Source organism: Prosopis cineraria, unplaced genomic scaffold, assembly GCF_029017545.1.
Source record: "Prosopis cineraria cultivar Desert tree isolate PC_DT_omini unplaced genomic scaffold, ASM2901754v1 PC13, whole genome shotgun sequence".
Lineage (NCBI taxonomy): Eukaryota > Viridiplantae > Streptophyta > Magnoliopsida > Fabales > Fabaceae > Prosopis > Prosopis cineraria.
The window spans coordinates 31,960,080-32,104,258 of NW_026555344.1; the positions used below are offsets into that span (position 1 = coordinate 31,960,080).

The window sequence follows — 144,179 nt, forward strand, 5'->3', positions numbered from 1 at the left end:
ATACACAACCTGATATAGCTTTTGCAATAAGTGTAGCCAGTCAGTATATCTGCAAACCAAAGAAAAAACATATGGAAGCAGCATACAGGATTCTAAGATACCTAAAGGGTGCCCCTGGTAAGGGCTTGTTGTTTAAAAAACATGATTGAAGAACTATAGAGGTATACACTGATGCAGATTAGGGTGGACACCATCCAAATAGAAGATCTACTTCTGGATACTGCTCATTTGTGTGGGGAAATATAGTTACTTGAAAAAGTCAAAAGCAAAGAGTTGTCTCCAAGAGTAATGCTAAATCTGAGTTAAGGGCACTAGCTCAAGGCATAATGAAAGAAATATGGCTAAAATGGGTACTAGAAGAACTTCATGTGAAATTGGATCTACCTCTAAGATTGTACTATGATAACAAAGCTGCAATAAGTATGGCCTTGAATCCAGTTCAACATAAGAGGTCAAAACATGTAGAAATTGACAGGCACTTCATTAGGGAGAAGGTGGAAGATGGGATAATTTGTTTGACCTTCTTACCAACAAATCTTCAAGCAGCAAATATGTTGACCAAGGGATTACATAAGCCCACCTTTGAAAATTGTATGCGCAAGTTGAACATGATTAGTATATATGATCCAACTTGAGGGGGAATGTGAAATACAAATAATTAGAAATTATTTCAAAATTATCTTGCTCTTGATTTATAGGGATAGCAAGACAAGATTATGAGAGAAAATAAGGGGACCTGATTTATTGTTTATTTTTTCTGTATTTAGCTTATCTTGTAACCTGTATATAATCATATTATTATTGAAATAATATACACACTTCTGATCCACAAAGCTACATCAATACTTTATTCTTGGGGATCTAGTCAAACAAAAGCTATCCAACATTTAAAGCAAGTTTGTCAACATCCTCCTCCATTAAGGAATCGTGACAAAAGATAGAGAATTTTGCAAACAAAATCAAGTGCTGATTATTGAGGAGCAGCACTCATAGATGAAGAAAACGAGAAAAGACATTAGTGTGGCCATGTCAATGGTGAATTCAAACTTTTTAAAAAGTGGTACCACATAACCTATAAAAAAGTCATAGTTGTGAAGCGTGGCATAGAAAATTTTAGCTTTTATCTCATCCCTTATCACTTTGTGATAGAAACGGACAATACATCATTCCTAAAGATCCTTGCTCAAAGTAAAAAGATACTCCTTGAAGCTCAACTCCTACGATGGAAGGACTGGTTCTCCCTTTTATAAATTAACAGTCCGACACATCAAAAAAAATCACAACACCATTGCAGATTATCTCACTAGACCCCAAAAAAAGATCAATCTCATAACACCCTTACAACTTCAACCTCTCTTCATTCTCAACATGATACATGGTCAACTAGTTTTTCTACCTGGCCATAGTCCTAACACTGTCCCTAAAGTTAACAAGTTAGCCAAAAAGAGTTTGTTCTTTTGGCTCCACCTTCTCTTTCAAAAAAACTCAGATTCAATCTCAACTTGAGTTCTTTGACATTCAAGCTCCATACCTAGCCATACCTTTCATAAAAGGACTTATCGCAAATGAAGCCATATGATATCTCTCATCCCTTTCAACCCTCTATGCATGTGCCTTAGCTTTTCCTCCATTAATCATATATCATTATTTATATGACTTTGCTAATGAAGGGTCAAACCTTTATAAGCTTCTTGACTGGTTTTCACCAATACCCAGCTGGCACAAGGAACTCTCTCAAGTCAGTGAAACATATGAACTATTGAAAAAGAAAAACTATTGACCGAACAAAAGGCTTATTTCTTCTTTGTCATTCATTATACCTATCATCTTGGTATTCGTAGAAATCTCTATGTGGCCAACCAAGCATGTCTATGAAAGACCTCAACCAATTGGCCATCACATGAAAATTCAATTTTAAGTGAATTAAAAGAATTTTTATGTGAAACGAACAATTCACTAGCAATAAATCTAAACCTCAAGTGTACATCTCTATGCCCTATTCCTCATCGGCCCATACTCCCTAATGATCAATCACCAACTATTCAATATGAATATCTAGAATGGCTTTCTAACACTGATGTTCAAAAAGGATACGCTACATGGATGGATTCTTATCATAAAGCATCATCATATACCCCTCCATCATTTCCTCCAAATAACCAAGACCTATATGAAATAAAGATTCAAACCTATCAACTATTTTTAGAGCAAAAAGACATGACTATCCCTAAACTTTCTTAAGATATGGATGAAGACTTCGATAAGGAATAGCTCTTCACCGAATCTCTCTCTACTAAGTGACTCAGAAAAGAGGAAAAGAGATGATTCAATCTATCATCTGATCAAAAATATATCCAAAATATTGCAATAATTAAGGCCTCACTCTCAATCATTAAGAAGGAATCTGCTTTGCTTTAATTATGCTTCCTTTAATTGGTGTTAGCTTTGTCTTTTAGTAATCATTGTCAAAAATTACTTTTGACTTTTGAACAAAGCTATTTACTTTAATCAAATTGATTCCTTTAACTTTTGCTTTAAGTAATGTGTATTTAAAAGTATGAAAGTATGTAATATTAGTTTGTCTTCTTGTAATTATGAAGATGTCATCCCAATCCTTCTCCCTTTCTCTATATAAGAAAGTTTCAGTTATGTTATAAGGCAGAACTTATTTGGAGAAATTTCTTAACCATGTCTCTTTAAACTCTCTCCTCTCTCTTGAAAACTCAATTTTTTAATATCTTACTTCTATCATGCCAAAATTCAAGTATACTCTACACTTCCTCTAGGAAGAACCTATGCGCCAGAATGAATCAAACCAACAATCCATGAGTATAAACCATGTCACTATGCTTAAAGATTCATAGGTTAAAATGTCAAAACATTGAGGATTTTAAAGTGGCCCAATCCCAGGAAAGGCGTTAAGAGGCCTTACCTAAATCAATATATCCTGAGATACTGAAACACAAGAATCTCTGGGACTAGGCGTGCATAAGTCTGCCCCATGATTCAGCAGCAAAAGGTGTTCACCACACGATAAGAACTACTAACTTAAAAATTAAAATAAAACCAAATAGATACACAACATTTATATATATTAGCTATCATAATCTAACACAAAAAGAAAAAGGAACTCTCTTTCAACTATCCAAAGAAGGATTTATCATGTAGTTGCATACTTGCTTCCGAACCCCTGTGAAACTACGAGCCCCCAGCAGGTCATTCCTAAAGAAAAAATCATACGTACATCAGTATGTAAATACAATTAGTCACCAAACTAAGGTCTCGTTTGGTACATTAGAAATGGGAGGCATGAAAATGGAATTAGAGGTGAAAATCAAATTTTAGGTTGTTTGGCATAGCATATCTTAATTCCATGTGGAATTCAATTCAATAAAAATAACAAAAATAAATTCCATTTGTTGATCCATGGAATTGTGAAAAATTCCATGGAAGCCAAATTTGTATCATTTTTTCCCTTCTTGTTTCTAGACTCCTTGTCTCCCCTGATCACCGGACCGACAAAACAACTTCCTTCTCATCTCTCATCATCACCAGATGCCAGATCACAAAACAAGGAAGATACCAGCAACAATTATCTATCGTCTACTGTGCGTGGCAAAGATGGTGGTAGTGGCAACTCTTCCTCTTCGCTTCATTTTTCTTCGACTTTGACTCCGTCCAGATCTCCAACAGCAACAGTGACCAAATCTCACCTCTTCACTCCATTCTTCTCCATCTTCAACATCTCTCTCTCTTGTTTGCTTCATTCTCATTCATCTTCGTCTTCGACTTTGTCCAGATCTCTAGGCTCATCCAAATCTTCAACAGCAATAGCAACCAAATCTCCAACTAAATCTTCAATTCATCATCTCTGACTGCTTCATCGTACGATTGTTGTTGTTGCTTTGAAAGAATTTTCAATTTGTGTTGTTGATGGATGATGGTGTTGCTGGGGATTGGTGTCTTCGATGGGGTTCAATGGCGGTTTACTATTTTTGTTAATCTAGGTTTTTTTAGAAAGGGCATTTTAGTCTTTTAACATTATGAATATATATATATATATATTTTTTTTTTTTTTAAGAAGTATACCAAGACTTCATAAACATACCAAACATATCTTTAAATAAACCCCATATCCATTTCCATTTCAATATCTATTTTCACTTCCATATCCATTTCCATTTCCATCAAAATCATTTCCATCATATCAAATGAAGCATAAGTGTATGTTTGGTGCACGGAAAAGTAAAGTGTTTTCTTAAAACAAATGAACTAATGAAGAATGTGTGTAAAAAAAAATGAGATTTACCATTTCTTTTTCAGAAAATACTTTGATATCTATCAAATATTATACATGACTTCATTGCAAACTTAGTATATGAACTTTAGAACACAGATTCGAACTGAGAGTCCTTCCAAGCGCTTACCATATCATCCAGATTTTCTTGAAGATCAAAAGAAGCATGATGATGAATTGTTGAAGTTGAAAGACTGAGTTGTCCCTGCAGCTGCAAAAACAAATCAAACCAAATTTGAGTATTGCTAACGTATTAAGCCATATAGATATGGCAACTTAAGGCCCAACTTGTTGGCTCTCAGCAACCCCAATCTAGTTTATTCATCAGCATTTAACTAGGACTTGGAACAAGACTGAGACAAGATAACTTCGATTTGTGTCTCGCCTCAAGCCTGTCCCATATCCCTTTACAATATGAATCAACAAAATTATCAAAAGCAAATTCATATAATAATAATAATAATAAATTTTTAAGCTAAAGAATTACTTGTGTATAAATTTTTTCTTACAGTATTTGAAAAATATTTCATTAGAAGATAACAATCGTTTTTCTTTGCTGTGTTTCAGGATAAGCCAGTCGGTATAGTACAACAGACTGCTCCTCTAAGATCGAATAGAAAAACCCGTAAAAATACTATATGCGTACGAGATAAATAAGGAAGAAAATGATGGTAATAGAAGCTTAAAAGCCCTACTAAAGCCATATTGAGTCAAATAATTTAAACCAGTACCAGTCCTTGAATGCTCTGCTGCATCCTGTAATGGTGACTACGGCTTGGCACAGAATGCAATTGACCCTGAAGATCACAACAGAGTATGAGATCCCTACACATCTCCCAAAATTGAGCTAAGGAAGTAGAGTCACACAAGCCTCTACCAGCTCGGTGCTGCTGACTGATTGCCATGATAACCATCTTGAATGCAAGAAACTAAGTTAATCTGGTCCTTTAAAGGTATAAAACAACAATAAAGTCATATATTTTTCATCGCTTCCCACATGAAAGAAGTACAGAGATGACAGAGGACACATCTCCAGGCACATTCTGTTGTACCTCATGATAGCTATCAAGAGTTGGAGCTCTAGAATCCAAGTCCTATGACAGCGGAGGCAAAACAATATTTCGGATTCAAGATATAAATTGAAATTAAAGGGACCAATATTCAATAAAGTAACAACGTAACTGTTATAGTAAGACAAACTTTTACTGTCAATATCAACATCATAAAAGATTTCTCATACCACTGTGTGCGTGTCCTGTCTTGGAATGTAACAGTTATCAAAGTTGTGTGCTCTTGTATTTACTTGATCCTGCAAATATAAATTGCACACGTGTTGTGATGCAAACAATATAGCAAATAAAAATTTCTTCCAGCAATGAAAGCGATAATTCCATAAAATGCAACATGTCACAAACCCTCTTTTGAAAGGCATCCAGCATCATCATATTTGTTCTTTCAGGTTCAGAGCGTCCCTGTAATATGCAAAACCGTTTAAGAATGCCCACCACTTTCTACAACTCAAAACAAGTTCTAGCATCCCCACACAAGTTGATCACCAACTAACCCTTTTATTATATGACTTCCTTTTCTTAGTTGTCTTGGTCGTATGGCTGAGATAATTCTCCCCTTCAACATCAACAGCACCATTAAGTACCGAGGTGTTGGGTTCCAATATGCTTTTTACCGAATTATTTGCAATCACACAGTTTTTATAAACTTCCTCCAGTGCCTGAAATGCAACTTGGTAAGTATCCGGAGATAAAGACCCAATTTCACTTAGTATAATAGCCCTCCTACATAGATCATTAAAACGTTGCACTCTGTCAGCAAGCCTGCGGCTTGTATCAACACCCACAAGTTGATTCGCCTTTGCATCTCTTGTCCATCGTTTTAAAATATAATGGGATGGAATGTTTGTTAAACCAGAAATCTGCATGACAAGCATTGCATGTCTACATAGAAAACCCTTGTACTCAAATAAATGACATGAACAACAAACATTCAACTCTGATTCTTTCCAAGACACAATGAATTTCTTTTTTACTTCCAAATCCTCAACTCGAAAAGTTACACTGGCACTGTCTTCTCTTTCCTTTAGAAGGCGGCAAGACATCACTCCCAATATCTCTGATTGAAATTTTCTAAAAATGGCATCTGTGTAAATCACCAAGAGCTGCTTCTCAAAAGATAATAGGGATCTTAATGCAGGCTGCTTTTCGCTAGTTTCAAAGTCTGCTATGGTTTCCATGTCCAATCTCTCTGAACAGAAAACTTTATATTGTTCAATAAAGTCATTAAATGTATAATCAACACAAACATACTTGTCATAGTATGAGACTATACTTTTAGACCTCTCAGCTGTGGACATTCCAGCCAAAAAAACATTCTGCATGTATGTTGGAACCCACTTTTTACGATCCTCAAACAATGATTGAACCAATCCATTGTCCTTTAGTTCAAATCTATTGATCAGTTTCCGCCATCTCTTTTCAAACTGCTCATCAAACAAAGAGTCATGAACACATTTCCTGAATTTTTTCATAAAATTACTATTTTGATCTATCATATAACCCAAATTTTCAGTAATTTTTTTTGAGATGTGCCATATACAGAAAAAATGATGTGTATGTGGCAACATTTCTACAATGGCTTCTTTCAAGAAGTTTTCTTGGTCTGTGATAATTGCTTTTGGTGCTAGGCTACTCATTGCTTTGAGCCATGCCTCCAATAGCCATACAAAAGCAGAAGTAGTCACCTCCCCAATCAGAGCACATCCAAGCAAAATGTACTGAAAGTGATGATTGACTCCCACAATAGGAACAAATGGAATTTTATATTTGTTTTGCAAGTAAAAAGTGTCAATGAAAACAACATCATTGAAATTCTGATAATCAAGCCGACCCTTTGAATCAACCCAAAACACATTTCTCAAACACTTATTATGGTCCAGGTCTATAGCATAGAAGAAGTTGGGATTATCATTTTGCATGGACAAAAAATATTCAATCATCACTCGAGCATCTTCCTCATCCAGTGCCAACTGTAAACCCTTCTTTGGACAAGCTGCATCACTGGGCTGTTTTTGCCGTCCCCTGAGAAAATCATCTGGACAGATCTCATGGTTATGCTCCTTCACAATACTATATATAATCCATTTACCATCTGGCTTCTTTTTCAAATGCAAACCAGCCTTACAGTTTGTTTTTATACATGATCGTGGATTAACAGTTGTACCAGACTCACGCTTGCTTCCAAACCTGGAACAAGCAATTTTAATGTCAATAAACATACCAGACTTTTTTGAGCGCCGACTGGCTTTTATTGTGATACCAAATCCCACAGAGCGAGCATATTCTCTGTAGAAAAAATAAGCTTGCTCCTTTGATTCAAATTCCAAGCCATTCTGAGGCTCCTTTATAGGATTTTTATTAATAGCATACACCTGCTCCGGACAAGACAAAGCACTTCCACAAGAGACTTCCTCATAGTGTTCAGTCACTGTTGGACAATCAGTACATTGTTGCTCCTCAATATGCATATCACATGCAGAATCGGCCACCCCTTTTCCAAAGGATCCAAATTCTGACTTCCCCTGATCACATGTTGGCAGCTCAAGATCTATCTCCATGGGTAAATTTCCAGTATTCAATAGGAAATGCCAGTCATTTAAAAATACCTGAAATAAAAGTATAAAAATAAGAATATACAATCTTACAAAGGCAAAAATACTAGAGAATTCAGTCTATCCTAATACCATCGAGAAATTTGTAATATTCATAAGAACTTCACAAGTAGTTAGTAACATAAAACTTTTCAAGGCTTGTTCTCTTCATCGTAAATAAATAAAATACTTCTGTAAAGATTGTTTGTAAGTTGTAACTTATATTCACATTTCGATTACTTATATTTTACTCATTTTTAAATATAATTATTATACAGAATCTGCATGCTTGTATGATTAAAAAAATAAATTAACAACAGTACATGCATTGTCACATATAAATACACATATTGAACGGTTTGAAATGAGCAAACCAAGCACGTATTTTAAAATTAATGCAATCATATTTCTACAAAATAATTAAATAGCTAATCCGCACAATCAATGTATTATGCAGAAAGTGAAAACTTGAAATCCCACTAGGTTAGAAATGACAACAATAACTCGTATGAAACTTCAGTCATGAGTAAATTCACAGCTTGCAAGAATCAAACAAAAAATCACTTGCTCAGCTACAATTAGATGAAGTCCTTATCCATATGCCTAACTACCTAATTAAGAGGCCCAAGTTTATGAAATTTGACCTCTTATCACATCAGAATATGCGCCCACGACACAATTCCGCCTTCAATTCATCCTGAGTTAGGTAAGGCGCTCAAATTTTGGTAATTGATTAAGGTGTCAGCATCACACTGACCATAGCCGCCAACAACGGCTACATATGGCCTCACGAACCAAATACCTAGGCAGTATGCAACAGAACTGCCATCGTTGGTTTCATTTCAGATAAGAAAGCGGATAGAGAAAAGAATCATGCAGCCATAAAACTGCATAGGAGGAGGAGGAGGAGGAGGAGAGACTCTCAGTCTAAAGCAGAGAGCAAAGGGAAGGCTGCTGCGGTTAGATCGATTCGAGTTCGAGGATTGGATCATTTCACTCTCCGGACCGGTGAAGGAAACAAGGCCGATGCGCGATGCGTTTCATCGCAGTATTGACCTGTTATTATCAAGATTAATTAATTTAAAGTCTAAAATGTATAAAATTTTTTAAATTTTAAAATAATTGCATATAGTCTTTACATTTAAATATTTAAATTTAACCTCCTCCATAGTGTTTAATATTTTTTCAAAACCCCTTAGTATTAATTAATTATTAATTTATTAATATAATTATTTTCATATTAGATTAATACAATACATATAAAACATAACATGAAAAAAAATATATTATTTTTTAACATAGTTTAAGGAGGAACAAAATTACATTTTTTATTTTGAATACACATGATAATATTATTATTTTTTAGTTGAATGGTATTGTTCTCATTATTCACATGTAATATAATTTTAAAAAAATATAATTTTATTATTCTTTATTAATTAAAATAACTTTTTATATTAAATAAATGAAAATAAAAATATCTAAAAGCTATCATTAATAAAAGTCATATACATTTCATTATCTTGTTTACTTTTTCAGACTCTTATTTGATTATGGCTATTATTTTTCCTTTTAAATGAAGTTTTCAGTATTTATTCAAACAAAAATATATCTTATTGATATGTTACAAATGAATGTGTGTTGCATTAAAATAAGAATTTTTTTTTCTATTTGTGATTTGTATTGATTCAGTTAAACAAATAAAAAATATACATATTTAAAAATTCACATTGATAAGAACTATATAAATAAAAATTTATCCTTTAATATAACAAAAATATGATATTTTATAAGTTTTTTTAACAAAATTGATACAAATCACAAATAGCAAAAAAAAAATTATTTTAAAGCAACACACATTCTATTTGTAACATACTAGTAACATATATTTTTGTTTGAATAAATATTGAAAACTTCATTTAAAAGAGAAAATAATAACTATAAACAAATAAGGCCTTGTTTAGTACAAAGGATTGGAGAGATGAGACTGGCATTGGCACTAGCTAGTATCAGCTTTTTGTGTTTGGTATGGAGCATTGGGAAATTTAATCTTATGCCCAATCCCATCTACATGGGATTACTCAATCCAACACCCCTTGGTATTGGCAAAACAATTTTAGAATTGATTTTTTTTTCATACCAAATTACCCTCATTCTCACACCCTCTTTCCGTCTCTCTACCCTTGCCTCCAACCCCATCCCTCACCGTTCTCTCACTCAGTTAAGTTGCCATAGTCATCCCTAGTATCAGCGCAATCCTCTACCATTAACAGGTTCGTCTTCCTCCCTTCTCCCTCTGTCTATCTTTGGCCATTCTCACTTCATCTTCCTTCATCTCCCGTTGTCTTCCTGCCATCTTCCACCATTGACACCATTCTCCCTTCATCTTCCTCCCTTCTCCTTCTGTCTACCTCCCGCCATCCTCCACCACTAGTTCGAGTCTTCTTCCTTCGTCTTCCTCCCTTCTCCCTCCGTCTACCTCTTGCAGTCCTCCAGCACTCTATTTCCTCGCATCTACTTGCCTTCTTGCCTTTAAATCTGCTTTGAACAAGGTCATTGCATTTGCCTTTAAATCTTTGAGATCCATCACATACGAGAACCATTGCTGCGTTGCTTCCAATTCCATGTCATTGAATAGGGTGATAGGCAGCAGGGGGAGGTTGGGTTTGATTTGTGAGTGATAAAGAGATGGGTTTTGGTAATTTTTTAAATTATAAAGGTTATTATAGTCTTTTTATAATTTATGTTAATTATAAAATAAAATGAAGGAAAGTATTCTCTACAATTATTACTCCATACCATACATAATTTTAAAGTTCTAATCTCATTCTCAATTGTAATCCCAATTCCAGCTTCAATACCAATCTCAATCCTTTTAAATGTAGGCCTGTGTACCAAACATGGCCTAAGAGTTTGAAAAATAAACAAGATAACGAAATGTACATGACTTTTATTAATGAGAGCTTTTAGATATTTTTATTTTCATTTATTTAATATAAAAAGCAATTTTAATTGATAAAGAATAATAAAATTATAATCTTTCTTTGCTCATGAACAATGAGAACAATGTCTCTCAACTAAAAAAAAATGAGAGCATCATTATGTGTGTTAAAAGTAAAAATTAAAATTTTACCCTTTCTTAAATTGTGTTAAAAAATAGTAAAAATATTTTTTAATGTCATGTGTCATGTGTATTATATTAATATGACAGGACAATAACTAGGTTAATAAAATAATAGTTAACTAATGATAGGAGGTTTTGAAAAATAAAATTAAATGTTAGGGGTTAAGTTTAAATGTTGAAATGTGAAGAAAGTCATATACAACTATCTCAAAATTTAAATAAAAAAATTTATGCATTTTAGCCAAATTTAAATTAGGGTGAAATGTATTTTTACTCTTAAACTATTTTTCGAGAAGTATTTAATGTCATAGATTATTTATTATAGTAATTTTATCTTTAAAGTAATTAAAATATAACATATTTTTCACGACATTGAATATCCTAATGTTAACTAATAAAAATGATGACTAGGACTTAGGTTTGATCAAAAATATTACTTGTCATGCTAGTAAATTTGAGTTAAGGTGCATTTTTATTCTTAAATTATTTTTGAGAAATATTCAATATCTTAAACTATTCGCATCATAACAATTTCACCCATAAAATAGTTAAAACAAAGCATATTTCTAAACATCCATAGATAACTTAGATAAATTTCTTTTCTACCCTTCTTTAAGTTTAATTAAAATAAAAATTAGTTCGATCATTGAAACTACTACCTTCAAATTTAGAGAGGGAGGATAACATTTTTAATAATAAAAAAGCTACAAATTACCAATAAAGGGAATTGGTAGGTAGGACTAATTGACAATTGAATGTATAAACAAGCATAATTAAAAACGTTGGGAATGGCATGGCTAATTAAGAGAAAGAGGTCACACCCAATAATGTACTCCCACACCATTTCTTTATCTCTCTACTTTTTATCGTTAAAGCCTACATGGCTTCTTCTTTCTGAACATCCATAATTAAACATAATATTTTAATAAAAATAAAAGAAGAATGGCGGAAAAGGAATTTGGTTATAAGGATGTTTAGAAATATGTTATGGTTTAATTATTTTAGTAGTGAAATTGGTACAATGCAAATAGTTTAGAATACTGGTTGCTTCTCAAAGAATAGAACAGGGCCAAAAATGAACCTCTCGAATACACCTAGCATGACAAGTTACATTTTTAATCAAATTTAAGTCTCAATCAGTATTTTTAATAGTCAACGTTAGGATATTTAATATTAGGTACAAATATGCTTCGTTTTAATTACTTGAGAGATGAAATTATTATAATAAATATTTTAGGATGCTGTGTACTCATCAGAAAATGTTTTTAAGATAAAAATGCAACTTAATCTTTTAAATTATTTTTAAAATTATATAAAATCAGAAAAATATATATTAATCATATGGAAAAAATTATATACTTACTTTTATATATTTAAAGTATTTATTTTCAATTAAATTAGCATATGTATATTGTATTGATTATTTACTTTATAACAAAATCTTGTTATTAATATTATTAATATATTAAAATATACTTGTTTTCATTTGATTAGAGAAAAATATATTAAATATATAAAATCAAGTACTAATTATACCCCTTAATCAAATACTTCCTTGGCGCTTTGCCCAACTAAACATTAAAAAAGGGATCAGTTATTATTATAACAGTACAAACAATTCAAAGATTTACAATCTTACTACTTGTATGAACCCTGCACACTTACACACAATTTGAACTAAAAATTGCAAAGAAGTACAGAGATTAACTTAACTTGTACAAAGCATATCATGATAAAATAGATTGAACAAATACTATACATATATATATATATATATATATCAGTAGTCCACTAGTGCAACGTACGTCTGCATTACAAAATACAAATTACATATTCAATGTTGTTCAACTGCTTCTTACATGTGCTAATCTATCTATTTGAACCATCCTTAGCATCTTCCACTAACAAAAAAGACATGTATGGGTGGTCTCTCTTTCTCTCGGATTTTTTTCCTTCAAATACTCTCTTGCATGAATATCGTGTTTCCCGGATTGTGATGCGCATTCCTCTTAAGACAAACCTGCAATACAAACCCATTTTTTCATACAATGACTTCTACAAAATGAATCGCTCTTTAAAATATTGGGTCTTTAAAAAACATGCCAGTTTCATATGGAGGTTGACTTCTTTTGACTGATTTTTTTTTTTGGTGGATGTTGGTTATATTGACTGGTTTTTAGATAGTTATTTTGGGGACGTTTTAATAAATTTTCACATGTTTATTAACTTTTCATTAGCTTTTTGTGGATGTTGGTTTTTTTTTTAATTCCACTCAAATTCTTCTATTACCCAATTTGTTGAGTTTCTATTAAGGGTGTTCAGCTAAATCAAACCAAACTAATCAATTTACTAAATATTAAAATTAAGTCAATTGTTTATCTAATCAATTTGGTTTGGTTTTTGAACGATGTGATTTAAATTGGAATCAAACTTGAATGTTTTTTATGAGATATTTTTTATAATCATCAATTTATATTCATATTCATTGATAATTTTAATTATAACTTACTATTGGCAATAAAAAATTTCTTGAGCACTTGGCATATTTAACTATTAAAAGTCAACATATTACATTTAAAACACTTGATTATAAATAACATTTAGCTCATTATATTTTTACTCATGATTTACAAATAGCCAAACTTGAAAAGGAGAAAAAACTTAAACAAAATTATAAAAGTATATACAATAAATGTAATAAAACTTAATTTAATTTGGTTTAAGTTTTGATGAGTAAAAAGCTGAATCAAACCAAACCGATCATTTTTGCCCTAAAAAAAAAAAACCAAACCAAATCTCATTTAAAATCAATTTTGATTAGTTGATGTTAATTTAATTTGGTTTAGTGTAATCAATTTGGATTGGTTTTGAAAACTTTTGGTCTTTATCATTTGTAATACTTCAACCAAAAAAAAATCTTTTCATTCAAGTAGGCATGCCCCATCTACCCCAGGTAATTTTTCATGTACTTAACATCAGAATATTGATATTCTTGCCTAGAACCATAGAATGCTTATGCTAAGACTATAGGCCTACAAATTATGATGCAATTTTATGATAAAGGAAGCAGCAATCAGAATTACATTTTGATTACAGAGATCATATGTACAAAGTAGAATAGGGCTTTTGATGTGCTCAATCTCAAAAAGATCTTTAAGATTTCTACTTCATCAGCTCATAGGCTGAAGGAACATCGTGAAGAGGATGACCCTTCTTATTCCTATCCATGATTTTACGTGCAAGGGTACTTGCTTGCCAACCACAAAGATATATGCCTTGCCCTTCCCAGCAGCACCTCTTGCAGTTCTTCCGACGCGGCGGACATATTCACTTGGATCACGCGGGAAGTCAAAAAGTACAACATGATCCACTCCACTAAAGTCAATCCCTCGTGATGCTCTGCAACAGATTATAGCATAATAATCAAAATCATATGTAAGAGCTAGTTAAGGAGTCCGTGTTGATCCTAAATGTAAGATCTCAATCCCCTTTTTTTCTCTCACTTATTATTTTTTTCCAAACCGCCCCTATTTATTGTACAGATTAATGTGTGCATAGGGGTAGCTTTCAATGTAAATGATTAAAAAGGGGTATTTTAAGGAAACCAATACACTTAAAAAAAAAAAACAAATAACTAACTAAACTAATTTCCTCAATGTGAATTAGCTCCTACATTTTAAGACTGGGGGGGAATATAACAAGTCATAATATTTACATAAAGAATCCAGATTTGAAAGGAAAATAGAAATTCACAATTCAAATCTTGTGATTCTAACAAGTCACTAAGGGCCCATTTGTTAAAGATAAGGAGGCAAAAGTGATTTTAGTTAACTCAATGATTAGCTTATCAAAATAAGCTCAACATAGATTTTTTCCCCCAGCACATCCCTCATGTTTACTTTAAGGGTTTCCCAACAACTCCCTCATGTTTAACTCAAGTAAAATCACTAAAAAAAAAAAAGAAAAGAAAAGAAAAAAATTAAAGAAACTTGTCCTTGATCACTGATAAATACTGATTATTGATTTAATAAAAATACACGAGACTCAAACTAACATCTAATTCAAACCTTATGGAGAATTGGACGCGCGCGCGCGTTAGGAGAGCTTCCTCTCATTTGGGGTTTGAAGCGGCTCAAATTCAGGATTAATCGGCAGTGTAAGATAATAGAGGGCTTAAAAAAAGAACCCAAGAAAAAAAAAAATATAGCACCATTTTACATGACAATATTGCATTTCTAAGAATCAGATAACATACCTGTCTGTGCAAACCAGAAACTGGGAGACTTCCTTTGTCTGAGAACGTGTAAACTTTTCCATATTAGCAATCCGTAATTCCTGTGTCATGGCAGCATGGAAAGGTAGAACTTGTACACGAGTCTCTTTCCTATCAAAACGTTTCAATGCATTCTCAACTTTTCTGCAGGTTTCAATCTGCAATTTGTGCAATAAAAAGTTGAAACGCCATTCTTAGTATATTTGGAGAATTATGTCACAATACAAACAGCTCTATGAATAAGGTAAGGAGACTAATGCTCCATTTGGTAAGAAAGGTCAAAAGAGATTCCCATTTATATATTCTTTGTACATGTTTATTGCAACTTTGTGATCATTACTCAGCAATAATTTTTTAAGTTATTATAAATAGGAGCATGGACTTCACGGTAATCATTTCATATGCTCAAAATAAAATGACTTTTTTCATTTCATTTTGTATACGAAATGGCCCAAAATATGAGCTACCAAAAGTAAGAAGTAGAGCTTACTTTGTTGCAGAACACAATGGTTTTTGGGACATGACTTCCTTCTGCAATCTGTAGAAGAGCTGTTTTCTTATTAAGAAATGCAGTATCAGGAGATTTTTCTTCCCCATCGGCCCCACTGCAATCAACTAAAACCTGAATATAGAGCAACGGTGATGTAAGCACAGAGAAGTTGATGAAATCAATGGAGCAGAAATGGAATAAGCCTGTCATGCAAATAATATGGAAATATTGTGGTTTGTATATAATATAAGCCACAGTTCAAAGCAGTACAATACACTAAAATATAACACGAGATATGGCATAATTGGTTTATAACTTCTTCAAGCTGAAGTTCCAGCAAAATGGTGCAGAGGAAAGTTCAAAAACGTTGAGAAAGAATTATGAGGGAAAAAACTGGCAAATAAAATTTCACCCTTCTGGCATTTCAGTTCAAATATTTCTACTAGCAAATATACGCTTTATATTTCTCATATTAAATTGTGCTATCTTCTATCCAATAAAGATAAGCATAAAACACCAATAGGAGATTACAATTCATTACCAACCTCCTCAAGCCGAGAGCTTATCCGATGCATACCGGGTCCCATGATCACTTGACAATCAGGAAAAACTTCAATTAGTTTATTGTAAATATCTTTTGGCAAAGTTGCAGTCACAAATAAATATTGTGTGGCAACTGGTGAAGAATTAATCAAGCACTGAAGCGCCACTTCAAAATCCTCATCACCAAAAAGGATATCTACCTCATCTAACACCGCACTGCAAAATGAGTTGTTTATGTTAAACAAGATTTTAAAAATAAACATGAAAATGCTAACATAAATTATTGTACTTGAATACACTGGGAGAAAGAAGTGAGCTAGGAGAATAAATTTCTAGATTTGCTGGGTCCCTTGGAGTACTAGGGCAAAAAGAAATAACCTTTATCCTATATGCTTACAAAGCAAAATCTTGATAAAACTGAGAAGTCAGACTGATTTTTCACTACTGCCTGTTAGTACTTCCTAATGTTCAGCTGGACTATGGGAGCTATGAAGATTTTATGATAAAAATTAACAAGATCCTTATAGTATCACTGTTTGCATTCAGAGAAAAAATCAATGCCAAAATTTGAATGTAGAACATGAAACTTGTGATCCATTAACAATACTATAGTAAGCTTAGAGTTACTTTCAATTATTTTTAGTTATTTTCTTTTTACTTGATGGAACCCAAGCCAAAATGAAACTGAAATATCCCTCTACTGGATATTTAGCTCAATGAAACAGTGACAAAAGTCTAAGACAGCAACAATTACAAGATCACACACAAAAGCACAAAACAGAAAATAAAGGGGAAAATAAAACATAAAAGAAAGCATTCCCCAGCTTTCAATAGGATTGGGCGCTCTCCTCATAACAATATCCAATTTCTTCCTTAACCCCCCAAAGAGCCTCCATTCTCCAATAAATATTCAACCACAATACCCTTCTCTCTCCCCCACATCTCATGATATGTATGGGGTAATTAACATAATGGGTTTCTTTTTTTTTTTTAACCCCTTTGGACCAACACCAACTACTATAACACACTTGAACCCTCCTACATGGCACTGGTTTGCCCTGGGTCCATCATTGTTTTAACCATATCACCGCCTACTTTCAGAGTAAAATGAAAAACAAATGTAAGAATTTGAAAGTAGAAAATGAAATTTATGAACCACCAGTCATAATCCTAAAAGGCCAAGCTTAAGTTATTTTTAGTCATTTTCTGTTTTATTTTAAAATTAAGACTTATCGTTTTTCAGCTAGTTTTAAATAATGTTCTGTGTTTAGGATAAGCTTGACTGTTCTATTTTTAATGAAAATAATAATTTTGATAGGATTATCCTAATTTGACAGGATAGAATTAATTTATTGTCTACAGTTAAATGTTTCAGATAGAGTAAAAGTTTGTTCTCCCTTTATCATCAAGAAATGTAAAGTTATGTATCTAACAAAAAAGAATCCCTGAATTTCTATGTTTACCATCTTAAATTTGTTAATTGCAACAAGCCTTCCTTGATGAGGAACATAAAACGGCCAGGTGTCGCTATTAAAACATCAACACCCTGCTCTAAATTCTCTAGTTGAGTTCTCTGTCGAAAGCCACCTGTTACAACCATAGATTTGAATGGAACCCCAGATTTTGACATTGATCGACAATTAGCTAACACCTGCCACAGAAACAATTGACACCAGCATTTATACTACTGAAGGAGAGCATACTAAAGAATGGAATAATAATTTAAACACAAGCAGTAAGAATATAGTTTATAGGCTTTTAATAGTAAGGCCATAACCATGGATGTTGCCTTAGTCATTTCCCATGCTTATTTTAATCCATGTGGTTATTTTCTTGGCTTCCTTACAGGAACCTGATCGTAGACTTGACAGTTAGGTTTTACCAATGAGTTAAAATGTCATCTTTCTCATTCCTATTTTATGTCTACCCTTTTTTCTCTTTTCTCTTTATTCTCTGGTCCTACATTAATCAGTAGATGAAACTGCACCATATCTTTTTGTTAACACAAATAAGCAGTCAGTAGCCTACTTCCACACCAGGTTATCCATGATATCAAAATTCAATTTTTTAGGGCTTGTGTAAACACTAACAGGAGCAATGATAAGTGAAAAGGAAAGCCAGTCAAAAGAACCAGCAGGCTGTAAAATTTATGAAATGGAACCATTATCACTAATGAGTAACCTCATTGCCATTGACACTGGACCTTTAAAATAATTTTTACAAACATCTACTCCATTTGTTTGGAATGTAACAAAAGAAAAATGTCCAAAAATTTTGTTCAAAAAGACACAAGAACAAAAGAAAATTTACTTTTAACGGAAATAGTGCTGATATGAAAGTTCCACATGGAAATGGAAATCATTGTCCTCATAACCGGTAGTCTGGTAACACGTCACTGGAGACAAGGACAACCACACAACAGAGATTGATCTTAGAAGACAATTGGCAATGGAAGAATAGCTCCAAGTTAGGTATATGCCTGAGGAGGGGTATTGAAAATCGCACCTATTATAATCATATCATTTTTTTCATTTTGCTTGTTTTATTTTAATTTATTTATTTTAGTTATTTTTGAATAATGCTTCTGAAAAAGGGGGGCAATGAAGTGAAAGCCTTCAGACGTAATATGCCTCCTAAGCAAGAAACAGAAAACAGTGAAAGCAAGAAAACAATTATTTTGAACATGCGGGGGATTGAGGAATGATGAAAAAGAAACAGACAGTTGCACGGAGATATAAGTAAAGCAATTAACCTGAGAAGCTAACTCAGCTGTTGGTGCCAATATAACAACTCGAGGAGCTTGTGAAGAGAAATTGGCAATTCCTTCCAATTCTTCTTGTCTAAGCTTCTGAATTATCGGTGCAAGATATGCTAAAGTCTTGCCAGAACCACTTTGATCAGCTATTATACAACTCTTTCCGGTATATACTGGTTCAAATGCCATAGCCTACATTTAACCAAAATATTAACTGGGGAGCTTGGTTGTTGTCAAGTAATAAGCAACACCTGGTGTAAGGCACACATAATTTCTAACCAAGGATGGACAGCAATCAGCCAAAAAAAGAGCATCTTATGAATTGAAAGTCAGTTTCAAACACGTGGTCAAGCATCAGATGTAATGGATGGACAAACCATTTTCTCAGAAATGCAAGCTATTGCATATTGAAAATATTTTCCCTGTCCACATTATTTTCCACAAAGCATAGCAGCTCAAGTTCACATATGAAAGCACACAAATGTTCATGAGCAAATTAATTTCCCTTCAGCAACAAAGCTTAAAGTTACCTGTATATGTGAAGGCCGGAGAAAAATTTGCTTTTGCAGAGATTCAATCATGTAGTCACTGTAACCTAGATCTTTGAAAGACTTTCGGCTGAAAAAGTCATTGTCAGTCAATGCTTTTCTCTTCTCCTTTACCAGTTTTTGTGATTCAGTCCTAAAAGGACGTGAAGATTGTTCACAACCCCATCCTTTTAAATGAGAGGCAGAATGTCTTTCAACTAATATACCTGAACTCGCTATTCTGATGTCATTGTTTTGAGATTTATTGGGTTTATTCTGACGTCCTACATGGGAATTAGATCCCTGACTTGCACTGTTTTCATATTGTTCCCAATCATCTTCTATTTCTAGTTCTGGATGTTCTACAACTAGGTTATCATCATTAATGCTTCTTTCCTGCTTTTTGTGAATAGTTCTGTGGATGAGGGCCTTAACCTTCTGTGCTTTCAGTTTACCAAAACTTCCAGATAACCTCGCCTTAGATTTTATTGTAGAATCACTATTTGTAAGAACTGAATCACGCTCAAGGCCTGCCAAACAGAAAAATTTATGTAAGCATCGAGTGGATGAAAAAGCATAGCTATCAGACATATGCTATCATAAAAATAAGACATGATTGTGTCCTGAAAGAATCAAATTGTGTGATTCATAGTTAAGGAAGATGCCTGCCTTAATAAATAGATGAGAAAACAGGGAATACTTATCACTATCTAATAAACTATTAGTATGCAATAGAGCTCATGAATTACGCATGCATGGATAAAGCTTGATCATATCACATACATCAGGACATGCCTGCAGCGTAAAGGAATTTAAAAGTACAATTCATGATAAGGACAAGATCCCAGCCTTTAGAAATAGATGGGAAAACAAGAGATGCTAATAATTGTTCGAGATAACTATATTATCAAAGACCAGGGCGCTCTTGAATCTTCACACATAATTGATGTTTGATTATCTAATGCTAACTCCCATCCATTATTTGATAAGCTCTGGTATGGTTTCATAAAAAATCTGTACACTACATAATATATTTAATAGATAAAAAAAGTATTCGGTATTCCAATCATCATCTTTTTCAAAATAATCTGGACCTTGTTTGGCCCAAAAAAATTCTGGAACTTGCATCCTAACAGTAGGGAAGAAGTAAAATCACAACTTTAGCATGACTATATGAACAGAACAGTACATTTCTAGCTGGACAACGAAAAATAGTGCAATAACTGAAAGAAAGCACTTTGTCTCTCTAAATACATTTTACACGTTATCACAAACTGAGCCGAAGGTGACAACATTTGAAGTTCAGTAAATCAAAGAAAGTAGCTTTGTTACAAAATAAAAACGATAGCTAACCATCAAGGTCATTGATAAGCTCCTCTATTTGATACCATAGCAGTTCAAAGTGGCTAACAATTTAAAAGAACAAAAGCACCAAGAATCAGCACCTTCAGCTACTATGCTTATATCTGATAAATTCTCTACATTCGAGCTCAAACCATCGTCGGCGGTGTTAGAGTTCCAAGAGAGAACATCTTTGGGCGTGGGAGAATAGCCAGCTCTAACGAGAAATGCATTTCCAACACCTCTTCGCTGCATTTTCGTACATGGGGTGTCACAGAAACAAGTCTGAGCAAAGGAGAAGAGACGCGCATGGCTTTGAATCTGCAATTCCATGCAATTGGGTTTGGCTATGAAGTTCGCAGGAGGAGCTTGCCCCAACAGCATTGTCGCTTGTGCTCGCAGCGGAATGGGATAGGATTGCCGGTGAGATATTCCCAGTCTCACTGTGCCTCTTTTGTCTTCCCCCAAATACAAAAAATTATTCAAAGTATATTTCAACAAATTACAATTAAATTAAATATTCTATTTTTAAATATTTAAAAAAATATCAGCTGATGCAGAAAGTTAAAAATAATAATTATGTCTAAAATTAAAAAAATATTTCTATAATTTTTTTGGCCAAAAAGTTATTTTTATAATTAATGAAATAAATTTATTTTGTGAAAATAAATATTAATTTTATGAAGGCTAGTTGAGGAAAATATGATAAATATTTCTTAAAACTTATAGGTTTGCTTATATAAAAAAATGATAGTTTCTCTTATAATAAAAAGGAGAAAATAAATAATAAAAATCGAACCTAATAAAAAAGGTTAATATCTTATAACATGATAAATTAAAATTTTAAATCCTTTACCTTGCAAGGATTCGCCCAATAAAGGCATGGTGTAGTTGATCAAGGACTCGGCTTTTACCTTACAAAGGCAAAGATTTAAATTTTATTCACTAATGTGAGATACTCATTAATAGGTGATCTGTAATCTCTTTTAAAAATTTCAAAAAGGTTGGGAGGTCTGCCTTAGCGAGTTACTGGCATCTACCCAATCTAAATTTTTTTATACTAAAAAAAAGTTTTAAATGCTAATTGATAGAGGTGTCCATATTTTGCTTTACAAAATCCAGTGTTATTATTCAATAGCTTTATTCTTTTTTCCCCTAATACATCATCCTGCTCTCTAGTTCTAATAGATTTGAATCCAGTGAGATATTTAAATTTGGTAAGTGGCTAGAAAAGTGTGAGTAGTTGAAATATTATAAAGTTGATGATTCCTGCTGAGAACTTGACATCGTGATAATTTCATGAGCATCAATACTAAGAAGCATGTGTCTATTTCAATCAAGAAGAAGAAGAAGAAGCATGTGTCTACTACGAAATATAGAGTTTTTATATATTGATATTATCCGGCCCAGTTGAAATTATAATTTTATATTTCAACATCTAATCACAATAATAATCCTAGAATTAATAGATCCCAATTATCAATTCAAAATAATGAAATTTAAAAAAAGGAAAAAAAAATCTCTAACCGGACTCATAAAGCAAGGCCATTTTATTTTCTTCTTTTATTGTGCTACTTTTCACATACCAAATGAGAAAGTCATTTAAATACATTTGCTTTAAAATGATGGATAGAATTAGAACATACGTGATATGGTTATAAATTTTCATAGCTTTCCAACAAAGGTTATAATAATATAGTCAAAAATAACTATTAATCCTTATAGTTTTATTATATTTTGTTATTGATCTTTTACTTTTCTTTTTCAATTTTTTAAGTCTTTCTAGTTTTCCTTGTCTATAACATTAATCTCTATATTTTTTATATATTCGGAGGGACACTGGTGTTCTACCAATAGCAATGTTAAATTATCTAATTTCTAACTACCAACGTTAACGAGGATGTTAATATGTTTAAAACACAATGAGTTGGCAATTTAAATTACTGAAAGGTTAAAAAAAATAAGGACACTTGCTTTTTGGTGAAGACTATTCTAACAACAGCACTTGTCAATATTAGAAAGTGATTTTTAGTCATTGTGGGTCAAGCCTTTTACTTTACACATCAAATATCCTAATTTAATTATCCATTTGGATATATTTAAAAATAGGTAAACTAACGTTACAGATGGGAAAAACTGCAAGGATCTCTAAAACATTAACAAAAAAAAAAAGCATAATGACTCATAATAAAACACGATAAAACTATTGCGACCAATAATTATATTTTTCCTAATAATATTTATAGTAAACATATAATTTCACTATTTCAGCAATTTACATGTAAAATTCAGAAATATCACTATAATTTGATGATGAAAATGGATTATTAGAATTCCAATTATGGCATCCATCATTTGTGAAAGGACCTTGTTCAGTTATAATGCAAACACATTCATTACATTTGTCTCGCTTCTGCACATAAACATCAAAGTAATGAACTGAAGAAGATGATGGAGGCCACCAAAAGCCACAGAAATAAAAGGCTCTCTTGAGAAACGGTTCGATCTTGAAACTAAACTCAAACTTTTGATCAAATCCTAGACGTTGCTCTCCAAGATCATGATTCTTATCTTTGCAATGAAAATTCAAGTCTTGGTGATTAGATTATCTGTTTATGATCTGCACTGTTATTTTTTTTCTCAAACAGAATGGATTCGCCGCCTTTCAATAACTCTGAAGAAGAAACAACTATATCTAGCAGAAGAATGAGAGATTTCATGTATGATGCCATGTCTTAATTCTTTTCTTATATGATGCAACAAGGTAACACTACAGTAATTTATAGGGCTATGGCTGTATATTCATGAGCTAATTTGATCCGATTCTTTCAAATCAGTAATATTTATTGTGATGTGAATCTTCATTGCCTGTGCATGCATATGCCATTGAGATACTTTAATTAATTAATAGAAAACTTTTGGGTCAACCTTTTTTTTTGGCCAAAATGTGGGTCAATGATTTATTAAAAAGAATTTATTATTGAGGAAATGACAGTTAAGTTAAAAAAATTAATTAATGGCAGTTAAATTTTTAATAATCTTTTTTAAAAAAATGAGTTGTAAATATTGAATCAAACAATTCCTGAATTTGTAAATAACAACTAAAAACAAAAATTCCTGTTATAATCTGATAATTACATTTGATATTTAGATATTTATTTACAATTAAAACTGTTGAATTTGCAAATTATCTTAATCGATATTTTCAACTTATTTTCTTTAAAATTTTATCAGAGATTTAACTGTTATTAATTTAATGATGTAAGATCTAATTGTCATTTTTCCTTTGCTCTTTAGATTATGGGTTTTGTGTTTTGCAAAATTGAATTACATGTTGTCACTTGTTAAGACGCTTAGCATTTTAACTTTGGGAAATGGAAAAATTGGTAACAACGACCCGTTGGTAGACATATTCGGCATAAATGACCAACTTTTGAGAAAAGTATTTTCAAGGATCAAGGTCCTGTTGAGGAATTCATTGAAGAAATGAGATGGTCAAATTGCTCTTATGATTGCTGTACGAGGAGCCGAAGATGTCGAGTGAAGTGAAGGAGATGGCAAATTATTACTATTCCAACAACATAAATGACGGATACAAGGAAAAATAAAGAGAAGGTCCAGGCGAGGAAAACAATAATTAGAATTAAAAATTTAGACAGATCAGGCCTATTTAAGTTCTCTGTAAGCCCAAATTAACAAGTTTGGCCTGAATTATTTCAGGCTTTTGGCTGGCCCGAATGCCTGTATTATAGATCTTTTTTTTTTGTGATTTTGATAATTTTTTCCACCTAATTGCATCAAAATAATAATCCAACATGCATTAATACTATTTTTTTTAACCATCCAAGCTAACAAAGCAAGTTTACCATACTAGTTTAACATCTAAAATAAATAATCCAACAAAATAACAATACATTCAATATGACATTAAAGTTAAAACATAACAATAATCAACAATACAAATCAGAGTCAAGCCAAATTCAAATCCTATGGCTCTTCTGTTCCTCATCATCATCCAAAACTACATTTACACTCTCAATAGCAAACAAATTCATATTTGGATTTAGTTCAAGTGATTCCTCCGCTTCCTCTCCCTCCCCTCCCCCTCTCCTTCCTCTTCCACTACCTCTTCTCCCTCAATCCTCTTTTATCTCCACCATCTACAACAAGACAACAAAGGAAAAAAATTTTAAATTATAATTGAATGAAATCAAATTTTACTTAATAATTATATAATAAAATAATCATATATTTTAAATTTATATTACCACCATATTGAAAACCACTTAACCAATTACAAGTGCAAATAAGAGCTTTAAAATTAAAAGGAAGAAGACTGCTTCAATATTTGGTGAGAACACATGAGCCAATGCTAAAAGCCGATTCACTTGCCACTGTAATGATAAGAATGCTAACGATATCGGCTTCCATATTTGAAAGGATAGGAAATCTACCCTTATTAGTGTTACACCAATTGAGAACGTCTAAATCTTGATATGCCTGGGGTCGAAGTATTGCCTCATCCAAATAAAATTCAAGCTCAGACTTTCCAACAGACATAACATCTATGCTTGTATAATTAATCCAATCTTGCAACATGTAAAAATTTAATAAAATACTAACTAATAAATTAAAATAAAACAATAAAATTAATAATAACATGAAATTAAACTTATATCTAAAAGTCCTGGAATATTGCTACTCATGGTTGAAGCTAAAATACTAGAAATAGTGGAGGATTGAGCTTGATTTGCTTGTATTAAAATTGTTGAACTTGATCCAAGATCTGAGGAAAGAGCATCCATCTCTTTGTATTGATTAAAAATATATCTCAACTTGCTTTGAATGCTCCCAATCTTAGCAGGGCAATTTATAGGATCAGTCCTTGCATACATGTACTATATCATTTGAATCTTCATTCATGGATCAAGTACAGCTGCAATTGTAAGGATATTATTATAATCATTCCAATACTTGTCAAATTTTTCTTTCATTCTCTGAGCAATTTTTTCTATCACGAGATCACCATTTATCATATTATCATCTAACGAGATCCGAATCTTTGATAGTTAAGAAAAATACAAGTTTGAAGTAGGATAAAATGTCCCATACATCAACCTTGTCATCACATCAAATGGCCTCAAGAAATTACACATCTCCTCTCCTCTACTCTTTATATGTTAGGCAATGAGTAAAATTATTATCAACACATGCAAAGCTAGTAAAAGCCTTACGGTATTGTAATCCACTCTTAAGCATTGCAAAAGTAGAATTCTATTTAGTGGGCACATCCATCCTCAAGCCAATTGAACTATTAATGCCACCAACCTTTTCAACACATTTTTTGAAAGAAAATTTCCCTTGCCTCTTATTGTTTGACATACTTAATGTTATATCTAATCTTGTTTAGAACAATACTTGTCACATTTAAACCCTCTTGAACTATTAAATTTAAGATATGGGCACAACACCTTTGATGAAAAAATTCTCCATGACAAATCAACCCATTATCTTGCAAAATTAACCTTTGTTTCAAAATTTCTTGCATATTATCATTTACAGAGGCATCATCTAAACTGATGGAAAATACTTTCTTAATAATCCCCCAATTAATCAAACAATCATAAACTTTTTTAGCTAATTCTTTTTGGGAATGTGAAGGCTCCATCTTACAAAAGAAAGTATTTTTACTATTTAATTTTTAATTTTCATCAACAAAATTAGCAGTTAAGCATAAATAACCTTTAGAGGTTATAGCAGTCCAACAATCAAATGTTAAACAAATTCTATCAATACTTTTCAACAATCTTTGTTTCAATGCTTCTTTATGCCCTTGATAGACTTTTGTAACATCAGACATAGTTGTTTTTTGAGTAATGCACTTTATACTAGGATTCAACATTAAAGAATAGTACTTAAACTATTTATATTCAACCATGGAATAAGGCAAATAATGTTCAATTATCATCATAAATAAAACCTCTCGCACATACTTATTATTAAGCTTTCTAGACCTCAATTTTCCTTCTCTGTCCATCATCATCAATCCAATATCATGATACTTAGCAAGTTGGAGACAATTTTTAGTATGTCGTGCTAAATGAGATATGCCATCAGCCTCAGATCCTATTAGGTCTTTGTTACAACCATTACATTAGGCTTTTACTTTCCCATCAACTACAATTCTAGAAAATGACTTTCAAACATCAAATATACAAGTTTTTAATCTTTTAGCAACAGGTGGCTCACTTCTTTCTCAAAACTTGTTCTTTTACTATAATTACCAGAACCAACGGATTTCTTACTTGTAAAGGCAACGGATTTCTTACTTGCTGAGATAGCTGATTTAATTGTAGAGACAAGTAATTTTTTCTCATTATTCTTTTGAAAGGAAAAAATATCAACTACTTTACCCTTGTCACGCACATTATCAACTACCTTACTATAAGAAATACCATCCACATTTTCATTAGTTTTCTTCCTTTGACTAGAAGACATGTTTCACTGCATAAAATTGAAAATTAAACATCAATTTAACATCCTATGTGTCTATGTCTTCATTAAAAGTTAAAACTGGGGCTTAAGATATTCAATTCCATATAACAACACAACCATTGAAATTCAAGCAGAGGCAATCTTAGATAGCTTAAAAACAAGCTTAAGTAAACACAACCAGAGGTAGACTCAGAGGTAAAGCTAGCTTAAAAACAACCTCAAGCAAACAGAATTGAAGATTGGCCAAGCAATCAAGTAGATAATGAGCATGCCATCAGATATCGAAACAGAGCAGAGATTTCAGTCTTGAGTAATCAAACAGATAAAAACAGAGCATGACAGTACGCATGAGAGAAAAAGAAAGAAGAGGAAGAAAACCTAACCAGCAAGTTCTGCCGTTCTGGTCTGGACGAAGCTTGTTATGTTAGGGGGTTCTAGTCTAGATAAAGCTTGTTTTGCCAATGGGTTCTAATTTTTTTGCTCTGGATGAAGCTCGAGTGTGAGATAGTGAGAGACTGCGAGCAATTGTGTAGTCTGAGAGAGATTGAGAATGTGATTATGCAAGTAGGAGTGACAGCTGTTCGTCAATGAGAGCGAGTGCGACTGTGCGAGAGAGACTAAGAAACTATTGTCGACGAAGTCCGATAAAGTCCGGTAAGGAAGAGGAAGTAATGATTGTTGATGGGTTTGGTCTTTTTCTTCTACAACCTTCAGAGTTTAGCTTCAACATAGTTTAGTGTGAGGAAAAGCAAGACAATCAAGACGCTCATTGGATCTAAAGATTTTGAACATTTAATGGTTCAAAACTTTGAATGAGAAATAGAGAAAGCAATTTTAGGCTTTAGGGTTTTTTTTACTTCTTTGAACTCGCATCTCGCCTCTCAATCTTAGCCTCTCATGGACCTCACCAGCTCACCTCACTTACTAATGCTTGGCTGCTCCTGTGTTAGCATGTGCACAGGCAGTTAGCTTCATTTTTTTGAAAAAAATTAACAAAATAGGTATTTGGGCCTATTCGGGTGGCCCGAAGAGGCCCAAAGTATTAGTTTTATCTCAAAATGCAAAGCTCAATCCTAATTTTTTTTGAATTTATTTAGGCTGGCCTATCGGGCTCAGCTCGAATTACCAGCTTTAACAATGATCAAGCTACTTTTCACTAGACTACATCACTACCATCTTGGTGCTACTTTTGCTCTCTTCTACTATAATATAAGATATTTGTTAAAAGCCTTATCTAGTTCATAATATAATACATTTGATACCTTTTATATTTGATTTTTCAATTATGTTCTTATTTTATTTATTATTCTTTTTTTAAAAATAAAGCATTAAAATTTTAGTTACTATTATCAAAGCTCTTATATAATATATTTAATAAATGTATAAATAAAAAAGATACAAATATTTTAAAAAATTTAAGGTTTCAAATAATATTATTTGTAAAATATAAATTAATTAACTATTATTTATATTGTAGTTTGAAGAGAGTGGTTTATTATCTCCTTCACAAAGTTTGACATCTTCGGTCATCGCTAACTTCTCACACAACTTCATTTTTGGATTTAGAGACTTTCAAAGGCAATCATAAGAGTAATTTAGTCACTCCACTTCCTCACCTCATTTTCCAAGAGGACCGCAATCCTTAGTTCCTAACATACTTTTCTAAGGAAGTCACTCATTTTTACCAAATTTACCAATGAGTCCTTCAACTTGCTTGGAAAGCCAATTTAATCGATTTTGGTGTCAATTATCCAAACACCAGTTTCTTACAAAAAGCATTTTTTTTTTTTGCCAAAGCTGAAAGAGTCAGCTTTTGCCTCCAAATTTACAAAGGCATTGGAAAAAATTATAAAAAAAATTTTTTAAAAATTATTAAAAAAGGTATAAAATTTAATAAAAATAAAATTAAACTCTCTTTTCTTTTTCTTTTTCTTAGTAAAATTCAAACTTTATATTTTTAAAAAAATTGTTAGTATAAATTCCTGTCAACGATTACCTTTCACTTAACATTTGTTATAAAATTAATTCAAATAAAATATTAATTTGTAGAAGAAAATTAATTTAATTTAATTTAAAATTGAGGGTCATTATAAAGATTGTTACAAAAGTCCAGAAAGAGAGAGAGATTTTACATTATTTGTTAAATTACTAAATCTTTTATGTTGCCAAAATTTTAAGGCAGTGTTTAATATCTTCGTCAGATATGACTCATATCCATGATGTCATTAGAAATCAATTTATATATTATCATCTTCATTAGTTATTGTAAAATTGATGTTTGATATTTAAAAATTAAATCTTTCTTTTTTATTAAATTTATTTTAACTAAAATATATTGAGTTACTAATTTCCATAAATTTAAATATTAATATTAATGTAATTTAAATTTTTTTATTAATTAAATATGTAATTTAAATATATATTTTACTTTTTAAATAAAATGTAACAACTTTAATAATATTAGATACAAATTTATCAATAATTTAATTTTGAAAGACAATGTCATTTATAAGAATTTATACAATTAAAATTAATTTTGAATAAATTATCCAAACATCTTCAATTCTGTTAAAATTAATTTTAAAAAAATAATATCCAAACAAATTGTGTTATAACATAATTAATTAAATTAAAATCTATTATTTAATAAATTATTTTCGTAATCTATTATACCCAACTAAAATTCAAATGGGCATCTTATTACCAACTAGGAAAATAGTTAAAATGATTAAATGGGAAAGAAATTTGCTAAAAATGATTAGCATCATGGTCTTACAAAGAAATAAATTCGAATGTGAATTTAGAAGCTTCTTTCTGAAAAAGACCTTTGATTTAAGATATGAAAATAAAGTAAAACACGTACTAATGAACCAATCGTATAGGAACATATCACTCATTCTTTTTTACCTTAAAATCTTGTTTTAAGTCCTGAAATTCTACATCAAATATTCAGTCGATCAATTACATTGTGGCACTTTTTAATTCAAACATATTTATTTCACATACAATAGGTCCCACATTAATTAACTGATTATATTTTAATGTATACTTACTTTTTCATTCAAATATTTAGTTAATTCCAAGTATCCCTTGAAAACCATTAAAAAGACATTGGACAAAAAGAGTGAAAAATTGCAGGCCACTAGGAAGACAATGAAGATGGAAAAATTTTTGTGGAACCAGAACTTGAAAAATTGGCTTGGCGTCCATTGAAGACCCCATAAAAACATTAAAGAAAAGTTGCAGAAAGTTAAAACTCACTAGAAATACATTGAAGAAGTGCTTATAATCAAAACAGAGACAAAAATTCAAGGGCAAAACAGAGAAATGCATTTTAAAAAAAATCTTCAACTGAGATTTTTTTTCCCAAGCAACAGAAAATTGCTTCTAATCAAAAGTAAGGAAGAAAGAAAACTATGAAAAAGGTTCCTAAAATAGTTTTTTTTTTTTTTACTATTTTTGGAAATTTTCCCTCCTAGTTTCCTGGTTTCCTCTCCCTCCCTATTTTTCTCCCCATCCAAACCAAGGGTTAGAGTCCGGATTCCCAAACCATCTGAGGGATTTTTCCTCTTTGAAAGACACCAAGGAGCAAGCTCCAATATCTAAACTGTTTAGACAATTGGAATCACACTAGCAAGTAGCAATCAGACATGCGCAAATGTAAACATGTGAATTACATAGGACCATATAGTATACCCAATGCATAAATGGGCATGGTAGACTATTGATAGGATCCCCTATTACATACATTATATATTGTTTGACATACCACAAAACCAGCACTAGTCTCAGACAACACAGGTAATTGAATATCAGCAAGTGGTTCAGCAAATCCAGGATGAGTCAAGAACTTGTCTAAGGAAATCATGTCTTCTGATCAGGAGTCAAATGCAGAATTAGCACTGTGCATTTGACGGCGAAGTTCTCCCAGGAAGTCCATCTGTGAAACAAAGGCGGCATTACCTGGTGATGATGCCACAATCTGAAAGAAAGCCGAGAATTTAAGAATTAGGGCAAGTTTGATTTCGTCTTCAAAAACTGTTTTTCTGTTTTGGGGGGAAAAAAAAAACTCGTTTGAGTAAGTGATTTTGGATTTAAAATGTTTCCAAAACTGTTCTTACTTTCTGGTTTTAAAAGGAAAAAAAAAATAGAAATACCTTAAAGTTGTTTTCTTTTTTTGTTTTGTTTTTTTTTTCAAAACATGCTACATTTGATTATTAGAAACCACCTACAGTTACAGTCAATTACTATCATAAGCCAACATCATAAATCACTGGCAACCACCAATATCAAGCAATTTTTTAACTCTAAAATTGTTTGCGCATTAGCATAATCACACAGATTTTTTGTTTTGTTTTGAAAAACAATTCTGAAACTGTATCACAAAACAGCATTTAAAAATAAAAAATATCAGAAAACAATCAAACAAGCCCTCAGATAAATTCTACCATCATTCCTTATGTCATAAAAAAAGCATAAACAAGCTCCTCTAAAACTTGATATAACCAAAATATCTTCACTTTTTTTTTTTTTGCCAGAAACACTGACATTGATTTCCCCTATTATAAAAGCTTAACTTAGATTTTTTTTAGTATTTTATTTAAATGTTATTTATTTTATGTTAAGCATAAATTTAAGTTATTCTCAATTTTCACAAGTAGTAAATAATGTGATTTATTCTTTGAACTCCATTCAATTTATGGGAACCCCAACTAGCTAATTGTTACAGCGTGTTAATGATATGTACAGAGTATTTTAATCAACATGAGTATATTCACTAACTAATCTCTTGCAAATGTAATGCGATTTATATTTTTTCCAAAAAAAAGTGAATTTTCAAAATAGAGGAAAGGATCAAGTAATTTGGGCATTTCTCAAGCAAGATCAGAGTAACATTTCCCTTTAAAAGATTGAGAGAGGAGAGGAGAAGTTGAACAACTTCAAGCTTTTACCTGATGAGGAAGTCTTAAATGAGTCCATGCTGCTGTCCCTCCTGAGTGCATAACTGGCTTTTCTGAAATTTAAAGTGAAAACAGAGAAAAAAAAAAGGTCTGAGTACCAGCATCAAGGATAAGGCAGCATCTGCGTACATAATAATTGATCAAATACTACCGTATACTATCTATTATATGTTTTTTTTTTTTAATGAAAAACTTTCTTGAAGTGAAGAGAAGAGGGACAATACGAGAAAACTCTTTCATTACGTATTTAATGTTTCGAACAGTTTAAATTGGTAACTCGATTCAAAGACCTAATCATCGTTAAAACATTAGAAAAACATGTACGAATAACATAATTCTTGATTAAAACATTAGAAAAACCTATCCTAGACCACAACACTACTAACTTAATCACGAAAGAAACAAGCATTTTTTATTAGATGGTTTAACATCACTAGCTAATAACTGTGTATTAAATGAGCAAGATCATTTTTCTACTGCATACAACAAGCCTTTATCCCACTAGGTGGGTCGGCTACATGGATTGCAAGACACCATTGTGCTCTATCATTTACTAAGCTTTTAGAAATATTATTAATTAAGAGATCGCATTCTCCAACTTTCAAAAGTGTTCTCTTAGGCCTTCCTTTATCCTTCTTAATAAGGTTCAAAGTTATATGTTCCATTCTTCTCACTGGTGCCTCTCACAGTCTTCTTTGTACATGCTCAAACCATCTTAAATGATTTTCTACCATTTTTTCTTTAATAGGTGCTACCCTCACTTTTTCGTGTACATGCTCATTTCGAATTTTACCTTTACGTGTATGTCCGCACATTCATCGGTAACATTCTCATCTCTGCTACTCCAACTTTATGCTCTTACTGTCCCGTTAGAGCCTAGCATTCACTTAGAGACACGGCCCAAACTCATACGGGAGGCAACAGTGGGGAGTTTTCCACAATGGGCGAAAGCTTGACGGAGCAATGCCGCTTGGAGGTAGAAGGCCTACGGGTCGTTAACTCCTTTTCCCGGAGAAGAAGGAATGACGGTATCTGGGAAATAAGCATCGGCTAACTCTGTGCTAGCAACTGCAGTAAGACAGAGGATGCAAGCGTTACCCAGAAGAAGAGAAAGCTGGGCTCTAACGAGACAGCAAGAACATAAAGTTGGAGTAGTAGAGATGAGAATGTTACGATGGATGTGTGGACATACACGTAAAGATAAAATTTGAACTGAGCACGTACACAAAAAAGTGAGGGTAGCAACTATTGATGAAAAAATGGTAGAAAATTGTTTGAGATGGTTTGGACATGTATAAAGAAGATTGTGAGAGGCACTAGTGAGAAGAGTGGAACATATAACTTTGAGCCCTATTAAAAGGGGTAAAGGAAGGCTTAAGAGAGCCGGTTTGATAGCAATGAATGCTGGGCTCTAACGGGACAGCAAGAGCTAGATCCCACACTATTTGAGACAATAGTACTTGTTTCCTCCTACCAAGTAGCAAATTTAGCATTAAATCAATGACAGAAACTGCCTACTAACACGTGAAAACTTTGTTTATCTAAATACTTTGTCTGTCTCAATTTATTGTTTCACTGAGGACCTAATTTCAGTTCACGTATCCAGATTAGTCCAGTCCGAGTTCCATCATCATCAAAAAATAAATAAACAACAACAACAACAACAACAAAGTATAACTTTTTTAAACAATGGAAAAATTTATCATAGCTCAATGGTATCCACTCACCAGATGAATCCTTGGAATGATTGTAGGACTGCATTGCAGCTGTCCAACCTAAAATATAAATATATGAATTATGACCAACAACAGAGATAACAGATATTGAAAAGCATGGATAAATCGTAAAAGTAAAAGAACAATAATCATTGCTTGATTTTCCTTATTTGTACCTTCCCTTCTTTCACTTCACTAAACCAACAAGTGCAAATTCTGTGTCATGGACAGTTAAATATAGTCAAAAGACTTAGAGACTCTTCTACTCGCATGAAAGTTACACATTCATGCAGCTAACAAGTAGTGAGTTTAAGAAATCAATATATATAAACTAGATCCCCTAATACTAATATTTTTCAGTAGAATATTGGTTTCTATGCTGAATTTTACTAATTCCTCATTATCCATACAAATTCTATGGTGGGAGCTCTCAAGTTGATAAAGAAATTTGAAACAAGAAAAGAAAAACAGAAAATTAAAGCGTAGATAAAGGTGAACCAGATCCAATCTTGTAAGTTACTTAAACTTGACATAAATCAAGTGCAAAAGAAACTATGGTGTTGATAATTCTTGTTAGACTTGGGATTTCCTTTGGAAACAGAAAAATTTAAAGGAGAAATGCATAAAGAATGTGATAATCAAATCAAATGGATAAAATATTTTAAATTCTGATTCTAAACAACCCCAGAACACCTTACAATCTAACAAAAGCCACCTGATCCTTATATAACAAAAGAAAATTAAAAAAAAAATTAAGAGTCCAACATATATCAAATTAACAACAAAGTATTCTACAGAGAACCATAGCAGCCTATCTTGGTTGTTGAATCTAAGCTAAAAAAGGTTCAATAAGTCATTCTGAATAAATTAGTTCTAGCAAAGTCATTGACACAGTTTTGCTAAGATAGAAAGCTTGTTGAATATAGGAGAAAATATGTAATTAACATTTACAAAATCTCTTTGCAAGCAGTAGTTGGAGATACATACGATCATTCAAAAGCTGCGAAGCTACACTATTACTACACCCTTCTAATCCTACGAGGCCTGAATAGTGATTCTCTTTATGATTACTGCCACCAGCATCTCCATGATCAGTAACTGGAACACTTCTTGAAGCATATTGATTCTTTTCTAGATCATTACCAAGACTGTTTGCTCGATCAAGACCATCTACACATTTTTACAGAAACTAATCAATAATCAATAACCAGATATTAGCAACATAGAACAGTCATATTTAAGAACAGAAATAGATGACGAATGCCCCACCAGCTTTTCCATTTTCCACCGAATATTGTATAAATGCAAATATGGTCTATTTTTATGTTGTAATGTTAATGAAACAACAAATTTTGTGAAAGTTCAAAGAATTTGAACTTTGAATTCGAATTTCATTGAATAAGAAGGGAGTACGTATAAAGGGAACATAAGGAGACAAACCTCCAATCTAATCCCGCAAAATTAATCATCAATCAAGCAAAACTAATGCATAAATTATCATGACGTTTGACTAGACTAAGTAATAAATAAACTAATATAGGAGACAAATCACTAACAACCATGTAATAGAAATTATGATCTCAGACAAATTCTCTAATAACTATTTATAATGATGAAGCCCGCTACAAACTTCAGTACAATTCTTTCTCTTAAAAGGATAAATTGTCTAATTTATTCTCAATGCTTGAGAGTCCCAGCCTTAGAAGAAGCTTAACCCCATACCAAAGAGGACAAATGTTTGTATCTCTTGCCATCAAACCAAAGAAGAGATCAATCTAATTGAGAAAAAGAGAGACAAGGACACAGCGCCCCAGCACTCTCTTTCAGAAAAATGGTAGCACTACTTATGAGAGTGATAACGATCTCATATTCATCTCTTTGCAATTTTAGTTGCTCTTAAAAGAGGCTGATTTCTTTCTCTCAATTTCACTTCATGGATCTACATTCCCAAGCATTTCATTTTCTACTTCATTCTCTCCTTCACAATTCTTCAAGAGTTATCACTGTTTCTGGTTTCTAAGCCTTGAATCCCTGTGTTCTGCCTCCTAAGTCAATTCTCTTCATGATTTCAAACTCTATTATATGCAAGACCCCGAGTCTAAGAGTTGCAGGAAATGCCACAGTAATTGCTTGAACAGTACAGAAGAAACTCCAGCAAGACAAGAATCTAAAATCACTATAGTTAGATCGCATGATTCACATCCACTCCAGGATATTCAAGCTTCAAACTTCTCATAGCTAATTTTTTCCAATTAATAACAAAAGATTTGGAAATACATTGACAAAGTTTCATTCATTCATTTGTTTGTTTGTTTATCATGCAGCAGGTAGCAGAAAACCAAAAAACAGACAAACTATATAGAGTTATGAAATCTTTAAAAAAAGCTATAATTTGGTCAGGAATCACACTTGTTTCAGCCAGATTATTTGGTCCAAAAATCTTTGGAGCATTTTGTTTTTTAAGTTTATATTTGCCCTTCCATAAACAGTAATACAACCCATACAAGACTTTCTGCTCTAGTCAAGCTTTTACCAATGGTTCCTGGTCACTGCCTTCTCTTCAAACCAGACAAACATGATACGTCGTAGGAGGGGCAATTTAATAAAGGAAAATAGAGAATACATATCCATAATTGAGTGACCGCTAAGAAATAGCTCGCAACAGAAAACTCCAACGTTTTTAACCCCAAAAATAAAAAACACGAATTCCCACTCATTAAACAAAAGGGTCTATATATTTGAGGCATTGCTGAATTTAGTAACAAAACATCTTGCCTTGAAAGAGAAACTAATTGAGACAGATTCGGCAGCATATTCCAACGTGAATAGCACATCAGCCACAAATTTTAATAATATTAAACACGTGTAGAAGTAAAATCAATCATTCAAAAGAAAGGGAATCACAAATAGACTGACCAGCAGACTTGCGCCTGTTGTTAGAACGATTCCTGCGATCCAGTTGCAGAATCGGGGGCGAAATGCAAAGAAAAAGACAATTAGAAACAAAGGAACACAGTTTGTGATTCATTCACAAAGAAGAGGGTCAGAACGCCATGTTTACCTCTGATTCGGAGGAGCATAGCGCTTAACAGGTGCAGGCGAATCCGTTGCTGCCGATTGTAATTGTGCGGGAGGAGGGTTTTCTAGCATTTCTTCGTCCCTCTCGCCCTCTCTCTCTCCCACTCCCCCCTCTCTCTCTGTGGGATGATTAGAAGCGAGGCCGAGGAGAGAGAAATCAGTGAGGATTGACTTTTTGACCAGGTTCTGAGATATTAAGCCATCGCTGGATCAGGATGGTCGAGGCCGGATCGGAAGGCCCTCCTCCTTAGTGAAGATTCTCCCTTCATTTTTTACACGGGCAAGTGGATAGTATCAGTATGGTCCGAACCGGACTTCAATGCAAGTTGTTATAAATAATAGTAAATTTGATTAGTTAATTATTTTTGACAAAATTATTACTTGTTTTTTCAATTTTAATACAATTATAACTATCCCTTATTTTTATTTAATCTTTAATTTTTTTTATTTTTTTTAACTTGAGTATAATTTAATCCTTAAATTTTCACTTTATATAACTTAATCCCTATAATTTATTAATTTAAAATATTTATCTTTATATTTTAAAAAATAAAATTATTAAATATTTATAAAAATAAAATTTTTAACAATTTAAAATAATAATATTAAGTTTCAAAATAATTTTTATATTTATAATTTTATTTTTAAAATATAAAGACTAATATTTTAAATGATTAAATTATAATTATGAATTGTGGTGTATTAACTAAAAATTTAAAAATTAAATTATAATTAAGTTAAAACTATAAAAATTAAGTTACAATAAATTAGAGTTTATATATGAAGTTATAATTAAATTAAAATTATAAAAATTAAATAATTTTTTATTTATTATATACTTCTGTCATTTTTATTTAGGATTAAAGTGTTAATTTAACTATCAACATTTTTCATGTGCATTGGACACCCTCCAGTCAACAGTGATAGAGCAATGTTGCCATCAGTTAAATATATGTTAATTTGGTCAAATTTACTTTAAGAAATATAGAGAATGACCTTGAAAATTATAAAAATAGGCTAAAAAATTTATAGAAAATGACCTTTTAAAAAATTAGTACCAATTTAATAATCTAAATTACAAAGATATCATAATAAACTAATACTACTATTTCTTAACAATATACTTTCTTTGTTCAATATTATAAAATATTTTTAATCAAGTCATATTCCAATGAACTAATTAATTGTCTTTAAAGTTACATACTTTTTTTCATGTTTATCCCTATTTAGATTGTGTCAATTAGAAAATATTATCAATTATCAATTACATTCTTAATTAAGGGTATTTTTGCAGAGATTCACTAATTGCACTTTCAAATACTCAAAATATTTATATTTTTTAACATCTTATTTCAAAAAAATGCCTTATATTTTTTTAGTGAAAATAGCAAAAGGCAAAAATATCATTTTAACCAATAATTTTAATCGACTACAAAGTGATTATTGGTTCACCAGTGCTGCAAACATCAATAAAAAAATTTAAAAAAACATTACATTTATGTTTATAACATCTTATTCAATATTAACTATTAAATATATTAAATATTTAAAAACTAATAATTTAAATATTATCATTTATAAATATTTCTCCAAGATTTATAAATCCTCATTTTAAAAATAAGTTGAGGTACCAAAATACTCAAAAACTTTTTCTAGGAGCTTATTTTTAAGTTAATAATGATGCAAGGTACTCATTAACTTTATAAAAGTTGTCAACTTTTTTTTTTTATGTTCCATAACTCTTGGGTTTAGACTTTCTCTCTATTAGGAACTGTGTCACTCACTCTGCCATTCATGGCCGACTTAGGCCAACGTAAAACACTGCCTGATCGTCCTTCAGACACTGGGGAGGATAGGCGAAACAAGAAGACAAAGATAAAAGAAGTCCCCCAGGAAATTATGGACGATTGCATGGATGAGAAACATCAACATGAAGACAACGTAGATGCATAACAAGCTGACAAATCAGAGAATAATGATGGCCTAAAGATCCTCTCATACAAAGACTCTTTAATAGGGTTTAATAAGGTAGCCAATAGCAGCTGTTTCTTTAAGGAAGATAACAACATACTAATAGAAGATGAAGAAATAGTTTGAAAGCTCCTAGAAATATCGAAGGAGATTCAAAACTTGAGAGATGAATATCTTGAGGTTCTATTTCGTAGGAGGAGTTCAATGAGTGGTGCAAACCTTAGAACTATGCTTTGGTGGTTACTGTTTTGGGCATACATTTCAACATTTACTTGCTTGGAGACTGCTTAACTCGTTTATGGGGGTTTAGTAGCTTTAAGATTATGGACTTGCCTAATAATTATTTTGCAGTGCAATTTATTAATGCAAATAACTGGAAGCTACATCATAAAAAGGTTCTGTATGAAGGGCCACAGATGATAAGACAATACTATCTCTAGGTTTAGAGATAGACGCCCTACTTTGATCCCTTCTTGAATCCCTTAGGCTGAATCGCTACATGGGTATGTATTTCTAATGTACCTATGCATTGTTATAATAGTAGTGTCATATCGAGGTCGGGAGACAGGATTGGAAGAACTTTAAAAGTAGATATGAGAATGTTAGCTGACTTTATGCCTAAAGAAACTAAAGTGGAGAGAGGTAGACATGCTCGATTATGTGTGGAGTTAAATTTGCAGAAAAAATTGGTTCCTAGGATCATTGCAGGTGGAAGTTTGTTTAATGTGGAGTATGAGGGTTAAACATTATCTGTTTTGAATGTGGCTGGTATAGGCATAGGCATGATCATTGCCCCTGGAGAAGCTATTCAAGTTCTAATAAGGGGGATGGTGGCGTTAATACAATAACTCTAACACCTGTGATAACCTAGCCGGAGAAGAAGATACCTCAAAAAGGTAATATTTTTAGCACTTGGTTGCTTCCTCCAAGGTCAAACTTTGCTTGAGTATCGAGAAGACAAGAGCAGGTCCGGCAGAAAGTTTACCAAAAAGGTGGAAAAGCTAAACATAAAGCTGCCCCTTTTGTATCAAATTCTCACTTTTCAGCCCTTGCAGATATAGAGGAAGACAAAATGCCTACTGCAAAGCCCCAGACTTACGATGTTAAGGATGTAATATCCTCCTCCTTTTAATCTCATTAAAACTAAATTCTAAATAATTAGGGAATAGAATTATAGTCATTATTAAAATATAAAATTTTCATTAATTAGCAAAATGGGGACCTCAAATTTACAAAACTAAAATCATTTTCAAAGTCTCGCAACTAAATAAATTAGAGTTCATAAATATGCGGAAGCATGAGAGCATTACTTATGTGAGTGTATTTGTTTAAGAATTTGAAATAAGAGAATTTTTGAAAAATTTTGAGGCGCGTGCTGCGGCTCATTGAACATGCGCCGCTATGTGTTCACCTCTGTGACACGGGCCACAACTCGTGACACCATGTGCCATGGCACAATTGCACGAATTTTGATAGTAAATTATACTATCAATTTGACAACATTAGGACCAATTTTTGATGCGCCACAAATCTCCATCCGACATTCGAATGACGCGAACTAGGTGTCTACAAAAAGCTCTTTCTGAACTCTAAGTAATGGCATTGATCTCAGACTCCAATTCTTTTTAAAACAAAAATTTGATGCCTTTTTTAAAACTTACACTTTTACAATAATTTTCACAAAATCAAATGTCCAAACCAAATACCAAAAGCCAATAGCCACCAACACCAATTTGACCATATACAAACAATTAAGACTAACTCGTATAATACACCATATCACATGAAATACTCCTAGATTAAATTTTCACTGTTCGACCGCTTAAACTCAAAAACATAAAAAGGGAAGAGTTTATCACAATTTTCATCAAGTTCTCCCAAATTATCTCATAATATGCTCTACTCTCACTTACATGAGTATTTTGGCCCTATCACAATAACACATATTCATTAACTCACTTTCTAGAGCATAAAATATACTTACAATTTACAATTCACATAATGCAAATAAGGAACAAATGAGAATTCCTAATTGGCAATTAAAATTGTCATACACATATAATTTTTCAAAATAAAAAAGCCTACTACAAAAGGATCGCGGCCCTAAGCCTCAGGGTGTTTTCCTCTATCCACACCCCTTGAGCTATTTTCTATAATATTAAAGATAATGGGATGATTACAGCTACTGAGTAATCAAGGTCTAACTAACCCATATTAATGTATATCAATTAGTTTAAATGCAAGTGGCAGTTAACATCTATGTAAAACATTTGAAGATAGATATTCACAATTTCACCCACCTAATAACATTTACTTGAGAAACAATGCTTTTTAGCACTTTTCATATAAAGAGAGGTGGTCACACAATTCATTAACAAATATATTAAAAGAAATTAAGACTCAACTCATGATATCATCATTAGAAACACGATACAGATAACAAGTGCCCTTACTTACTATATACATGATCACACCTCCCTTATATCCTCCTTATCTCTCTGACATGAAACTGTGGACTATAACTCAATGGGATAGTCTATATTCCATAACTTCCCTAGCCTAAACACTCGTGAGGGGATTACCCGACTAAGGTGCATCTAACTCACTTATGGAACACGATTTCTCCTGTTTCTCACACTATAGGTTGTCATACACCCTAGACTAGCCTCCTCATTAAACTGGCCGATAGCTAGCTAGGTTTGAGTCCCTCATTGAACTAGTAGAAATGTCCCTCATTGGGCAAGGGGTACAATATAGATATAATCAATCTGGCAAACTATCTCACGGATAGGCCTTACCACGTGAATTTTATCATCTACTCTTTTTTCTAGGTGAACTCCTACCTCTCAAGATCATGTAATGCACATTCATATTATAATTGACACGTATACAATTCACAGAACTTCATATTATCAATTTTTCATTGAACTTATTACACAAATCGTTGGATTTCTTAAACACACTTTTATGGAACTTCAAACTAAATAAGTTATTAAACTTTAACTTTACAATCAATGTACTTCACACTTTCAAAATCATTAAACTTCACTATTTTGAACATCATAGAACTTCTTATAAACAAAGATTCATATTACTTCTCAATTCACAAAATCATTGAACTCCTAATAAACATAATATGAAAATCCACCGATATTGTTCTCCAAAGGATTTTACATCTTAAGGCAGAAAATTCATAAATTTGATATAGTAGATTTTCTAACAAATCAAGCCACACTTGCATTTTTTTTTCAATTTATACATTTAAATGATAAATCATAAATTCATAAACTAATAAACACACAAAAGTATAAGATATAATTCTCTCAGTTACCTCAAACTTTTAAGAGGTCAAAGGTTTTGACCATCAATTATTCACTCCTAAAGCTTTCAAGAAGCTTGAATAGTGCCAATAGTAGTTACTTTACAAGTATTTACCATGCAAAATATCAATATCCATTTTTGAGCTATTTTCCACTAACATTTCATCATTTCTTAATACTTAAGATTTATTTTTGACTCATATAAAAGTACTCATAAGGTTTCTTAGCTTTCTTTAACTCTTATTAATAACATTGAGCTTTTAAATGGGCATTAATGAAACCACATTGTTCCCAAACACCAAATTTATGAGAATTTCAGACATTTAATGTCCTCTAACCACCAATCATCATTTTACTCCCATTAACTCTATTTAAGTCAATGGTTTTAGACCCATAGCTTCTATAAACCAAAAAATCACCATTAACAATCAAACCCTAACCTTTACCATCAAGAAAATGGAAAAAGAAAGGAAGATTTAAGTAGGAAAGCTTACCTTTAATGTTTATGAGCTTCAAAATACTCCCAATACTCAATTATCCTAAGCCCTGGCACTGCTCTTTCATTGCTCTTTCATTTCTCTTCATTTTTCTCTTCCTCTTCTATCTTTCCTTCGTGCAGATACGAAGCTGGTATATTAGAATTTTGGCCGTATTATGGTACATGTTGCCCTTCGCCGTGGCACATGGCACAGAGAAGTCGATTGGATTCAAATTTGCCTCTGTGTGTCACGGTGGCCTAGCCATGCGCCGCGGCATATGGCACAGAGAGTAAATCTTACTTTTTCTTCCTCTTTCATTACCTGAGTGGCCCGCCATTGATTCGGACCCATTTTTAGAGCTGAAATCATAACAATTACACCCAATTAAGCCCCTCTAATCACACACTTCATTAATACACTTAATTAGTCCATTTGAGCTTAATTAACCTGATTTGAAATTGAGGATATTACAAAGGAAACTATAGTTGTACAGGCTAAGAGTTGATATTATAACAAGAGAGTAATGAAGTGATTATTTCAAGTGGAGCAGAAAGTGGATTAAAAAGAGGATCAAATAAAAAAAATAAAAGGTAAGGCCCCATTAGTAAGGAGAGGTAAAGAGAATATCAAGCCAATTCTGTGCTTACTAATAATAAAGCCTAAAAGGAATATGTGAAGAAATCCAATCTAATAAGTGGCCCTCAAAATATGGGCCAACAGAAAAAAAGAAAAATAACAAGGATCATGCGATAACTCATGTGGTAGTAAGAGGTAATTTAGGCCAAATGGGTCTATTGAAGGGTCTGCTAAAGTTAAAAAGATTGTATTAGAGGAGACAGACACGTGTTTGGCTCTATCTTCTACTCAAATGTCCCCCTCGATGGACTATGACTTAAATAAAAAATTACAATCCCTAGAACTTAGTTCAAAGCTAAACAAAAGCATGAATCCAAAACTGCCTAATCTCGTAAATCCAAAATTTGTTAACGGGATTATGCTTTGACCAATGGGACTAAAGATTTAGAAGCTATTTAAGGTGAAGAGCTCACTCTAAGTCAGGGGAATGTATCCTCCAGGTGAGATCTCTTTACCTCATGTCTTTTCTTGATTATTGTTAATGATTATAGCTACATGGAATTGTTGAGGAGCAGGTAGCTGGGCTTTCCCAATTTTTGTGAAGGATATTGTTAGCAAAAATACTATTGATATTCTTTGCTTACTTGAGACTAGAATTAGTGGTACTCAGACTGATAGAGCAGTGCGACAGCTAAGCTTTAATAATTGGATTTGAGTTGAGGTAACAGGGTTTGCGAGTGGTATCTGGCTTCTTTAGAATGATTACAGCTAGTGTGTGGATTATATAGCTCCCTCTACGCAGCTTCCGCATGTCAAAATTGTTGACCTTTCAGGAAATTACACCTTCCATGCCACTTTTGTCTATGGGGAGACTTCTTATCAAAAAAGGAGATCTCTGTGGACCCTTTTAGGTATGATTGTTGTTGCCACAAATGAAGCTTGGGTAGTCATAGGGGATTTTAACATATTCAGGTGTGAGGCAGATAAAATAGGAGGAGCCAAGCCTCTTAATATTACTATGAATGAATTTAATGACTATTTAAATGATGTGGGATTGGAGGAAATTCATACTCCTAGTCACTTCACTAGGAGTAAAATTGAAGAAATGGAAAAACTTGACTAGGTTTTTGGAAATTCAGAATGGTTCAATCTCTTCCCTCTTAGTAAAGTTACACATGATTTTTGCTATAAATTTGATCACAAAGTGGTAGTCATCTTGAATGCCGCACATTCTTCTCAATGCCCTGTGGTGAAGCATTTTAATTATCAAGCAGCTTGGGTACTTAAAGATAGCTTTAAGGAAGTGGTAAAACATGCTTGGCAGGATTCTCATTAGCTTGAAGGGGTTTCTTTATTTCAAACTTTAGCTTTGAAGTGGAATAAAGAGGTTGTGGGAAGTATTCCTAAACAAAAAAAGGAGCTCATTCACAAAATTGAAGGGATTGAATGGAAACGTGCTGCCACAGGGGGATTTACAAGAAATGGCCTCTTCCAATTAGATAAGTAGGAATACTCTAAGCTAGCTTCCCAAGAAGAATTATTATGGTTCCAAAAGTTTAGGTATAACTAGCTTAAATAGGGGGAATAAAAATACAAGATATTTCCATGCTTTGGCTTTTATTAAAAAAAGACGATAAAGATTGGACTCCCTTAAAGATGATAGTGGGTCTTCAATTTTTGATCCTTTAGTGTTAAAGCAAATGGCGTGAAATTTCTTTCAAGACCTTTACACTAGAGACCTCTCAGTTATGTCAACATAGCAGTGGCCAAACCTGTTCCCCTCTCTACTTGAGTCTAAACTGGTATGGATTCATCGTACAGTAACTGATGTAGAGATAAAAAATATAGCTTTTGCTATGGGCGCTTTCAAATCCCCAGGTCTTGATGGGTTACAAGCACACTTCTTCCAAAGCCAATGGGATATTGTTGGTCCCAAAGTTTGTGACTTTGTGAAACGAGCCTTTAGCAGTTAAAATATCATTAAAGAGGTGAACCACATAAATATTGTGCTATTATCAAAGATTAAGAATCCTTCCTCCCTCAAAGATTTGAGACCTATATCTTTATGCAATGTAAGCCTAAAAATTATTACCAAACTTTTGGCTAGCCGTCTTCAACCATTTATGGGTAAGTTAGTAGGCCCGCAACAATGTAGTTTCATTCAGGGGAGATCCAGTTGTGATAACATTATTATAGCACAAGAAGCTATTCATATTATGAGAGTGAAGAAAGGCTCGAATGGTTTTTTGTAGTGAAGATACATATGGAGAAAGCGTACGATCGTTTAGAGTGAACTTTTTTGAAGCAAACTCTCTTGGATATTGGCTTAAAAGATCATTTCATTAATGTTACTATGTCTTGTGTGACTACAGCCACTATGAAAGTTCTTTGGAATGGAGACCATAACCAAGAATTTCAGCCCTTTCGTGGAGTTAGACAAAGAGATCCCTTTCTTCCTTATCTGTTTGTCTTGTGCATGGAAAGATTTAGGCAAGTTATTCAAAAAGAATGTGAATTAAAGAACTGGAAACCGCTGTATTTCGTGTTAATGGTCCATCAATCTCACATCTTTTCTTTGCGAATGATCTCATTTTATTCGGGGAAGCCTCTTAAACTCAAATAGAGGTCATAAAGGTAGTTATGGAAAGATCTTGTTCTGCTTCAGGACATAAAATCAATCTATCAAAGTCTAAAGCCTTCTTTTCCAAGAATCTTCACTTCAATAAGGTTATTGAGATGAGTTATTCTCTGGGAATTGGCATCACTGCTGATCTAGGCTATTTTGATGTCCCTCTTATCTACTCCAGAATCACCAAGGCCACATTTCAACTAATTATTCAGGGAGTAAAGAGGAGACTATCTACCTGGAAAGGTAAATATTTGAATAAAGCAGGGAGAATGGTCCTTATCAAAGCTATTCTCAATGCTATGCCAGCTTATCATATGTAGTCAGCACTTTTGCCCAAGGGAGTCTTACTTGGACTTGAGAAGATTAGCAGGAACTTCTTTTGAAGCCAAGATGAGGATGCTAGGAAGATGCATCTTATTGCTTGGAAGACTATTATCCAAAATAAAGAGAGCAGTGGGCTAGGTGTCAAACAGCTAGAGGTGCAAAACAAGGTGTTCATCATGAAGTTATGTTAGGGATTGATTTCTAAACCTAATGCCCTCTAGGTTCAATGTTTAAGGGATAAATATCATTATGGTTCTAGAATGACTCCTATGGTTTCTCCTTGAAAAAACTCTTCAATTATGTGGAAGGCCATCATGTCGGTTTGGACTTCTTTTATTGAGGGAGTTGGTAGAAAGGTAAATAATGGATTGACCACCAAGTTTTGGTGGGACAAATGGAGTCACTTTAATTAGCTCCTTATTTCTCTTGTGGATAAGAAGTTGGATCAGATTAACCATAATGCCAAAGTTAGAGATTTCGTAATGGAGAATAGCTGCTGGAACATAAGAGATGGGACAAATTCCTTCCTATATGGGTTGTCACCTCTTTACAAAATTGCAACACCCTTGTAAGTCAAAGGGAAGACAATTGGTACTAGAGAAATGCCTCTGATGGTTCGTTTTCAGTCAAAGCTACTTATAAGCTTATCACTTAGGTGGCAAATAATCAAGTTAACCCTTATTGGAAGAAGACTTGGAGTTGGAAAACTCCTAAGAAAGTAAAAATTTTTATATGGCAAGTCAACCATGGGAGAATTGTCACTAACTCACTCAGAACTAAGAGAGGATTATCCAATAATCCTAACTACCCTTTCGAGTGTGGATATGAGGAAAAAATCATACATATTTTGAGAGATTGCAAAGTAGCCAAAGATGTGTGGAAATCAATTGTTAACACTGACGATTATCATTCTTTTTTCTCTAATGATGTACAGGGTTGGCTCTGGTGGAATGCATCACACCAGTTAGGGAGGGATAGATGGGCAAGATGGTTGTGGACCATAATTTTTAGTCTTACCTACTGGCTCCTATGAAACCGAAGATGTAAGTGAGCTTTTGATCATGAGATTCAATCCTCTTCTGACTTGATGCACCATTGCCTTTCCTTCTCTTTGAAGATGCCACTAGTACGAAGTGGAATCATAAAGTTTTTCCCCATGAGGTCCAACTAAATTTCAAATGGTGCCCAACTCCTTTATATACTATTAAAATTGATGTCGATAGATCTGTTTGGGAATAGAACCATGCAGCATGTGGGGGGAGTTATTAGAAATGAGAATGGAGACTAGATAATGGGCTTTAAGAAAAAATCTAGGATACTTTCCTCTAACTGCAGTAGAACTATTGGCTATCAAAATAGGATTGGAGGTTTGTGCCCAGATGAATTTGACTAGAATATAACTCCACTCTGACTCTCTTGATGCTATCAATATTTTCCTGCATGAAATTGGGGGGATCACCTACTGAAGGAGACTATTTCTTTTATCAGAGATTTACTGTATTGTGTACATGACATTCAAATCCTATACTCACCTCGTGAAGCTGTTTGACAAGCAGAACTCTTAGCACGACAAGCACATGGATGTGTGCGGACTTTGGAGCTATTACCAAACGTTCCTCTTGATTGTGTAGATTTGCTTCAGGAAGATAGGCTTCGTGCTTATTAGTTCTTTTTAACTTTATCTTCTCTTTTTTCTTAGGCTTCTTAGTCTGCCATTGTAATGTTAAAATAAAAAGTTGTCAACTTTTCTCAATCCGTTAAATAACCTAACATTGACAATTAAGTTTTAGGATAAAACTTAAGGATTAAATTGATAAAAATTAAACTTGAGAGATAAAATTAATAATTAAAACAAATTTGAGAGATTGAAAATCTCATTATCCTTATATAAAATTCTAAAATGACCCTTAATTAAATTTATTAATTTTACCTTTAAATCTTCAAGTCAAGCATGTCAATTGGGAACATTTTTAAAATAACTAATTAATATTTTTTTTATAAACATAAAGAATGGGTTCCATGGTTGAGATTTGAGAGCAATGGGTAGAAATCTTACTATTCACAAAAAATTCTTAAATAAATAAAATACATCATATTATTTATAGTTTGTTTAATAAAAATATAATATGTAAATAATATTAAATATAAATTGATTATGACATTAATATTGGTAGAAGTAGAAAAGATAAAAAATTATATAAACATCTTGTTAGAAGAATAAAATTAATTAAAATAATATTATATAATATTTTATTTAGATGATATGAAATATTTTAATTAAATAGATTATAAATGATGTGATGCATATAATCTTTTTAATCACTTTTCACTTTTCACGAGAGCATTTGCATTCACATTAACATTATTAATTATTAATTAATATTTTATTAAATGTTGTAAGATTTCCCATGCTAAGATGGACTAAAACTTCCAGAAAGTGTTTCCCGAGTGCTTGTTCTAATATCGTTCCCCACTTTCATGTTTAATTACCGTTGCACTCATTTACCTTTGTTTTATTATTAATCACTGTCGATAATTACCTATAATTATTATCATCACTCATTTTTTAATTTTAAATCTGTTTTTAAATTACATAACTAAACATATTTTCATTTTATTTTTATTTTAAAAGAAATTTTAAATACTGTATTATAAAATAATTTTTAAAAATAAAAAAAAAATGAGAAAGTCCTTAATTACCGTTACATTCATTCACCTTTGTTATTGTGTTTTTGTAATTTTTAGTTTTCATTCTGATTCTAAAGCGAACCCGTCTGGATCATCCTCATTGTGGAGTTGACGAAAATGGCTGTGACATGGCAAGGCGTGGGTTCTTCTACAACAGAGTTGAACCAGGAAGTTCAAACTCGACCGCTTCATGAACGAATCGCGATTGTCACTGGTTCGTCCCGCGGAATCGGTCGAGGGATTGCACTTTATTTAGCCTCACTCGGTGCGAGAATCGTGGTCAATTACACCTCCAATTTGGCCCAAGCGGAGTCAGTCGCCGCTCAGATCAATTCCTCCTCCGCCGACGGCGGAAATCCACGAGCCATTGTCGTCAGGGCTGATGTTTCTGATCCGACTCAGGTGAAGTCTCTCTTCGACGAGGCTGAGAAAGCGTTCAACTCGCCGGTTTATATTCTGGTTAATTCGGCGGCGATTGTTGATAGCAAATACCCTTCTGTAGCCAACACTTCCTTGGAGGACTTCGATCGAACTTTCAGGTATGCGATTCGTCTCTTTCTACTTTCACGGCCGTATTTGAAATTGCGAAAAAACATAGAGTTGTTTATTCTTTATTATACCTTATTTACTGGAATTTTTAATTTATCTCAGAATTTAATTCTCTTGGTACCTTCTCCTGAATAGCATTGAAACGTGTTTAAGCCTTTTTGGGCTACGGATTTAGGATCACATGATGGGAGCATCTGAGCGTTTGTTTTCTTTTCACCTTCTCTTACATCAGTTGTTGTTGATACCAATGAGATGATTTTCCTTCCCTAATCCTGTCTGCATGCAAATCATAAAATTGAGAAGACTCCAAATATATTATAGTATTATACGTAATGCTGTATTATCGCATATTAATCTGTTTTGTCTTATTTTTTCCATGAAATTATTGTAAAATAACCCAATTCATCTTGTGAATATCGAAAATTATACCATGCAGAAGGCACAAATAGCTGTCACAAAAGGTTACGGATATTGTGTTGGGTTGAGTGCATGTTTTTTTTTTTTTTTGGTCTTGATCATTTAGTTTCGGCAATAATCATGCTATGCGCTTCTATGAAAATCACAAAATTTAGAATGTTGTGGAATCTTTCATGTCCAATTCCTGTTCATTGGAGTGGAAATTTGTGAATCTCATGCTCAGTTAAACATATTTTAAGGAATAGGGAGAATGACAGTTATTAGCATAAACATATCAATTGAAATAATTACATGTGCAAGAGTTTTAATTGTAAATAAGGTATTTCAATTCTAAATGTAACTCTTAATTTATAAGTATTTGAATTGATATTTGTAACTCAATTATGTAAAAATTTTATCGACAATCTTGTTGTCATTAATTTAATCAAGGACTGATTTAGAGGGGGCTTTTAAAAATTATATTGTTTTTATTTGTTAAAAATGCTAAAACTAATTTTAGACCCCTATTGTAATTTAGTTTTTCATGTTCCCCCTTATGTCCAGTTATTGATCCGTCCCTGCACTTAATATTGCATATAACTTTACTGTCATTGTCCTTTAGGATTATTGTATAGACTGATTCATTACTAGAAGGATCCTAATAGAGGAGGTGATGCTGTTTCATAATGGTGTGAATACAAGAGGGGCATTTCTGTGCTGTAAAGAGGCAGCAAGCAGGTTGAAACGTGGAGGTGGAGGTCGGATCATAATGCTGTCGTCATCAGTGGTGGGTTCACTCAGAACAGGTCACGGCGTGTACGCGGCGTCAAAAGCGGCGGTGGAGACGATGGTGAAGATCTTAGCGAAAGAGCTGAAAGGGACGGGAATCACGGCGAACTGTGTGGCGCCGGGGCCAATCGCGACGGACATGTATTTTTCTGGAAAGAGTGAAGAGCAAGTGAAGAAGGCTATAGAAGAATCTCCTCTGGGTAGGCTTGGTGAGACTAATGATGTGGTTCCTCTTGTGGGATTCTTGGCCTCTGATGCTGGTGAGTGGGTCAATGGTCAGGTTGTTCGTGTTAATGGTGGCTATGTTTGACAGAGGGAGAAGACATGGCCATTGTCATCGCTGAACCTGGTCAAACGTATAGAAAAGCCCATCGTCAATCCCCACCCAGACAAGTAAAAAACCAGGCTCTTAATGAAAAGTTTTTATATGGATTCAAAATACTACGTCATTCTAGTTTATTTAATAAAATTGCACCAGTTTTTGTGAAAGTGACCACATTACATGTCACTCATATTGTACCTCGTAATTATTCATAGTAGCTAACCAATTTAGAAGAGACTTGGGTTAAGTCTACCATCAAATATCGGATACTTCTACCCTAACCCTTCTTGCAGCATCATCATGGTATTCATGTGGAAAGGCTTCTCAGTTATGTCTAGAGGGTGATGCTCTATATCGGCTATGCTTTTCCTTTTTCAATTCTCCTTACTTGATAGTAGAGGAATATCTGACTTGTTAATTTGTTTTAAATGTTTTTCTAACCCAATTTTAATTTTAATTTTAAAATTTATTATGGTGGTTATTATAAAAATAAATAAATGTTTTAGGATAAAAATAGAGAAAATGACAAATAAATCATCAAAAAACGAGAAAATTCTTTCGAAGTCTATACAAACTTGTCGACATAATTTTCTTTTTGATGAAATGACCATAATGTTTCAAAAGTAATTGACAACTTCAGAATAATAGATCACCACTTGTATTAGATGAATGACTAAAATGGAATGATTATGTTCATTTTATAAGTATTGAATCTTGAAGTTAAATGACAATTAGAGAAATAAATGACTACTTTTTTTAATACAAATAACTAAAATAGTGTAGGAAATTACTACTTGTAAAAACTCAACTGAGAAATGAAAGTAGTCCTTTCCTATACGTTGTTTTAATTATTTGCATAATGAAAGTAATCATTTTTATTTTGAAATTGTCATTTACTTTTGGAGACAATATGATCATTTTGTGAAGAAAATTAACGTTACGTGTTAGGGACTTTAAAATAATTACCTAGATGGTTCTCTTTTGTCATTTGCCTATTTAGATGGGATTAATTTGTTAGTCTTCCTAAAAAATATAGAAACCTAAAAAAAAATAAAAAATTCTGGTCTTAATCTTAAAGTTTAGAAATCAAGATAAAATACACTTTCAAAATTATTTTAAGATATTTTACATATTAAAAATGAAAAGAATATAACAATATGCATCATTTTATTTTTTAAGAAAATATCTACAATAATGTCAGCAAATATAAATAAAAATCTTTTAATGTTCACTATTTAAAATTTCCTGAATTTGAGAGCATATGAACGTTCATGATTTTACCATATGATAAATAATACTATTTGCTTTGTGTGAGTGGCTTCAATAATGTAATATTTGGGTGTTAAATATTGGATATTTTTTTTTATTCCAAAAAAAATTGGTGAAAAGGATTTTGTTTAGAATGAAAATTAGTCCCACAGACCAAATACAATTGAAGGATCAAAGTTAATATTTTATTATTAAACAATTTGAATAAATGATCGAAATGCCTCTCTCTTTAAACCAGTGAAATTGAAAAAAAAAAAAGACTGTTTGTTTAACACATACACCTAAATCAAAACCTTACACCTCAAGCTAATAGCATTGTACCTCGAGACTAGAAGCCTTGCATCCAAGTGCAAGGCTTTTGCTAAGGTGAAAGACTTCTGACTTGGGTATATAAGTTAAACAAACAACTTTTATTTTTTTTCTTCAATTTCATTGGTTTAAAGAGAAGAGTATTTCAATCATTTGTTTAAATTGTTTAATAAATAAAATATTAGTTTTGGTTCTTCAATTATATTTGCTCCTTGGAATTAATTTTCCTTCTAACGAATTCTTTTCACCAATTTTTATTTTATTCTATCACCCACTATCTTGAAAATTCTGAGATATTATTATTTTTCGTCCAGGCAAATGGTTGAGTGTATGCAAAATTATACATTTATATTTCTCTAGCTACATTCATAATGTCACCCATAAACTAAAATCAAATCTAATTTAAAAATTGAGGAAAATTATAAACAACTGCAGATTAATTTTTCTGGTTATCATTAAGCCCATTGATGATAGTCTTATTCTTCGTAATTTAAAAAGTATAATTTATAATTATAAATTATATTTTTTAGTGTTAATATTTTTTTTTTGACAAAAATGTTTCGGGGAATCAGATTTTTAAGACTTACCAGGATCAAAAGCCTGGGCACCTGAAAGGATTAAATACAGTTCTATATATTACATGCAATCTAAAAATTAAGTAGCAAGGTTTATTATTTATTATTATCATAATTTTTTTTATAATTTTTATATACTAATCATAATTTATATTATATTACAATAATTTAAAATTTTGAATAAATCATCCCGTCCTTCGTGCTGCAGAATTGACATGGAGTGACGACTCGCAACCTAGCGCCAAAGGATATTAAATTTGAGACCACCGTTTCGCCTTCGCGCGAGGGAGAACAATGGAACACCGGCAAAGTACAGTATCTTCAGCGTATAAGCGACCATCTCTGAAATCCAATTCTCAATTCAACAAATCTCGCCATCTGGAAAGACAAGGTTGTTTTCCTCACTTCCCCTTTTTTCTGCGAAGATTATCACTCTACTTGTCTGATCATACGAATATCACTTCAATTTTGTTTTTCATTTAGTCAATTGGTATAAGTTCTTTTTATGTTTGATTCCCCTTCTGTAAGTTGTTTCGGTCATGTTTGGTGGTTTGATTTTCTATAACGATGAATTATATTGCAATTTATAGTTGAGGGAAAATTGCTACAAAAGGGTACGAGAGGGCCGGACTCGCTTACTCTGGAAAATGAGAATAGCTACTTCGCAGTCATGCAAGCAAAATCAAGAGGTTGTCTTTGCCACTTAACAATGCCTTATTTCTTTTTTTTTTTTTAATTTGAAAGGATTTATGTGCAGTTTAATGGACGTTAGCTTACGCAATTTCTTATCCTCAATTTACCTATGACAGCTGGTTGCTTCCTATATGAGTTGGATGATGTGATCTTATGTTGGTTTTGCTTTTGCTTATAACACCTTGCAGTTTGGTGATAGACTTTTTCTTTTTTGTAAGCTTATTTGGATATCTTGATTTTTAAGGATCTATTCTAGTTGGCTAAGTGATTCACTGTACTCGACATTTCCCTATAATTTATTTTTTTCTGACTAATTTATTTATTCCGAAAGAATGGGCTGTTATTGTGGGTGTAATGTTGACTGGAAAATATATAGCGGGAGCATCAATGCTAAGTTAAAGCCTCATGTCTGAACTAGAAAGATGACCTGTACTATGCTAAACAAAAATGTTATCGACCTTGAGCTGGTACTGATTCAAATTCTGCAGCCTGTAGACCTTGGTTTTACGCTGCAAACCATGTGCAAGGCTGAAATGCCATTTGCAAACATTTTAGATGATTACATGTATTCTTTTCAAATTTATAGTTCATTCAATTGTGCTTCTCTAGTTTAATGGAAGTTTAAATTCAGTCCCTTTGGTTCCATTTTAAATTTCTTCTGGTTTTCAAATAGATAAGATCAAAATGATTACATTTTGATGCACGATGTTGACATGGATTGATGTGATTCTATATTAGATGTAGAGTGCCATGTCAGTAAACTTTAGTGCCACATCATCAGAATATTTTTCATTGGACCATGGGTGACAGAATTTGCCGTTGACAATTAAAAAGTTCATTAATGATGAGGCTCAATTGGAAGGATTTTGAAACTAGGTGAAGGACTAGGGGAATTGAATTGAACATTCTAAAAGACTAGAAGAAGCAAAAGTGAATTTTAGTTTCAATATTAATTCTAGGTATACAGCAATGTTCCCATAGATCGAAAGACGTAGTTTAGAATAACTAGGGAGATATAGCCATTTGCCAACAATGTGTATGCTCAAACGGATTGATCCCTAGTGAAGTTAACACCTAAGAGATCTATTTGGCAATATCTCATGTTGGAAGCAATTGCTGATAATATGGTATTGTTGATAAAATTTGAAAATGTAACTGCTTTATTACTCAGACCTTCAACAGATCAGTTTATAAGACTTTGAGGGACTCTAGTTACATTCTTGTATCTTAGGATTATCCTAGATGTGGTTGCATTTAGCATCTTTTGACTATTTACCTGGTGGCAGGATATAATCAGATCTGCACTCCAGGATATTGTATCTGATGAACTTAAGAAAATGAAGGAAATTGTCATTTTATAACCCATCTAAGAATCCAACTTCTGATTCTGAGCTTGACGACATCCTATGGGAATACGATGGTGTTCATACTACTTACCAGGGTGAATGTGAAGAGATGCTGCTCGAAATGCAAAGGATATTTTATGAGGATCTAAAAGCTGAACCAAATATAGAAGGTAAAATTATGCTACCTGTTTCAAACTATTTTTAGCTCTTCCAAAACTGTATCACAGTAGAACTAAACTATTACGTTAGGCTCTTGGGAACTATGCTATAATACAAGGTATAAAGGTGCAAGTGTTTCTTAAGAACCCAGTAGTGGTTTATTTATTATTTTTGTTTGTCTGTTCTGATTATATTCTAATCAGTATTTGGTTATCTGACTTTATCTATTAACCTGTCTATAGTCTAATCAGTATTTGTTTATGAGCCTATGTACTTTAATATCTTCTCATCATTTGATATCTCTTTAATATGCTTCACCCTCAATTATTTTACTGATAATGGAAAAGATTTTGAATTATCTTGTAATGAGAAATCCATTCTTTTCTTAATATCCTGTTACTTTGGATTCTGTTTCACTGGACAGTTGATAGAACCTTCAAATATTTGTGGGCAAGGTGACTTGGCAATATCTGAAAGACATTATTTAAGTTATGCATTTATTTACTTCTCTACACGCCTAAATAGGTTTTGTCCATTGATGTTGTCGTTTTGGTGACTAGTTCTGAGAAGATAAAGAGATGAACCATGTGAAAGAGCTGAGAGTTCTTAGGTGAACGAGAACAGGAAACACTCATTTAGAACACAGAGAGATCTATGAATGGAAGAAACATTTTGTTGGAAGCCTATTGCGGGAGTTCAAAAAAAAAAAAAAAAAAGGACATGCAACTGCCAGTTTGACTTAGCTGTTGTGATCGTCTTACTTCACTTATTTGTTTGAATTTCTTACTTGTCTCCTTGCAGCCATCGATTGCATAAGTGAAACATGGCAAGATGAAGAAGATGAGTTCTTGGCTTGTGCACTTTTTGAGCATATGCAACTAAATTCAGAGGAGGTAAATTTTTTACAAGCATGGCATTTTTATGCAAAAAAGTGCAGCATAAACATAGTTATTTGCATGAATTCATGTTAAACGTCATATATATATAGTGACAAATTTTCTGGTTGGTGACAATATTGGAAGTATGGGATTTTGATATGGGGCTTTATCTTGAGCTCTCCAACCTTCTAGCTTTGAGGCCTGATTCTTCCTGGTTGCCATCACAGGGTCTTCTTTGAAAGCTAGCATAAAGACAGCTTGCATGGGCAATGAGGGTGCTAAATATATGATGGGGCAAGAATCATCTTATTAGAACTTATTAAAAAATGGCTGCCTCATATCTCTTTTTGCCATGCTTTAGTTTATCATCCACATCATCTTTTAATCAATATTTTCACTGGCATCGCTATACTACAACTTCCCTGGAACCTGGATGCTGCATTTATGTTATGTTGCAAAAGTTGTCCATTTTGTAGCCTCTTCACACTCTTTTTTCTTTCAAACAGAATTGTTTTCCTTTCCCAAATTAATTTGCATGAAGACTTTCATTTTGATTATTAAAATTTGGAAATGATGATAGACACAAAGACAAGAGATCTGGTGCCCTATTTGCAAACAAGGAGAGCTTAAAGAGAATCGTGATCTTATATACTGCACCCGTTGTGAACTTCGACTAAGTAAAGCCAATGAGGTACTCACTTTTCCTTGCCTTGTCAAGAATGTTATACTCTACCATTTAAGAACTGATTCATTTATTTAATTATGGCTTATGAGCTTCTAATGACTTTCAGGATGTGGTTTTAGAATTATGAAGTCGTAGTCCCTATCAGTAAATCTAATGACGTTCAGGATGTGGATTTCATAAGTTTATTAGAGATTAATAGTGGATTTCATAAGTTTATTAGAGATTAATCTTCTGAGATTTATCTTTTCTTGCATAGCTATATAAGCTAGAATTGTGCAAAAGGTGTGTGGTAAGGTGTATTTAGATAAGTGTTAACTAAGCCTTAGTTTTGGAACCAAAACGTGTCTGGTGATATCAATGTCAGTGTTGATCCTTTGGAAGTATCTTGGTTTATGAGAGACATGTTATGGGTTCATTGTGAAAAAGGAGACGTCGAAGGTTGAGAAAAATAGAACGTAAAAAGGGGTTTTAAAGATAAAAAAATGGCCTTCGTGTTTCAACTTTTAAAATGTGTTAAAAGAAAAAAAAAAAGGCATTAGATATTAACAAGTGCAGAACAAATATAACGATATAATATATATTATAGGAAAAGGATAAAAACTAAAGGGACCTTAGTATTCTCTTCTACTGCATCTGTATGCTATAAATTATAATGGTTGATTACCATGATCTTTTTATATTCTTTCGTTGGAGATATTCCCTCACTTGGTGGTAATTTCTGTCTCTAATAATACATCTGCCTTTACTGTAACAAAACTAGTTATAATATTCTAATTATTGAAATTTCAGCTTACTTTGGACTTCTTGCGAGGTCGACTAGCTGATGCTTATACTGAGCATTTTAACAAAGGCTGCAGATTGAAGCCCAAATTTTGTCTGGAGACAAGATTTAATTTAACAGCATTGTATATTTCATGTGAAGGTTGTGATACATTTGAAATTGTAATTTAAAATTATTGTTGAATTTTTTTTTTAAAAATAATTTGGGTCTGTTTAGGTTTGGCTCAATGAGTTAATTGTAATTCTTCCTATTCCTATCCCCAAGAAGGATCCTAATCTCCCTAGTGTTTGAAAGTAGTTTGTAAGTTCTAATATGAAGATAGATTATAAAATTGTGGTTGGCTCTTTAAAAATTAAAAACCAGGAGAAATGAAAGGTAGGAAAATTATTTGAGCCTTATGGTAGCATTTGGTATAATATATAAAATTTTAAAAACCAAATTAATTGTTTCAAATAATAATAATAATAATATCCATTCATTTTACTTTTGTATATAATATATTGAAATATTGATTATTCTGTCAAGTTATCGCATCCGAATTACCCCATATGGATTGCAAAGTGTAGCCTTTGGAATCGTTGTAACTTTTTTGCTTTTGATAATTTTTACAGCCAAATAAGTGAATATATTTCGTTAAAAGAATTACTATGTAACTTTTAATGCTGTTTGAAAGCCATAAGAACTTTCATGCCCGAACTTGGCATTGAGCTATTTGTTACAAATTATATATATATATATATAATTTACAATTGATATTACCAATTCTATTTAGATTTATATTTATCCTGGATTCAAATTCATGCTTTTTTTTTTGGATAATACAAACTCTTGCTATTTTTGTTTTTGGTGAAAAACTCTTGCTATTTTACTTGTATTGTTGCTCTGTACGTTGCGTGTGTTTTTCATTAATTTCTTATCAAAACGCAAGCTATGGCTATGTTTATGCCAAACTCTCTTCGGCTGAAGTACTAGTTTCTTAGATTTCCCCCCTCTTTTAGAAAGGTAAATAATAGTTGGCAGAATAGCATTTAAATCTCAAAATATTGATTTAATGATAATGATAATGATAGAGTTTTAAAAAAATTTCTGAAATATAAATTACAAATATTGATTCAAATTATTACAAACAAGATCTCAATCATAAATTAAAATTTACATTTGAAACTTGAATACTTTATCCGCAATTAAGATGCTTAAACTTAGATTGATATTTATAATTTATTTTTTTAAAAAAATTTCATAAGAAACTATTATTCAATCAATCTTTTTCACAATTTCTTTGAATCCCATTTATATTAGTGTCACATCATGGACATGGTACTTTCTTTTCGCGCCAGCTGCAAATCCAGTTTTGCATTCGATAGAGCTCGGAGCCCGGTAGTATAAATTATAAAAATTATTTATCTCTATTTCCGCCGAAATCATATTATCATGTGTTTTATTGCCTAAACTTTTATTTCTCTCTATTTTATTTTCTTGGATTAAAATATAATTTTGCTCTTAAATTATTTTTAGTAAAATAATGTTATTCCTAAATTATTTATCGTAACAATGTTATTCATAAACTAATTAAATAAGAGCAATGTCATTTCCACTGTTTAAACATTCATTGTTATAGTTAGTGAGATTTAATTTTCATAAGTTAAGGTGTAATTTTGTTCCTAAACTATTTTTAAAATAATAATGTTGCCCTTACCGTTTAAAAATCATAAAATTAAATAAAAATAATTATGATAATATTAAATTTATATATAGATATAAAATTATAATAATATTAAATAGAAATAATATTAAATATATATATATAAATAAAATAAAAAAATTTATAATATGGTAATAAAATGTCATAAATTAATAATATTATGATTTAAAATTTTATAATGGATTTTAGTTACATTAAATATGGTAGGTTCAAAATATTTATATTTATATTTATAATTATCTCAGCCCACAAACCCATTAGAAAATCACTGACTCTCTCATGGGACGCCGCCGACCTTCAAGATTTTTACGTCGTCCTCATGGATGACTCCGCCGTCTGCAACATGGCGTTTCATGTCCTATAAGTAAGTTTTTGTGACTTGTATTTAATTATTCATTAATTAACTCTTATTGTTTTGTTTCTTTTTAATTGTTCGCTAGCCGTCATTTGATTAAAATGCAGGAAGAGAGGCGTGAAGGAAAACCCAACGCTAAAATGGAGGTGGTCGGAAAAGTTTCAATGGACTTGACAATGGCGGAATTGCTTGATAAAGAATTTATATTTTTTCTTATATTTATTTTATATATACATTTAAAATTATTTTTATTTAATATTATTGTAATTTTATATTATATATACATTTAATATTATTATAATTTTATTTTTATTTAATTTTATGATTTTTAAATTGTGAAAGTAACATTGCTTTTCTGAGAATAATTTAAAAACAAAATTACATCTCAATTCATAAAATATGAGTCACACTAGTTATAGTAACATATGTTTAAATAATAAAAATAATATTGCTTCAATTTAATTAGTTTAGAGAAAATATTACTACGATGAATAGTTTCACAATAACATTGCTTTTTTGAGAATATTTTAAAAGCAAAAATGTATCTTAATCCTATATTTTTCTGAAAGTGTTTATGATTCTTTTAGATAAACTAATGAGCTCGCCAGCAAATATATTAATTCAGATTTCTGTGGTAAATTGGTCCCAAGAGCCCTCCAATGTTAGCGTAGATTTCGCACCTAAAAGGTCTCTTTTAAAAATATTTATAAATTACCCTTTGTAAAGCATATAACCAAATAATTACCAACTGACTTGTAATTTTGTAGTACTAAAAGAAATTGAATACTATTATAAGATTTTTCAAAAAAATAAATAGCTATTGTCTATGTCTTGAGCTCGAAATGAAATCAATTATTATTGTAACAAGTGTTCTTAATATAAATGCTGTGTTGAACTCAGGCTGGCAATAAAGGAAAAAAGCAGACTCCGAACAAGACAATGAACTCCAAGAGCTTGAGGGAGGGAGGGAGGGAATGAGATTCATAAGGCAAAGAATTCTAACTCTTATAACTACGAACTGAAAAGGCATAAAGTTACAATTTAGAATAATATACTAACAAGCTACATGACGCAAAAATATTACAGGCTGAATCAAAACCATCAAATAATACTCTACATTAACTTGCTAAACAAGCCTTCAGGAACGAGAAAATTGACCTTCAAGAAACTCAGAGCAATGTTGCAGAATTCAACACTCAAATCTGCCTTAAAACCTTCTCAGCAGCTGCTATAGTCTTTTTTATGTCATCAGAGGTATGTGCCAAGCTGGTGAACCCAGCCTCAAATTGTGATGGTGCCAAATATACACCTTCTTCCAACATTCCCCAATAGAACCTAGCAAACTTAGCCGTGTCACTCTTTTTGGCATCGGCAAAATTGTAGACTGGTCCTTCGGTGAAGAAGAACCCAAACATGCCCCTTATATGGCCGCCACATATTGCATGACCTGCTCTCTTCCCAGCTTCAATGATACCTTGAATTAGTTCACCTGTTATTTTATCCAAATACTCATAGGTTCCTGGCTCCTTAATGCGCTTCAGAGTCTGTATGCCCGCAGTCATGGCCAAAGGATTGCCACTCAAGGTTCCAGCCTGGTACATAGGTCCTGCCGGTGCCACCATCTCCATAATATCTCTCCTCCCTCCATATGCACCTACTGGCAGACCCCCACCAATGATTTTTCCTAGAGTTGTTAAGTCAGGAGTAATGCCAAAATATTCTTGAGCTCCACCATAAGACAAACGGAATCCGGTCATAACTTCATCAAAGACTAGGAGGCTATCGTTTTCCTTTGTGATTTTGCGTAAGAAATTAAGGAAGTCAGGTCTGGGAGCAACAAAACCAGAGTTTCCAACCACAGGTTCAAGGATGACTGCTGCTATCTCTCCTTTGTTGACTCAAAGAGCTTCTCAACGGCTGATGAGTCGTTGAATGGTGCTGTAAGGGTTTCGAAAGTGGCTGCTCTTGGAACACCAGGGGAGTCAGGAAGTCCTAAGGTGGCAACTCCACTACCAGCCTTAACAAGAAAAGGATCGGCATGACCATGGTAACAGCCCTCAAACTTGATGAGCTTCTCCCTGCCAGTAAAAGCACGGGCCAGGCGGAGGACTCCCATGCATGCTTCAGTGCCTGAGTTAACAAATCGAACCATTTCAATGCTCGGAACTGCATCGATAACCATCTCTGCCAGAGTGTTTTCCAGAAGACAAGGTGCGCCAAAGCTGGTTCCCTTTTTCATTGTCTCAGCTAGAGCTGCAAGCACCTGAAATGCATATAAAGCACAAAACTTTACCATGAAGCAAAGTCCAGAACGTATTAAGTTGCAATGTCAAGATATCTCAGAGTAATCTCAGACATAGTGAATTGGCAATGTTTTCAAATCTTAGTTTTCTATGAGATCATCATAAGAAACTAAATAAAATATTTCTCAAGTTTGGTGTATCCACAGGACAAAACAAAATCAACAGTAACAAGTATGATTTTGCAGGGAGAATAAACAAAGTCAGTTAAACATATCAGAGTAACAGCAAAACTATATTGGGAAAGAACATAACCCATCATCAGCATGACCAATTATTGCAGGCCCCCAGGAACCCACATAGTCAATGTACTCGTTGCCATCTATGTCCCACATGCGAGAACCCTTGACAGAATCAATCAGAATTGGCTGTCCACCAACAGATTTAAAGGCACGAACTGGAGAATTGACACCTCCAGGCATTAATTCCTATAACAAACAAAAAAGAAGATTTGAATTAATCAGTTACCACTGTTCAACCACAAATAGTCAGCAAAAAGAACGAAAACAAGTCATCATTGGAATTACAAGATATCAATTTTCAAGTTTCTAAATTCTATATTTTGTCCATTTCATTTGTTCACATTTCAGACAATGAAAATAAAGCATGTCAGAGCAATCTGAAACAGGGTGCTATATAGCATCTCTAATTACAGGTAAATGTAAGTGTAAGCAAACATCTGCAGAAAATGGCCCACAAGACAACAACACTGAACGGCGACATGCTAAATATTAGGTGAAAATTAACAAACTTATGGCTAATCAATTGAATATTTCACCAAAAAAATCCCAATCGAAAAGGCGAATTTCAAAACTTTCAAAATATCAAAGGAGAAAAAAGCCCATTGCAAGGAAATCAATCAATCACTAGGAAAAAGTATGGATTGGATCGACAGTACCTTAGCGGCAGCGAAAGCTTCTTCTGACTTTCGAAGGGAGAGGTTTTTCTTGTTTTCTCGTCGACCGAAACGGCCATTGTGACGGAATGGGCTCGAGAACGGATCGTGGAACGCGACAGCCCTAAGCTGAGGCCAGCTCCGGCGATAGCTGAAGCAGCCATTTGGCTTCTGAGTGAAGAGACCCAAGAGAAAGGAAAGCGAAGAAGAAGAAGAAGAGAAGCAGAGGAGGACGAGGAGGACGAGGAGGAAGCAGACAACGACGATAAGAATTGAGATTGTGAAATGCCTTGGTCTTAGCTTTTGGCTATGACTAAAGGCCAAAAGAGTGAAAGACGCCAAGTAGATCAAGCAATCCCGATTTTACAAATAAAATATCCAAGGAATTCACCAAATACATGCACCAACCCACCCACAAGCTCATTCTATTATTAAATATAAGAAAAGTTAATCATTTAATTTATATAATTTAATTTAATTATAATTTAATCTTTAAATTTTAATTTATTGTAATTCAATCTTTATAGTTTTAATTCAATTATAACTCAATCTCTAAACTTTACTTCTTGCATTTTAATTTTTATAAATTAAACAATTTAAACATTAATTCTTATATTTTAAAAAATAAAATTATAAAGAATAAAAATATTTTAAATTTTTTAGTATTTATAATATTTAAATATTTAAATATTTAAACTATAATATTTTGAACTTTTAACATTTATAATTTAATAATAAAATTATAAAGATTAAAATTATTTTACAATTTATTATAATATTTAAATTATTAAATATTTTTAATATTTATAAATATTATGAATATTAAAAGTTTAAAATATTTTTAATATTTTTTAATTTTATTTTTAAATATAGAGATCAATATTTAAATAGTTGAAAACTATAGAGACTAAATTATAAATGGTCAAGTTTAAGGATCGAGTTACAACTGAATGAAAATTATAAGAATTAAATTACAATGAATCAAAATTCAGGAGCTAAATTATAATTGAGTTCAAAACTACAGGAATCAAATGATTAATTTTTTTCTTAAATATAATTAAAATTAGAGAAAAATATTTTGTCTTCTATTTTTATATAAATTTTTAATTTAATTCTTTAATTTTATAAAATATCTTTGAGTTCTCTAATTCTAACACTATTAGTTTTAAATAATTTTTTCTATCAATCATTATTATCTTAAAAAATAAAACTTATAATATATCAACATTTAACAATATTTTGTCAATATTTAAAAGTTTAATATAAAAAATTTTGAGAAAAAACTAACAATGTCAAGATTAAAAATTTGAAAAGATATTTTATAAAATTAAGGTATAAAAATAAAACTTTATGCAAACTTTATCTTGTTCTTAAAATTTTTTAAAAAAAAAAAAAAATTGATTATGTTAAAGTAAAAATAGTTTTAGAATTAAAAAAAAATGAGCCAATAGTAATGATAGCTGGGACTTAATGGTGATGGCTTATATAATAATAATTGTTCAATGTCAATGTAATTTTAAAAATTAAATGTAATATATTTTAAAAATAAAAAAATAAAATGAAAACAATTCTAAGATGTTTCTATTTTTACTTTTAAAAAAAAAAAGAGAACATTTTTTTAAAATAATTGAATTAAAAAAATTATCTAAACATGTTTTTTTTTATCTTTTTGTCTTTAAAAATGAAAAACTACTTCTAAAAAAAAAACCAAACAAGTTCTAAATAATTTTATAATTATTTTTTTGACTTTACGATAACTTCATTTATTACTTTTTCTTTCTTAAAAATAATGTATTAGAATTTCAATAGTCATTATTAGATGTACTTATATAAGATATTTAATAAGATATAATTAAAAAGATATAAAAATTTAAGAGATTAAGGTTTTACCCCCATTTTTTTAAAGTTATGAATTAATTATCATGTCCTATATTGTGGTATGAAGGGAGTACATTATATGGTTTCTTTTTTCATATAAGCCAAAATAACAATTTTTAAGAAATATTTATGACATCTTTTCTCAATTGCACTTCATTAAATGATAATATCATTAAATTAGAGAAAAATAATGGATTAATCATAAGGGTGTTTAATTCAAATTTTTTAATTTTAGACATAATTGTTAGAATTAACCAACAGTCTTAAATTATGTGAGTTGGCTAAAATTTGTTTATATTTAAAATGGAGTAGCACATAGCTATATAATATAAATTTTATAAAAATACATTATTTATAAATTATTAAGATTATAATTTAGTTAGATTTTCTGTAAAATCATGGGAACCGGAAAAAGGATGAATTTTAAAATAATATTCAAAAAAAGAGTGACTTTTGGTGGGGGATTAGGTTTGTGAGTAGAAATTTAGGTTTATAATTTAAACCATTATTTAAAAATTTAACTAGTCAATAAACTAGAAAAATCATGAGTCACAAGTTTTACAATTTAATTGATTAGACGGGTAGTTGAATCGATGATATAATAATAAAATAAAAATAATATTTATATTTAAAAAAGGGATCAAAACAGTTAACCACTCCAAGTTTTCAAGAACTGTCGGGGTCAAAATAAGCCAACTTGAGTCAATTACTAAAATGGACTAAATAGTTGAACCAGAACATTTTCTTTTCGGGTGATAGTTTAACCAGTCTGATTGTTAGAGTCTATTCGGGTCTGAAAACAGTGTTTTAAACCATGCCTAGCTAATGTCAACCTTGTTGCTTTTTTTTCCCTTCTTTTTCTTTTTAAGTAGAAGGAGCAGAGAATATCTTCACAAAGACTTAGAATAATGGATAAATATCTTTTAACTAATTTATTACACGTACGAGAAGGTTGATTCAACCATTAATAATACTAGAGTTCCTTTGTCAAGATTTCTGGCTACTTGAAAAGTAACTTTCGACTATAGAAAAAAGATTTCTGACGACTTGATCGGTGATTTCTTGGTGACTTAATTAAGAGCGTGATTTCTGATCTTGTTTCTTGCATTTTCCAGCATCGGATGAAGCTCGACAGGAGTACAAAGCACAACAGAGTCTTCCTGATACAATAGTCACGCGAGAAGTACTCAGCAGCAGATGATTTAGGTGTTCTCTTGGCTGGTTTTGCTTTTGATATGTTGACATTTCCCTCCCAGAAACCATGATGCCTTGATCGTTGAATATTTTGATTGTTTTTTTAATTGGGATTTCTCCGGTTCCTCTGATTATTGCGCCTACTTGGTTTGCCTCTTGGAGCTCATTAAGTTTGTTTTCAAGTTTATTTAGGGAGCTTTTTGGCTCAATCTCCTGTTCTGCTTTTACTTTGATTTGTCTGGGGTTTGTTTTCAGTAATTTGTTCCCAGAATCTTGCTTTAGACTGGTTTGTGTGATCATTCTTCAAGATAAATCAAACTTCCTTATAGGCTAGATAGATTGTATTTTTGAGTTTATCAACGGTAGAATCGTTAATTAGGGCCCAACCATGGGCCGGCCTTTTTAAGCTCAAAAAAATCTAAGATCAAGCTGATACTTTAAAGTGTAAAATGACAATTCGAGCTTAAAATGCCAACTCTAAAATAAAATGGTTGGCCCTTTAGGGTTAAGACCAGTCTTTTTATACTATTTTATAATTTTTTGAATTTTAATATTAAAAAAATTATAAAGATTAAGTTTCCTCTGGTTACTTCAAACCTTTGAGAGGTGAAATGTTTACCCCTCACTATACCAACTTTCTAAAGCTTCAATAAACTCAAATGGTGCTAAAAATGAACCTCACTACATCTATACCACAAGAATTTCATCATTGTCTAACTCTTGAAGCTTTATCAATATATAACTCCACACACTCTATTTTTACTAACTCATAATCACTACCCATTCATACCTAATAGGTTCATTAAATTCCATTAATGTATCTTATCATTAATAACATCCCAAATCATCATTAATGCACTTTAACCTCTCCCAACTACTATATTTATGTAAATTTTTAGACATTAAATGCTCCCATGTACTAATCACTTCTAAAATCATCAATGTGATGTTCTAATATATTAAACAACTTCTATTATACTTATTTTAACTAATGGAATCGGACACATACTCCTATGGACTAAAAATCCATCTCCCAAATCAAACCCTATCATCAATCATCAATAATGAGGGAGAGAAAGGAAGAATAAGACACCATAAACTTATCTTGAGTGTTTGAGAGCTTTAAAACATCAATAATGGAAGCCAATGAGCGTGCCCTAGCAGAGCTCCTATGTTTTTTTCTTTTCTCCCTCTTGTCTCCTTTGTTTTCTCTCATAGACGCGATCTAATTTATCCAAAATTTTGTCCGTGTGCTGTGACGCATAGTATAGAGAAGCCTGTTGCATTTAAATTTGTCTCTATGTACCACGACAAACCAATCATGCGTCGCAATGTGTGGCACAAAAAATAATTCTTTACTTTTTCTTCCTCTTTTCTTGCCTGAATGGCCCGTCATCAATCCGAACCCACTTCTAGGGCTGAAATCATAGCAATTTTACCAAGTTAAGCCCTTTTGGCCACACACCTCATTAACTCACTAATTAGCCTCATTAGGTTAGTAAGCAAGGGTTAAATTTTCTTAAATATTACAGTTCGTGTAGATACCAGTAGAAGGAGCATATCTACATTGTCAGCTCCTGAGATCCAAACTCTTGAAGAGAACGCACATCCAAAGCTCGCAATTAAAAGGTAACTCTTCTATCCACCTTGACTTAAACGATTTCATTCGGTCTACATGAAAAAGCATTAAAAAAATTTTAATCTTCCGCTGCGCCTCCTTATCCAACACCTCTAGCCACAAACGTCATTAATTCACTAATCATGCTCATTTAGCTAATAAATCATGATTAAATTTTCCCAAATATTATAACAAGAATGTAAAGTTTCTTAGTCATTTCTAGCACACATTGTGGAATAAATTAGGGACTAACTAACTCTTTCCTATCACTACCCATCCACAAACTAATAGTCAAATTGAAGTGGTCAATAGAACTATGACTACATTGCTAAGAGCCATAATTTAAAAGAATTTGAAGAATTGGGTGAATTATTTACCTTATATTAAATTTGCTTATAATATGGTTTTTCATTCTTCTACTTCTTATTATCCTTTTGAAATTGTTTACAGATTTAACCCTTTACATCTCATTGATATTTTACCTTTTCCTTCTTTTGAATGTACTAACATTGATGATAATAGGAAAGATGAGTTTGTGCATGATCTACACACCAAGGTAAAAGCTAATATTGAGAGAAAGAATGAGCAATATACCAAGCAAGATAATAAAGGCAGGAGATGTGTGATATTTGAATTTGAAGATTGGGTTTGGGTGCATTTAGGAAAAGAAATATTTTTCAATCAAAGGAAATCCAAACTTCAAGCCTGAGAAGATAGAGTTTTTCAAGTTTTATAAATAATTAATAATAATGCTTACAAGATTGATTTTCCTAGATCTTATGGCAATTTAGTGCCACATTTAATGTTTATAATTTTCTTTATATGATTCTGCATATTTGAGGATGAATCATTTTCAATTGGGAAGGAATAATAGACCCCAAGGCACTAACAACACTAATGATATGGCAAGGATGGCAAGGAAGCTTAGAGATGGCATGCAAGCTTAAGAGGAAATTGTAGGTATAAAGGAAGAAGCTCAAGAAGTCCAACTGTTCAAGTCCAACACACCAAAAGATCCACTATGATAAATTAGAGGCCCAATGACAAGCGGCCAGACTAAAGCCATAAAGTATGCCTTATTTTATCTTGTATAAGAGGTCCATGAACTAGAGCCCACTTGGAGCACACCCCTCTAACCTAAAGGAGAGCTCTTAGGCTTGTTCAATGTCCTAGAAATTCAAGTCCAAGAAGACCTAAGTTTGAGTAGTCAAAACCCTAACCCATTCAATGGAAGACTCAAGGGTGTTCCTAAACCAAGCATTGAAGGAATGATCTCCTAGCATCATAAAAGTCAAGATACAATTTGATTTTGGAGCATAAGAGGCATGATTTTTCTTAGATTGAAGATCCCTTAATAGCTTCAAATTGGTTTCTTATTTTTGCAAAACTTTGACTTGATACCTTTTTTATAGGATCACGATATTAGTTTCCTATTTTCTTTTTATCTTAGTTTCCTATTTTAAATCTAGTCAAGATTAAGTTTGATTATCATATTTTTCAATAATGTAATGCCATAATTTTAGGATATATATTTTCTAAATTATGTGGCTAAATGTTTATTATTATTTTTTAATATTATTTAGAACAAGGGGATATGAATGAAGAAGAATTCATCACCTGGTTTAATAAACTATCCAAATACTCCACTTTTTTAAGGAACCACAAAGATGATGAGTAGAAGGTTGAGCAGTTACTGGAGAAGATGTGACCAGCGTATTGCTAGCAGTTAGCACCCCTTGGGATTACATCTTTTAGGATTATGTGTAACAAGTTGAGGACTATGGCTAGATGAGGCTAAGAGGAGGAGAGACAATTAGCGCTGATTCTCATTGTACATGAGATCCTATAAAAGGGGTTAGCAAGAAATTTGGATTTAGTTATAAGAGCTCTGGATTTGGTAATTCTAGAGGAAGGAAGAAGAACTTTCAGAAGCGATCTTAGTCTAGGGATCTTAGAAAAAAAGTGATTCCCTTAAGAGATATGGTGGGCGTAATCAGATCTCACAATACTATTCTTTTGCAACTACTATGACCAGACCAACTCAAGCCCCACAATGTACCAAATGTAGGAGATATCACATGGACTGGTGCTAGCCTTACTTCAGATGCAATTAGGTGAGGCACATTACTAAGTATTGCCTAAAGAAGTAGAATATTCCTAGGCATATATCTATAATCCCTAGCTGTGTGTTTGCAATGTCCAAGGAGGTGGCCAAGATGTCTCTGAAGCTAATTAGAGGTATTATTTCTCTCTGTGAACATTCAATTGACGGTTTGTTTGACTCTAGTGCCACATACTTGTTCATATCAAATGATTGTGCTAGAAGGCTAGATATGGATGTTTATGAGTTTTTATTTGTGATGAAAGTGTCTACGCTGGCTAGTGCCTTTGTTAAGACTAGTTGCGCTTGTTTGAATATTAAGCTAAAATTCAGTGATCAAGTTACTACAATAGATTGTGTGTTTGCCCATGAATAAGATTGATGTAATTATGGGTATGGATTGGTTGTCTATAAATATAGCTATGCTTGATTATAGTAGAAACACTACGTCTTTGCTTGTGTATGTTGCCTTTGAACCAACTATGAAGTCTCCACAGCTTTTGTCTACCACATAAGTAGAGAGGTGTGTCATACATAAGTACCAGGCATATGCTGTATTCTTCTCTATTTGATTTACATTAGAGATAGGGATTGATAAGATTGATGTGGTTAGTGAATTTTTAGATGTATTTCTCGAATAGATGTCTAGTTGCCATCTGAGCAAGAAGCTAAATTCTCCATTGACCTAGTACCAGGAATTAAGCCTATCGTTAAGGCTTCGTACTGAACGTCACCTTCTAAGTTAGTAGGGCTCAAGAAGCAAATAGATGATCTATTGGAGAAGGGTTTTATCTATCTTGGCATGTCATCATAGGGTTTGCAGGTGCCTTTCATAAAGAAGAAGGATGACAACTTGCAGTTGTGTATGGACTATTAATAACTCAACAAGATGACAATAAATAACAAGTATCCCTTGGTTAGGATTGATGATTTGTTAGATCAGCTGGTAATAGCTTCTATGTTCTCCAAGATTGATCTAAGATCTAGTTATCATTAGTCAAGAGTAAGAATTGAGGATGTCTTAAAGATTGCATTCTGTATATGGTATGTCCACTATGAATTCCTAGTTATGCTTTTTTGGGTTAACAAATGCCTCAACAGTATTCATGGATTATATAAACTGCATCTTTTGGTTCTAATTGTAGTAATATAGACAATATTAGAACTTGCATGAATATAGTAATGATATGTTATTGTATTTTAGCCTAGAGAAGTGTATGTGTGATGAAACTATTATATGGGACTAAAATAACAGTGCAAGTGTATATAAAATGTTTATGGATTTGTTTGGAGAGCCAAAAGACTAATTGAAATTATTTTTATCTTAAATATTGCATTGTACCCCTTTTAAGTTAATATGGGGTCTTAAATGACCAAAATGTGATATGTATGTTTGTAATTGTATTTGAATGTTCAATTAGATGTATGTTGGTCCCTTGAACGTGGTTAAGGCCTTGGTTAAGGTTAATGACATTTAGTTTGTATTTGGGACACCTTAGGGTTAGTTTTGTGTGGAAAAAGAGATTGTTTTGTACCTTGGTATAAAACTTTCAAATGGAATATTATTTTTCTTGTAAAATCAATGCCATTAGCTAGGTAACTCAGTTAGCTACTTGTAAGCATTTAAATCACTCAAATTGGACATCAGTGAAGAAATGACTTGGAAAGACGTCATATGTACATTTAATTTAGGATTCCATTGATTTGCAAGAATTTTTATATATTATTATAGTTTCAAACTTTTCAAGTATAATAGAGTGTTATTACTCAATTTTAAACCTTTCTACCATGGTAGGGACCTTTTTATTCATATGCTGTATAAATTATTTTTGGTGAGTTTAACTCTAATAACTATAGTAGACCTTCAAGATAAGTTTTTCCCTTTTCTACTTTGGTTAACTCTTTTTAACTACAATTAATTCATTTTTATCACGGTAAGGGCATTAAAGTATTTACTCCCTAATTACCATTGTAATGTGTGGTGATATGGCTAAGTAATTGTAGTAATATAGGCAACATTACAACTTGATATCAGATTTTTGAGTTTTGAGAACTGGTCTTGTGTTTTGGTTGATGTTTGTGATTCTGTATTTGTATAGAGTTGACAATTATCATTATTACACATTATTTCTCTTATTGAGCTAGTGACTAACTTGTTTCTTTTGTGATTGCTTCCATCTTTAAGAAAGGAGAATGCTGCAAGGAGGTAAAGCCACTACTACTAATAATATTTCAAAAATTGTTCCACAACCAAAACAACAAATATCATATAAACATGTGCCAACATTGGAGTAGCTAACACCTCCCCCTAACAGTGAGAAAATGTTTGGTATCAAGAATAAGGTTGATGAGCATGATATGATTTTTAAGAGGAACAAGGGGAAAAGTAGTAAGAGCATAAGGAATCATGGTCGTGGTAACTAAGATGAGGACATGCATGAGGAAGAGATATATAAGGAGGATGAAAAGTACAAGGACAATATGTTTAAAAGGTTGGAATGCACTAAAAGGTCTAGTGGCAGTGGCAGTGAGGGCTATATTGATCAAGCTTTAAAGAGTTTCACTATAACAAAAAAATAACACATGTCAAAATTTTACTCTAGGTGCTATCATGATAGCATATATCATGTGATAAGATGATGCGTTGTGATACATCATGCCTACATTGCAATACATGGCACAAAGGATTTCTTATTGCAGCTTATGGATTTATTGGTCGTAGCATGCATTTTCTGTGTTATATGCCATGGTAGATGATATATGCTACAGCAGATGGTTTAGAAAATAGAGAAATGACATTTTTGCCCCTATTTCAATGTTATGTTTTCTTTCTTAAATGTGATGCTTCCAACTATTTTAATAATCTAATTTAACTTATGTTTGAACTCAAATAATTTAAAAATAATTTTCTTAAGATCCTAAACTTTAAAGATATTTTAAATTATAAATTGTTGTTTCACCTTTTATATCATAGTAAATCATGAGGGGTTAATTAACTTTTAATTACATGATAGCGTGTGATTGTTAAGTGTTCTGGTAATGGCAAAATCAATATTACATTCTACACCAGTTATGCCCTATAACTGGTTTAGAAAGTCTATTTATTTTTTTTTGTTTTTTTCTAGGGCACTCACAACTGGTTTAGAAAAAGATTTTCTAAGCTGGTTACATAACTAGTCTTAAAAGTCTTGAATTTTCTAAATCACCTATATCTAACAATTTAAGTATTCTAGCCAACTCAGAAACCTAAGATATTAAGGTTAGATTTGGCTATTTGGGCTTTTTTATGTGTTCAAGTATTTTAAACTCAGTCTGAATAAAACTTGGCTCAAATAAGCCCAATCAACCTAAAATGTTGCCTCTATATTCAAGGTATATTTAGTAGAGTTAGGAATAAGGGCTAGGCCTATAGGCCCTATTTAAATAAAAGTTTTGTAATAACCTAAGAATTTAAGTAAAACTAAATATATAAATTTCTATTTTAATAGTAATTATATTAGTACTTGAAATATTTATGACCAGATGGGCTATTAGTGTAGTAGAAGATGGTATAAATCTTAGGCAATAGGTCTCATGTTCGAATCTGATGAAGGCAAGGGAATTTCATTTTCTTGCTTTTTGTTTGTAAAATTACTAAATTGCCCCTCATCAATATGATAAAAATCTGCACTCTCTAGAGATCCAAGAGAAAGAAGAAAAGCTTGAACCCAGCCATTCTTCAATCCTCTACTGTGCCTTCACTTTCATCGCCTCCGTGGCCAATTGCCGCCAACATAGGTGCTGTTGCTTTGTCCGCCATTGACCAATCAGCTCGTGGCTTCTATTTTTGTTTCCTTTCCTTGTTACAGATCAGTGAGGTTTCTTCCTCTTTACTATTAGTGAGGGTGTATAAGCATTCTTCTTTCCCCTCACTTGTTTCATTAATACTGGGATGCTCATCTTTCCTTTGTTCATAGTGATCGTTTTTTTCCCTTCATTGTTTAGGCACACCATTTTCCCCTTCTTTCTGTGTTCGGGCATCGTGAGTCACTTAAGGTGGAAGCTTTGATCTTTTCTCTTGTTACATGAAGAATTTATGTTGTGGGAATGGATTATTGGCTGTGGGAGGTTCAGTTTGTTGGCTGTCATTTTTCCCGTGCAATCATTGTCTTCTTTTCTCCTTATGTATGCTAATGTTAATAAAGGTAAAGAAGTCTGAGCCTACTTAATTCTCATAGTTTCTATGCATGAATCATTGAATGGATGATTGAAAAAAATGGTCTCCTCTATTTCTGCTGTTACACGTACTGTTAAAGGAAGGAGATGACTCAAATTTGAGCTGAAAATTTATTTTGAAGCTTGGTAATAACATGCACATGGGTTATAATTTTAGAGTTAAATAAATTTTGTTTGGATTGGTTGATATTGAAAAATTTATTAGGGTGAAATTGGGAGAGAATAACTTATATGTAAAACTTAAATATAGGTGCCTATGAGTTGTTTGTTGAAATGCTTATTAGAAGAATGGAACTTGATTTTTAAATTTCAATTGTCCTTGTGAATGATATATCTAAGTTGAGTACTATTGCTTTATGGGATTTCATTTTAAAAATTATTAAATTGCTATGGAAAAATAATTCATGCAAGTTTGATATTGAAAATGAAAAATTTTATTTTAAAAGTGATGATTTTCTCGCATTCTTGAAAACAAATTTGAAGGGAACTTTATACAGAATACTAATTACTAACGGCAGTTCCATTAGCCCTTAGTACGCCATGGTCAAGGACTAGCTAATTAGATTTTCATGAGCTTTGTTCTCACGTTTGTTATTCGTGGGTCTAATACCCGCGTTTGATATCGTGGCTTTGACCTGCGTTTGATTAGCATTACCCTTGTGGACTATGTATTCATGTTTGTTTTGTAGCTCAAGCGCGTTTGGTTACTTATCCTCATGGACTATATATTCACATTTGTTTCCGTGGCATAAGCCGCCTTTAATTATTCACCCTTGTGGACTGTGTGTCCACGTTTGTTACTTATTTTGATAAGTCCCTATAATTATGAGTTTTTAATTATTTGATAGATTTATTTTCATTGGTTTGGATTAATGATATATTTATAATTATTTAATGCAGTTATTTGCTTTATTAAAATGAAATGATAATAATGTTTGATATAATATTTTAATGAATCAAGATTTTATTTAATGTTACATAAAACCCTTTATGCTTAAGTTTAGCAAATATTTGTTTGCGAAAATTGTTATCTTTAGTACACATAATTATTTTAAACTTCCTTTTTATACATATTTATTTATTTATTTATTTTTAAGATGCTATTTTTTAAAAATTATTTTGGTCTCAGATTCGTTAGTTGACGTTGATTCTACTATTGACCTCTGAAGGGCATACAACTGTTATGGGTAGAATTTTACTTTGCATTATCTCTTTTTAATTTAAATATTTGAATTCATGTATTTTATTTTGGGAGTAAGGTTAGGTGCTCCACGTAGCCTATAATTAGATCTCTATTTTGGTATATGTTGTCTGTTGGTTAAAAAGAGTTGAGCACCTGATTGATATTTTACTTTATATAAAATATTGTATTGTAAAATTTTTGGGAGATTTTATTTACAGGGAAAATGTTATCGAAACTGCTAAAATTTTTACAAAAATATTGAAATTTCTATTATAATGATTTTTATTAATTATATCACAATTTTCATTTCAAATTTAGCTATGTTTTAAAATGAAAAGATTTCTCAATTTAGGGCTTAAGGGATGTGTGAGATGATTTACGTCTCGTGCTGGTCACCCTCTAATTTCGTGGTCTGACGAGTTCAAACTTTGAAAATTAATTTTTTTTAATGTAACTGACTTTGAGGGTTTGACTCTGATAACCCCTATAAAAAAGAGCTCAGGCCCAAATAGCCCTTCAAGCTTAGTTACTTTATTAACATTTTTTAAAATTTTTGTTGTGTTTGATTAATTTGAAGAAGAGACTTTGACGTTGAACCTTAAATCCCTAATCACTCGATTTTCTGAACCCTGTGATAGCCTCTTGCTTCTCCTTGCTCGTCTCTCCCTCACCACCTCATGCCCTCAACCATAGCTAGTCAATCACTTAATCTCATGCCTCTAATTCCTCATCTCTTCCTCAACGTCTCGCATCTCGTCTCTCCGATAGACTAGATTCTGCTCTCCTTCTCACCTCTCGCATCTGACTTTTGCATTCACATGAAGTCACTAAATCATCTCCTTCTCAGTCATTGTATTTTGAATTGTTTATTAGAGGAACTTGTTTAATAGTGATATCTTAGTAATGCTATTATCATTTTAAGTTTGTTTAATTGGTATTTTTGAGGTGTGGTAGATTTTGATCTTAAGATTAATTGTGAGTATTTATATTTATATCGATGAAGATTTTAATCTTCGTCTTAAATTCAAACTTCTGAATCTTTATTGAATTTTATGTGAGACTTTAATTTATTTTATGTTAAATTTAGACTTTAAATTAAAATGTTAAATTTTATTTTATTTTTTCAAAAAGAGGGTTTATGGGCTTGGCCCTGAATCCTGCAAGTAAGGGTTAGGCCACAAAATTAGATTGATTTGTGGATGACTAGGCTTTAGGGCCTAAACCCTTAAAAGCTGAGCCCTCCCTGATTTTCATTTTTAAATATGCACTAAATATTGGCATATTGATGCAAAACATGAAAAGGGGAAAGGGAGAAGAAAATATAGAAAAGAGAGAAAGAGAGTAAAGATAATATAGAGAGAAGAGAGAACTAGGTAGAGAGGGAAAAAAAAAATCAAAGAACAGGCAATACAATAGTAATTCTTATTCGATAATAAGCGTGTACAAATCAAATGAGTTGATGTGTTATTTATAAGTCTCAACCTAATCCTAAAAATAAATGCATGAAAATCTTATAAATTTTAAAATTAAATAAAAAGGTAACAATAAATGAAAAGATAATAATAAATGCTGAAACATAACAATAATTCAAATTAAAACAAAATATGTCTAATTAATATGAAAGCAAAATATATTCTATCTTCAAATTCACAATATTCTTATAATATCTTCACTTATATGTTTTTAATTTTCTTCCCATCATATCTTTTCTTGCAAGAATTCAAACTTTAATTCATCACATTATAAAAAACTGGTTCATTTCACTAGAGCTAATTTCCACTAGGAAGAAAATAACAAGTTTTTATTAAAATAGCTTATCATATGTTTGTCCAATGATAGTAAATCTTTATTTTTTCCTGGAATGCAACATTTTTTTATGTTAACCATTTTGTCTACTTTGTTTAAAAAAAAAATTAAAGCATACCTTGGTCTTGGCTATTAACATTTAATAAATTTATATAGTACAATAACATGTTAATATATTTTTTAATCTTTTTTTCATAAATAATAAGTTCATAAATAAAATCATATGTTAATATTTTTAGTGTGTGCAGAAGTAATAAACAATAAAAATTAATAAGTTGTTATTAAAAGTAATTTATCATACATTTACCACCCTATTAATAAATCTTGCCAATAACTTTTTTAAAAAATGTAACTTTTTTAGATGGCCTTTTCTAATGACTTTGTTCACATGAATAACTTGCATTTCTTTCCTCTAATTTCTTTATCCTACATTATATCAAAGGACATAAATTTCATGTTTTAATCCATACGCTCTTATTTTGGAAAATATCCTAGAGCCCGTGTAACAGATACATAGAACCACTTTATTAGTTTCATCCTTGTAATTATATTTTATGCCATCTAAGAGTGGTGAAGTTTGCTAAAGAAAGAAAATTAAAATGATTAACTGTGTTAAGACATACTAAAAATAGACCATGTACACTAAATAGAATATGAGAATCAACTTCTGTTAAGTTAAAATTCCATATTAATATGAATTTTGATTTTGATTTTGATCAAATCCTCCATTTGAAATTTTGGATGAATAAAATTTTATGGATTTAAAAAAAAAAATGCAACCATCTCTTATTATATTTCTTTTATTATTTCAAATTCATCTTAATCATTTGAAATTTCAATTATTTCAAACATTTTCTTTTTTTTTTCATATTTTACTATTCATGCTCCATAATTCTAATATCTTTTCTTATCTTGCATCAAGTAAAAAATATAAATAAATTCATCACTTCTGATTTTCCATATTCGTTTTAAATATCAACTCATCCCTCTTCTTCATTTGCAAAATTTTTTAAACTTCCCAAACAAAAAATTTTGAATATATGAATTCTACATGTGAGATTTAAAATGCAAAATATAAAGTCTAAAATTCTAATTGAAATCCACCAATCGAAACACTACCATGATAATGATTTATTTGATTAATAAGGGAAAATGAAACTTCAGTAGTCAAATTTACTTCAATTTTCAATTTAGTCCTGAAAATTTTATCTTTATCAATTCAATCCTTAAAATTTCATAACCATATATAATTAGATCTTGTGATGTTATTTTCTGTTTAAACCAAAACAACTAATTATGTATAATTTTAAAATTTTATGGGCTTGATTAATAAAAATTAAAAAAGACCAAGTTAATAATTGAAACAAAGTTGAGGACAAAAATTTCATTATCCCGATTTTACAACAACTGGTTTACAATACCTCTGCATAACCAAGATGGCTTGTAAAGAAAAGTCAAATTCATAAAACAAACTAAAGAATTCTTCATTGTCAATAATTATTAAAACACATCATTTCACGGTAAAGACCATGTCATAAGAAGAGAGAATGAGCAAATAAAAAGTAAAATTGAGAAGAATTAATTAATTATGATGCGTCAATCCATCAAAATAAATACTAAACAAGCATATTGACAACAAATTATTTATGGACCTATATAATTGACTCTAATTTGATCAAAATAAATTGAATTAATTATTCACACCAATGCTACATTTTTTTTTTCCAATACACAGCCCAATCTTCATATATACACACAATCAAATTAAGAAAGCTTCACTAATATACAGTATCAAACAAAATAAAATCAAATAGCAACCAACGGTTTTTTTTTTTTTTTCTAAAACAAAATACAACCAACACTAAACTTCTCTAAAAAGAATTGATCTTATATTAACTAGAGAATCACCAAGCCTACAATTAATAATTGGGTGGTTCCCATCTGACCCTCTCCCTTAAACTTGATTACCACATATTTCCTTCCTCCTGACCTCAAGTACTCACATATAAATTCCAATTTCAAATCTGTCCCCATCATCTGTGTCACCTACCTAAATTTCCCCAATTCTGATATAGTAAGTACAATGAGAATTGTGCTGTAAATCTGTAGGTTTCACACTTGACACTCGGAAACCTTGGTACCAGAATTACATTTCTTTCATATCTTCATATCATGACAGTGGGGAAATCCTATAATGTGGTTTCTGATCCCATACCAAGATTCCAAGGTGCCTCCCAAGATAGAGACGCTGATTCGACAAACAGACATCGATCATGTACAAACAAGATGGAGTTTCATATTTACCTCTGAAGTCTGCACAAAGTTCAGTTATTTTTGGCGCGAAATTCGAGCCGGAATACATTGAGGTTCTGGGTGAACTTGTCCCTGTTTTTCGAATCTAAGCTTCGATTAACATCTGTCATAAGTTTATCAAAACATAGCGAGAGCCGCTGACGCTGATCCATTGGCTGCAAAAGAGTAAAGAGCCTGAGTCACACGACGTGGACATAATGGGAACACGACCCCCATTTCCCATCACCCAAATACACCCTAGAGCTGAGCTTATTTCCGGATCCAACATTTAGACTCGCAAGACATTGTAAAAAAAAAAAAAAAAAAGTTTAGAGAGCATTGAACTACATTAGGCACATTCAAATCATTTTTATCTTTTTGGTTTTATTTTGGAATTGCCATGACGGAAACCCTAATAGAAATACATGTCAATGTTTAGAGACCAATTGTCATTTCTTTACCGCTAAGATTACTGATATGAAACTCTGATTAAAAAACCACATGCGATATGACATTAAAAAAATATTCAAGCATAAAATTTTCTCAATTTAACCATTACTGTATGTATCTTCTCTTTTTCCCCCCTTCCATTTCATAATATATCACTGTATTTGAAGCTTTCAATTTGTTCAGTGAGCACACTTTTTTTTCCGTGTTTTTTTTCCCCCCGGGGGGGGGGGGGGGGAGACGAAATACCTGTGACGCCAAGATCTGAGTTTTCAAATCTGAAAATATCTGCAGGGGAAAAAAAATTTTAGTTCCTTGTAAACAAGCCCAAATAATTAGCAAAACGCAGCGCCAAACAAATCAGTACTAGATAACCGATGGTTTGATCCCTTCAATTAACCATTATCACTACTCGCTATTTATAGAAATTAAAACAAGGGTAACGAAAGTATGTAAGCATAATGCTCTCAAGATAATTTGATACCACTATCATAGTAGTCCATTAGGCTTTTTTATCCCAAAAAAAAAAGGGCAGGATATCTGACAAAATGCTTTTTCTCCACAATTTATAAAGCAAAGCATGTCTCATGCAAATCCATTTATCACTTTTATGTGAAATTAATGTTTTGTTCTTCCCAATTTATAAAAGCAAAGCATACCTCATGCATATCCATTTGTCACTTTTAAGTAATTAATGCTTCTTTTTCTCCCAATTTATCTAGCCTTTGGAATATTCAGCTTAATGATCCAATCAGAAAAGCAACCCAAAACACTACAAGGTATGATATTTGAGTCTCACAAGTTTAGGATTTTGATGCAGAGCTTATAGAGACCATGGGTCATAATACCTCATGAATTACCTCAGGTGTTGCTCCCCCAAAGGTCCGGTAATGCATATGGAGTTTTTCAATCAATATAAGAATAAGAGAACATTTCAAGAGAAGAAACATTTTACCCTAACTTCAAAGAAAAAATTAATTTCTTAACCCTATACGGCCTAAAGTTTTCTCACATGCAAGTGAATCCTAGTTTCTGCACCAGCACATACAAGAAATGATTAAATTAATACAAGTAACCATATTCGAGGAAATTTGTCTCCATGTACTATCACTAATTATTTGTTAAGAGTTGAGTGAACACTAGTTATGAATTTATGACTTAGTGTACAAGAGGGGCATCCCAGTTGTACTGGCAGCTGCATAGTGAATTTAGTTGTTTTCATTATGCTTTGGAAGGATTACTTGTCATCATTGAGGTATTACTCTTCTCATCCCATAAATTCATTTTTTTATAAAAGAAAAAAAATAACTTATCAGACGTAAAGTGAAAAGGCACGTAAGAATATTCACCATTACGTTATAGCCTGAACCAAAAACAGCATACTAAAAAGCAAGGAAAGATTAAGTTTTCAAATGTTACTTACCTGCTCACTAATAACAATTAAGCTCAACATCGGCCTGCTCAGACTCCACTGGTTACCGCAATCTTCAAATAATATTATCTCAAAGAGATCCTTCAGAATCTTAAGCATGTAAAAGAGATACTCAACTCAATTAGACAACGAAAATATGGTTTTCCTTTCCTCTCAAAATAGTAAAAGAACAATCAGAAATCAGAAACCTTTTCAGACTGTTCCGAAGAAGTATGATACTTTTTTTTTTTTTTTTCAATTAAGTTAGACAAGTCTTAGCTTAGACAGTTGCTCCAAATTTAAGATCTTAGACTAAAAGGACTCTCTTGGCTGGCTGAAAGGCAGTAAATGTAAAATAAAATACAACATACTTCTGTAAACAAATTGGGACACTCTGCAATGTGACGAGCAAGATTGACTGCTCCTGGTAGATTCGGGGCTTCTCCCATAGTGATATTGTTGAAGTAGAAAGCAGCTAAATTATCGACAGAAGATGCGCACTGTGATCCATAATTCAAAGAATTAAATAAAGGCAGTCACAGGAAACGAAAAACTTGATATATATGGCATTTTAATTCCACATAAAAACAGGAAAAAAAAAAGCTTAAAAGATGAAGTTTATGCTGATCTATTCTGAAACAGGAAGAAGCAAACTGAATAAGAAAAACGGCCTTTGCCATAACCTGTGATGAGATACCCGTGTCCAAGCCTTTAAGACCAGATTCAAGGGATTTAACTATATGAAGGAAGGTGCTAGTTTCTAGGTTCAATATGAAGGAGATATGGCTGTTGAACAAGACCTCCAAGAATGCAAAGTAAGCCCTTGTCAGCTGCAAAGCAAAAGCAACAAAATGAAGAAATGTGACAAGCTAGCAGAAAGGGGAAAAAAAAAAAAAAAAGATCTGCCATATAATTTGGAAAGACCTGGTTCCCTAGATCCATCTAGTTAAACTCATACACTTATTTTTCATTGTGCCACATTACGGTTTATTGATGAAGCAGGATGCTTATAAAAACTCACATCAAGACACTGAAAATTATGCTTATCAACAAAAGTAAACAACAAAACTTGAAATAAACACAAGAATTTGAAACTTTTTCCTGCACTTGGATATGAAAACAATTATGAGCATTCATAGTGGAATTAAAGTACACTAATTAGATTGAATCAACAATATAGTTTGAAGCGCAGTTAAAGTAGCATTCAATTATAATCACAATCTTAGGAAAGAAATGTTCTATACATACCTTTTGATACGCCAAAATATCTGACAGAGATATTGACAGTGTCATCCTTAGAGCAGCATCAAGGGCATCAGAAAGAGCTCTATCGCCATATAATTCAAACACACCAAAATTGACATAGTTTCCTGAAAGCGCTGTTATTCGGGGGGAAAATACTAAGAACAGTCCTCTCACAAACAATTTTTGTTCTGACATGTCAATTAATAAAATGAGAATCAAAAGACATACAAATCACCCCTTGACATTGACAAAGTCCCTTTCATACAATAATATCAACTCTTGGGCTGTCAGGAAATGTCCCCAGATTGTTTTTATTAATGTCTTTAACATGCCCCTCCAGTGTTAGGTAGAGTATGGCCATATGGCATGCACATGCTTCGCCGGCCATGTGACTGGACCAAGGCACAAAACATGTGCTCCTATTATTCTTAGTTGGTTGTTTCCCTTTCAATGGCTTTAATCTTGTATTTTATTGGCTAGAAAGATTAGGAAGTTTGAATTTTTTACTCATTTTTGCTGGGATAGGTATATTATATGGCTCTTTTTATTAATGAACTGGACGGCACATTGTTTTGGATTTTCACATGCTATCAGAACCTTCCTAATACGTGAGTTCACATATCAAGAAGAGTCTTTTACTTCAGCAGTGTTGCTGTGCTATTGTTATTGTTATTGCTGGATTGCATCCAGTAGGACTATATGCATGTAGAAGGCTGTGAACCCGTACGTAGAAGTACTAAATAAATAGAATTTTCATACTTAGTTGTCTCTGGGTCTCTTTTATACACCATTTGGTGTGAAAGCCTAGTTCATTTAAAGGAATTGCAAAGGAAATTAACCACAAGACAACCTACTAGACATATCGACATCAATATCCTAAAAATATTGGTCAAAGATAATTGTAACACTCTGAAACAGTAAGAAACTCTGACAATCTACAAAATGTTAAACACACAGTTCATTGGGAACTCCACATTGACAGGCTTCTCACTGGTCCAAAATAGATGGAAAGCCAACCTAAAAATCAATGTAATGCATGCAAGTGTATTACTAGTGTACTCCCTCCAATCCTATTTATAAGCCATTTCTACCAACTTCATCAATACCAATACAATAAAAGTACGTGAAATTCTAAACATAACCCTCAAGTAAAAAGCAAAAAGTAAGTCAATCATATAATATTATTTTTTCCGCCTTTCTCTCTCTTACTTTTTAAAGGCAATTTGGGGATTATAATTTGAAACAAAACAATTCCATCAATAAATGACTTATAAAGTAGACCAGATTATGCTTCTAGAAAGTGACTTATATACTGGACCGGAGGAATATATATACTTCTTTGGGCTATTGGTCTTTGTTATAGATATCGACTTTCAAGGTCGGACCTCTCTTCCACTAGTGCAAACCAGGTAAGTAACAGAAGATCCAAGCAAACCAACCAAAGTTATGCTGGACACTAAAGCACATCATGGCAATACTAGGAACAAGACAAGCTAGATTTTTACCTCTTGACAAAATTGTTAGGCATATCCATATTCCTTTAAACTTATAGGTATATATATCAGCAGCATTTGGCAAAGACAGAATTCTTGAACCATAAGCAACAACCAATTTGCTGACTTCCCGGAACAAAAGTATGCCATTTGGAGAAGAGGAGTCAAATGTCAAACGCTGAGCTTTATTCAAGACAAACTCTGCTACAAACTTCAACAAAGGAGTAGTAACCTGCACAATATATAAATATAATATATATGGGATACAACAGAGGAGGTCAAAGAAACATTGGCCAGATTTATACAACAACAATAGATGAGGAGCCAAAGAACTAGGAAAAAAGCAAGAAAAAAAAAAGGAAAAACAATAAGCATCTGCAAAATCTGCCTGCTCTTAACACTTGATGGAATCTAAGTTTCTTCTTAGAAAGTTATAATAAAAGCAAACCCAAAAGAGAGGAAAACCGACAAGCAGATCAAAAAGGAAGTCTCTCTTCAAGGGACTTGAACCTCAGTTTCCCCAAATTCTCCATATCTTCTTCTCTCATCCACTATTTTAATCCCACTTTCCTAACAAATTACCTGTAGAACCCCCTTAAAAAGATTCAACTTATTCCTGCTTGTCAAATTCCCTAAACAGCCCCATATTTCTTTCTTGCACATATGACATATCTTTTATTTTCAGGGTCTATCAGAAGTTTATTTGATTTGCCATGACAATTTAAAACCAGTATAGCTTAAGTTACCAAACAACAGCGATGTTCAGTGAGGTTACTTATAGTAAAATATATACACAAGTCATATAGGCTGGCATCTTCAGAGTATGGGCATTGCATATAGAAGATGTCAAGATAATGAGATTTTGAGATTCCAAGCGATAGAGAATTACTATAAATTAACCATTTGAAAGTAGCGGTAGCTACCAAAAAGCCTCTACAAGTTCTATTACCTCTGGAGTGTCAGTCCAATGTGAGATGCCTTGTATAAGCAGTGGCATGTGTGCAGGATACAACCAATCAAATAGAAGGCCATAGGTTCGCCGGCTGAGGCAAGAAAAACAGACATGAAAGGCCATGGTAGATGGAATTATGTTGCACTCAGATGCCAGTAATAACCAAATACCAACCTATTTGTTGCCATTGCAATTCCTCTAAGGTCCCTCATTAACCCAATCAGTGCATACTTTACAGCATCTGTTCGAAACAGGGAATCAGGAGTTGATTCCAAACTGAGAAACACCTGAACACAAAATATTAGTTGCAGTGGGTTAATCACTAAATTATGATAAATGTCAAGTCAGATACTCCAATTAAGTCAATTTTACAAAATTATATATCATCAGAAATATTAATAAACCATTCATGGTCAAGTGTTTGAGCCCTGCCACCCTCAATCTACTAATCATACTTGAAGACCACTGGAGATAGTTGTGGCCACTCAAGTGACGGAGGTAGGCACTAATTAGAGGTGACACCAGACTTGATGTATACTGCAACGTGTTCAATGCTGAGACCTCGTTTTAAGGGACCTCAGCATTGAATGCAGAGCCACAGAAAATAAAATATTCTGTGCTTAATATAATTCATTGAATCCTAGGAGAAATAAATAGGAAGAGAAAGCAGTGGGAATGAAATAAAACTCCCCGTAGGTAGGACTACACAGAAAAACAAATAATGGTCAAACCAGCCAATCCAAATATAAGAAAATAATACAAAATATAACAGAAAGCTCTAACAATACCACATATGAGACAACTCACAACAAAAGTGTGAGTGGAGATTCGAAAGTATAGTATTTTCATTCAACTGTGTAATTTGATATATATACAAGTAATGAAACAAACAACCAGAAACAAAATTGCCTAATCTAAGCGTACATATCAGGAAAGGCAATAATTCTGACCCTCAATGGTCCAAACAATCAGGGATTAAAAACAAACCTAAAATCAAACCTATTAAAGATAATTAATTATCCTTATTTCCCACACTCCCCCTCAAGTTGGATGGTAAGTGTCAACCATATTCAACTTGCCAACAAATTTTTCAAATGCTTCTTTGTAAAGGCCCTTAGTAAAGATGTCTGCCGTTGGATTCCATGTGGGCACAGGTTTGAGTGATACAAAACCCCCTTGGATCTTTTGTTTAATAAAGTGTCTATCCACATCAACATGCTTAGTCCTGTCATGTTGAATGGACTCTGAGATATTTATAACAGCCTTGATATCTGTGTACAGCCTCAATGGTAATTCTAGCTCAATTTGCAGCTCCTTTAATACCCTTTTTACCCAGATTACTTCACATATGCCATAAGCCACAGACCTAAATTCAGCCTCAGCATTGCTTCCTGCCAAAACATTTTGTTTTATTTACTCCTCCAAGCTACTATGTTACCCCACACATATGTACAATACCCTAATGTAGATCTCCTATCACCATGTGCTCCAGCATAGTCTGCGTCAATAAATATCCGTGTACAGCCTCAATGGTAATTCTAGCTCAATTTGCAGCTCCTTTAATACCCTTTTTACCCAGATTACTTCACATATGCCATAAGCCACAGCCCTAAATTCAGCCTCAGCATTGCTTCCTGCAAAAACATTTTGTTTTATTTACTCCTCCAAGCTACTATGTTACCCCACACATATGTACAATATCCTAATGTAGATCTCCTATCACCATGTGCTCCAGCGTAGTCTGCATCAATAAATATCTCTATAGTCTTCCTCTCTATCTTTTTGAATTGCTATACTAACTGCAAAAGCAATGTCTAGTCTAATATGGAAAAGGTAAATAAGCTTCCCAACTAGTCTTTGGTATCTGCCTTTATCAACATCTTTTCCTTCGTTTTCTTCTTCCTCATCTCCCTCTTCTTCTTCTTCATCTCCTTCCTTGTTTTTGTCTTCTTTCTTCCTTTTTTCCTTCTTCTTGGTTGTTACGTCTACAGGGGTTGTGCTAAGCTTGCATCCCATCATTCCTATTTCCAGTAAAAGATCAAGAATATGCTTCCTTTGGGATGTATAGATCCCTTTCTTGGATCATGCTACTTCCATACCCAAGAAGTATTTCATCTCTCCCAAATCTTTCACCTAGAAAGCTTTGGCCAATGACTTCTTTATTTTCTCCATTTCTTCCTGATCATCTCCTATAAGAATAGTATCATCCACATACACACTCAAGATGGTTCTCTTTGTTCCACTATGTTTAAAGAACAAAGTGTGATCACTCTGGCCTTGGATGAACCCTTCTCTTTTAAGGACTTGTGTGAATCTTTCAAACCAAGCACAAGGTGACTGTTTCAATCCATATAAAAACTTCTTTAGTTTACAAACCATATTTCTCCTTTGAGCGGGAAATAAGTTTGAAATAAAGCCTCCTCTTCTAAATCTCCATCAAGAAAAGCATTCTTCACACCTAGTTAATACATGGGCCAGTCGAGATTACCAACTAGAGAAATTATAGCTAATAATTTGGGTGGAGCGGGTTTATTCGAGCCGAGCTTTAAGTATCTTAACCTCTTAAAAAAGTCCATATAGCCAAGTTCAGCCTTAACTTTTTTCGGCCAGGTTCAAGCTAGTCTGTCAAACTTGGCCAAAATCACCAACTCTACATACATATAGAGCTGAAAATTTTAGCGATTAGTTTGGGCTAGGCTTATTTGGATCGAACTTAAAATATTCTACCTTCTTAAAAAAGCCCACATAGCCAAGCCTGGCCCCAACTTTTTTAGGGCAAGTTAGAGTTGGCACAAATTACCAACTCCAAGGGAAATTAGAATTCTTACAATATTGAGTTTGGCTACTAGTACAAATGGCTCTGTATAATCTGTCCTATAAATTTGAGAGAAGCCTTTTGCAGCAAGGAGGGCCTTGAATTTCCCAATAGTACTATCTGCTTTATATTTTATAGTAAACGGCCACTTACACCCTGCAACCTTTTTCCCTCATGGTAGCTCAGCCTCTTCCATGTATCATTCAATTTAAGAGCATCAATTTCTTCTATGACAGCCTTTTTCCATTCTGGTGACTTTAAAGCCTCTTCAATGTATGTTGGTATTTGTATACCATCCAAGTTAGTTGTGGAGGCCAAATAACACGGTGAGATGGCTTTGTAGGATACAAACCTTTCTCTTAAATATTTAGTGCAGCATCTAGGCTTTTTTCTCAATGCAATAGGGAGATCCAAGTCTTACTCTACCTCATTGGGCTCCTCATCATAATTAGTAACTTCCTCTTCAAGCTTAGGAGGTGTCATAGGTTTAGATTCATGGTGTCTATCAAGAACTTGTGTCTTATTCCTTAACGCTTTTCTGTGAATGCAGTATTTTTAAGTGTTTGCTTTCTCCCCCTTATAGTAGTTCTCCCAGGGTACACCCTCATGAGGTATACTCAAGCTCATACTCAACTATGGACTCAAAGGGAAGTTCAAATGGGGGTTCGTAAGATAGTTTAGGTTCAAGATGATGAAACAGAGGGGGCAACACAGCATCTTCCATAGGCTCTAATGCACTCATTCTCCCCTTAAGTTGGAGGCTTGAGATAAAAGGGCTCTTCCTCATGAAATGACATCACAATTGAAAAAGATCTTTCTGGAAATAGGGTCATAGCATTTATAGCCCTTTTGAGAAGTAGAACATTCGATGAAGATACATTTGATAGCACGAGGATCAAGTTTATTACTATGATGAATGTGAACAAAAGCAGTGCACCTAAAGACTCACAAAGGGAGGTTATTTTCAAGGTGAAGGTTGAAGTGAGTGGAATGGAGAACATCAAAGGGGACTTTGAATGATAATATTCAGCTAGGCATTCTATTAATGAGATGGGTGGCAATAAGAATAGCATCACCCCAATAAAATTTTGGCACATTACAGGTGAGCAGAAAGGCTCTGGCTACATTTAGGATGTGGCAATTTTTTCCTTCAACTATCCCATTTTGTTAGGGGCTATGAGCACATGTACTTTTATGAACAATACAATTTTGTTGAAGGAAATTGCCAAAAGCACTGTTAATAAACTCTAAGCCATTATCAGTGTGAAGAATTTTAATGGTTGTTTGGAACTAGGTTTTAATCATAGGGGTAGAAATTCACAAAGATTAAGACAACCTTAGTTTTTTCTTTAAGGAGATAGGTCCAGTAAACTCGAGTGTGATCATCAATGAATGTTATGAACCATTTTTGATTGGTTCCATTTGAAATACGGCTGGGTCCCCAAAGATCCCTATGGATAGTGGTGAAAGGTTGGGATGGTTGATAAAACATTGCAAGAAAACGTAGTCCTTTGGTACTTTGCAAGTTCACAAACATCACAATAAAATTTTGAAAAACTTTATTAGAACAAAGAGAGGGAAACATTTGACTCAAATACTGAAAGTCTGGATGACCAAAGCATTGGTACCATTACAAAAGACCACTATCCCTAGGGAGGGAGACTTTATTACAAACACTATCATAGGAGGATGCATCAAAGTAGTAAAGACCATCAAATTCCTTAGCACTGCCAATCACCATCCCTGTTGACAAATCTTGAAACACACAGAGTGGCATAGAAGATCACATGACAAAGTTCGTTTGTGTTCAATTTGTGAACAAATAATAAATTACACTTCAAATTGGGAACATGAAGGTCCTAGTGAAGAATAAGCTTATCAGAGATTTTGCCATCTCCAATCCTAATAGTAGGAGATAAGGAGGCATCGACAATTTTAACCTTAAGAAAACCATCACATGGTGTATAAGTAGTGAAATATTCATGATTATTCGTCATATGATTAGAGGCACCTAAGTCAACAATCCAGAAATTTCTAGTGCACAAATGTTGAATAGCACTCAAGGCTTGTAAGAAATTACCTTTGTGAACCACTGTTGCTACTGGTTGCTAGGACAAACCAAACATTTGGAGTGTGTTTAAGAAACCCACAAAGTTGGTGAACTACTCAAATGAGAATGCTTGAGATGTGGGAATTACCTCATCAGGTTTTTCTATACCAACATGGTAACCACACCCCCTTAGCTTTTTGGGTTTCCAATCTAAAGGTTTGCCATGAATATCCCAACAAGTTTCTTTCATGTGACTTGTCTTCTTTCAATGCTCGCAAACAGGTTGCTCTTTTGATTTCTCGAATCCACATTTTTAGATGCAAGTGCAAATGGTTCTGGTGTAGTATTGGCTGCATGATTATTACTTTTAAGCATTACCTATTGTCAAGAATCTTCACATGTGACTTCAACAAAAGCTTCACGGACTTATGGAATTGGTACACAGCTAAGAATTCTCCCTCGAATGTCATCAGGATTTGCATTAAGTCCAACAAGGAATTCAAAGAGTCATTCCTTATCGTCATGCTTTTAGTATTGGGCAGCATCCTTAGCATTCCTCCATGTCATCTCATTGTTCAAATCCAGCTCCTGCCAAAGTGTAGTCATTTCGAGGCAATAGCCATTAAGACTTCGAAACCCTTGCTTCATATTCCACAACCTGGTTTTGGCCTCAAAAATTTGTAAAACGTGTTTGCCATCCAAATATGCCTCACAAACAGCCTCCCAAATTTCACGGGCAGAGGGTAAATACACAAAAATTCTCCTTATGCCTAGCACCATAGCATTTACAAGCCACTATGCAACCATTGAGTTCTCTAACTTCAAAGTGTGTACCCATTTAGCATTTGACTAGTTAAGTTTCGTGGTCTCGCTTATCAAGAATCTAAGACGTCCACGCCCCTTGATAGCAAGCCAAATCATGTGGGCCCACTCTCTGTAGTTGTCCCTGATGAGCTTCTTCGGGATGATGAGAACAATGGACCCTTCTAGAGGCGACATCACACCTATTCGTCCTCCCTAGCATTGATTTGAGCTCTCCCTTTTAGCATGGGATCGTGGTCGATGAAGGGCGTTAGTTTCAGTCGCAGACCATGTTGGGTCATTGTTTGATACTGCTGCTTGCTCCATCTTGTCTTCAGAAGTTTGAATAGTCTCGATCTCTCCCTCTTGTTCTGATACCGTGTGAGTGGAGATTCAAAAGTATTGCATTTTCATTCAATTGTGTAATTTGATATACATACAAGTAAGGAAACAAACAATCAAAAACAAAACTGCCTAATCTAAGCCTACATATCAAGGGAGGCAATAATTCTAATCCTCAACGGTCACAAGCGAACAATCAAGGATTAAAAACAAACCCAAAACCAAACCTATTACAGAAAATTATCAGTATTTTCCACAAAAAGATATATATTTTGACTTTTTTTAATGCAATTTATTCAAACAAGCATCAGTGCAATGCATTAAATTGAAAGTATCTTCAACATTTCTGTAACAATTTTAAAAATCGTTATCTGTGGAAGTACTAGATTTGTATAAAAACTATATGTACTTGGAGCAGTCACGACAAATTAAGAATAGAAAAGCTACCCTCATGTTTTTATCCTATGTTGAATAAATAATAAATAATATACAAATGAAAATAACATAATACACATTGGATCCCGGCAAATATTAGCCTGGAGTTCCTAGTGACCAGTGGCCAATGAGCACTGGCAAAAGGTGTGAAGAAGCAGCATAATGGAAGAAAGGACAAAAGTTTAGGAACCATAAGATGATGCAGCTCAACACTGCAAATTGAAAGGAGGAAATGCACAGTTGAGGTGCTGGGTCACATTAACTGTTTTGACATGTATAAAACTCACACTTAATTGGTTGGTAAGAGACCCAACACCCTTCAATAGTTCAGTTTTTAAGTAGGTCCTAAAAGTTAGGATGAAGTAATTAATTCTTTTAGGGTTGAGATTGCAACCCCTAATGTCCCAGTAGTTCATTTGTTGCTCAATTCTTTCAGCATAACAGTACCTTCTGGAGTGGATCCATGGAGGACTTAAATTTCACAGGGCTATCCTCCATGAATATCAACCAGCCAATAATGTAATAGAAAGTTGTTCTGCTTCGAGAGCATCTGTTTGCTTCTAAAAATGGAAAGTGCTCCCTCTGAAAGAAGATTTCGGGCATGCAATATTAGATCAAGATACAGAGCAATTTATATCATAATGGAACATGAATGCTAATCGTAGACAGTCAATCTCATAAGCTGAATAGGTAATCAGAGGGAACCAATAAGCAACTGGTGTTTAAATAGCATTGCTCAATTCCCTGGTTCAGAATCTGGTAGATTTATGAGGCAACATTTATGAGGTTGATATGAATGTGCATCAGTTATTTGTCAGCTATAGGTTTTGCAACACTTGATAATCCAATAGGAAATGAAGGGCAGTTAAGAAAGAGATATTACCGTATGATTAGCAACAATAAATTTCACAGTATCCAACTTCAGAAGTAGCTTTCCAGTCATATAACTGCAAGTGGTGAGAGAATAGAAAGAAAAGATCCCAAGTTGTCAGTAGCGCTGGGTGGTTTATCTTCAATAAGAGCCTAAAATAGCGTAAACACTTGAATCCAAGTAATACTAACCCAGATGCAAGCTCCAAGAACAAACTCAAGGTGTGATCAATGACCTCTTCACACTGCAATTAATACAATCAAGAAAATAGTATACCAAAACAAGAGAGAAGTCTAAAAATAGAAGAAAAAGATAGTACAATAGTTATATGCTCACCTCAGTGTAGCATTTAAGGTTAGTTACAATTTTGCCAACAATCACATTCAATAGTAGTAAATGATCGTGCAGTCCAAGAAGCTCAGATAACCGGGCATATAACTGCTGCAGCACAAAAAACAAAACAATAAAAGAGCAAAATTTAGGTGTTCAATTTTTTGCTGATTGCAGATAACAGAATTAAGGGCCCATAAAAATTTGTGTTCAGCTTTTTCTGGAAGATGAAATCATAAACTTCTCCAAATAAAGCTTTTATCATATCAAAGCTACTTTTGGAAAGAAAAGTCTACCCAAACAGGCACATAATTACCTTAGAAGAATGCATGGCCTGATCACCCACATAAGACTTTCGGAAATTTTGAAAGAAAGTAAGAATTGCTCTATCAAGTCTTTGTTTGCTTATTTCACCATATCTCTGTCCAAAACCAATGATATCAGTAGATAAGAAACATATTATTCTACACACAATACGGAAATAAAGCCATCATAAGTAAAACAATAAACGCAAGAGAAAGAAATAGGGGGAAAAAGGCAGCATTGACTTCACAATGAAGACATACGTTCACAAGCCACTGAACTGAACTACAAACAAAGACTTGGCATCAAAGAGATACAAGATATGTATAAAGGGGAAGCAACTAGCATAAGAACATTTGGTGATGAGACAAAAGACTTTTTTATAAGGATTGGCCTACATTTTGAGACCTTTGACACGGTTTTAGATGTTCTGACTAAGCATATTCAAGAGAAAAAACCCCAATTGCATGATTATTGCAGATGATATAGTTCTTTTTGCAGAGTCAAAAGAAAAAATTAACTCCAAACTTGAGTTATGGAGGACTTTGGAATCAATGGGTTTCCACCTTGAGTAGAAGATAGAATATAAGCATTGCAATTTCGATAAGATGTTGGTCGGTAGTGATTTAGAAGTGGGATCAAAAGATTAGATCATACCACAAGTAAAAAAAGTTTTAAGTATTTGAGAGCAATTATTCAAAATGATAGTGAAATTGACAAGGATGTTACGTATAGGATATAGGGAGCTTTAAATCGAAAAAGGTTACAAAAGTTATTTATGATTAGAAGATACTTAATAAACTTAAAGAGAAGTTTTATCAAACTGTTATATGGTAGTGAATGTTAGATTTTAAAAGGATAACAAGAACATAAAGTTGGAGTTGTATAGATGAGAATGTTGAGATGGATGTGTGAGCATACAAAATAAATAAATAAATAAATAAACTCGTAATGAGTAGATAACAGAAAAAGTAGGTGTGTCCTCTACTAAGGGAAAGGTGGTAGAAAATATTTAAGATGATTTGGACATGTAAAGAGAAGATCGTGGGAGGCACTGGTGAGAAGAGCAAAACAAATAACCTGTAGCCATGTAAAAGACAAGTAGAGGAACACCCAAGAGAATACTCATAAAAGTTATTGAGTGAAATATCTTGGTTAACAATAATCCCAAAGGTTTGGTTGATGATAGAGCACAATAATGTTGTGCAATTCTTATAACTGTCCCATCTAGTAAAATAAGGCTTGTTGTCAATGCTTCAATTCTAAGTTGATCTCCATTTTTGTTAAGGTGTGCCCAATACAAGGTCCTTTAAACTTAGGCTCACAAGTGCTATCTAATTTTATATAAATTAGAGAAAAATTAGAAACATGATGATAGAGTACCAATTATGGCAGGATAATGGATAATTTGAGAAGTTTGAGAAATATTAGGAAATATTTATTTTATTTTAGATATTTTCTATTTCATAATATTATTTAGATTTTATTTAAATATTTAATTATTTATATTTTATTTATATATTTAGTTGTTTAGACTTTAGATTTTATTCAAATATAGATTTTAGGATATTTTATTACTATTTTATCCAAATATAGATTTTATTTAGTTACCTAGATTTTATTCATTATTTTAAAGTGTATTTAGAATTATAAATATGCTTAGCAACTCAAAAGCAAGCATATGATGAACAAAACAGACTTTTGAGACTTTTAGCCCTTTGGAGATTTTCTTAAGCATGACTATTGAGAGAAGTATAGAACAAGATTTTTGTTCTATATCATCTTCATAAATTTATTCCTTCTATTTTCTTCTATCATTCTATGTTCTCATTAATATTATAAAGTTAGATTCTGATTTCATATATTAATAGAAATTTATCTTTCTTATTTCTCTCCACCCAGCCAGGTTCAAAATAAAAATAAAAAAAGTGTTTAAGTGCAGATTAATGTATCCAGTATTAAATATCTGAAAAGTAATCCATAACAACCTGTGCAAAGACTAATACATACCTGACTATGTATTCCACTGTCAGTTACATTTATCAACTGTAAAACTCGAGCAGAAATTTCCGCATCAAGCACTTCCTGAGACTCCACACTGAATATAAAAATAGCATCAAAAATAAAAATCACATGCATAAAATCTTTGGCGGAAATTCTCTTAGAATCTACAACATAGACATTAAAAGTTAGTGAAAATCATTTTACCTGCAACCTGAACATTGCTTTATCTTCAGAATTGCACCAATGATATGAACAATCCAGGCCAGTTTGTCCTCAATCACACAGAGATCACTGTTATCACTAACTTGCACTCTTGCTCTTTCCTATTCCAGTAAATGAACACCAATCACTAACTCATTTCACCCAAGAGAAAGTACAAAAGATAGAGGTAAAAGCATTGTGCAAAAGTTAAATGCACACCGTGTATATTTGCAGGACTGGCTCCATTATGTTTATTATATATAAACTACTGCTTTCATACTGCATAAAGAATACAAAGATGTCAAACTAACAACATACTTCATTAGAAGCAGAAGGTAAAGGTAACAAAAGGAAAAGTTATCTACGTTGAATATTTATCTTTTTAAGGAATGCAAAATAAGTGATAGAGCACAATGGCATCTTGCAATCCATGTAGCCGACCCCACCTAGTGGGATAAAGGCTTGTTGTTATTGTTGTTGTTGAATGCAAAATACATTAGGAAGAAAAAAATAGTATAAGAGAAGCAACAGTGCAGAAAAAGATCATCAATTAGTAGAAGAAACTACAAGTCTACGAAGTCCATCATACAACACAGCAGTCCAAGCTCTCTGCATATTTGAAACTCAAAACACCCTCCTTTCTTTAAAACCAATAGCTAAACAACACAGTAAAGCCATGAAACTATTCCAAACCACAACTAGAGATCGATAGTCATCCTTTACAGAGGTAGCAATTCCTCTTTGACCCAATGAATCAAGACACCAAGAAAATTATATATTGCAGTGATGTTCTGCCATGCTATTCTTGCCAGAACGTAAACACTCTTTTCAGGGGAGAGTGGTTTTTTCAATTTTTAATTTTTTTTTTTTTTTTGTGGGGGAGTGGGGATTTGAAACAGCCTAATGGTGAACCAAAGCAAATGACCATAACAAGGGGAAAAAGCCTATTCCAGTCTCACGGTCAAGAGAAATGCCTCTTATGTCCAGGAGAAAACTAATGTTCACTGAACTCCAAACAATTCACAGAAAGACAGAGCCACCAGAAACTTGGAGAGACTGGATGATTCTAAATTTTCCATACCCCAAATAAAATTAGAAATATTACAACTAATCATGTCATTAGTATTAATCCTCAAGTACCAAAGTCCTGTAAGCAACTTGACCATAAATGAGCATTAAATTCCTCAATGGGTTTGCCAAAAAATTTTCCTCTTTTTTACCATAAAAGATTAAATTATAAAGGATAGTACTATTAAATTCTAAATAAAAATGACAAGAAAATCAGCAAACAGAACAAAGTAAAAAAAAAAAAAACCCAGAAAACTCAAATGAAAAAGAGCTGACAATCAATTTACACATCACATATAGTGATTCCCTTAAAATCCAATGCAACCACCAATTCCATCACATAAAATGTGTGAAGGAAAAGCACTTGAAGAAGCAAGCAGTATTCTCCAAGCCAACAAAACAAAGAGCCCCATTAAAAGCACAGTGCCACAATCTTTCATTCTCCATGTTGTGAAACCCTTTAAACCAAATAAAGAGAAACCTTACCTAAGTACTTGAACTCACTCTACTCTCACCAAAAATAAACAAAAAGGTTAACTCACTGCCAATCATGGAGAAACAAGTTGGAAAAAGACTCTAAACTAAATCTTCCCATTACAATCATCCAGAGGGAGAGCTATATGAGGTGTCATTGAACATGCGACATGTTATTTGTGTTTATCCTGTTGAATGTTAATATCCAGGCAAAGACTTTATCCCCAGAAGGAGCTTTAGAATTCTAAAATGTTTCTTATTGACAAGTCAATTTGAAAACCTAAAGATCCTTTTACTGTTTAAGCAGCAATACTCAATAGGATAAACACCAATGGCAGGACGCAAACTCAATGACCCTATATAGATTTAGTGCTTTCTATTCTGCATATCTAGTTCAGAATTTTCCAGCATATTTCTCCATTCTCCAGCAGCATGTTACTTTTGAAATATTCTTTTGGAAGTTTTGGGCCAGCTCAATGATCTTTCCATCCGACATTCACAGCAACCCGCCTATTAGACCAATCACCACTTAGATAAGGGTGGTGCAGGCTTTAAGAGCTAGGAAAAAAGACTAAACAAGCCAAGGTAAAGCTTTTGCACTTTGACTCAGCAGGATGCTTACGCATCATGTGCCCTCCTGTTTGCTTTCATGAACTACCTCTTATCAAGCACAGATACTTCAAAAAAGTAAACGTATCTATATCCGATATGTATCTAATACAATACTTGTAGGATACTTCAAAATACGTATTTCATATTTTAATATTTGTAATATGATTTTTTTTCCAATAATTTGTTACTATATCACTTAAAAACTTGAAAAAAGCTTAATATGTTGGTTGATTGTTATAAATATCATTATATTACTTTAGAAATTCTTGTTAAAAATCAAAATACTTATATCTATATCATAAAATGTTGAAACATATATTATAAATATCCCCGTACTCATATCCTAAAATTTTAAAAATTTTCCATATTGCATCGGATCCTGGTACCTTTATCTAGCAACCTAGACTATGAGCTTAAGTTGGCACATGTTAGTTTGTAATCTTCCAGAATCATGAATATCATTTCACTTTGTGTCAATTACTCCTCCTTTCAAGCAATTTGTCAAATGGGATGTAAAGAAAAATATTAAACTAGCCAAACCCTTACTGACACTACACATTTCCCGTGTTCCAACCCTAATCTGTCCCACCCTTGTGAACAGTTTGGGCTTCTAGATATATGTTGAAAAATAAATAAAAAGCATAATATAAAATAAACAAATAAAGTAAAAGGGAAAAAACAGGTTTAAAATTAAAAATTAAAAGAAAATATATTGGCTAAAGCATACTTATGATCATCTAACTTTATATAAGATTTCAATTTGATCTCTTAATTTTATTAAATATCTTTACTATCCTCTAACCCTAACATCGTCAGTTTCAAATGATTTTTTTTTTTTTTGGTACCAACCATTGTTATTTTAAAAATTAAAGTTAACATATTAACATTTAAGTATGTTTTGTCAATATTTAAAAGTTTAACGTAGAAATTTTTTTTATTAATGAAATTAATGGTATTAGGATTAAAAGGCTGAAAAGATACTTTATAAGATTAAAAGTTCAAAATGAAATCTTGTATAAAGTTAAAGGAATGAAGGTGCACTATATCTGAAAATATTTTTTAACAAGACTTTCTGATTTTATGACTTCCAAATCTACCATAATTATGTTTATATCAAAATCAAATGGCCATGATATGGTTTTTTAATGAAAATTGGCAAATCAAAAATAATGATGAGGGAAGTCAAATATAAACCATAATTTTCAATTTGATTCAGTCATTAATGGGAGAGAACCCTAGTTGTGTCTATAAAAGGAAGAGAAGAGGAGAAGGAGTGGAGAGGGAAAAAGTGGGAGAGGCCAAGACTGAGGAGTCTATGGCCTGCATGTCTCTTCATATGGTAATTCTCAAAGGACTTCATCTTTGCAGAGGATTGTAAGATTCTATTTTTAGAATTTTGTTCACATCACTCCCGTGTAAACTTCATAACAATGTTCTTATACATTGTTATTCTTTGTCAAACTGTGTTGCAATCCGCATGTTTCTAAACCTTGACTAAAGAGGATGCTTTGGCAATGATTATCAATATCATCATGGCTTTAGTTCCCCGTTTGCTTGTTCCTCTCGTTGGCTAATGTATGCGGTGATCATGTGATTAAAATTTAGATGTTTTTAGGTTCTGTACCTTCCTATTTTGGCTTTCATGATGTCCATATTCTGTGATGTGCTTGGACCAACATTGGGTCCGGTAAAATATATTTAGCCTGTTATTTGAATCTTATTTCTATTCCTCATGGGCACATAAGGTGTTATTTAATGCACCATGAGTGAAATCAAATCATCACAGGTCCTGATATTTACTCTACTTTTTAAGTAGTGATTGTAATGTAGTAATAACATTAAAAAAGGTGTTAAATTTTTATGAGTCTCATGATCACCTATCTTTGAAAAAGAAAATAAATTAATTATATATAAAAATATAGATCCTTTTTCCAATTCCCCATGAGTGAAATTAAATCACTGTAGATATTTGCTACATTAATTATGATACTGGTAGTGATACCAAATCAGCAGAGTTATTAATTAACAATTCGTTTTCATAAATAAAAATTATTCTCCATTGCATATTTTTAGGCCATGCTATAAGTGACATTAAGTCAACATGAATACCTAGAGCATCAAACAAGATACCGTAAATAATACTAAATCATCACCGTTACTAAATATTTTTATTAATACACTTCTAATCAAATCATCTTTTTTTTTTTTGGGAAATTTTATTTTAAAGTCCTTTTATTGTTCTAGGGTTTTCTGTGAGTGATACTAAATCACTGTGTGCATTTAGAACACCAACCAATAAACTATGAATGATACTAAATCATTGAAGGTTCTAATATTGGTCAAACTTATTTATTTGCTTGAAACAAGATTTGATTTATAAATAAATAAATAATACTAATGAACTTAAAAAAAATATAACTAATAATACCATCAAACTACATGAACTTTGGTCCTTATTACAAGGTACATTAGCCCTAGGTTTTCGCCTTAAGTCAAGTCCTTCCATGCAAATAAATAATTTCTTTTCTTTCATTTTCACTTATCTATCATTTTTTATCTTTATTTTTGCATGTGATTATAGAGGGTAATTTAAATATCTTAAAAAGCCAATTTAAATTCTTGCAATCAACTTAGGGTAATCATTCTTACGAACGAGTATTGTGGGGTGCTTATCTCCTTCCTCACACAATCGACTCAATAACCCTTCTTCGTAGACCATCATTTTCTCTTATATGGTTTTCCTAGGTTTCCTTAAAATTTTTGGTGGTGATTTCCATTTTCTATATTTTTTCCCCTTTCTAAGCAAGTCGAGATTTGGGTGCAACAATCCTTCAACCTCATTTGGTAAATGCTAGTGGTAATTTATAATAGCACCAAAGGTATTGAAGAAGGAGAGATATTTGGGCAAGAAAGGGGGACCGCTAAAGCTAACAAGAAATGGGTTTAACCATCTGTTTTTCCTTTACTGCTTCCATCTTCTCAAACCTTGATAGCAATTCTTCTTGTTATTGCTGCAAAGTGCCTTTAGTAATATCACAATTTGGGTCTTCAATACATGGAAAAATTAACACGCAATAATATTCAAAATAATCACCATCACACATGTACCTGCTCCTATTTATACTAATAAAGGAGGCCTCTCTAACAACCAACTTCATAGATACTTAACTAACAACTAATCCTAACTAATTCCTAACAACTTCAACTAAATACAAATCCCATGCAACAATACTTCCACTTACCATGTGACAATACTTCCTCTTAACTCAGAGGTACTTAACTAACTACTGATCCTGTCTAATTCCTAGCAACTTCATCTAATTACAAATTCCATGTAATAATGCTTCATCCAAAAATGATCATCATCCTCAAGGGTCTTAAACAGATGGCACAGCTCTTCAATGCCTAAAAGAAATTTCTTAGCTCTAGATTCTAGGCTCAGTTGTCCCATACAGCAAAGGCTGTTAGGCTTGAGCCTTCATATGATCCTAATGTAGCCAATTATCTAGGTCATTTGAACATGCATGTTTGTATAGCTGCAAAATCCATGGAGGTCCACTTCAGATTGGACCAAGATCATATATAGATGTTTGTATAGAAGCCAAAACAATACAGACTTACAACAACAATATCCCAGTGTAGATAATGGCAATTTGATCATGAGAAATTTGAGAATAGAAACTTGAGTAATTTGACAACATTGAAGAAGCAGTAGAAATGGAAGTGTGAGGCCATATTTGAGGGTTTGCTGATGAAGCTTTTAATTGCTCTGAAGGTTGGTTTCAAGCATCAAAATCTATGATTATGCTCTAATGGCCATGTGTACCGTTACTCTGAGGTTCAGCAAATAGCTTCAACCACAGAGCTCCCTGAGTAAACATGCAGAGGAACTAAAAGACCCTCTCAAGTTAATGTCAAAATTTTGTTTTCTTTTTCTGCCTTGCATGAGAATATCTTATGCTCCCTGTTTGCCATCATTGTTTCCTTTTCCTAAAACTCTGCTTCTCCAAACAAATAAATACTAGCAATCTTATTATTCCGTATGATACCTGAAATCTGCAAAGTTGAGGAAAGCAATCTAACTGATCCTGAAGAAGTTCAGCATTGTCCAATGGGTTCTCAGAAAGATCGTCAGGTATTCCATCCTGACAGATTCAGATAGAAGGTAACTAACTAAATTTCTGAAACACTATAGCTCATTGATCAAACAGAAAGTAGAAATTAAACAATTAAGTAAAGCAAGTACCCAAAATTGTAAATACCTGCACAGAAGTAAATCTTGATGTGATGAAACTTTCAGTAATCTTAGGAACAAATTCATCCAGCAAGCTTGGTGCATCACCTTTCAAATATGGAACAGAAGACACCAATCTGGACCACAGTCCTAACAGGTAGTATACACTATTGCTGGCCCACTGAAAATAAATAACGTGATCAGAATTTCACATCACAGTTGCTTGGTAAAAATATACAGCAGCAATAAATTAATTCGTATTTTAATAACGTATGAAGGTCTTAATAAAATCATTACAGTTATCTCTAGGGCTAAAGGATTTGACTGGGAACCCAATTCAATCAAATAAAACCCCAAGGAAATGTTTGGCATATATTTCAAGTAGCAATTCTCACAAGACGAAATCCCATGTCATGTTGATAAAGGCAAAGGTCACGTTATGCCAAAGACAACTGGTTCGCTAAAAAAATGAATGAACCTTGTAATATCATGACACATTAATCATTTTCTTGAAAATGCTTAAACATGATATAAACCAACTCACCTGCCACGACTGCAAAGATTTGAGAGTAAACTCCGCAACCATTCGTATCCAATCACTATAGCCTTCAACATTAACGAGCTCTGACAGCTGCAGCACGAAGTCACAATAAAAAAAAAAAAAAAAAGCAAGAAGAAGAAAAAGCAAACAATCAGGAAAACCCACTAAAAAGTCAAATTTAGACAGCAGATTAGCAACATAATCATAGGCATAAAGCTAGCTGCAAGAGAGATCTCTAGCAGTCCTTTTATTTATTTTGGTGGCTGGCACATAATTTTTTTAAAATTTTACCTTTACTTGTGTTTATATATCAGCATCGTTATGATAAAAAACAAACTCCTATTGGAAAAATAAAACCATCCATCACCAAGAAAACATTGGTAAAAAGATCAACAATACAATTTCCTAAACACATCACAAGGCTTACACATCCCTACACACGCATAAATATCAGATAAAGAAAAGGCAGTCCTTCAAGAAAACCCAGAAAATGGAACCACAAAGGAGCAACAAGCAACACTATTGTCATGGTAACAGACCTAGCTTCTCTCCATTTCCTCTCCACTTCCCATCTCAACCAGTGAATCCATTTTTGAATGGTTGAGATTTAATGTTTCATATGGATCCAATGGTTGAGATGGGAAGAGGAGAGGAAATGGAGAGGGGGAGGGAAATAGAGAGAAGCCAAGTGCCATGGTAACACCCTGTAATACATGGGGATCCTGTTAAAAGCAAATACATCAAAGCACAGCAAACTCTTCACACCATTACAACTTCAGCATCCTAGACCACTAAGCATAGCATTTCAACTTCACTACAGGATTGGACTTGGAGCATACATGTGTGCAAATGATACTTACTCTTTGCAAGGCAATGCAAAAGCAGTAGAACTTACCTTTTAACATTAGGTTTTGAAATGCTTTTAACTTAAAATATTTATAATAGTTCTAATATGAAGGCCACTGAAAACTTCTATTACTTAATCTGATTCCAAACAGAACCAAGTTGCATATTTATATCTCTCTTCCAAACGGTGCCTGAGTTTGTTAATCTGAAAAACACCTCCCTACACACCCACTAGCATGGAAGTACCACAACACCAATACAAATCTACAATGACAAAGCACACTCCAAATTCCATTACTACCCTTGTCCTGCATACATAACCCAGACAAACAAAGACTTGCATGATAAGATTTGACAAAATTATCAAACACTCAAACCATAAAACAACAATGGGTCCTAAAAATTATGTAACACATTCCCTATCATTTGCATATCTCTTCTGCAATATCACATTAACAGGAATATCTGCTTGTTTAGACCAAATCATGTCAATTCATATTTGACAGCAGTTCATGAGCAGGCACCACACAAGCATCCAAATTTACAGCTTGCCCAATTGAATTGAGACCTAAATCCCAGCCAATGAACCCCAAATTCACACTGATATGCACTGCAAACACCTGTATGCCCTCACCTCTAGAAGCAAACCAGTTAAGTCAAAAAAGAACTGCACCTGATAATTCACTCTGAACCGACCAAGAAGACGACAAAACTCATGGTAATTGTAATGATCTGTGAGACCTGATTCATAAAATCAAATTAAAATTGTAACAGAATGGAGAACAAGGAGAAGAAAAAAAAAACAACAATGATATGCAAATAAAGATTTAAAGTACTGCTAAAAATGAATGTGCAGAACTGGCTTCAAAAGTCCCAGCAATTCCAGCAAAATAGTTGTTGTGTATTTACTACCTTCATGCCACAGCTTTGTTTCACATTGTTGTACCAAAAAGGCAACATTTTATAAGCTTATGATTTACTTGAGCTTTCAATTTCCACTGCTATTAAAAGAACCAGGCCTGCCTATTCATAATGACCCAAAAAAAAAAATATTAAACTTGACCTGTATGCCTCTCGACTAATGGTTGATGATCAAAATGTCTAGCCTGCATTTACCTATTTCCAAGAATGAACCATAAAATTGGTGACACATACACGATGTGTGCTCGCACACACACAAGGGATCAAAGGTGAACCATCCAAGGCAATATAAATTGTTTAATGACAAGTTCATTGATAAAACACAAATGAACAAATTTTACGCTTTGTTCTCTGTACTATACAGTGAACAGGCAGTTCCAAATGCTACTCAGGATCAGCCGTGTACATTTTTTTACATGTATGAGGGTGATAAACAATATATATACATACATATATATATATATATATAAAAGCTTTCCAGTTGGAATCATTGCAATACTGATCAAGCAAAGAAGTATCAAGCCAACAACACCTTGCCCTGTTTGAAGTATTACTTTGGTTCCTGTCATTAAATGCGCCAAAAACTTAGAACGAGCAGCATCATTGGTAAACAGAGAACGTCTTACAGATGCTAGTCGCACCAAGCACTCCAATGCCTGAACAAAAATAACTAAAATAAAGAAGGATCAAAAGTGCAAAGCAATGAACCACCATAAGAACTTCTAAATACTCAGCAAAACATTAACCCCTCATGAGTCAAGATATTCCTTTTATTTTTTTAAATTCCAAGTGACAACATAAGCCAGTTAAATAATGTGACATAAAATAATTGTTATTGTTTTTCTTTTGCAAACATGATAAATACCAAAACAGAAAAACTAAAGAAATTCAAATTCAGAACTTTCTAAGCACCATATAGCACATTTTTATGGTAACCAATATTGTTGCACTATGCAGTTTTAAGTAATGCTACATAATAATTGTTTTCCATGTGTGATGTGTTATTCTAATTTCATCACAACAACAAGAAGAAGCCTTTTGGAAGCCCGTTTATTTTTACAGTAGCAAGCAGCCATTTCTGGACGAGACAGGTCTTCTGGCAGCAATTGAGAAACTTGGGCATGTCTTCTAAAATTTGAGCAGTTCATTTTGATACAATCAAGAGGTTTTGGCAGGATTAAGATGGGTGAAGTCTCCTGGCATTTTACAGTGAATGTTGTCTATCGATGCACATGAAAGGAATGGAATGTTCCAATGTCCAACAACTAGAAATGAATATGAAGAAATAGAGAACTTGAAAAGCCATATGAAAAAGAAGCTCCTAAGAATTGAATTTCTTTAATTGTTTGCAGTCATTAATTTGAGAGTTTAATATAGGAAAGTCCAAAATAATAAGAAGAAACACATTTACAGACCTCCTTTGAAAGAGGAGCCTTTGTAATGGCATAGTAATCAAAAAATATTTGCAAGGTTGAGGACTCCTCCAGAACTGGCTTCCAAGGAGAAGGAATCTGTAGGCAAACATATTATGAGATAAAACAACATTAACGGGGATCTTGTACATCTCCAAAAGAAACTATAATTAGTATTAAATATAAGAAAATACCTGAACCGTGCCAAACTCATCTGAACTTTCATCAACAGATGTCCCCACAAAATCAAATGATAGACATTTCAAGGAAAGAGAAAGTGCCAACTCTTGCAACTGACTGACAACTGCCCTTCATAAAAAAAGTCAACCCTCAAATTACAATATCAAAAAGATATAAATAATAAGGAACAAAATTTTACAATGGGCATACCATCATTCTTCAGTTGATGCAATGATGTTAAAGATATCTGAAATATTTGAAAGAGGCACTGGTCCCTAAAGGAGCAAGCCACTCTTCGATGATGTGTTGCAGGGAAGCCAGTGTTAGCCTAAAGCAGAACGCCATAAGTAGACGTTAAATTTTAAAACAAACTAAAAATAAAGAAAGCAACACAGCTCATACCACAAGAAAACACTGTAGACAAACACCAGAATTTTAAATGCAAAGATCTCTGGCAAACAATTTTCAACAACAATCTAATGATAACACAGGAATAACTAGTTGAAGTCAACTTTTCTTAGAGGTTCCTTGATTCAATTTACCAAACTTATACGGAACTTTAAAGCAGATTGTTTGTTTCATTTTTCTAATTCATAAGAATTCATAAGAAATCAAAACTTTGTTTTAAATAAATATAGTACTTTTAAATGTTAAAGACAAAAATATCTGATTAATTAAATTTTGTTTCAAAATTTTAAAGAAGAAGTTTAGAAATATATAATTAATACTAGGAAAGTAGAACATACTTGGATTCTACTCTCTACATTACATCCATAGTTATGAGGGGAATTTGAGTCTCCAACTTTCCGAGAAGCTTAGCCTTTTAGCAGACCAAACAAATGGAATTTATTCACTTCCAAGTAAGTATAACTTCCTCCCCTTCCCCCCAACCATATGACCTTTTAATAGTTGATCACAAGTAATATGTAAATTTTGTTTCACATGCATCTTTTTTAAAAAGTCATAATGGAAAAAAGTACAAAAACAGATATACTTAATACTTGCAAAAAGAATGCAGATACAAAGAAAACCACACAAAGAATATCAACCAAAGAATGGGCACCAGTCTCTCTGCCAATACTCTCACAGAAAATTTCATATGGCAAGTATACAGAAAAATAATGACTTATTATTGGAAAACTGACTGACATTAGTTACCAAGCTAGAAATATCTCATGATTCCTTCAGTGGTAAACTCCATTTAATATTTATTTACTATGTCTCTCATCTTCTCTATTTTCTATAGGAGAAAGAAGATAGAAGAAATATACCAACTGATATCTTAATTTTTAAAAATACACAATATCATAGCATAAACATGATAAAAAAATAGATCTAATAGCAGAAAATAGACAAGGAGCATGCAAGCGACAATAAACTACAATCCCCACTAATCTTTGGGTCTCTTGTAGAAGCAATCAAATCTTGGCAAAAATAGTTCTAAGGCTGAATACAGGGCCTTATCTCATGGCAAAGTTTGGTGGCTAAAGCATCTTATAGAGCTTAGAATCCCAATAGGTAACCATGGAAGTTTTATGTGACATGGCTACCATCAATGATGTGAAAAATACTGTTTATCATCATAGGACAAAGCATGTGGTGCTAGATCATAACTTCAATATAGAAAAAACTAGATTCAAAATCAATATGTACACTCCTACAAAGAACCTTAATTTGAACTTCTTAAATTGGGATTCAAGGATGCTTTTCATTTGCTACAAAAGGAAGACTGATTTGTAATTCTTACGTCCTCACTGGCTCAAGACCCTACCACTAGATGTGGCTGGCAATTGAAGAAAGCTTTTCATTAAGAAAATTGTTAACTAGACACGTTAACTAGACAAGGCTGTAGCTGAATTCTGGTGTTACGACACCATCTGGATATGTTATATCAAAAACAGTTAATATTGAAGGAAAAGAAAAAATAAATAAAAGAAAAGACAATTAATCCTCGATACATCTCATATACATGGATATTTGCACAAAGATGAGAAAAAATAAATAAATAAGAAGACAATTAATCCTCTATACATCTTATATACATGGATATATGCACAAAGATGACTCCCAATGGTAAATGGTGCTACTCACTTCCAGCACTCAATGTATTTGAGCATCACAAGATAAAATCTTACCTGGTTCATCTCAGAGATAAGTTGGTTTAATATCTTCAAACCAATTGCATAGTGACCAGGTGTTGCCTGTTAAAAACATAATATCTATAAACAAAACATCTCAGGAATTTTAAACTGCCCATTAGAATCATGGGCAAGTGAGAGTTCCAAGCATTCCTAGCCAGATTAAATCTCTTTAACCGCTATCCACTAGAGGAACAAACTTGCATGAAGCATAGAACCAATTTTAGGATTGGCCCGGTAAAAACTCGTAAGAACCAGTCAAGCCTCAACAATACTACTGACCATTAGCCAGTTTCACAGTTTATATTGTCACCTTTCTATTTATTTTTCTGTTTATGAACAATATTGTCTCTAATCTATCAACTCTCTCAAGCAAAATTGTCAAGTTGTTAATGCTTTGCGGCCATTGGCTGTATTATTATTTTGATTAAAATATGTTGATCCTCTTTCTTTCTGAGATTGAACTCTATACATGTGTTACTAGATGAAAAAGTTTATCCTTGTTCAGTGCAGAGAACCAGCTTGCACGACACTCAATTGTCCATACTGATTAACATTAGTCAGTTTCTTCTTGGCAAATGGATAGCACATTATTCACTAGTGATCACCTGACTCAAGAAGCTCATTGATTCTTTGACCAGATCCCGAAATTGGTCATCATCAAACCACCCAAATTTCGTGACTCGACACAGAAGTTGAATTAATGAAGCAGTCACAAAAGGCTGTAACTCTGGTCCTCTGGTGGCTAGATAGTTTAAAAGATAGTTCCCTATGAAACAAGATAAAGAAGGTTGTCAACCCAGAGTTAAAACAGAAATCAATTCCTGCTTTTTCCATTCACCGACAAGCGATAAGATCGAATGAAGTAAAATACTTATATCTAGCCGAAGCTGCAAGGCTAGGCTGTGTTCTGTTACTTGCTTCAACAAACTGGAACTAGCCAACATCAATGCGTAAGGAGTCAGGGCATGGTCAAGAATGTATTGGCATTGAGATATGTAATCAGTATTCATAGAGAAGCATTTCAAAGTGTTTTCCGCATGAGCCCTTTCCACAGAATCCTGGGAATTGTATAGCCTCTCGCACAACGCTTCCAGTTGTGCCAACTCCATAGTTATGAAAGATTGTATCTATCTGCCAATCAACACACCAAACTGTTTCAAAGTGTTGATGATTCGCATTGATCCACAAAAGATTGAATTGTGATAAATTTACGGGACGGGAAGCCAAGAAATGGCAACACGGCCAAAGAAGGTTCAAGAAAATTACCCTAATCTGAAAACAAGAAGCTTCTGGGTCTACCAAGTTTGCAAGCAAACTCGCATTACATTTACGATAGAGGAAAAAGTTCAACACCTCCTTGCAAGTTTCGTTCCTTTTGACGCGATCTATCTAGGTTTCTCAATCGCTTGAGATTCTTTCATTTTATTCTATGTTAATGGCTGTTCGTCAGTTCAGAGATCCACAGCGTCACGGACCCATTACTCTCCCTTTAAAAAAACTAGTTTATTGGGATACACAGTACACCAATTTAAATAATCAAGACCCTTATCAAGCCTATGTGTGATGTAATAGCTGCTTTCTTAACCAATTCATGATGCTCGCATTATAGATAGTCAGCCCCTTTGGATCTAACTTTAATATTATTTTATTATAAAATTATTATTTTGTTCAAAAAATCTATTTCAATAGAATGTGTAGTGTATAAAGGAGCGTTTTTCCCTTTTTTTAATTTGTTTTTCCTTTACTGTACTTTGGTTTGGCTCTTGGTGGGTCAAAGAATTCAAAATGGTATTCTCGCCTGTAATATAAATTTTTTTATATTTGATCAAATATTTACTCTTTTATTTAAAATATAAATATTTTATCATCTAACTAACTCTATCTTTTTATTTGTATCCCTATTTAATAGAATATTTGACCCAAAAATATATACAAAATGATTTATTCAATATGAATACTTTAAAAAAAATAATTATATGTTAAAAAACTAAAAATATTTTATATTTTTTAAAATTCAATCCTTTAAAAAATAACTTACATTTTTAAATGAAGAAAGTATATAATTTTATATTAATATTGATATTGATTATGGTAAAATTAATTTTTGGTATTTTCAAATTTTTTTTCTAATTTTAGTGATTTTCTTACTTATTATATATAAATTTTTCTAAAACCAGAAAAAATATTTTATCTCAGTGTAATTTAAAATTCTTAGTAAGGCTATGCGCGTTCGGTACATTGAAATTAGAGGAGAGGAATTTAACTGTTTTACAAAATCAGTTATATTAAAGTGTATATGCTTTTTATTATTCTAAAAACCAAAAATAAAATTTTTTTCTGTTCTTAAAATTAGTTTTCGTTTTTTGAAAAAAAAAATCATACAATATTCAAAGATCTTGACATATTCGTACGCTTTCTTAACAATTTTTGCATATTCTTTTCTATTATGTTTTAATTAGAAATATTAAATAGATTAAACTTTGCAATAAAATTTAAAGAAAATATTATACACTTGTATAAAATTTTAAATTAAATTTGGCAAATAAGTACTATTCATAATTTGATATAATTGGGCTGTTTGTTCAAAATTAAAAAAACAACTAGTTTTTAGGTAATTTAAAGGTTTTATAAAAAGAGATTTACTTTGTAAATATTTTATAAAAAGCAGACATTATTTTATATTTAGTTATAATAATAAAAAAATAATTTTTGTTAGTTATTTTTATATTTCATTATATTTTTTCTTGATTGTCTTTTTATAACAATAATTTACTATTATATTATTTTAAAATTTTATAATATATTTATGTATCTCACCTCTTTAAAACACATTCTCTCATACCGCATTAGATGCTTCTTAAGATAATTAAAAATCTTCTTTTTTAAAATTTTATTATTTTCAAAAGTTTGGAAAAATATAATAAAAACTTATATAAATTTTTTTTAAAAAAATAAGGTATTTTTTTATGAAATAAGTTAAAATAAATGAGCTCAATATTAGCTAATCTAAAAGTTAATAAACTAATTAAATTAAATATTTATTAAAAGCTGCTTCTCTTTTCTGATGAAAAAAGTCACGCGTCTTTTAAAAGTTGGCCGTTGGACAAACTTTTTGGTCGGCGTTCTTAATTTTAAATAATAATAAATATTTATTTAATAAAATGAGAATATTTGCTGGGTTTTGTTGATAATCTCATATTTTACCTTTCTAATCTAACTTGAGACTTTAACTTTACTCCATCTTCAAAGCTTGCTTTAATTTGATATTCTTCAAGTTGTAGGATAAATATCGAGACTACCCTACCATCAATGCGAATTTTAGATGTCAACTAAATAAATTCTTTTCGATCAATTTTAAAATCTTTATAAACTATGATTAATGTTAGGTATTTTGTCAAGTGTTTCTTTTTAATTTTCTCTTTTAGTTTTACTTTTCTTTGTAATTGCAATATTATATGGACTTTATTTTGATCATTTAATAAAAAATTAAGCTTTTCAATAAGGTTTTTGTCAAAATTTTGTGTCGTTGGTTTCCATTTCAGGTAATTTGCAGTTACCTCATAATCCTTTAAATTTTGATATTTAATTAAAAAGTTTACATTAACCTAACACAAGCACATAAAATCAATATAAAAAGACCATCACAATAATAATCACCCCACATGACATTGGCGGCAAACCTTGCGATAAATAATTATCATCAAAAAATCATGTTAGACAACACTCCCTTTGTCTAAAAATATAAATTATTTTTAATTAAATCTCATCCCAATAAAATAATAGTACTTACTTTTAAACTAATCTTATCTTTTCATAATTACCCCTATTAAATGTCCTATAATAAATCTAAAGTCATTATCAATAAGGGCACTTTAAAAAAAAGGTAATGATTACATCTCGAAAGATAAAAAATACCTTATATTTTTTTAACATCTAACTCATCAAAAAAATATCTTATATTTTTAAACAGAAAGAGTACTTTATAGTTCATTTTTAGAGAATAATAATTAGATCTCTAACAAATTTTTTAAAGAAAATTATAATTACTAATTTAAACAATTATAAATTTAAGAAAATAAGACATTTGAATTATAAATGTGACTTTTAATTTACAATTAAGTTATTATTTATAAAAATTTAAATCTTATTCATAACAATTTAAATCAATATTTACAACCTTTTTAAATATATATATATATATATATATATCATAAAACTAACTATTATTAATTCTTTTTTTATAACTTTATTGTCAACATCCCTTCATTTTTAGCTTTTGTATGACATGTCAATCCAGGCGCATTCATTCCCATGTTTTTTTTTTTTTCAAATGCACATTAATAGCTACCACAATAATTTTAGCTATCCAATGAATTTGTATTTGACAATGGCTTCAATCAAATCTTATATTTCTTTACAAGTATATCATCAGTAATCATTTCAAAATGCAACACCTAATTGTCACAAACATTAAACTTAATAAAATCAAACCTAATTTAACATTTGGTATCCTATCAAAAGAATCAAGCCAACACTAGCGAAACCCACAACAACAATCAACAAGTCCATCCAATCAAATTTCTAAAACATAGTTTTATTTATCTAAGGTATCGCAAAACCATAGGGCTGGGCCCTTTACATAATCCTAAATCCACAAATATTTTTTTTTTACCATCAAAATTCACAAATTGTTCAAAACATAAAAAAATATAGTTTAAGTACCTAAGAAAATAAAATATGTCATTAGTCATTAAATAGAAAGTAAAGTGTCTATAATAAATTTGTAGTAATAATTAACGTGAAAAAAATTTATATATAATTAAAATAAATTTTCATTCACTTGCTACAAATTTTAAAGGAGTAAATAAACAAATATATAATAAAAAATAAATAGCACAAATTTTATCAAAAACACTAGTAATAATTAATGTGAAAAATCTCTCAATATAGGAATGAAAGTCATCCCGACCAATGAAGAACAATTTCATTATAATTAAAATAAGGTACAAGAGAATTTCAATCAGATACACAAACAAATACAAATACCTAGCCAAAAAATCAAAGTAACAAGCTTATAAAAGAAAATGAAGAATATGGGGGAAAAAACATCAAACCAAAGGCTATAGTGCAAAAACAATATCTCATACCAGGCAACAAATTAATAATTCAACTATTAAAAATGGCACATTCGATGTTGCAAACCCACTCACCAAATTTCAGCTCAATCCACACGTTAATAAATTCGCAAACACTAATTTACTAAGACTACTTTGAATATGTGAAAATTACTCTCTCGTCTCTCTCAAATTGCTACACATGAAAATTAAATATTACCTTTCTCTCATTACCTAATCTGATTCCTTTCCACTTTATTTAATGAAACTCATAATGGAATTTAATATTAGGTTTTCCTCCACATAAAAAGAGAGCCCAAACCTAACAAGAAGTAATCCTGTTTGAAGGATTGTTGACCACTAACTATAAACACTTATTTCAATAAAGATTTAAATCTTAATCTGTTATATTGTGAGAGAATAGTTGTAACATCCTGATTTTTATATAATAAAGAAATTGTAGAATTTAGGTTTTGAGGAAAAAAAATGATAATAATAGGAATTTATATTATTTGAGGTTATTTAGAAATAATATTATGATTAGGTATTTAATTATGAATTTAAAAATTTAAATTTAAAACCACATAAGCAATATTTAGTTAAGATATAATACATAAATAATTTTTTTATGTGTGTGTTAAAAAAAAGAGAAGGTAGAAGGAACAAAAAAAAAGGGTGGAAGGTTGTTGTTTCTAAGTCCCACATTAGTTAGATGAGGGAAGAGAAGAGGTGCCTTCATGTAAAAAAGGAGGGGGTGTGTGCATTAGGAAGCATAAGAGGCTAAGATGTAATTTAGAGGAAATTACAACTTTTGGCCCAAAGGTTTGAATAATTAAATTCAAACCTATAGTTTTTTTTAATATAATTTCGGGACTCACAGTCCCATTTTTATATTATTTTTCTCTCTTCCTCTCATGTTGCTCTGCGTTTTCTCACAAGGGGGATTATTTTCTTTTTCTTCAGGTATGTTCTAACTTTCCTGTTTAGATTAGCATTTAAAAATTTATTTAATTACAAAATTAATTTTATAGTTATTTTCTAAATAATATTAGCTTTCTAGTGATATGATTATTTTGTAGGATAGAGTAAATATTTTAATTAGGATTTTTATATAGGATAGTTAATCTGATGATATGATGGATTAAAAATATAAGTTAAAACTTTTAGGGATATAATAAATATTATAGAATATTTTCTTGAGGTTGAAACTCATGTTTAAGAATTTTTGAGTTAAAATTTAGATCTATATGGTTGAATTTATATGGAATCTGAGATGTAGGGATAAACCTATGATTATTAAATATTTATTTAAGTATGAATAAGTATTTTTGAAGTTATAGAAAGGTGATTTGAGGCTTCAGGATAATTTTAAAATTTAATTTATTTTTGGATGAATTTTTAGAATATAGAAGGATGAAATTGTGATACTAGAAGTGATTTGAGGATAAAAAAATAGTTTATTAGGGTACGAGAATTTTAGAAAAGAATTTGGGAAGTTAAATGAGGCATAAATCTTAAATTAGTGTTAATATGGATTATAGATCTAAGACTTTCTAACTATTTAAATTAGAGTTATTTATTTTAATGTAAAATTAATATATAGTATTGTGAAATAATTATGTAGATTATATTGACAAGATAGTGGTAAAAAAGGAGTTATGAAGGGGAACTTGTTATTCAAGACACAAGATAATCATTATTAATGTGTTGTGATGGGTGTGTTTGTGAATGGTTATGTGTTATTTTGTTGTTTGGAAAAATTATGAATTATTGAAAATAAATGCTGTTATATACTTCCGTGAAATCATTGCCAAGTGGGTTAAAAATTTATTTTTTATTTATCATGATGAGATATTATTGTTCGGATATATTTCTGTTTGGATATTTGAATGATGCATGACTTGTCAGGGTATTTTAATGTATGGTGTTAATGAAAATTTCTGTTTGGTTAATTATTACCATGTGGTAAGCCCTCATTGGACCTAATGAGTGGCGTGTCGCTTGGTCCAACTCACCTTTGGCCGGGTGATTTGGCGTCCGAGCATGACGAAAGGAGGATATAAGGTGCAGTCATGCAAATTAAATACTTGTTCGGTTTGTTTGAAAGTATTGTTCGGTTAAATGTTTTGTGTGCCCACTTAGTAATCGCATGATTAGTTACATCCACATGCATCATTACATATTAATTTCTGGTTACTGAGACTTTTAAGTCTCATTCCCCGTGGTTAATATTTTTACAGGAGCGAGTCCAGCCGAGAAAGCACCAGAGGTGTAACTATGGTGTATGAGACACCATCTTTTACGTTGCCTCTTATTTTAGATTATACAATGTATCTTGTGCCAACTTAGGACATATCTTTTTTGTGTAAACTCTAATCCTTTTTATTAAAAGTATTTATATGACCAAGAGGATTATGTTTGTCCCTCTTAATTTATGATCTGATTTGAATATCATGACATGAGGATCCTGTCTGTCCCTCATGATTTTAATTGCTTTTTGAGATATTTTAAGACCTATGATATATTGTCTTGGATGTATTTTTCTACCATGATAAGGGTTCAATGAAAAAAAATATTTATTAAATTAATAATTTATTAAAAATTGATTTATAAAATTAAGGGTGTTACAATAGTCCCTCTCACGAAACCCAATCCTTGTTAGTGATTTTTCATGCACTTAGTTGCTGTTGTTCTTTGGAAGCTGGAAATGGGCTGTATTCTCTTTTTAAATGAAAAATGGGCTGAATTGAATAGCCTTAGATAGGCCTAGGACATGAGCTTCAAAAAAGAAACCGCAGAGTCTGATTTTCTGTAGTCATCGTGGACTTCATCAAGGACAAGCATAAAGAGAGGACCACATGCAGTTTAGCATTTGTGGACATCCATACGCTGCTGCAGTTTAATTGGAGTGTTCAAATACAATATGCTTCGTGAGCCGATCAAGATAGCAGAGATGAAATAAAATTAAGTGGAAAAATTATTTAAAAAATATATTTTTTTAACCTTTTAGGAGCTTTCTCTTACAGTTTTCTTTATCCATATTTTTTTTTTCCTCATCCAACGATGGGCCAACCCATACTCTGTTTGATTCAGTTTCCCATTTCTTGAGGGAATTAGTTTACAAAGAGAGTTTGGAATTTCAATCCACTTTATGTAATTTGGGCTTTGTTCTCCTTTTTGCAAAAAAAAAAAAACGTAATTTCTAACTATAAATACAACCCAGCAGCATTGCGAAACTTACGTCATTAATTGATCATCGATATCTCAAATCAATTACTTTTTTGTGAAGACTATCAACGTTATTGTAGTTCATTTGGACAAGAGCTTCTGAAAATTTAACAACTAAGGAATGGGGATAATAGAAAAGTTGATATTTGCAAAAACAAAAATCAAAACAAAAGTGGATTCTCCTGTCTAATATGTTGACATAAATTTGGTAATGCTACCTCCATTGCTTTGAAAAAGTTCTAGGTTCGAAACTAACATTATTATGTTTGTGCCTGTCTCACTTTTTTTACAAAGAAAGATTAGATTAGGGGTAAAACTAAAAATAAAAAAAGACAGAGATTATTATAATATCGTACTGCATTGGTGTTGCACCATCCTAGTTTCATTTACACGATCAATCTAGGTGTATATTTGCTCACTCTTTAAGAATTAGAATATTTTTACACAATAAAATATTATTCTTACCCAGTAGTTGGTCAAATATTATCGAATCACCAATGCTAAAATATCAATAAGTAATTAAAATATATTATATTTGTTTTAATAAAGTCTTGTTTAAATATTTAAATATTATTATTTATAAATATTTATTCAGAATTTATAAATTATCTTTAAAATATTAATTGCTCATCTATTTTTTTTTAAATTTATAAGTGATTTGTGAATTAAAATAGTATGATAAAATATAAATATTCTTCTAAAATTAATAAGTCCTCCTTCAAAAATTTGTCTATCTTAAAAGTTAACTTGTAAATTGTGTGTGAAGATCTCTAAATAATAATAATGTGAATGATTAAATGATAAATTATTAACATTTTAATACAGTGTTATTTAAAAAATAATATTTTTAATTACTTGTCAGTGTTGTTGCTAGCGATGGTAATATGATAATCACTAGTAATTGGTCAAAATGATTGATTAAAATGATATTTTCGTCTTTTACATGAGTAAAAAATAATACACATTAGTCTATTAAAATAAAAAAAATATAATTATTTTCATATGTCCTTTTTAAAAAATTGAATTCATTGAAATAATTCTTCTTCTCTCCTCCCCTCCAGTCATTTTAAATTGAGTGGATTAATATTTCTGTGTATCACACAAATGATCTAAAATGTAATTTATATGATTATATATATAATGGGCCTTATGAACAACTGCACCCAAGATAAACCACAATACTCAAAATGCCCTAGATAGATGGAAGCAAGTTGTACGTGAAGATTGCTGGCATCAGTTTACCACGTCTATAGGGGTAGAGTGGATCAACATGAGATAGGTATAAGCGATACACAAGGAAAGCTAACTGGGCCACTTTATTTAGTGTTATATATGTGTGTGTGTGTGTGTTTTTTTTTTTTTTTTGGGATATATAGGCGGATAGATGTAAGCGTGTCTTTGAGGAGGAGGTACCACAAGGACATTACTCTGCAATTTCCACTCTCTTCAAAGCCTACTCTAATTTAGATCTCATTAGAATGGCACCTTCTTTCTCATGTACCACCAACCACACAAGAGGGCCCTCTAGGGAAAGAAATGATGTGTGCAAACTTGAAGTGGATGGTTCCGTTCTAGATAAGGGTAGTGGTGGATGTGGTGAAGTTATTTGGGATGCACAAGGAAATTTAATTTCTGGCTTTAGTGCTAAGTTGATAAATGTTCCTCCTGCAATTTGCTGATCAGCTAATAGCTATTATATATTGCCTAAATATATGTTGGGCAAAGGGACTGCAAACTGTGGACAGTTTTTTGTGATTGCATTGAAGTCGTTTTGTTTGTTATTGAAGATTATAAGGAGTCCTATCTGTTTAAGGACATTGTGGATGATGCTCAATTTTTGTATCATAAAATACGGAGTTTGAATATCCAATACTTTATTAGGAACTCCAATCCTTATACTGACTATTTAACTAAAATGTTTAATAATTTAAATGTCAATTTATGTACCTTTGCTTACCCCCACCTCTTAAACAAGAGGAGGCGGGTGATAAAAGTGATCTTTTAGGTGTTAATTATTTGATGAAATTTTTGTTGATTTATGGATGCATTTTTATAAAAAAAAGTAAAAACACAATATATAAATACAAAGGAAGGGAACAATAACGACGTCAAGCTTTGGGAATCACCAATTTGCTATAGCTTCATATTGCAAATCATAGTTTGTTGATAATAAATCATATTGTTGGCAAAATATATATATATATATATATATTGAATACTGTCCATCTTGAATAATCATATCAAAAATTTTATTTACGTTGCACCTAGTTCCATTGTCAACTAACCCGAACATGACCTGCATAGTAAATTATCAAAATTGCCCTCCATTTTGCCCTCTTATGTTGGGTTGCTTCCAATTATTTTGCCTCCCTCATTGTTTTTCTTCCGCCACACATTTGTAACGGGGATTATAGATTTTTTGAGCCATACTTCAAGTTGTGCTGGCTCAAATTTTATCTACCTGGGTTCCCAGTTGGTATATATCCTCTATCATCTAATTTAAATGTGTGCTTGATTTTCAATTTATATCTAATAAAAGTTTATTTAAGAGATTCAATTATTTATTAGATTTGGCAAAGCACATTTCATTTATATTTTAATGTACTTTCGAGAATTACCCAAACAGATCCTAGGTCTATGGCTGTGATTTTGTCCCTCATCCTAGATTTAGATCATTGTTTTCTGCACCTCTTCAACATAAGTGGAGAAGCTCCTTCGTTTTTTCTTCCTCACCTCCCACTTATCAGTCATCAATGGCTTTAAGCCGCAGCAGGATTGCGGAAAGGACGTTTCTTGCGTTCGTAAATATAATGATAAGAAATAAGCCATTTTCGTTTTTTGGGCTGGTTTTTTAATTCATTTTCTTTGAAATTTTTTTTGCTGACGAAAACAAAAATCTTGCATCTTCTTATAAAATTTATTTCTTGTAGAAAAGTTTTATGCCAGATTTCATTTTGCCTCTATTCCTGAGGAAATACAAATCTTTTAATTATATAAAACTATGAGAACAATAATTTCTATTTTCACTTCAATTTGATCTTACCAACTCACTTAAATTTCTTTTGAAATTTTGCTGAAGAGGAATTCAATCATGTGTAAAAGATTAGCTTCAGATAAAGGGCTTATTTGTTTTCTATTTTTAAAAACTTTTTTTTGTTTTTGAAAACAAAAAAAATTTAAAAAATTATTTGTATAAGTATTTTCGATCGAATTGTTTTCAAAATTGTATTTATTTTTGTTTTTAAAAACAAAAAAATTGAAACAACTTCAGGTTATTTTCATTTTATTTTTCTTATTTTCAAAATATAATACATTTGATTATTGAAAATTACAGTTATCTTAACCAATTTTTATTATAAATTGCTGTTATTGACTGCCTATAACCATTACTACTATTCTATTTTTTTTAATTCTAAAGCTGTTTTTAAATTAACATAATTAAATGAATTTTTATTTTATTTTGTTTCAAAAAAATAATTTTAAAAACTGTATTACAAAACAATTTTTAAAAATAAAAAATGGGAACAGAAATCAAACAAGCCTTTAATTCCTTGATATAACAGTCCACAACACTAGAGATCCATCAATCAAAATGGATGCTATAAACAAAACGAGAAAGAAATTATATAAAAAAATTAAAAGTGGCATACATCCATTAATGATCCATCAAATATGTAGAGCTAATTATCAGAGAAAGCAGTAACAAAGATTGGAAGTTATACATGAGCATTGATTTTGAGCTACTGCTTAACAAGGGAGATGACAGAACATAGTGTCTGGATCCAAGCGAGCAAAAGTAGCAGAATTCCACCAAACAAATATATCCTTTTCCAAGGAGTGTTCCAGTAATCGCGCACGAAGGTTGCTTTTGTCACCTAATATACTGTGCAACAACTTCATCCCTCTCCTCTCAATGCCTGTTCTCTGTAAGTATTTCGTACTAAACCTTCCTTTTTTTTCCTCTGCGGATGATTTTCTTTTCTTTTCTTAAATTATTGGCTATCGTCGATGACATCTCCAATGAAGCTGTTGCTGAATCTAATTTGATTGCAATTTTCGTAAAAGGACTGGTCCACTCTTCTAGGAATGCTGTGAAAGCTTCATTGGACAAGGCCTGACATGTTGTTTCTCAAAATAAACGTCAATGCCAGGTGCTGTTCACGATTGACATTATTTACGCTCTGACTGTTTCATCATGGGTTGCTAAAGCGTGAACACTTTTCCATTCTAAACTATTTTTGCCTGATGGAATGCTTAATTCCTCCTTCTCCCTTGCCCTCACTTTCTTTAACAAGAGGCATTGTGCCTATCTATATTGACCCCATTCTTATATCCCTGTTGTGGAAAATACTATTTATACAGAAGAAGAATTTGATTAGATAGTGTTTTAAGATGTGTTGTTCTCTATGTCTTTTGATTTGTATAACTATGAAGGTTGCAGGTAGTTGCTTGCTCTCTGTTGAAATATGCCTTCAATTTATATTGCTTCAACGATCAAAATTTTATCAATTTTTTTTAATAATATGATTATTTCAATGCACATGTTAAATTTCATTCTTAATTCAATAGCTTAATAGTCCATGATGTGGCAGCATGTACAGATTAGGTTGAACTTTGAACTAGCTGTTCCTTTGTTCAAGTTTGCTTCCACGATGTCACAAAAGCCAATATTAAAAGGATCAAATTTGTAGATTTTGTGACATTGCATTTATTGACCATTAAAGAAATATGGACTAAGTTATGAGTGCTGGAGCTAATTTCCAAATCCTTGATTTTCAAAATATCAAATGCAGGTTCGAGAAGGGTAAACAATATAAACCTTGTATGTTGAGGTTGCTTTCTTCTTTCTTTCATACATGGGGCTTATAGAGTTGAAAATCTTAAAAGTAGTATTTAGAAGTAGAGAACCAACAACTCTGGATATTCTGACATTTTATCTCAGCATTCTCTTGGTAATGATCCATTTGTGAATTTACGCATTGCATTTACCTTTCCAGCAATTTTCTGAACTTTATTAGGCTTCCAACTGCCTGTTCATATTTTGGCATGATCTTAATCACATTCACAACTATTTTTTATACATATTGTACCTGTTTAACAATCATTATTATTATTTTTAACTGTCGCCTTGTGGGAGAGGAAAGGTGAATAGCATTGCCCCTATACCATCCATTAATATGCCTTTTTTTCCCTTATGCTTCAATTCGTCCCCATTTTTTCCTAATTTCATTTGCATGGCTGAATTTTAAATTTAAGTCACACGGACAATAATCAAAGTATTGGATATGCATGGCAAGATATAGTACAGAAAGAAGGCTTTTTGTGGTAGTATATGGTTTCTAATGGTTATCGTTGCGTGATATTTTTTATTCTTAAAAGGCATGTAGTTTGTATTATGTTTTGCATGTGATAATTACAGATAAAATTGCATTGTTTTTGTTCGGATGTGGTGTTTTTTTTATTAGGTACCGTATACTAATTTAGCGTTAATGAAGTAGATCTTTGGATGGTTTCAAGGTTATGCCTTAATTATTTTTTTGTTCATTTGATTTGGATAGTCCCAGCATGCATGTGCTTCCAGAATATCTTTGCTGGCTTAAGTTGTGTATGGAAGATTGGAATCTATGTTTCTTATTTTTTGTTGAAATTAATAAATGTGCCGATGCAGGCTGAAACACCCATTTTCTAGCATTCAAATCCTATTCTTCTATGCATGCTTTTTCCAGTGACATAATGTTAGATTGTCACGATTATCTTTTAATTTTTTTGTAACCCATATCATTTCATTATTTATTTTGCACTGGAAATACTGTTTCAATGTCATCTCTATAGCATTTGAGGTGGCAGGTTGTAATTTTAGGGGAGGATAAGCCATATTTGCCAGCAATATAATTTTGATTGCTAAAATAATTTATATTATGAAATTATTTTCATCATTAGATAAGGTAGAAGCTGGCAAGTTATTTTTTATATAAATTTTAATTAAGCTACACATAAAAAAAATATAAATAACAATAGTGAAATTGAAATCATTTTGATGTTAACCTTCCACATAAGATTGCAATTATTTAGTAAAATACTTCCAAAATGAATTATTCATATAACGCACCAAACAAAAGGGAATGGATCTGAAATGAAGATGATCTGCAGAAATTCAAGGAAGTTCTGCTTAAGATCAACTTATGGAAATGAGAGTAAATTTGTTGGTGTCGAATGAAACGTACCATGCAAGGAGGAAGCGAGGAACCATTAGGGAATTTTGTGCATGAGTCATTTACTAAACAAAAAATAATTGTAGAATACAGGTTATCCGTATCATATGATCTCTTAAGTGTAGAAAGGATCATTGGGCAACATAATTTTTTTTTAATTACAAGGCCATGGCAAAGCTATGCAGAGGACTATAATCTAATTATATCTAAAACCATGAAGTTGGTACAGTCAATGGGAGGAACATAAAAAATGGTAGCTTCGAAATTGTCGTGTGTCGATTGGTGGGCCAAGAGATCTGCCACATCTATTAGCTTCTCTATAGACATGATCAAAGATAACAATCCAATCTCTCATAATGAGTTCCTTGATCTTCTGAAAATACCATATAATGGGTGATTTCCGAAATATGTGCTGTTAATGATTGATAGAGCTTCCATCAAGTCTATATGGACATTGACTTTGTTTAATTTCATATTTCAGCAGAGGTTGAGACCTTCAAGAATTTCCATAAGTTCAGCTAAAGTGCTAGGTTGATATCCAAGAAATTTAGAGAATCCTTTAATCCAATTTCCTTTGTCATCTCTGATAATTCTCCACAAGTTGTAACTCCACTGATGTTGACTGAGCCGTCAGTGTCAAGTCTAATCCAATCATGTTCCGGTGGCTTCATTTGACTTCACTAGTAGTATCATTCCTCTTCAAGCGAAGGGTTTTAACAGGAGCCTTAAGTCATTATTAATTTGTTGGTTGCTAGAGAAGGCAATGTCACTGTCTGCAATATCATCTTTAGAATATAACTTCTTGCATCTATTCTTTCAGATATTCTAGCAAGCTTGAGCAAAAATTCTCTGCCATGGCGTTCTTCTTGTTTTTAAGCTACCTGCTTCAACTTTTGCATTCCAAACTATCCAATCCAAAAGGACAGATACGTGGTCAGTATTTCTAGGTGTATGCACGAGATTGAGTTAGAGATGATTTAAGGCAGCCTTTCAAAGAAAGTATTTTATTTTATCATATGTAGGCCATTTCCAAGTCTTAGTCCATAAGTTAGAATGGTGCTACTTCTTGTGTGACTCTATAGCTTTATAAGCAGATTTGATAGAGAAGTTGTCATTAGAGGAAGGTCTCCAAAAAAGGACATCTTCTTCACCTTGTTGGTTAGGAGGTTGCACAAGAGATATATGTTTAATCACATTAGATGGGAGATAGTGGCTCAATAGATCAAAATTCCATCCTCCTGTACTTTTGTGAAAATCAGAGACCCTAACATGTAGAATAGGATCGGCATTAGGGAACGCATGCTTAACAAGAGGCTTAAGGAGTGGAGACCATTTGTCATACTAAAAAGATATTTGCTTTCCTTTTCCACTTTTCCAACCTATATAGAGCATGAATTTATCCCAAACTTTGCATATGCTACTCTAAGTATAAGAATAGTTGTTCGGTTTGACAACCATGGAAATTTTAGGTTTATCACATTTGTATTTACCACGCAAAATTCAAACCCAGAGACAGTTATGCTTATTGATTAAGCCCCAATAAAGCTTCATGATGAAAGCAATATTTTGATTCTTCAGTTTCTTAAGGCCGAGTCCTCCTCCTTTCTTATCCATAGTAATTTTATCCCAAGAAAGGAGGTGAGGTTTTTTATTCCTATCAGTTGAATCTTAAAGAAAGTTTCTAGAGATTTTTTCTAGTTTTGACAAAACATTATCAGGTAAGAGCATAGTCTGCAAAATGTAGTTAGGAAGAGCTGAAAGAACGAATTTGATGAGTACAGATTTCCTTGCCATGTTTAGATATCTACTCCTCCAGTTAACTAAGTGAGAGTTCGTCTTATCAAGAAGAAGGGCAAAAGTGACTTTAGACACCTTTTCATGAATAATAGGAATTCTAAGATATTTCGCAAGATTGCCAGAGAGAGGAATCCCTAGTTCACCACTAATTTATGTAGCTTTGTTGATATTGACATTTTTTGAATAGAAGAGAGTAGATTTATCTGAGTTTATGTTCTATCCAGAGGCGCTGCAAAATTCAAAAAGGTATTGTTGGATGATAACAGCTTAAGTAAGAGAACATTTTGCAAAAAGCAAAAGATCATCAATAAAAAATAAATGTGAAATAGGGGAACCGTTAGTAGTTAATCTAATTAGTCTCCATTCATTTTTTCAATACTACTGTTAATGCAATGGCTTAAACGTTCAATACAAAGAATAAATAGATAAGGAGAAAGAGGGTCCCCCAGATGGATGCCACGGGTAGGTGTGAACTTTTAGTAGGTTGTCCATTCCAGGAGATCCGCATGTAAGTTGTAGAGATGGCAGCTTGAATTAAATTCCTTAAGTGTCTATTTATACCAATGGATTTGAGAGTATCATCGATAAATTTCCAGGACAATCTATCAAAGGCCTTTTCAAGATCAATCTTAAGAGCCATGAATCCTTTTTTACCCGTTTTGTTTCTCATGGTATGGATGACTTCTTGAGTAATAATGATATTGTCACTGCTTTGACGCCCTTGTTTGAAACTGCATTGGTTATCACTAATTAGATGGTTCATATAGGCACGTAGATGATTGGAAAGGATTTTGGTGATTATTTTATAGCTCACATTACAAAGAGAAATGGGACAAAAGTCTTTCATAGAGATAGGATGGTCAATCTTAGGAATAAGAGTGAGGAAAGTGTCATTAACCATCCTAATGGAATCAGGACCCTTGAAGACATTTATGAACACCGTATTTTATCCGAGCCTTTTTAAATTTAACAAAAATAAAAATAAATTCAACTAAAAATATAAAAATACAAAAATAAAATTTAATCCTTTTTAGGATTATATTTTCAAAAAATAATAATAATGATAATTTAACAAAATCAAAAATCTTACTTGAATTTTTTTTAAAAAAGATCTCTCCCAAATTATCCCAATTATTTAAGAATATTGGGAGTTTACTTTTGAGAGTTAACTTTTCTCTCCTTAAATATTATTTTTATTTAAATATATATATGTGTGTGTGTGTGTGTGTGTGTGTGTGTGTAGGTTTGTTAATTTAATTAATCAATTATCAATTAAAAGCAAAAAAAATTAATAAAATGGGCTAGACGAAACGCTATTAGGACTAGCATTTCATTACAGTTTAAAGGGAAGAGAAAACACTCGGGCACTCGGGCAGACACAGAGCAAAAGAAACAGAAACACACAGTATTAACACACATGAAACACACAAAAAAAAAGCAGAGGCACGGACACAAAGACAGGAAAAAGAGAACACGCACACACATACACTTTCGGCTAGGCACAGAAGAAGCAAAATAGAGCAGAAGGAGCAGCAAGCAACCAGAACACGTACACATATGCTTTCGGCTAATAGGATAAAAGAAACAGAACCAGGGATGCATGCATGCATGCAGTAGATGAAAACATAAAGGGAAGCACTCACGCAGCAGACAGAACAGCAGAGAAAGCAGACAGAACAATAGAGAAAAAGTGAGAAGAAATAGAGGCAGAAATGCATAAAACAGAGCATAAAAAAACAAAAAAGGGGATAGAAGAGAGAGATCGAAAGAAGGTAGAAAAACAAAGGCAGAAAAGCTAAGAAAGAGGGAGGAGAGACCGAGAGTATAAAACGTAGAAAACAAGAGCACGAGAGGGGAGAGTTTTCTAAAAACAAAGAATAAGAGACGGTCAAGCCAAGTAGACGAACAAGAGAGGAGAGAGACCGAAGGAAGTAAAATAGAGACGGAGAAGAGAGCAAAAGGAGAGTGAAAAATCGAGAGGAGGAGGAGCACTAAGAGATTGGGAGATGTGTTTTCTGAGGGAAAAAAGGAGAGACTGAGAAGAGAAGAGAAGGAGAGGCCACGAGAGTGAAAGTTTTTTGAAAAAAGATTGAGAGAGGAGGAGTTGTTCTTGCTAGAAAAAAAGGACCGAGAAGAGAAGAGAAGGAGAGCACCGAGCTACTATTTCCACCCAGCTAGAGACGCAGAATGAAGAGAAGAGAGTACTAATCCAAGACACAAAAAAGGAGAAGCGGAGAGAAAGATGAAACCAGGAAGAGACGGAAATGGAGTTCTTTTGATTCAAAAATGGTAAATGCTTTGTTGATTGATTATCTACACTATTGTAGAGATTCCGGTCATGTAGCGATATTAGGATATGAAAATCCTTTACCCATGCTTTCCTGTCCGTCTGCCCAGTTTCTTGTGCTATGAGCATGAAAGTTGTCTTGATTTTGATGATAGAACTATGCTTGCTTGAATTTGGTTATTCGCATATCCGGTTTAGTTTCATTGAGATTAATCATTTATCTAGCTTTTTTCATATTCATAACATTTCTTTAAAGTAGAAAGGAGAGACTCCATATGGAAATTCGACTTGCTGCCATGAACAAATTTTGGCATGGTCTTGTAGCGTTTTTGAAAATAATAATAATAAAAATAAATAAATAAATAAATAATAAAGTGATTGTTGTTTGAAAAGAAAAGTGGAGAAGAATGATGAAGAGATTATAAATAAAATTTTGCTTGCTAGCCTGATATAATTATAGGCATATTCTCATTATAGCTTTTTCTCAAACAAAAAAAATTTGTGTGGTCATTAGGCCAAATTTTGGAATTGGATTTTAAATATGTTTCTAGCATAAAAGGGCATATTAATATGTAGGGGCACGATTTTTCATCTCTGTATTATTTTTAAGGTCCTTTACTTGTCTATAATATTATTACACTCATATTGTATGGCTCTTTCTATTAACATGTATGATTTGAATTATTATGACGAGCCTGTTTTATGAAAGGTTGAGAGGAAAGAATTCGATTCTTATCTAAAAAAAATGAAATGAATAAGAGAAGATTTATTTCTAATTATTTACTTGTCGTGTAAGATTTTAAGAATTTTTGCAGGCATTTAAAATGATCACGTACCGTGTAAATCAATAAGACTTTACAGGTATAGAGATCCAATTTACATAAAGTAATTAAGAGTTTTAATGACCCACCGTTAAAATTAACTATTTTTTATAATCTAAATAATTTATTTAAGTTCCACATGAGATTTCAAGAATTTTCATAGGGACTTAATTAATCACATTATAGTGTGAGATAATAAGTCCTCGTAGATATAGTGATTTTCAATTTTTATAATAAATAAATGATTTTTGTAAATAATCATATAATACACAATTTAAAAAATTAATTAACCAAATTAATGCATTTAAATTATAATCATATTCATCGATTATATCTTTTAGTCATGTAAAATTTTTAAATCTCCATAGGCTTCTAAGATCGTATTATCGTATGAGTTAATAAGAATTTGCAGATATAATGATTAAGTTTTTAAAATATATATAAATTATATATTAAATTAATTAAACTAAAAGATGTATTTAAATAAATTTAATTCTTTTATCATGTGAGATTTTAGAATCTCCACAGATATTTAGAATAATCATATTATCGTATAAGTCAATAAGACTTTGCAGGTATGATAATTAAGAATCTTTAAAACATGTATATACACACTTAAAATATATTTTTAACACTTAAAATATACATAAGAATATAAAATAAATTAAATTGCTAAATTCTTTTATTATGTGAGATTTTGGAATCTCTACAAATATTTAGAATAACTGTATTACCGTATGAACAAATAAGGCTCTGCAGGTATAACAGTTAAATTCCCAATCATAAAATATAAAAGAAAAATAATTTTAAACTCTTTTCTTTCTTTATTCCAAAAATTCAAAAATTGAGAAAATAATTAAAATTAAATTACTTTTTGCAATTTAAAACACACATATCAAAATTTCAGAAATTGTTTTATTTGCAAAATGGTGAATTATTTCTAATTAATTTCTCCTCAAAAAATATTTTCACCAACAACTTTCAAAACCCGAACTACATGGACTTTGATTCCCATCATAGGGTATATAGGCTTCAGAGTCGAATCATGAGTTAAGTCCTCCCTTGTAAATAAATAAATATTTTTCATCTAATTCTTATCATTTTTATATCAAACACATGAATATAAAAGGGATAATTAAAATAATTATAAAATCATATTAATAGAGCACAACAAACTTCAGGTAACCATTCTAACGAACGGGTATTATGGGGTGCCTAACATCTTTCCCACATTCAACCGATTCTCGAACCTATTCTTTGATTTCGCAGACCACCCTTATCCTCTTTTAAATGGTTTCCCAAGATTTACCTCAAAATCTTAGTGGCGACTCCTCGTTCCATCCAATTCCTGCCGTGAAGGCTGGGACCTCCGCTCACGCACCGTCCACATCGCATTTTTCTGGGTGTGACAACATTTTTGACAAGCTGGATAATACTATGCTTCAAATCTTCCCAGTAAGTATGAATGAAGCCAGCGTTCATACCATCATGACCTAGGGCTTTAAAAGGCCCAATCTCAAAGGTAGCATTCTTTTTTTCTTCATCCGTCACTTCTTTATGAAGAGATTGAAGTTGAATAGAAGATAGGGTAGGAAAGTTTTTTTAGTAAAAAGCTTGGGTTTAACATCAATGTTATCCTTATAGTGATTGTCAAAATAGGTGACTGCCATATTGTCCATACCATTTTGATCTTGGATCCAAGTATCATCCTCAGCTTTGAGAGGAAGAATTTGATTCCTTTTTCTTCTAAAAACAAATGTTAGCATGGAAGAATTTGATGTTTTGATCTCCCCATTTTAGCCATTTACATCTAGATTTTTGAAACCAAATCATTTCTTCTTGCAAGAGGACTTGATTGTAATCTTCCCAAAGAGATTTTTCCAATTTCTTGAGAAAGTAACTGTCACTTTAGTTCCTGCTCCTATCAATTCCATCTAGTCGACGTAAAATCCTTTTCTTTTTAGTAGATATATTACCAATTTTTTTCTTATTCCAGAGGGGAGCAAATGTGGTGAATTTTGAAACCCCTTCATTCCAATCATTAATGCCCCAAGAATCTTTGACCAAGGGGTGAAAAGAATCTTCAAGAGACCAAGCAGCATGGCATCAAAAGGGAATATTCTGGCACTCTTAATAGTCCTTCCTTGTAAGCTGGATTCTAATCGGGCGGTGGTTAGAACCATATTTGAGAAGATGATAGGAATCTACCTGATGGAAATTGAGTCTCCAAATTGTATTACAAAAAGCCTAATCCAGTCGTTCTTTTATATTTCCCTTTTCCCAAGTAAATCTATCTTCGTGGAAATTTAATTCAAGAAGATTGGAAGAATTTATGCACTGCCTCTAGCATAGCCTGTAGTTTCAACACGAATCCAATCAGAAAAGCCAAGTTTTTTTAACAATATTATTAGCTTTAGTGCCACTAGCTCTAGTTTCTAAAAGGATGAGAATTTGAGTATTATAAGTTCTAGTTATTTCTTTAATACGCTTAGGAAAACTTTTAGCACAAGTACTCCTACAATTCCAACAAATAATATCCATAAGTGAATAAAAGGTTGGATAAACCTAAATAGAGGCTAGACATTTGTGTCTTCTATTTCATCATCACAGAATTTGTCATTGTCAAGGCCTTCATCCTTAACCTGATTTTGGTACTCCTCATCCAGTAAATCATCATCCAATAATTCATATTCATAATTTTTAAGGTTCAATCCTATAATTTCATTATTGTGCTCCATATCAACAAATTCATTAAGCTGAGTTTCTGGCACAATGGTTTGACTAAGCATGGGTCAAGAGGTTTTCTTTGGGCAAGATGATGGTTAGAAGGATTTGGAGAATTTTGATCAGATATTTGAGACTTATCATTTCTCCAGATAGAAAAATTAGGGGTATAAAATTCATTTGATATGCTTCTAAATACTGTTCCTTTATCTGATTTGTTCTTGGCATTTTGTTGGGTGCTGGGCCTATCTATAGTTGACAGATCTCTTTTATTTCCTTTCACAACATTATGTATTCTTTTGGTGGATTTGAGGTTGACGTTCTTGGGCTGCTGGGCAACATAAATTTAGATGCTATGTTCAAAGTACAGCATGTGTCATATGGGAAATCAAAACATGTAGATTTATGTTAGTTTGATTTTCTTTTTTATTCAGTCTCATCGAAACACTATTTATATTTTGAGAAGTGGAAAATTTTTAGTATCGGTGATGTGAACAACATTTTTTGTTTATATATTTAATGAAAATATATAAAAATAAATATTTGTTTGGTTTTTTAATAGCTTTTATTTTTAAATATTTGTGTTTCCATTCTTTCTTATTAATACAAAAAAACTGAAAAATAGAAAAAATATAAAAAAACAAATTTAACTCTTTTATAAAATTATTTTTTAAAAAATATGTAAAAAAATAGGAAAAACGAAATGTAATTCTGTTAAAGATTTATATTTCAAAAAAATATATAATAAATATAAGTTAATTATTTTTCAAAAAAATAAAAATAAAAAATTAATGTGTTTTCAAAATCAATTTTAAAAAATGGAGGAAAAAATATTGCTTAAATAAAATTTTTAAAAAATCTCTCCCCTAAATTTTTTCAAATTTAAATTATGGAATCAACTTCTTGAAAATTAAATATTTTTGAATTCCTTAAAAATTTTTTTCCTGGAAAAAATATTTTTACTCAATTCAAAAGCATCTTCTTTTCCAAATCTCTGAAATTAACATTCAAAATTTCAAAAATAATAAAATTTAAATAAAAAGCTAAAAATTAATTGAAATGAAAGTAAAAAGAAAAGTAGGGAGGGTGAAACGCAGCCATCTAGCATTTCACTCAACCCTAATATTCCCTCTTGTCAAAGATGCAGAGGTGGCCAAGGACAGGAAAAAACTCAAGGCAGCAAGTGGGTATGGATCCTGAAGCAGGAAGAAATCGGCAGTGCAGAGAGAAAGGGAAAGAAAAGTATGGGCGAGAAGCATGGGCGTACTGGACTCGATTAGAGAGGAAGATGGGCGATGAAGAAATCATGATTTTCGAAAATCCAAACTCCCCTGCCTCTGTATTGAACTGAGACGAAGATGATGGGGATCCGGGGGTTCGACGCAGAGGAAGCATTCAAAGCTTGAGGAGATCCGAGTTCTAAAAGAGTGACAGACGTAGAATGATGGAGGCTAGAGAAGATGAAGAGGCTGAGAGAGATTAGAGATGGAGAAGGAGGAGGAAGAACAGGTGGATCAAGAGATTGATAGTGAGGGACGCACCCATCTCTTACTGTAATAGGTTTGAAATTAAATTTTGTGCTTTATATTCTTACTTTGCCTTCAGATTCCATGATCTATCTCTTGTTCTACTCCATAAAATTATGACTAATTTTGGGAATGTAGTAATTTTTACAGTGTGCGTACTTTCTAATTGATAGTATAAATTCCGTATCATTTGAGGGAATTTTTGAAGTGTATGTTTCATTCAGATTTTATGGTATGGGTGGATTACATGTTGAAAACAATTCCTTTGATGTTAAGGGAAATTTATGGCTGAGGCCGACGATTACTTCAAGAAGGATATTGGATCTTCTATTCTTTTTTTTTTTTGGGTAAAATTTGGATCTCCTGTTCTGCTCACACACATTTCATTTGAGCCTTGTTGTGTGGTGGGTGAAATTCTGTTTCAAGGGTTTGATTATGTTGAGGCTTTTAAAATATTCGTTCTATTGTTGAAGGTCTCGATGTTTTGATTATCTAATCATACTCATTTGCACCCTGCCTTGTTAAGATTAAAAATTTATTTAGAACTTCCTTGAGGTCGATGCTTAATGAATATATATGTGGCCTGGGACGAAATTTTGGTTTTGATTTTCATAGGCTTGGGTTCATGTTTTAGTACGTGGGGAGTTTGTTTTAGTGTGTATGTGTTGAGATTCTTCTAAATCGTCCTCAGCTTTTTCAAATGCGCTTGAAAATGATGATGATGATGATGATGATGATAGAGGATACATCTGTTTATTATCCACTGGCCGCATAAGATTAATCTCGTAGGGATTTAAAATGATTTCATACCATTATAAATAAAATTTTGCGTGTATGATAATCACTCTTGCACATGTATATATCTTGTATATATTAAATATCAATGACCCATAATTTAAATTAACTCTTCTTTTTATAATTTAAATTAATAAAATATTTAAGTTTCATGTAAAATATCAAAAATTTTTACAAAATTATAAGGGATAATAAGTCTTCACATGTCACCATTATCAATTCACGTGTAGTAAATAAATAAATAGATTTTATAAATAATAATATAATAAATGTTTTTTAAAATAAAAATAATAAATAAAATAAATTACACAATGTATATAAAAATAAATATTTTATATACACATTTAGATAATTAAATTCTTTTGTTGCGTGAAATTTTTGAATCTTTGCAGAGATTTAAAATAATCATTTTATCATATAAATCAATAAGACTTTATAGTTAAAATGATTTAAATTATTTTATGAAAGAAATACGTAAAAAATAAAAGATTATACCATGTGAAATTCATATATCTCCATCAATTAATCTAATGATTGAGTTGTTGTGTGAAACAATAAGTTTTTGCAGACACATCGATATCATAAAAAATATGTACATGAAGTAATAATATAAAAAACTATTTGATTCTTTTGTTATGTGAAATTTTTGAATTTTTATAGACATTTAGAATAATTATATTATAATATAAGTTAATAAGGCATCGCAGGTATGATGGTTAAGTTTGCAAAGAATGCCTAAAAAAAGAATTTTAAACTATTTTTATAATGAAATATTTCATTTCCTTTTTTCTATTTCAAAATTTAAAAAATTAAAAATAATAATTAAAATTAAATTATTTTTTGCAAGTTGAAACATACATATTCAAATTTCAAAAATTTATTTTACTTGCAATATAGTAAGTTATTTTTCAATTAATTTTTCTCCAAAAATAATAACATACCAACAAAAAAAAAATTACAATCTCAAACTACGAGGACTTTTGATCTCTGTAGTGGGGTACGTAGGCCTTTGGCTTTTATTCTAACTCAAGTTGACCTTGTAAATAAATAATATTTTTTCTTATTTTTTTATTTTTCTTTTTATATTTATTTTAATTTATCAGGCAAATAATAAAAAGAATAGTTAAAATAATTTCAAAATGCCATACGCAATTAATTAAGGTAACCATTCTAAGAAACAGATGTTGTAGGTGTGTGAACAACAAATATTAGGTGTGCTAGAGACGTTGGGTCTTAATTAACAATAAAAAGGTCTCGAACTCCCTCACTACAGTTTATTCAAATGTAAAAAATACACAAAACTTGGTAGAACAAGTGTTTTTAATTTTTATTGAAAGGTAAAAAGGTTACAAGTCTAAATTGAAGGTAAAAACTACTTGCTAAACCTAAATAGCTATGAGTGCGGAATAGAGTCTTTGTTGAGTGTTGACTGCCTTTCTTCTTTGTTTTTGTATTCTATTTATAGCGTCAGAGTGATGGTATCCTCTCCTTTAAGACCTAGAACGTTCTACCAAAGAATCAGGGATCCCACGAAACTTATGGTACGGTTTTTACTCAATGTCTTCCATTTTTAACAACCAACCCGTCTTACAAAGATACTTGGGCATAATGATACTACGTTCGTAGATTCTAAAACCACTTGGGATCGTGCCTTTATGTGCCTACTATTTAATGTTTGTAACTGGCGGGATTTTGGCATGTTCATCCTATTGTGGCTTTCTATTGAGCTCGAGGCTAGCCCCTTTGTTCAGATTGGGTTTGACTCTTTAATTATTCAGTCCAAATAGCTTTATGACCTATCAAGCGATGTTTTATATTTTAGCCCAAATATTTCTTTACTCACAATTGACTCCTGAACTTATCTCTGCTTACGAAGACCATCCTTATCATATTTAATTGGTTTCTTAAAACTTTTTCTTAAAATCTTGGTGACGATTTCTTTTTTGAGATTGGCTTTTGCACAAGGGCCTTCATCCTTTCTTTCATGATGAATGAGCAGTCGCGCCACGATGCAGGCACTAGAAGTGATATGGTTAATTTTGCTTTGCCACAAAGTAAACAAATGCTTTTAATTTCTAGAAACATGCATTATAACTTTACAAGTCAATATTTGAAAATTTTGTACTGGTGAATTAGTTACTTGAAATATTTGGTTAAACATTACTTTTCTTATTTTCTTGGCATTTCTCAACTGCTTGAAATGATTATGATGGACAAGCATGTTTTGGATAAAGAAAGAAGTCTATCGTATGTCACCAAGAAACCGTGGCAGAATGACATTAAAAGAGACCTAACACTTTTTTTCCAAGAACAACTAAAGTGTCTTGCATTCTAAAAAGGATAGTTAAAGTAGGAGATTAAGGAAAGACAGATCAATTACCCATCCATTTTTGACATTTGGAGATCCATGAAACAAGCATCAAAAGTATGCAATGACTTATGTAACATCCTACATTTTCAATTCTTAAGAAACGGGCATTAATTACAATTAGTTTTAAGAATTAGAAGTAGTTAATGAGTTATGAGGTCTAAAGAATGAGAAGATAGGAATAAGGATTTAAATTGAGAGAAATTAAAAATATGTCAAAGTCCTTTAGTGACAATAAGGGCTAAAAAGGTTCTTACAAGGCATTAAGATGAAATGGTAAGGTCCTTCATTGGCAATTTTTTTAAGAAGCAATATTGTCCCTTTGATGAATATCTGTTAATTTGATTGTTAGTTGAAAAAAAAAAAAAGAGAAGGATTTAGAGAATCACAAAAAAGAATCCCAAAAAAATACATAAAAGGACCTTATAAGAAAATTAATAATTATTAAGTCTCTTAAATTATAAATAAATTTTAATAGACTAATGTTATTTCTTACCCATATAAACTATGAAAACATTATTCTAACCAACCAATTTGATCGACTACTAGGTGATTATTGCAAGATCATTCTTACTTAATCAAAATTGACTCCAAAATATAAGGCAATTAGTGAACTAATCCAATTACATTACCAATTTTGTAATTTATAGAAATAAGATCTCAAGTTTTTATAGTTCAAAATTTACTTAGACATCATTTAATAAATCTCTAATCAAAGTAAAATAATGTTTCAAAAGATACCTCATGGAGTCAAAGAATTCAAAATTAATTGGAAAATATCAAGTAGTAAAACACAAGGTGACACACTGCGGCATGGGAACATATGCCACAACATGTTGCACATTATTAGACAACATTTTGCTATCAAATGACAGCAATCAAGGGCAACTTCTGAGGGGCCCATTTCTCTGTCTGACTTTTGAATGAGGTAATCTAGATGTTTGCAAAAAACTCATGTGTTTACAAAAGCTTATATGTTTTACTTGCAAAGTTTGCCACACAAAGAAGATGAACACTCAAATGCATTTTTACAACTTTTTACATTTTTCACAACTCAAGGGTCTCTAAAACCCCACAAATCTGCCAAAAGCTACTCCTAACCCTTAGAACACACTCAATAAGCTTAAGATTACCTTTACAACATACCGCACGCATCTAATCTCAACAATTCTCAATTTTTTACTCCTCAACTCCTTTAAAATCAAAAACAAAGGGAGAGTTTTAGTATTGCATAAATCATTTAATCTCAATTACAATAATATAATCATATTTTCTACACTTACACTAGTATTTTAAGCCTATAAAAATCATTCAAACACTATTGCAATGACATTAGGGCTTAAAATACAACCATTTAATCACAATTTTAATATATAGTGCGAGTGTAACCAAAAACTATATTTTCTATTGGCAATATACTAACTATTACACAAAATAAAGGAGATTAGAGGTTTTAACAATAGGAATCCTAGATTTCTAAGCCTCTAGAGCCTTTTCCCTTTCTATACACCCATCCACAGCTTGTAAAATATTGAAAGAGAAGGGTGAATATAACATTTAATAACAAGTATATTTATCCTATACAATTACATATCAATTGACAATTTAACATATAAATGATCATTTAATAAAACTATATATGCTATCACTTGTACTATAATTTCACAACTTAGTTTAATCTTGTTTTTCACAAAATCAAAAACAAGGCATTTTGTCACAATATAAACTACCATGTGACAATAGCCTAATCTATAGTCAAGATGCATGTTGCCATAATATTGACAACCATGTGACAATAGCACAATATTATCTCGACTTGCCACAAACTTAATAACCATGTGAAAAGTCAAATAAAATATGCCTGATCAATTTCTCCTTATAACTTCCTTATTTCCTCTAATTGAACTATTGGCTATCGTATTAGATTAGGGCTCCATCCATGTAATTGGATTACCCAGCTTACTAATTGTGAGGAGTGACCTAGCTAAAGATCACTACATTGACTCTCAGACCATAACTTTCCCTATTCTCAAATCCTTAGGGTATCGTAAACCCTAAGCTAGTCTCTTCAACAAATAGGTAGAGTTAGTTAGGTTTAAATCCCTTGATAAATTATGGGACAATCCTTTGACAAACAGTGGGACAATACTAGCCTTTGTACACCGAAAGGTAGCTATACAATACCATATAGATTTTATCTACTCCTCTCCTTATGCAAACTCCAACCAAATGATTGGGAGCTTTAAATCCTCTCAATTCTTCCCAGAGTCATGCCCTAGTAGAGCTCAAGTTTTCTCTTCTCCCTTGCTCATTTTCTCTTTTCTTTTCCCTATTTTTCTAGTTTAATGAGAGACTTATTTTATAAAAAAAATAGGCCATATGCAATGGCGTATGACACACACATCGTGGCATATAGTACAAAGGAGATTACTTCATATTTTCTAGCCCTGCGTACCGCGGAATGCCACATGCGCACCACAACATGTAACACAGAGGCTTCTCTCCTTTCTTATCTCTACTTTTAATGCATAAGTGACCAAATTTCACTCTGAGACCAATTTTATGACTGAAAACACAATCAAAACACTCATTTGCCCTCTCTGATTACACATCATAACAAATCCTATTTAATTTTCCTTAATTATTTGATTATTGGAGGTTTAATTTTCTAGGATGTTACAATTATTGAAACACCAATGCTGAACTATCAATAAGTAATTAAAAAGATATTATATTTGTTTTAATAAAATATTGTTAAAATATTAAATATTTAATAATTTAAATATTAGTATTTATAAATATTTATCCAAAATTTATAAATTATCTTTTAAATATTAATAACCTTATCTAGTTTTTTTTTAATTTATAGGTGATGTGTGAATTGAAATAATATGCTAAATTATAAGTCTTCTTCCAAAATCAATATATCCACCTTCATAAATTTGTATATATTAAAAGTTGACTCGTAAATTATGTGTGAACATTTGTAAATAATAATAATAATATAAATGATCAAATGCTAAATTAGTAACATTTTAATAAAATGTTATTTTTTAAACAATAATATTTTTAATTACTTATCTGTGTTGTTGTTAGCGATGGTAATATGATAATTAGCTAATAATCGATTAAAATGATTGGATAAAATAATATTTTAATCTTTTATATGAATAAAAAATAATATCAATCCATTGAAATTTATTTATAATTTAAGAGACTTAATCAGTAGTGAGTTTCTTATAAAAGTCTTTTTATATAATTTTTTATTTTCTTTTCTATAAATTTTTAGGTCTTTCTCTATAATTTTTTTAAATAAATTAATGCTCAAATTAATGAAACAAAGGAGCAATATTGCTTCTTAAAGAATTGTTTAGAAAAATATTGCCTCACATTTTTATTATAGGATAAGGGTGCATTTTTATTATAGGATAAGGGTGCCTAGAGCATTGCACTCCAAAAAAAAAAAAAGGTTTAGATATAAATTAGGTCTTTAAACAAAAAAACATTAGAAACATGAATTTAAGTTGGCATAAAATAATTTAAAAATCAAACTAAACTGATCAATCAAACCGGTTGAACTAAGGCCCGGAAATTGGATTGATTTTGATTCTAAACTAATTCAACAACAACAAAATAATTTGTTAGGGTATGACAAAGCATCACATATTCACATGCGATTGTTCAAACATGCTTCCATTGTATCACCCTCCTTTCACATTAAATATTGGTAACTACTTCATACACACGCATATTAAGAAATTTAAAGTTTATTTTATTCTTTAAATTTGTGCCAAAGAATTGTTATCATTTGTCCCTATTAAATATTAGCCTCCCTCTATAATAAATTGAATTTTTCTTAATGCATATGTAACGTCTATCTTATATTTACTCAAATATCATATTTCAACAAGTCATGAAAATTGAAAAAAAAAATCAATTAATGAACCAAACAATGTCTTGTACTTTTGAGTCAAGTATCACTAAAATAATTTTAAAAAAACGTCTCTGGCTTTTTTAAAATAAAAGAAGTAATATCACTAAAATAAAACGATTATACATAAAACCTAAGGAAACTAATAAGTAGAATTCCTTGGACCAACATACACACAAACCACAGGAAAATAAAAGGCACATAGAGGTAACAACCATGAGAGAAGGGGGGGGGGGGGCTATTATATAATCCCGTTTCCTTTGTAATTTGACTCGTGATTACAACTTATAATTTTTAAAAATTTAAATTTAAATTAATTAAATTATATTTTTATAATTTATTTTATTTATTTTTTTTTTAATTTTTATTTTTAAATTTTATGATATTATGTTAACATTTTTTTTTAAATTTGTGTTGTTTAAAATTTATGGTATGAGATAACAAGCCACATCAAACTTACAATTTTCCATTTATGAGAGCTTTCACATCTCTAGGTTGCAAGATTAAAATAATATTATTTTCATGTATCCTTTTTAAAAATGAATTTATTAAAATAATTCTTCTTCTCTCCTTCCCTCCATTCATTTTAAGTTGAGCGAATTAATATTTATGTGCATCGCATGAATGATATAAAATATAATTTATATGATTATATAATGGGCATTGCGAAGAATACACCAAGAAAAATCACAATGCATAAATACAAAGGAAGGGAACAATAATGGCTTCAAGCTTTGGGAATCACGAATTTGCTGCAGCTTCATATAATCATATTGCAACTCATAGCTTGTTGATAACAAATCTATTGAGAAGCGCAGTCGGTTGAAAAGTGCTTTTGAACCTTTTCTTTTTGTTTTTTTAGTGGGAAAAAAATCATCAATTATCTCTCTCGATTTTAGATAAACACTTGAACAGTACATGAACAATAGAATTTCTTAGCCCAAAATGCCCTCGAGTCTCCTTCCTTTATCAAATACCCTCCACATGACTTGCACAGTAAATTGCCGAAACTGCCCTCCATTTTGCTCTCTAATGTTGGATTGCTTCCAATTATTTTGCCTCCCTGCCATTGTTTTTTTCTTCCGCAACACATTTGCGATGGGGACTACAGATTTTTTGATCTATACTACAAGTGCTGTTTCAAATTTTGCCTCCCTCATTTTTCTTTCTTTTCCTGCCAATATTTCCTTGGTCCCCACTACTTCTTCGTTGCCCTAGTTGGTATCCTCTCCCATGTAATTTAAATATATGTTTGGTTTTCAGTTTAGACCTAATAAAAGTTTATTTGGAAGATCCAACTATTTGGCAAAAACAAATAAATCTCAAATGTAGTTTGAATATACTTTTGAGGGTTGTCCAAACATGTCCCTCATCCTAGATGTTGATCATTCTATCCCACTCATCAATGGCTTGAGGCCGCAGCAGAATTGCTGAACGGACGTTTTCTTGAGTCCGCAATTGATGATGATAAGAATTAAGTCGTTTTCATTTTTTGGGCATGTTTTTTTAATATATTTTCTTTGAAATTTTTGGTCTATGGGAAAAAAGTCTTGCATCTTCTTGTAAAATTTAGTTCTTCTAGAAAACTTTTATGCCAGCTTTCATTTTGCTTCTGTTTCCGAGGAATTATAAATCTTTTAATTATACAAAACTATGATAATGATTTCTATTTTCACTTCAACTTGATCTTACCAGCTCACTTAAATTGCTTTTGAAATTTTGCTGAAGAGGAATTCAATCATGTGAAAAAGATTAGCCGCAGATCATTCCTTAATATGATAGTCCACAACATGTACACAAGTGATCCATCAATAAAAAATGGATGCTATAAACAAAAGAGAAAGAAATTATATAAGAAATTAAAGGTGGCATACATGCATCCATCAATGATCCATCAAGTATAGAGAGCTAATTATCAGAGAAAGCAGTAACGAAGATTGAAAGTTATACATGGGCATTGATTTTGAGCTACTTCTTAAATAAGGAGATGATAGAACATATTGTCTGGATCAAAGTGAGCGAAAGTAGCAGAATTCCACCAAACAAAGATACTCTTTTCCAAGGAGTGCTCCAGTATTCACGCACGAAGTTTGCCTTGTACTTGTGGTAAGGGTTATTATACATCCAGCTTTACATATAGATTGCCATAATTAGTATTGATGCCTGCAAACACAACTTGTTGGGAAAGTTTGATAATCATGGTAGCCACATCATTATTGTCCCCCAAAAAGTTCTCCATGATTCCCTTTTCAACAAGAATTTCGACGTCCTTTCCAGTTTTGATAAGATTATACAAGAGGAACATGTGGTTAGTAACATAATACTTCTCAAAATTGTGATGACACTGCTCAAACGCAACCAAATTTCGGAGCATAATCTCAGTCATTACATTAATCCGAATAAGTGGCATTTTGAAGACTCCCTCTGAACATTCCAGCTCGAATATGCCTCTATCTTGATGAACTTCAAATTTCAGTCCTGCCTCATGTAGTTGATTTGCAGTACATGAACATTTCACTTTATGATTTGAGCCTCTTACTATTGTTGGAGGATTACTTGGCACGTAAAAGGCCCTTAACATATCACAGAGGTGTTCCACTTGCAACCTATCACCATTAGGCAGTGTCAGGTGATGATCTACAAAATAGCTGTAGCTGAACTTCTTACACATTTTGCTGTTTGGAGAATATATAGTTGGCTTGAAGGAAGGGATAAATTCTCGAAGGCAAGCTCATGAAATGAGATTTTGTCATTTAAGCCGTTGGGAAAAGCTAGGTTGAATAGGCCTTCAAGAACAAAGAATGGTATCTGATTTTCAAGTAAAATCAAGTCTCGCATTATATCAAATCCTACTGGCCATCGTTTCGTCAGAAATAGGTGCCTCCATTTGATTTACTTGTAATTTCTAGAAAGACCGAAACAAACAACTCAATGATGAAACACCCATCCATTAGAATCATTTCTACAAATTCATCTCTCCCCATTGGTATTGACTCGTAATAACGACGTCGAATCTCATCTTCCCAATCTCTCACGGCTCTAGCATAATCATCTACTGAATTCTGTTGACGAGTCCTCATGAGAAATTTGTTGGAGTAAGAGAACTTGAGATGTTGCGTCGGCTTCAGAGTTTCGTTTCCACGGTGAAAGGGACCAATGGAAACTAGGGAAGGAGTGTAGGCTTCTTCATTCATTTTGCGAAGTATCGGTGGCACTCTATAGATACAAGGGTCTATTATTCTTTCTGATGACGTGGCTTCCAAAGAGTTTAACAAGGATCTTTGTTCATCATCTTTTCTTAGTACTGACCATGGAGCAGCACCTTCTGTACCCATTCTTTTAATCTGCAAGAGCTTGGCACAATATATATATATATATATATATATATAAGATGTTTTTATTGATTGAAAATGTCGTCCTTTAATTTAATTTGTGCTCCTAACAAATGAAGGAAATAATAATATGTGAATGAAAAAGAGAAGGTAAAAGAAAGACATAATTAACATAAGGTGCTTTCATTGAATTTCAGGAAATTAGAGAAAAGTGTAGATCATAGAACCAGTTAATCTCCAATTATCCATGCTTCCTCAAATTAATAAAATCACAAGACCTTGAAGACAATATATATAACAGTGAGTCCATCAAAAGCCATGAGAATAGGGAAAAGGAAATATATAGCAGATTTGTTTAGTGAGAAACTTGCGCACGTTTGAGTTCCCAACGCCTCTCACTCTCATGCTCTTATATACAGAAATTATGTAGTACAAACTGCATACTAAAGAAACGAAAATTGGAAAGAGACATAAAAACTAACCTGATGATGCTTTTGATTATTGAACTTGGGGAAATGTTCAAAGAGAAGAGCAGATATATTGGAGAGATTGATCGCGAGTCAAGTTGTAAAACTTGTGCAATGAAGTGCTTGACGCCTGATGCTATAAGCATTGTATAAATTGGAGTCAAGTCAACCTCAAGTTTTTGCTACATGGAGACTATTAAATTCATCTTTAGGCACAAGTGATGCACTATTTAAACAGCATTGTAGACATGAAACTCTATGCTCCATGTGTAACAATGTTTTTAAAATTGAACTAGATATTGAATCAAAAAGGCCAGCAGTTCACGATTCGCATGGTTGGATCAATGGTCAAACCGATGACGTAATAATTAAATAAAAGTAATATTAAATGTGTGTGTGTGTGTGTCTATATATAATAAATACAAGAATAAAAATCTATACTATTCTAATAAAATGATATAATATAACTATAAATTAATAATATTATAAATTATAATTTTATAACTTCCAAATAAAAGTGAATCTTGATTAAATTAAATATAAGTAGATTCAAAAGTATATGTATTTACATATATAATCATCAACATCTTTATAAAAAATAGTCTCAAATCAAATTTAATATCTAATTTTACATATATCTAAAATTAGTTATAAGTAAACTCAAAAGTATATGTGAATTGTCCAAAAATAGTATCTAATTTTAAATTTTTTTAATTTTTAAGCTTTTTTAATATATGTTTAAAACTGTTTGGTTTTTTAAAAACTACTTTGGTTTCTTTTTCAACTCCAATTTTTAACTCAATAGTGGCTCAACTCTGATCCAATTTGGCACAATTATAAAAATAATTTGTTTGTTCAAACTGAGCCATTAATGGTTCTGGTCGATGGTCCAACCGTCCAATTCAATCCAGTTGTAAAATCATTGGTGTGTAGGAATGATCTTGAAACTTTAGAAGACTTATTTGTGTCCTGTACTGCTTGGGTTAATCGTGCTTGGTATGATTAAGTTTCTTAGATAACAAGATTTGGTATATCTTGCATCCATTTTCACTTGTCCTCCCATTAATTTAATGAACGCGAAGCTGCCACATTATTGACTTGGCTTTATCTCAGTCAAGTTATTCTCCATCCACATAGTAGTTTTGAATTTTCTGTTTTCACACACACATTATGATGTTATCCACCATATTCATTTTTGCCTAAATTTTTTATGTTTGGTTAGGTAGGAATCTCATCACCTTGTCAATTAATTTAGACTTTTCCCACCGTCATAGCCCATGCTTCACGTTGCTTAGAGATAAGAACGACTTCGTTAATCCAGTTAAGCAGCGAAGCTGAATAATTTGAGTATCCGATGACGTTCAATTAAAAAGAAAGCATAATCATTGATACTTATAATTTTATCTTTTAGTCCTTGTACTTTTCGGTATCTATAGTTTTGAATTTTCTGTTCACACACACATTATGATATTATCCACCGTAGTCATTTTTGCCTAATTTTTTATGTTTGGTTAAGTAGGAATCTCATCACCTTGTGAATTCATTTAGACTTTTCCCACCATCAAAGACCATGCTTCACGTTGATTAGAGATAAGAACGACTTCGTTAATAATAACCGAATCCAGTTAAGCAGCAAAGCTGAATAATTTGAGTATCGATGATGTTAAATTAAGGAAAAATATAATCATTGATATATATAGTTTCATCTTTTAATCCTTGTACTTTTTTTATGTTTTTGATATCTATAGTTTTAACACAAGATTGAATGATGTTTGTTATTTAAATTCTTAATGATATTAAATTAAATGGACTATATTATGAGGATTAAAACACTGAAAATAAATTACAAAGATTAAAAGTAAAATCTATCTTTTATTTCCAATAGTTTTATTCCACGTGGTCAGTTGAATT

The 144,179-nt window shown here is 32.1% G+C and overlaps 8 protein-coding genes and 1 pseudogene across 15 annotated transcripts; 2 read left to right on the plus strand and 7 right to left on the minus strand.

The window, feature by feature from the left end:
- Positions 1 to 2,810: 2,810 nt before the first annotated feature.
- On the minus strand, positions 2,811 to 8,992 carry LOC129290290 (protein FAR1-RELATED SEQUENCE 2). 4 transcript variants are annotated; one of them, XM_054927023.1, is made up of 7 exons: positions 8,603 to 8,992; positions 5,862 to 7,973; positions 5,713 to 5,769; positions 5,538 to 5,606; positions 5,029 to 5,094; positions 4,428 to 4,508; positions 2,811 to 3,222 (listed from the first exon to the last, which is right to left on the minus strand). In XM_054927023.1, the coding sequence occupies exons 2-7, from the start codon at positions 7,923 to 7,925 to the stop codon at positions 3,217 to 3,219; spliced, it is 2,343 nt and encodes a 780-aa protein (XP_054782998.1). In that variant the 5' UTR covers positions 7,926 to 7,973; positions 8,603 to 8,992; the 3' UTR covers positions 2,811 to 3,216. The 4 variants fall into 4 exon arrangements, with proteins under 4 accessions (XP_054782998.1, XP_054782997.1, XP_054782999.1 ...); XM_054927022.1 differs by lacking the exon at positions 2,811 to 3,222 and adding an exon at positions 3,364 to 4,003; XM_054927024.1 differs by lacking the exons at positions 2,811 to 3,222; positions 4,428 to 4,508; positions 5,029 to 5,094 and adding exons at positions 5,149 to 5,242; positions 5,350 to 5,391.
- A 5,119-nt stretch (positions 8,993 to 14,111) lies between these two features.
- LOC129290137 (DEAD-box ATP-dependent RNA helicase 50) lies at positions 14,112 to 21,458 on the minus strand. The gene is given in 9 exon segments (XM_054926843.1): positions 14,112 to 14,327; positions 14,330 to 14,481; positions 15,338 to 15,513; positions 15,846 to 15,977; positions 16,391 to 16,604; positions 17,852 to 18,039; positions 19,141 to 19,335; positions 19,674 to 20,200; positions 21,116 to 21,458. Coding segments are annotated over 9 exon segments (1,947 nt in total). The 5' UTR covers positions 21,396 to 21,458; the 3' UTR covers positions 14,112 to 14,244.
- A 9,589-nt stretch (positions 21,459 to 31,047) lies between these two features.
- LOC129291273 (uncharacterized) lies at positions 31,048 to 37,511 on the minus strand. Of its 2 annotated transcripts, none has more exons than XM_054928549.1 (6): positions 37,244 to 37,511; positions 37,099 to 37,130; positions 35,170 to 35,352; positions 34,195 to 34,242; positions 32,459 to 32,520; positions 31,048 to 31,446 (listed from the first exon to the last, which is right to left on the minus strand). In XM_054928549.1, the coding sequence occupies exons 1-6, from the start codon at positions 37,330 to 37,332 to the stop codon at positions 31,384 to 31,386; spliced, it is 477 nt and encodes a 158-aa protein (XP_054784524.1). In that variant the 5' UTR covers positions 37,333 to 37,511; the 3' UTR covers positions 31,048 to 31,383. The 2 variants fall into 2 exon arrangements, with proteins under 2 accessions (XP_054784524.1, XP_054784523.1); XM_054928548.1 differs by having other exon boundaries at positions 31,048 to 31,488; positions 37,244 to 37,504.
- An 11,800-nt stretch (positions 37,512 to 49,311) lies between these two features.
- Positions 49,312 to 51,470, plus strand: LOC129291458 (NADPH-dependent aldehyde reductase-like protein, chloroplastic). The gene is made up of 2 exons (XM_054928811.1): positions 49,312 to 49,786; positions 50,895 to 51,470. Exons 1-2 carry the CDS (start codon positions 49,365 to 49,367, stop codon positions 51,289 to 51,291), a joined length of 819 nt encoding a protein of 272 aa, XP_054784786.1. The 5' UTR covers positions 49,312 to 49,364; the 3' UTR covers positions 51,292 to 51,470.
- Positions 51,471 to 53,738: 2,268 nt separating this feature from the next.
- Positions 53,739 to 58,213, plus strand: LOC129291422 (uncharacterized). 2 transcript variants are annotated; one of them, XM_054928752.1, is made up of 6 exons: positions 53,739 to 53,847; positions 54,047 to 54,145; positions 55,436 to 55,665; positions 56,456 to 56,547; positions 57,113 to 57,223; positions 58,038 to 58,213. In XM_054928752.1, the coding sequence occupies exons 3-6, from the start codon at positions 55,605 to 55,607 to the stop codon at positions 58,077 to 58,079; spliced, it is 306 nt and encodes a 101-aa protein (XP_054784727.1). In that variant the 5' UTR covers positions 53,739 to 53,847; positions 54,047 to 54,145; positions 55,436 to 55,604; the 3' UTR covers positions 58,080 to 58,213. The 2 variants fall into 2 exon arrangements, with proteins under 2 accessions (XP_054784727.1, XP_054784726.1); XM_054928751.1 differs by having other exon boundaries at positions 53,752 to 53,847; positions 58,007 to 58,213.
- Positions 58,214 to 61,039: 2,826 nt separating this feature from the next.
- LOC129291127 (glutamate-1-semialdehyde 2,1-aminomutase, chloroplastic-like) lies at positions 61,040 to 62,521 on the minus strand. The gene is given in 2 exon segments (XM_054928318.1): positions 61,040 to 61,955; positions 61,958 to 62,521. Coding segments are annotated over 2 exon segments (1,098 nt in total). The 5' UTR covers positions 62,352 to 62,521; the 3' UTR covers positions 61,040 to 61,251.
- A 67-nt stretch (positions 62,522 to 62,588) lies between these two features.
- On the minus strand, positions 62,589 to 63,536 carry LOC129290481 (glutamate-1-semialdehyde 2,1-aminomutase, chloroplastic-like; annotated as a pseudogene).
- A 15,379-nt stretch (positions 63,537 to 78,915) lies between these two features.
- Positions 78,916 to 109,157, minus strand: LOC129290362 (uncharacterized). 3 transcript variants are annotated; one of them, XM_054927114.1, is made up of 29 exons: positions 108,933 to 109,157; positions 108,538 to 108,797; positions 108,272 to 108,432; positions 107,661 to 107,726; positions 105,736 to 105,853; positions 105,540 to 105,649; positions 105,349 to 105,444; positions 104,466 to 104,589; positions 103,686 to 103,753; positions 102,170 to 102,256; positions 101,654 to 101,806; positions 101,441 to 101,536; positions 95,457 to 95,516; positions 95,241 to 95,359; positions 95,043 to 95,130; positions 93,046 to 93,150; positions 92,736 to 92,837; positions 92,591 to 92,643; positions 92,412 to 92,475; positions 91,976 to 92,110; positions 85,260 to 85,372; positions 85,083 to 85,176; positions 84,146 to 84,365; positions 82,644 to 82,774; positions 82,079 to 82,225; positions 81,767 to 81,895; positions 81,408 to 81,506; positions 80,234 to 80,272; positions 78,916 to 79,713 (listed from the first exon to the last, which is right to left on the minus strand). In XM_054927114.1, exons 2-29 carry the CDS (start codon positions 108,773 to 108,775, stop codon positions 79,570 to 79,572), a joined length of 3,159 nt encoding a protein of 1,052 aa, XP_054783089.1. In that variant the 5' UTR covers positions 108,776 to 108,797; positions 108,933 to 109,157; the 3' UTR covers positions 78,916 to 79,569. The 3 variants fall into 3 exon arrangements, with proteins under 3 accessions (XP_054783089.1, XP_054783087.1, XP_054783088.1); XM_054927112.1 differs by having other exon boundaries at positions 92,736 to 92,840; XM_054927113.1 differs by having other exon boundaries at positions 92,736 to 92,840; positions 108,538 to 108,817.
- Positions 109,158 to 140,585: 31,428 nt separating this feature from the next.
- LOC129290016 (uncharacterized) lies at positions 140,586 to 141,140 on the minus strand. Its single transcript, XM_054926741.1, has one exon. It carries the CDS (start codon positions 141,138 to 141,140, stop codon positions 140,586 to 140,588), a length of 555 nt encoding a protein of 184 aa, XP_054782716.1.
- Positions 141,141 to 144,179: the final 3,039 nt, after the last annotated feature.

Excerpts from the sequence above, each read along its gene's own strand:
- LOC129290016 (XM_054926741.1), bottom strand. The coding sequence starts at position 141,140 with ATGTGTAAGAAGTTCAGCTACAGCTATTTTGTAGATCATCACCTGACA.
- LOC129290290 (XM_054927022.1), bottom strand. The coding sequence starts at position 7,925 with ATGGAGATAGATCTTGAGCTGCCAACATGTGATCAGGGGAAGTCAGAA. Across the intron at positions 5,770-5,861 it reads GGAAGTCATATAATAAAAGG|GGACGCTCTGAACCTGAAAG; the intron begins GTTAGTTGGTGA and ends TGCATATTACAG. Across the intron at positions 4,509-5,028 it reads AGCAGAGCATTCAAGGACTG|CTGCAGGGACAACTCAGTCT; the intron begins GTACTGGTTTAA and ends TTGTTTTTGCAG.
- LOC129291458 (XM_054928811.1), top strand. The coding sequence starts at position 49,365 with ATGGCTGTGACATGGCAAGGCGTGGGTTCTTCTACAACAGAGTTGAAC. Across the intron at positions 49,787-50,894 it reads GACTTCGATCGAACTTTCAG|AGGGGCATTTCTGTGCTGTA; the intron begins GTATGCGATTCG and ends TGTGAATACAAG.
- LOC129291422 (XM_054928751.1), top strand. The coding sequence starts at position 55,605 with ATGCTGCTCGAAATGCAAAGGATATTTTATGAGGATCTAAAAGCTGAA. Across the intron at positions 56,548-57,112 it reads TGCAACTAAATTCAGAGGAG|ACACAAAGACAAGAGATCTG; the intron begins GTAAATTTTTTA and ends AAATGATGATAG. Across the intron at positions 57,224-58,006 it reads GACTAAGTAAAGCCAATGAG|CTTACTTTGGACTTCTTGCG; the intron begins GTACTCACTTTT and ends TTGAAATTTCAG.
- LOC129291273 (XM_054928548.1), bottom strand. The coding sequence starts at position 37,332 with ATGCTAGAAAACCCTCCTCCCGCACAATTACAATCGGCAGCAACGGAT. Across the intron at positions 37,131-37,243 it reads TATGCTCCTCCGAATCAGAG|GAATCGTTCTAACAACAGGC; the intron begins GTAAACATGGCG and ends ACTGGATCGCAG. Across the intron at positions 35,353-37,098 it reads CAACAGGCGCAAGTCTGCTG|ATGGTCTTGATCGAGCAAAC; the intron begins GTCAGTCTATTT and ends AAAAATGTGTAG.
- LOC129290362 (XM_054927112.1), bottom strand. The coding sequence starts at position 108,775 with ATGGAGTTGGCACAACTGGAAGCGTTGTGCGAGAGGCTATACAATTCC. Across the intron at positions 108,433-108,537 it reads GCAGCTTCGGCTAGATATAA|GGAACTATCTTTTAAACTAT; the intron begins GTATTTTACTTC and ends CTTGTTTCATAG. Across the intron at positions 104,590-105,348 it reads AGGCTCCTCTTTCAAAGGAG|GCATTGGAGTGCTTGGTGCG; the intron begins GTCTGTAAATGT and ends ATTTTTGTTCAG.